This window comes from Plectropomus leopardus, chromosome 11, assembly GCF_026936395.1.
Source record: "Plectropomus leopardus strain MGB_pleo_1.0 chromosome 11, ASM2693639v1, whole genome shotgun sequence".
Lineage (NCBI taxonomy): Eukaryota > Metazoa > Chordata > Actinopteri > Perciformes > Serranidae > Plectropomus > Plectropomus leopardus.
The window spans coordinates 26629494-26772181 of record NC_142186.1 but is presented as its reverse complement, the minus strand read 5'-3'; the positions used below and the strand labels follow the sequence as shown (position 1 = coordinate 26772181).

The 142688-nt window shown below is 40.6% G+C and overlaps 7 protein-coding genes and 1 long non-coding RNA gene across 21 annotated transcripts in view; 6 read left to right on the top strand and 2 right to left on the bottom strand.

The window, feature by feature from the left end:
* The window catches only part of pklr (pyruvate kinase L/R), a 24437-nt gene extending 4016 nt beyond the window's left edge, over positions 1 to 20421 (top strand). For 3 of the 5 annotated variants that reach the window (XM_042490624.2, XM_042490623.2, XM_042490625.2), the window contains exons 2-12: positions 4109 to 4273; positions 6030 to 6121; positions 6241 to 6372; positions 8289 to 8475; positions 10170 to 10443; positions 11950 to 12100; positions 12880 to 13032; positions 13128 to 13294; positions 17441 to 17507; positions 19853 to 19967; positions 20071 to 20421. In XM_042490624.2, coding sequence (XP_042346558.1) covers positions 4109 to 4273; positions 6030 to 6121; positions 6241 to 6372; positions 8289 to 8475; positions 10170 to 10443; positions 11950 to 12100; positions 12880 to 13032; positions 13128 to 13294; positions 17441 to 17507; positions 19853 to 19967; positions 20071 to 20177 — 1610 coding nt within the window. In that variant the 3' untranslated portion in view covers positions 20178 to 20421. Of the gene's footprint in view, positions 1 to 2549; positions 2686 to 3075; positions 3198 to 4108; positions 4274 to 6029; positions 6122 to 6240; positions 6373 to 8288; positions 8476 to 10169; positions 10444 to 11949; positions 12101 to 12879; positions 13033 to 13127; positions 13295 to 17440; positions 17508 to 19852; positions 19968 to 20070 lie in introns of those variants that run through there. The other 2 variants (XM_042490626.2, XM_042490627.2) reach the window with 2 other exon arrangements.
* Positions 20422 to 20566: 145 nt separating this feature from the next.
* LOC121946195 (uncharacterized) lies at positions 20567 to 45353 on the top strand. Its single transcript, XM_042490671.2, has 9 exons — positions 20567 to 25434; positions 33181 to 33387; positions 33699 to 33912; positions 35943 to 36104; positions 37088 to 37306; positions 38365 to 38511; positions 38617 to 38857; positions 38983 to 39147; positions 40415 to 45353. The coding sequence occupies exons 1-9, from the start codon at positions 24740 to 24742 to the stop codon at positions 42844 to 42846; spliced, it is 4482 nt and encodes a 1493-aa protein (XP_042346605.1). The 5' UTR covers positions 20567 to 24739; the 3' UTR covers positions 42847 to 45353.
* Positions 45354 to 52163: 6810 nt separating this feature from the next.
* zbtb7b (zinc finger and BTB domain containing 7B) lies at positions 52164 to 80404 on the top strand. 3 transcript variants are annotated; one of them, XM_088084469.1, is made up of 4 exons: positions 52164 to 52638; positions 55366 to 55471; positions 73179 to 74224; positions 75981 to 80404. In XM_088084469.1, the coding sequence occupies exons 3-4, from the start codon at positions 73185 to 73187 to the stop codon at positions 76609 to 76611; spliced, it is 1671 nt and encodes a 556-aa protein (XP_087940595.1). In that variant the 5' UTR covers positions 52164 to 52638; positions 55366 to 55471; positions 73179 to 73184; the 3' UTR covers positions 76612 to 80404. The 3 variants fall into 3 exon arrangements, with proteins under 3 accessions (XP_087940595.1, XP_087940594.1, XP_042338611.2); XM_088084468.1 differs by having other exon boundaries at positions 52169 to 52657; XM_042482677.2 differs by lacking the exons at positions 52164 to 52638; positions 55366 to 55471 and adding an exon at positions 70566 to 70858.
* A 2711-nt stretch (positions 80405 to 83115) lies between these two features.
* LOC121955411 (NADH dehydrogenase [ubiquinone] flavoprotein 1, mitochondrial-like) lies at positions 83116 to 88607 on the top strand. Its single transcript, XM_042503357.2, has 10 exons — positions 83116 to 83399; positions 84233 to 84315; positions 84402 to 84572; positions 84675 to 84858; positions 84940 to 85129; positions 86859 to 87071; positions 87166 to 87332; positions 87433 to 87514; positions 88068 to 88213; positions 88342 to 88607. Exons 1-10 carry the CDS (start codon positions 83316 to 83318, stop codon positions 88435 to 88437), a joined length of 1416 nt encoding a protein of 471 aa, XP_042359291.1. The 5' UTR covers positions 83116 to 83315; the 3' UTR covers positions 88438 to 88607.
* A 230-nt stretch (positions 88608 to 88837) lies between these two features.
* khdc4 (KH domain containing 4, pre-mRNA splicing factor) lies at positions 88838 to 98500 on the bottom strand. Of its 3 annotated transcripts, none has more exons than XM_042503356.2 (14): positions 98339 to 98500; positions 97757 to 97940; positions 96330 to 96455; positions 96147 to 96226; positions 95999 to 96051; positions 95733 to 95911; positions 95076 to 95287; positions 94862 to 94922; positions 93581 to 93641; positions 93117 to 93448; positions 92897 to 93040; positions 92251 to 92360; positions 91261 to 91346; positions 88838 to 89625 (listed from the first exon to the last, which is right to left on the bottom strand). In XM_042503356.2, exons 1-14 carry the CDS (start codon positions 98365 to 98367, stop codon positions 89393 to 89395), a joined length of 1890 nt encoding a protein of 629 aa, XP_042359290.1. In that variant the 5' UTR covers positions 98368 to 98500; the 3' UTR covers positions 88838 to 89392. The 3 variants fall into 3 exon arrangements, 2 of the variants coding, with proteins under 2 accessions (XP_042359290.1, XP_087940590.1); XR_006106631.2 differs by having other exon boundaries at positions 89562 to 89625; positions 92251 to 92332; XM_088084464.1 differs by lacking the exon at positions 88838 to 89625 and having other exon boundaries at positions 91110 to 91346; positions 92251 to 92332.
* LOC148188284 (uncharacterized) lies at positions 91241 to 97761 on the top strand. 4 transcript variants are annotated; one of them, XR_015777942.1, is made up of 5 exons: positions 92930 to 93066; positions 93519 to 93660; positions 95064 to 95191; positions 96186 to 96261; positions 96360 to 97761. It is a non-coding gene; the product is annotated as an uncharacterized LOC148188284 (long non-coding RNA). The 4 variants fall into 4 exon arrangements; XR_015777943.1 differs by lacking the exons at positions 92930 to 93066; positions 93519 to 93660 and adding an exon at positions 91241 to 91368 and having other exon boundaries at positions 96360 to 97759; XR_015777944.1 differs by lacking the exon at positions 93519 to 93660 and having other exon boundaries at positions 92927 to 93066; positions 96186 to 96257; positions 96360 to 97758.
* Positions 98501 to 98595: 95 nt separating the features above from the next.
* On the top strand, positions 98596 to 142406 carry kcnj14 (potassium inwardly rectifying channel subfamily J member 14). Of its 3 annotated transcripts, XM_088084467.1 has the most exons (7): positions 124206 to 124384; positions 133315 to 133493; positions 133671 to 134432; positions 134557 to 134656; positions 135002 to 136847; positions 137972 to 138289; positions 139567 to 142406. In XM_088084467.1, the coding sequence occupies exons 5-7, from the start codon at positions 135801 to 135803 to the stop codon at positions 139795 to 139797; spliced, it is 1596 nt and encodes a 531-aa protein (XP_087940593.1). In that variant the 5' UTR covers positions 124206 to 124384; positions 133315 to 133493; positions 133671 to 134432; positions 134557 to 134656; positions 135002 to 135800; the 3' UTR covers positions 139798 to 142406. The 3 variants fall into 3 exon arrangements, with proteins under 3 accessions (XP_087940591.1, XP_087940593.1, XP_087940592.1); XM_088084466.1 differs by having other exon boundaries at positions 133671 to 134117; positions 134267 to 136847; XM_088084465.1 differs by lacking the exon at positions 124206 to 124384 and adding an exon at positions 98596 to 98730 and having other exon boundaries at positions 133671 to 136847.
* uts2r3 (urotensin-2 receptor 3) lies at positions 108090 to 113054 on the bottom strand. The gene is made up of 2 exons (XM_042504001.2): positions 112865 to 113054; positions 108090 to 111443 (listed from the first exon to the last, which is right to left on the bottom strand). Exon 2 carries the CDS (start codon positions 111393 to 111395, stop codon positions 110262 to 110264), a length of 1134 nt encoding a protein of 377 aa, XP_042359935.1. The 5' UTR covers positions 111396 to 111443; positions 112865 to 113054; the 3' UTR covers positions 108090 to 110261.
* Positions 142407 to 142688: the final 282 nt, after the last annotated feature.

Sequence of the window (142688 nt, the reverse complement as noted above, 5' to 3'; positions counted from 1 at the left end):
ACCGAAATCACAGGATGGAGGAGCTGTTCACGTTATTCTGCAAAAGTCACTGTTACCATCAGGGACTTTTGTCTGCAGGTTTAACGCTCAGTCCGTCTCCATTTCTGCATGTGCATTTAACTTTGAGGGCTTTAATTCATAGCACGCAATTAAATTGTGACACTTATTAGATAGTAGTGGTCAACAAGGCGTTAACACTGTGACAGGTAGTGCAAAAAAAAGCAACAAATAATTGAGTCTCTCCTCCGTTATAGATCTGTCGAAATCTTCCTCGTCAGATTCCTCCTGTCTTCACCACCTCACTCTCACCCCCTCCTCTCGCTCTCCTTTGTCCTCACCTCTTCGCTCTTGTTGTGCCGTTAGCAGCGACCTTGTCTGCCAGCCTCTCCTCCTCCTCCTCCTCGCTGGTCTTCACTCTCTCCTCCCCCGTGGTGGCAGAAATTGCAGGCTTGACTGATTGTGACATCCTCTAAAATGGATGCCATTGTTACCGGCTCAAAGCCCTCAACCAGGTACCACAGTGCTTTGCATGAGAGACACTGGCTCCATTTACTGGTTCTACTGTCAGGTTTTATGCAGCGGTGGTGACAGGTGGTCTCATTGGGTGTTTAAAAGCTTTCAGACTCGTAAGTCTGAGATTCTAAGAGGTTAGAGCTCATAAAATCAATGTTAAAACATATTTATTTGAGCTAAGATTCAGCAGTTTGCAGAGTGTAGGTGGGGTTTTATTGTAGTTTGATTCATTGTGGGTGACTCAGTAATGGGCAAAAAATAATCTGCACTATCAGATATGTGTTTTTAAACTGCTCTGGTCTGATTTTTAGAGTAACAATGGCTGTAAAGTGAAAGTGTTCAGAGGTAGTGATGAAGCCACAGATAATAATCACATAATCACCTGACTCAGCAGTTTCCTGCAGCTCCATAAACTGCAGAAAACTGCAGTTTATGGAGAGAAGGGCGCGAAGCTGACTATGAAGAGCACTATTCATGCCCAGTTTGTTTATCACAAAGTAGCCCCAACCAAAAGCACACTACGGCTGCAACGATTCGTCAGTTAATTGACAAGAAAATTAATCAGTAACTATTTTGATAATAAATTTATCATTTCAGTCCTTTCAGTCCTGGTCCACCTTCTTAAATGTGAAAATTAGGCCAAATTTCTTTCTCATTTATGATAGTACATTAAAAACCTTTGAGTTTTGGGCTATGGGTTGGGCAAAAAGACCATTTTTAAGATGTCACTTTAGGCTCTGGAAAACTTTGATAAGCATTTCATTTATTTATTTTTTGACATTTCTTGACTAAATGATTAATTGTGAACACAATCTGCAGATTATTCAATAATAAAAAAAATATTCATTAGTTGCAGCCCTAAAGCAAAACCTGCTTTATGGTCTATTTCACTCTGAATGAGACCATAATTTACAAAATGATCATCATGCTGTGTTTAAGAAGACTTGACACTAGTGATTGAGACCATAAACTTGCTCGTAAATGTTTACTGAAGTAATATTTCAAGTGAGAATTAGGCTCATTTTCTAATAGATTTTTACACAGTCAGAGCTGTTTTGCATCCAGTCCCCCCTGCTGACCATATAAAAGTATGGCATTAGGCATTAGCTTTACTTTGCAGACCTGCAGACAACCCTTGAGTTCTGCAAAGATTTTATAGCATCTTTCAACTCATTGTTTTGGTTTTTACAACCTGCAACACAACCTAAATTTAGAATTCCAATATGTTATTTCCATGGCCACAGAATATTTGTGAACATGAGCAGCTCTTTCTCAAAGCCAGAAACTGAACAAGGAAGTTGTTAATGTTTATGTTAACTAATATTTTAAAATTGTCTTTGACCGTAGGACTTATGTGTATGAATTTTGAAAATGGCTGTAATTCCTATTTAACGTTTTGGGTCACTTTTCCTGCTTTTATGGCTTCATTTCCAGACTGTCCAGTACCTGTGAGTTACCAAGCAGCAGGGAGTCAATGCAGCCGGTGAATTAATTGGAGCATTTAGCTGCTTAAGAGACAGATATTTCTCTGAGAAGCTAGTGGAGAACAAGATGGACCAGATGGAGAATGAATATTGGACTTAGATTCAACAGGTGTCCAAAAACCTAGAAATAATATGCCAATGTTTTGTTACAGCATCCTGAGCTAAAAATCGGTGAATGCAGGTTTAACAAGCATTACTTAAAACTTGGTATCATATTAGAGCTGTTTTCTCTCAGCTACAGAATTCATTTGTCGTCTCCTCATGAACAATTTTTCAGCGTTGTGGTTTTCAGGATGGAGAGGAACATGCAGCTCCGACACTGACAGACAGCACAACAACAAATCAGTCTCCTTTCAGCTTTACTGTCTCCTCGGAGAGTGCAAGACATCTCAGTTTGTCTTTCCTTCTTCTGTCACAGCCTGTCTCTCTGTCCCTTCTCTCCAGCCTCATTCCCTCTCTCTCCCAGCTCTCCTTTAATGTTATTTTCCCTCCATCCACCAGATGCCCTCACACTTCCCCTGCTCTCTCTATCATCTGACTGCTCCGCCCATACACACGCACACCTGTTCCCACTTTCCTCATCAGCCATGCAGATATTTATTCAGCTGTTTTCCACTCACTCCTTCACAGTTTCTTAGACTTTCAGTGTTGCTTTCTTGTCTTGGTTACGGACTACTATGGACTTGAGGTGATTCTCTTTTTGGATTTGATTCCCTGTTTCAACTGGTTTTCTGTTTTTGACACTTAACAACCCACAACTTTGTGTGCTTTTGTACCTTTATTTCGTCAATAAAGCCCTAACCTGTTTTAGTCTACATATAGTCTGTATTTGGGTCCCTGTTACTCCACTCACTCCAGTCGTGACATCTTAAGTAGAAGGGGTGATGATATTTTATTAAACTGCATGTGAAATGAGGATCTTCTGTTCCTCCAGTTTTCTGAGATGCAGCCTTCTTTACATTAAAGGATTTCTGTTGTGTAGACCCGTTTTGTATTTTCATTTGATTCAAATGTCACCACACAGCTTTTTAATGTCTTCTGTATGGCATTAATGTCACCTTTCCTTCCTTTTTCAAAGTCGTGGCTTGTCGAAGAATATCTGCCGTACTGCAGCTTATTGTTTCATATAACCGACTCGTATGACAGCTGAATGTCAGCATGTTAATCTTCATGACCCCTCCGCGCTGTAGTTAATGTCAGGTCAGTGTCTGTGGTGTGTTTCTGTGCCTCTGTGTGCACAAACTCTGTTTTCTTTGCTGTCACTGCACAATCACAATCTGCTCTTAAAGGGATAGTTCACCCCAAATAAAAAAAACCAACATTTTCTTCTTATCTGTCGTGTTATTTATCAATCTAGATTGTTTTGCTGCGAGTAGCCGAATATTGGAGATATTGGCCGTAGAGATCTCTGCCTTCTCTCCAGTTTAGTGAAACCAGAGGGCACTCAGCAACTTAACAGCAATGTCTCCAGCCAACTGTATCACCGTGCAGAAGGAGGCGTGCACCTACTCATGGACAAGAGGCTTGTGCTCGTGACAGTGCAAGATGTAAACAGTAATGGCGTCCTCCTCAGCTGAGCTGTAAAGTTAGCTAGTTCAGTGGTGCTTAGTGAGCTAACAGTAGATGCACACTTCCTTCTGCGTTGTGATATGGTTGGCTGGTGTAGCTTGGGAAAAAGAAAATAGTTCCTACGTGAAACTGCTCAAAACAAGGTCTGTGGATCATCATGAGTAAACGGGTCATAATTTCTGGAAAGTGACATTGAGGTTGAGTTTTTCAAATGTAAGTTTTTGGTGCTTTGAGTGCCATCTAGTTTCATCATATATGTAAGACACATTTACAACCGATATCTCCAACACTGCAGCTCACACCAAAACAATCTGGTTTGATAAATAGCACTATAGCTGAGAGGAAAAATATGTCATTTTTATTTTGTGATGAACTGTCCCTTTAATAAACACTAGTCGTGTTGTTCTGTTTCATCATTCACACAGCAATACACACTTTTCTCTGTTTGAGGTGTTTATTTCATTAGCATTCACAGGTGGAGTTGGCAGTAGAGTTTTCATGACTGACTTCACCCCGCTGACAACATTTTTCTGTCGCTACAGCTCGCATCAGGCGCTACTCAGAGAATATGACACTGCCGGACTCTTTCATCCAACGCCAGGAGCTGGATGCCAGCATGGCTGACACCTTCCTGGAGCACCTCTGTCTGCTGGACATCGACCAGGAGCCAATCACAGCGCGCAACACCAGCATAATCTGCACCATCGGTGAGTGTGACAACCGGCCGCAGACAGTGAGTCTCAGTCTCAAGTTTGTTTTCTGGCAACTGTTGTATGTCATCACTGGCAGGCTGTCAGACAGCCAGCTCCTGGGTGCTGGGTGGCCGTCAGAGTGTTGGCAGGGTTTGATTCTTGGCTCAGGACCTCTGTCTGCTTTTCTCCCTCCCATAGAAAAAGAGAAAATAAAAGAGAAAAAGAGGAAATAAGAAAATTCAATATACAGATTGATTTTTCATTCTTGCAGAGCTCTGACTCTCCAGATATCTCACACAGGCAGGTTTTTCTGTACTCCTCACTGAGGGCTCGTGTCCAAAGTAGATGTACCAACACAGTTATTTTTCAATGTAATCCAATTATTTTCTTGGCCAATTAAATACCGAGAAAAAGTGGGAAAAAAAGGGCCATCACAATTTTCCAGAACACGTTGACGAATCCAAATTGCTTGTTTTGTCTCATCAAAGTCCAAAAATAAAGCTATTCACGTTGCCATCACAGTGAATGCAGAAAAACAGCAAATTGTCACATTTGAGGAGCTGGAAGCAGTATTTTTTGGGGTATTTTTTGCCTGAAAAACAAAATTCTCAGTGACTTCACCTCATTGTTTCAGCTCAGTTTTACGTAGGTACGTGTTTTTAAGCATTATTGCCAGTTAAAGTGAAAGTCAACCACAGATTCACTCGTTACTCTTTAATTGCATGGGTTTTTGTTTGGTGCTGTGTGCCCAGTTTTCACAGCTTCCTTTTGGATGCATGCTGTTTGCAGTCTGGCACCTGGCTGCTACTTTTTTATGAAGTCCGGACCTCACCTAAACACTAAAATAAGAAGAAAATGAGACAATACAGATAGAAGGCACTGTCACTTCTGATAAATACACCTAAACACACTTCTAGTAGGTCATAAGTGATAATTTAGGGGGATTACTGCTGTTTGTGTGTATACATCGGTTTTTAGCACGTTCCTGCATAGTATGTCATCAAGGCTTTAGTTGGTAACTTTTGTAAGCTTTTGCTTGCTAACATTTCTGCTGAAACTGTCACTATATCTACATAGTAGTGGTTGAGACAAATAATCTGTGAAAAAATAATATTCCTCTGCCTCTTCGTAGTGTCTCTTATGGTGTTAGACTACAACACAGTGAAAGAAAAACAGCCAATCAGAAGCAAGGACTCTAATGCAGCTCCCAATCATATCAATCACTGCTGGTGAACTGCAGTGAAAATGTCAAACTAAGCAGCGCATATCAAAAATAAATCAAGATTCTGTTACTGCATCACTCATTTCTTACTTCAGATGTTTTCGGAAACATAATTTAGTGTACTGTTTAGCTGTAAAATGAGAGTTTGGTTGGGCCGATTGGCAGAGCTTTTATTTTGCTAGGTCACAAACGTTCTCATTTTACAGCTAAACAGTACACTAAAATATGTTTATAACAGTATTTGAGAAATAGGCAATGCTGTAACAGAATCTTGATGCAGTTCACAATCAGTCATTGACATAATTGACAGCTGTATTAGAGACTTGTTGCGTCTGATTGGTTATTTTCCTTTGCGTGTGGTGGTTTTTAGCAAATACCATTAGAAGGGGGAGGAGCATGATTTTTCACAGATTATCTGTCTCATGCACTACTGTGTGGATACAGTGACAGTTTTAGCAAATTTGACAGTTATTTTCATGAAAGTTGCTAACTTTAGCTTTTATATAAAATGTTTTTCTCTTATTTATTTTATCTACTGTGTCTTTTCAGGTCCTGCATCCCGGTCCGTCCCCAAACTCCAAGAGATGGTCAAGGCTGGAATGAATATCGCTCGTCTAAATTTCTCTCACGGCTCACATGAAGTATGCGCAGTACTTCTCTGTATATTGTTTCTCACAATTACAGTACTTACATACAATTTTTTTTTTATCCTTCCTCCAGTCATGCATTGATTCTCTGTCTCCTTTCTCTTGTCTGTCAGTATCACGGTGAAACCATCAAAAACATCCGAGAGGCGGTGGAGACGATCACCTCTGACCCCTTGTATTATCGGCCGGTTGCCATCGCCTTGGATACGAAGGGTCCAGAGATCCGCACTGGATTAGTGAAAGGGGTAAATATGTAATGCTTCATCTGTCATAGAGTGTAATCAATCAGTCACATTCAGTGAGCTGTAAGAAGAGCTGAAAATGTCTCGACTGCTTTGTATCATCCTCATTTAACAGGTAACAGGTTGTTACCTTCTCTTTTTTTGTTTTTTGGCATAGAAACTGCACGCATGTGTGTCCTTGTTTGCTTTTTCATCAGCATCATCTTGTTCTGTTGTTCTTTGTGTTGCTGTTGCATGCCGTCTGCTTTGCTGAACAAATAACTCTGAGCTCTTGGAAACCTCTTCATGCTTTGATTAGCTTACAAAATGCTCTGCATGACGTGCGAGCTGCATGCTGATCCTGGCTTGTTTTGTCTGTTTAGTAGCTCAATAGAAAGATTAAATAGAGTTACTAACTCGTGTGTTACACATAACTGTATGCTATATTATCTTCATGTGATATTCTTAGTAACTAATTCTAATTTCTTGGATTTACATGTCATGAACATATATATTCTGCATGTTTTAGAAGATGGCATTTACATAAACAACAGAAAGAATGACCCTTACTTCAAAATTATTTAATTAAAAAAATAGGTACACATAAACTGTCATTTCTAACCGCAAAGTGAGACAACAGCGTCACTAAATGATTGGCAGAGAGCTGTTGACATATCTGTGGGACAGTTATAGCTCAGTACAGTTGAAGTCTGTCACGTTATCATCGTCACCAGCACTCAGAGCCTCTGATGTGAATTACCAGAACTACTCAGGCGTCATAAACCACTCTGGTTTGTGGACGCTTGACATGCCAGTAAATCATGTCATGTGTGTGGACAGCGTGGGAAGTCGGATCCAGCAGGTCTCAGCCCGGCTCAGGGGCAGGCTGTGGTTTTGCAACAGCAAACAGGGAAAGATTCTCTCCTCCGACGAGAGAGCCAAATATTTGATTATTGTTTTTTATTTTTGTGATCATCAACAGATCAATGTACATCAGCATAACAGATAGATGACAACATCGGAGCATGGAGGGTTTACAAACTGTAGTTCTTTATTTATGATATATTTAGTTGGAATTAATAGCAGAGCATTAATTACAGTTTAACAAATTTCTGAGTTTGTTGGTTATTATATTCAGGATAAACAAAAACAGCTTGCGTGCCTGTGTCTGCATGTTCTTGCAAACACAGGAACTTAAAATAATATTTGGAAGAAACTCCTCAGTTGCTCCACAGGTGGCACAGATACACATATGACACCTCCCATGCATTTGGTAAGACTTGTGTTGACAGAGGAAAATTAATAATGCATTACTTGGCTTTAAAAATTACCTAAGTAACTCTTTGAATCCTCTGTAGTTTGGTTTGATTTCTTTCAAAAACATTGGCAAGAAATTAGTAAAAAGTTCTGTACATTTTTACATGGGAAGTCTTTTTGAAATGAAAATGTTTTTTTTTTTTGAGAGAGAGACCTGTCAAGATGGCACGTCATTACAAGGTTAGAACGATTATAAAATACAGCATGTCAAAAACAGACAAGGGACAATTAAAAACAGACACGTGATACAGAATTAAGTTTAGGAATAACAGTTTTCTGCACTCTTCAGTTACAGATGTTTTTTTCACAACTTTGACTCTCCCAGCCAGGGAGACTAAATCATGAGGCTTTGGTGTGTTATGAAGGTTATTGCATGACCAGGGTGTAAAATATGAGAAATCTAATCTATGAGAAATTTGGGTCTCTCGTAGAGCCACATCCTTGTGGAGTGAAAATCATAACTGTTGGTTAGTGACCGGAGGTTACACAGAGGGAGTTAAACCAGTACGGCTTTGTCGATAAAAATGCACCAGTGTTGCCGTCTCCTGAGGCCTAATGAGGGCCAGGAAACCGGATCATAAAGTTTCTTTCTCTCCACTTTGTTTGTGTGTGTCTGTGTATAGAAAGTGGAGGAGGAGGTGGAGCTGGAAAAGGGCAACCATGTCCGTGTGGTGACAGCAGAGAGTGACAAAGACAAGACAGATGGGAAGGTTATCTGGGTGGACTACCCCAGCCTGCCCAAAGTCCTCGATAAGGGAGGCAAGATCTACATTGATGACGGCCTCATTGCACTCAAAGTACTGGAAACAGGTAATCTTGTGTTATATAGATATATATATAGATATAGATATTGACCAAAATAAATTGGAAATATTAACAAAATCATTAAAATTTTAGTACTGAGCATCCCAAACAACTCTAATATGTGTAACATAAAAAATAACAAAAGAAAGAACAAAAGAAACAGACAAACTGTACATATTAAATACTACTACTACCGTCTCTGCTTACTCATTCTTCTTAATTATAGTCTATACAAATTCCTATTTGTCCTATGTGCTATTTTGTTGCTGAAGTAGAAAGAAAGAAAGCGTTCCTTTATTAGTCCCTAGAGGGGAAATTACATTTTTCCACTCTATTGTTTTTTGTTTTTTTACAAATGAAATGCAGACACAGGCCTGAAATACAGACACATCTACAAACAAGACCTATAGACATGCATTAATAGAAAGTTGGACTTTGGACAGGCGCCTCGAGTATTCAAGGTTTTGGTGCTCTGCTCCAATGTACCTCGGCAGTCTTGAAAAGCATGAACTGGCACCTCACCAGCTTCCAGTCCACACTTAGTCTTTGGTCAATACAAGGACATGAACCTGTGACCGTCTGGTTCTCGAGCCAAGTCCCCACAGAATGAGCTACTGCCGCCTCATCTAATACATCAATTTGTAGCATTAATGCACAAAAGACCACCTCATTTGGTCACATAATGATTGGCCCTGTAGGTCTCACTCTGAATGAGGTCTTTTCAAAAGGGAAAGCTGGCTGAGCTGAATCACCTGTCCATGAAAAGATGGTACTTGGAGCCCCCAAACAAAATCTGCCTCCCCACCATTATGCTTATCTGGATCATATCTGGGGCTCTGCAGGTTCTATAAATAGTCTAAATACAGTCTAGATTAGAAATTCAAGTTAGAACTCGAAAAAAACAGCACAATCTCCTGCTAGATTATTCAAATTTATTAAATATTTTCATCCATTTACTTTAGAAGATATTCACACCAGTTAATTTATTTGTTTTATTGAACCTTTATTTAACTAGGTTGGTCCCATTGAGATTAAGAATCTTTTTTTCAGGGGAGACCTGGCCAAGACAGTCAGCAGTGAAGACACAAAGTTGCAGACAGAGACACAAAAGGAGACAAGATACAATTCACAAGCACGAGAATTTGCATTAAAAGAGAACTATCTATCAGTCAAAAACCTTTTGGGAGTCAGCTGTACAACCGGGTAGGCTGGAAACATCGACATCTTTAAGAATCTGCTGCTGAATCTTTGAATTTAGATTTAGGAACATTTAACGACACCAGCTCCTTGAGTTTCAAGTCATTCTGCAACAATTCGCAGGCTGGGGGTGCAGAATACCCAAAAACCTTTTTCCCAATTTCTGTCCAAGCGTTTGAGATAGAGAGCATAAAGAGGTCCTGAGAACACAATGAATACTTTCTGCTACTTTTCTACGTGATAAAAATACATAGGCAGTGTGGGAGAAGACCAAGAATTGCCTTAGATATAAAATTGTATCAGTGTAAGAGCCTGCGGGTCGCCAGAGCAGGCCATCCTACCCGAGAGTACAACTCACAATGCTGAGTGAGAGATTTACAATTTGTAATTGTAATGTTAAGACTCCTTTATCAATGCAGCCTTGGCAGAGAAATTTAGTTTATCCTATCCTCAATTCGTAGATGACAGTTTAATTCATGTCTTATTTTCTGAAACTCCTGCAGGCTCTGACTGGGTGGACACGGTGGTGGAGAACGGTGGGCTGCTGTCCAGTCGTAAAGGTGTTAACCTCCCCGGCTGCGACCTCATCGGCCTGCAGGCAGTCAGTGAGCGAGACGAGGCCGACCTGAGGTTCGGGGTGGCGCAGGGTGTAGACATAGTGTTCGCCAGCTTCATCCGCTCTGCCCAGGATGTCAAAGATGTGCGGCGAACTCTTGGGGCACACGGACGACACATCAAAGTGATCAGCAAGGTGGAGAGCCGGCAAGGTGTTCAGAAGTGAGTCCAGGAAAATATTTTTTAAAACCATACGATTTAAACCATTACGGTTGAGTTTTTTAATAGCTGGAGGCTTTAAAGATTTCATAATGAGGCTGCGACAGGACTCAGAGTCCACCCTCCTCTGAGCAGCCAGCTGTCAGTGATGGATGGACACGTGTCAGCTCTGGATGTTACACATCTATGATGAGTGATCAGTGAGGCTGTCTGTGTGAGTTATATCTGCCGCTTTATATATTTGACACACTTTATGTCACAGCTCCTCTCATCTGCATTCCTCATCTCTCATTTCTCCTGCTGCTGGCTGCCTGCTGACGGTGTTTAACTATAGCTCTGATTAAATGGGATGTTTAACATCGCATCATAAAGATTGAATTTTACACAACTATGATGCTATGTACCAACATTTGTCATGAAAAGTCCTGTTTTACATCTCCTGCAGCTTTAGGTTTTATGCCTGACAACCAGACGAAGACATTATGCTTTTGTGTTGTCTGTCAGTTTGTCCAGGGTCCACTTAGACTCAACGATGACCTGATTAGATTTTGGTGTTCAAATATAAAAGGTCAAGATCACAGTGAATTCTCATTCTTGTGAATGAGAATCTCAAGTAATCTTTGAGGAAGTTTATCCAAAGTTGTCACAAACGTCCACTTGGATTCAGGATTAACTAATTAAAATTTGTTTGGTGAAGTTAAGGTCACTGTGACCTCGTCATTTTCATTCTCATGCACACAATATCTCAAAAATGCCTTAAGGGAATTTCCTAAAATCTGGCACAAATGTCCACTCAGACTCAAGAATGAGCTGATTAGATTTTTTTTCGGTAAAAGTCAAATGTCAGGGTCACTGTGATCTCACAATACAGATTTTTGCTGATAACTTCAGAGTGTTTCATGTAGGAGCGATGAGAAGGCGTGCATCTACTCATGGACAAGAGACTGATGCTCCTAACAGTGCAACATGTAAATATTAATGGCTGAGCTGTAATGTTAGCTAGAAGTAGATGTCCGCCTCTTTTTGCATAGTGATTCGGTTTGCAGATGTAGTTTGGTAGAAAGAAAATAGTTCCTATTTGAAACTCCAATCAACAAGGTTTGTGGATTATCTTGAGTAACCGGGTCATGATCTTTTTGTAGAGTCATTGCTTTTTTGTTATTTCTTGTGTTCTCTTGTGCTCAGTGGACTGTATATGGTTTTTCATCATTAAAATAAGGATACTTGCAATTATTCACCAGTAAAACTTCTAATATGATTATAGGACTTAGATCACAATGCAAAACTATCCACAATATATTTTCAAGATCCAGAGTCTGTGAGCAAAATCCTCTTTTTGCACATTTAGACGTGCATTTAAATAATAATGATGCACAGAAACGCCATCATTTCTGCCTCTGTGTCTTCATATTTGCTCACTGCTTCTTTTGTGCTCTTCTCCATCTCCCTCATTTTTATCCCAAACTCTCAATCCTTTGCCTCCTCATCCACCCCTAATCTGGCTGTCAGCTTTGAGGAGATCCTGGCTGAGAGCGACGGCGTGATGGTTGCCAGGGGCGACCTAGGGATCGAGATCCCGGCCGAGAAAGTCTTCATCGCCCAGAAGATGATGATTGGACGATGCAACTCTGCCGGCAAGCCCGTCATCTGTGCCACGCAGGTCAGGGATGAGCACGCACATGCAGAGAAAGACGCAGAAATGATCAGATATACAGATTTAGACTTTTCACCAGTGTTCTCCAATCAAATGTCAAATGGGTCTAACATTAAAACCTAATAGGCACGCATTAACCTCGCCCTCCTACATAACGTACTCGCACAAACACACTCACTTGTCCAATAAAATCATCCTCGAAAAGATGCACACACTTCCTCCCTTTCACACCCCGCTCCGGCTACACACACACTCCTGCAGCCATGTTGAGTCACAGCGCTGTAACTTGTTTATGCTACAGCTCCTGACTCAGAGTGACAGTGTTATAGCAGGTTTGCTACACGAGACCTGAGCCCACAAACACCACCCACACATGAACACCATTCAGCATTAGCTACAGCTTCTTAACTACTACAAAAACACAGCCTCTTGGACGACACTGCGAGGGATCTCATTTTCCAACTGTCTGCCTTGCTTATTGACTCATAATATAGAGTCTCTCACTTGTCAATAATCCTGCAAATTCATACTTGGCTGCCTCGGTCTGAAATGATCTCTCAATTCTCCCCCAGTACTGTCCATCCGTTCACAAAGCCATTACCCGGTCTCTTCTCTTTCTCCCTAGAGCCTGTTTGACATTACTTTCTCATTGTGGACAAAAATTGACGTATAAAGTGGCTTATTTTTAATGGACTCATTGATCGAATCCCTTTGCCCTGCAGGGACTGTTTGGCTGTGGTTAAAAGACTAATGTGGGTTTGTGTGTGTGTGTAATGTGTCTGTAGATGCTTGAGAGCATGGTTGCACACCCACGGCCAACCAGAGCAGAGGGCAGTGACGTCGCCAACGCCGTGCTGGATGGAGCTGACTGCGTAATGTTATCTGGGGAGACCGCCAAGGGACTGTTTCCTGTGGAGGCAGTGGCAATGATGCACTCGGTGTGTGTTTCAGTGTGCACATGATGTCCACTCTGTTGGATCTGACTGCTAGTAGTGCCCCCTGATGACGCTCGCGCTCTCTCTCCGTCTCTCAGATATGCAGGGAGGCAGAGGCGGCCATTTTCCACCAGCAGCTGTTTGAGGAGTTGCGTCGTCTCACTCCGCTCTCATCTGACCCCACAGAGGTCACAGCCATCGGAGCTGTAGAGTCCTCCTTCAAATGCTGTGCAGGGGCCATCATAGTCCTCACCACCAGTGGCAGGTGTGTATATCAAATCTACCCCAGAAAAGAATGTATGGTCATGGTTAAATCTCTGAACTCAAAAGAAATAGTCCCCCAGTGCCGACATTGATATTTTTGCTTATGGCAATGTAATTTCTTCAAATGCTTCATATTTCTAAGATGTGCACAACCAAAGCTCAAAGGTTATGAAAGTCAAACCATAATGATTTAAGTATTGAAACTGTGTCATTAAAAAAGTAATAAAAAATCAGACATTTATAGACACATTTTACAAAAAAAAAACATAACATATTGATCCAATTTTTTTTAAAACATTGGCACACAGACAAAATATATGAGATTTTAATTAAGTACATTATTTAATTTTTGAGATATACAGAAATTAAATGAAATAAACGAAATAAACTAAGAGCCAATGACTAGGTACATACTAAAACACAGAGCAAAATTAACTAAAATGTCATAAAACATGTGAAATCACAGAAAAGCAATTCTTGAAAAAGTGGGATTTTAAAAACAAAGTTTGCAGCCCTCCTCTCATTTCAAAGTCTCTGAGCTCTGACTGCAAAGGCTGTTTAAGATTTTTGAATTAATCCCAGCCTTAAAACAAGTGCTGCATGCGTAGGGCAATAACAGATCAAATATCTTGGAGCAAGGACTCTCAGGGCTTTGTAAGTAATCAATAGTACCTTAAAATCTATTCTAAAAGCAACAGGTAGCTGGTGTAAGGAAGCCAGGACCTATAAATGTGGTCATGTTTTCTAGTCTTTTAGTCAAAGTCCTGGCAGCAGTTTTGATTAAGCTCGAGGCAGGAGACTGATTTTTTTGCTGATGCCACAGAGTGGGAATAGCAGTGGTCAAATCAAGTAGTTATTTGTTTTGTGGAAAGAAATGGTCTAATTCTTAAAATGTATGAGATGATGAAAGCAGGACTGAAACGTTGATTTTACATGTTTGTCTAAACTCAGATTTTGATAGAAAGTGACACCAAGATTATAGCAATCTTGGGTTATTGAATGGGAGAGTGACCCAAGGCTGTTTCATTTTTGGATGTTTGAGCTATCTTGATATATGATCCATATCTCTGTTTTGTCAGCATATAGCTGCAGGTAATTTTGTGACATCAACTTGCGGATGTCATAAAGGAAGTGTAGCAGATTGACAGTGTCCTGAGAGTTTTTTGGCAGGGTCTCCACCAAAAGATAAATAAGAATATCATCAGCATAAAAGTGGAAACCGATACATACATATATTCCTCTAGCCTACATATAAGGTGGCCTAGAGGAAGCATGCAAATGAAAAAGAGAATTGGACCCAGTACTGAGCCCTGGGGCACCCCACAGTAAACACCTCTTGCAGCTGAACTAGCATCAGTGATACCCGTGCAGAAATGCCTGTTTTTTGGGTCGTTAAAGATAAATATGTAGCTCTGACTGAATGTAACAAAGTCTGCCCACCAGCACCTCTAAAGCTCTGCAATCCTGCTTGTTTTGATTCATTCAAAAAATTAAGTGTAAAAATGACCTACTGACAGAACCAGGCTAGCTGTTTTCATCTGCTTCCATTCTTTGTGTAACAGACTGTAGCTTTATATGTATCTTACAAGTATAAGAGAGGTATCAATGGCTCTGATGAAGGCTTTGTGCTAAAATATGTAAGCATATATCAATATCAATCTTCTCATTTAACTCTCTGCAAAAGAAAGCGAATAAACTTCTATGGCAATGTCAAACTATCCCTGTAAGGTTAAGGAAAGGTTGAGATAACTGTTGATTAAAGATGTAAACATGAGGTCTGCAGTAAGACGCAAATTCTAGTCTCCTACATGAAAGTCAGACACTTTATACATCCAACAACCACCCTGACATCCACACTGTAACCTTCCACTTCTTTAAATATATGGCACACCACCTCCTGCATCACCACTGAATGGTGGTATTGGACACAAATCTTTAAGTGCTTAGTCATCCAGTATGAACTTAAATCCTTGGATACTCAGCTGGCTTTTTATACACCCACAAGCATGCATACACTGTAGAGTTAAACACTCATTCGTGGAAGAGCTAGACCTGAATAAATATCAAGGTTTTTGAGTTTCTCTTCTTCCCCCTGGACAGACATACAGGCTCTTTAAAGGCTGGAGCAACAGATGTTGTTATTGAGTCCCAGAGCAAAGCTGCAGATTGAATATTGCAGTCCTGTTATCTGCTGTTGCATCCTTAGGGTAGAGTTTTATGTTGACTATAATGTTTGGTTTTGTGCATTTTTGTGTGTTCTGATAGCTTATTGTATAAATCGACTCCCTTACCTGGCAAAATAAAGATTTCTCTCCTCCACACACTTGCATACACAATCTCGATAGATTTACTCTACATGAGTATGCATATTTTAAATCCCTACATGCAAAGACCCATTTCTACATACATACACAGGCGCCACATAAACACAAAAGAATAACAAATTATTCCATTCAGGCGCAGTGCATAATACAGTTAAGCACTTTGCATCCTCTCATGCTCTGTGGTTTGTATAAAAAGGATGTACAGAACCAGTTGACCTTGATTGGGATCAAGATTGCAATAAAATAGACTAAGAGTCTTCAGTGATGATATCAGCTCTGTGAGGCTGTACTTGTGAACAGCAGTGCTTTGAGCTGAATGTTAATATGAGCATACTAAGATACTCACCGTTACAAAGCTAACATTCTGATATTTAGGTGGATGGATGGACATAGATTGATGGATAGATGGATAAATGTATGTCAATGATCCCAAAATGGGAAATTCTTTCGTCTCAGCAGCATTTTTTAAGGCATTGCACAGGAGCAATAAAAACACTGTGATATATATATATATATCACACCAGAGGAGAAGAAATATAAATATATATCTCAATGGATAAACCATAGCATATTCTGTAAGAACTGTAGTTTGGATTTCTTGAAGTGGGGTTGTATGAGGTCTTTATCCATATTCAGTGTATTTTCTACAGTAGAGGGGGGCCGGCAGGCTCCCAGTTTAGACAAACAGACAATAATATTGGTCGAATGCAATATGAACTGCTATGAACAGGGGTAGCAGCAAAACTATATATCAAAAATATCAGTTTAAGTGTAGGTCGTGTAGAGAAAATTTTCACTGCTTTACCTTGCCATCAAACAGTGATTAAACCCTGGAAACTGAAGCCCTTATGTCATTCTCTTCCAAGTTGCACTCCATTGAGATAAAACAGCAATTTAACATCATCGAACACAACAGTTGCTGCTGCCTTGAACAGTTAGTGTGGTTGTATCATTGTGTAACTTTGATGTTTTAAAGGGTTAGTTTGGATTTACCAAAGCTACACAATAAGATAAGGGAACTGATCAAGGCCGCAGTAAACCAGCAACTCCCATGTTCTGCGAGCTAAAATTACTCAGTATGTTTACATGCACAGTTTTGTGCGGTTATAACTCAATTAGGCCATTTAATTGGGCTACTTGTCCTTGGCAATATGCCCTCTTTCAGCCAGTTGCAATAAACCTATATTACAGTCTATGATAAGGACCGCATCACAATCATAACTGTTTACTCACAATAACCTCTGGGATAGAAAACCGTAAATATAATTAAATTGTGCTGAGCAAACTCTGCCTCAATTAGCTTTAAGCCACCCAACAAAAATTTTGAATTTGAAATGGATTTTACTAATAAATCAAAAAACAAGTTAAAATTCTGACCTTATGAAGGCACTAGATGAAAAGAAAGTGATTGCAATTTATTGGGAACAAAGTGGTGGACCAACCAACCAACAGACAAACCGACACAGACTGCAGAGCGACAGTCATCCCGTAGAGCTGTGCTGCTAGCCAAAAAGTGACTTTGAAAGAGAGTTTATTATTTCTATGGCAGGAGCTTCAGTCACAAACTGCTCATCTGACTAACGTCTCAAAAGTAGCAGAAGCTAAGGTGACATTTGCATTTAGATGCAGTGAAAAGATGACAGGAGTTTACCACCACCGTCAAAGTGTAAATGAGTGAATACGTTTTAAGAAAAGTGTTCATCTCTGCAGTAGAGTTCAGACACTTGTGGAGTCTATGCCAAGGAGCACTGAAACTAATGTGGCGTCTGGACAGTTCAAACACTGATATATTTTCCTTCCTTCTTTTGTCCTCGTCTCTTCAGAGCGGCACATCTCCTGTCCAGGTACCGCCCTCGCTGTCCTATCATTGCCATCACCAGAAGCCCTCAGGTATGGTCTGCCTCTGTTAACTAGCATTTGTCTCGTTTGAAACTTGAACGTTGATGAATCACACATTTCAAAAGTCTGTTTGTGATACAGTCAATATTTACTCGCTCACTGGCTGTAAATGGTGACAGCACTAAAGATGTCAGATTTATCTTAGTGGATTTTTGTGTGATATGTCACTGGAGTGCATTTTGTGTTTTTTATGGGACAGTTGTTTTAAAGCTTGTGGGGAGAGCACAAGTGTGTCACAAACCGTTTTGAAGTAGATTACCTGTGATTTTAAAGTTGTGTGGGGTTAATCTATCAAAGATCCCGCTCACCACTTGCTGAAGGCTCCTTATGGAGGTCGAAGGTCACGGCCACATTCAGAGCAGCACATCTGGACCAGGTGTGGATATGTTCAGCACAGTGGACGGCTGCTTTCATGTACCTTGACCTTGTGACCCTCATATGATAACACGCGTGACTTCTTAGATCACAGGATGTTCATTTTGAATGTCGAAGCCTTTAATTACATACAGTGGAAACTCACTGACAGCAAACTGTTTTTGCAGGAATGCCCTGTTGATCAACAAAAATTAAGTATATCAAGAAGTAGTAACAGTAGTAGAAGTAGTTACACAGAAATTTTGGTTCCTGGGTGATGGTGGAGGAGAGTTCAGGGGTTCATTAAACATATTTATACATTTAATATGCTAAGCAAAGTTAAAGCAGGTCTGGCTTTGTATTGTTTGTAGATAATCTTTGGACCAAAATTTCAGTGAACGGGAAATTAGCCTCATGGTGGGGTTAGATCAGTCGGTCCTATCCTGGGGGGCGGGACCCCTCAAGAGGTCAAAAGAAAACTTTTCAAAACCAGATACTTCTGTCACACAAAATAATTGTTTTTGATTTTTCACTCTGGATACACTCAGGCACATTTTCACATCTCTAAAAATCTTTTAAATGAATCAGTCTGAGAAAGAAAATCACTCTTTGGCTGAACTGTGATGAGGGGTCACAAATATACGTAGATCCATATTGAGAGGTAAAGTCTCTCCCCTTCCGGTGATTCCTTATTTCAGAAAAACCATATATTATACAGTAGTCAATAGCAAGAGACATATTTTTGACCCGGTTTGATTTTTTTCATGAACCACCTATGCAATGTTAGTCTTTTCAAGAGCTAATTTTGCAACTCAAGAAAGTTGCACTTCGTCATTTAGTTTTATGTGAAACCGCTAACTGAACTGCATCTCTTGTCTCACATGATATACACCAGCAACACCGACAGCCGTTACCTTTGCACATTTCACTGCGTTCTTACCTGATATGTTTTATCAATGAATCCTGGTCTTCCTGGCAGCCAGGACGTAAAACAATGAACAAGACAGGTTGCCCGTCCTGCTACAAACACACAGGCATTGCAGTGCCAGTGAGGGACGAAGTTAGGATGTCACTTATGCTACTATTTGATTTGTATGCTTTCTAATTCCACACTTTTAGTCTTATACTTAACAGTTTAATGACAATGGCACAGTTCAAACAGGATCAAAAATTATTTGTGTCTCACCGTTGACTAATGTTCATATTTTTTCTGAAATCAGTGGCATGTTCAATCTCAACATGGAGTGCACCATTTTGCCATGGTTTCCAGGCTGATTGGCATGTTTCTTTGAAATTTTGTGAAATGGTGTTGGGTACATTTCTCTTAGTTTGGTAGGTTTGTGAGAGAAATCAGCAGCTACTTTTATATAAATGAATGGTCTGTGCTTATTGTATGTACATTTTTTTCTTTCATTTAAGACTTCCTCTTGCAAAGCAAATATATGTTTCCCAGGCTAATAAACCCCACTGAATTGAATTAAACCATGATATACAAAAAGGTAGTGCACTTGCATTACACAACAGGGTGCTCAACACCTCCAAATTCATTACCATAAATGTTTTACAATGTTTTGTCAGGACTGATTGCAGTGAAAGTCCTGTGGTTGTTCAGCATAGGGAACGAAAGAGACTTTGTCTCTATTTACTTTATGCAGTCGGAAACCCAAATGGTCAGATGCTCTTGAAAGTCTTGAATGGACAGATGACGTGACAAAAAAAAGTTTTAAAAAGCACTCACATCCAGTACTGGACAAAAGATCCTGCAAAAGACAAAAAAAAAAGAGTCTGCACATTAGACTATGCTCCCATAAATATTTAAATCATCACATCTGTGGTTATTTATGAAATATTAATGGGAGTCTTGTGTGCGAACTCTGTTTTTTCATCTCTCAGTTGATGTGACTGACATTTATGAGCAAACAGTTTGTTGTTGTTTGACACAGACAAACACTGAACTTGAGTGTCTCCGTCCTCTCCCTCAGGTGGCTCGTCAGTCTCAGCTGCTAAGAGGAGTGTTTCCTGTCCTCTTCCACCCTCTGCCCGCTCCCGTCTGGGCCGATGATGTAGACAACAGGGTCAACTTCGGCATGGATATAGGTCAGCGTGTGTGAGAGCTGTTTGTCTGAATGTGCGCCTTCATTAGCCATTTAAATGTTATGAGGCTGTCTTGCTCACATGTCCTGCTCTGTGTCCTCCTCAGGGAAAGCCAGAGGATTCTTCAAGTCAGGCGACATGGTGATTGTGGTGACGGGCTGGATCCCAGGGTCGGGTCACACCAACATTATGAGGGCGGTCAATGTCCCGTAAAAACCTGACTTTACTTGACTTAAAATCTGACTGACATGCTGACGATAAAAACCTAAGAACCACCCCTTTAAAATAGAATAGCGACCACAGTCACTCATAGATTAAGAAAAGTATTTTATCAGCATCATTGTTATTTAAACTCAAGGTTATAGAGAAACACTTGCCACAGGTACTCTTCTCATAAATGTTGCGTGTCTTGAAAACGATGACTCCCTCCAAATAAAACTTGAACCATTAAGTTTAACACACTGTTCTTCTATTTAATGCAGAGATTTAAAGCTTCACTAATTGAGCTGTTCATTCTCCTCCGTTTTCATCTGCTTTATTTGTGGGAGTAATATTGAAAATGAACATCGTCTCTTTGCCTCTTTGTTGAAGCATATCATTATTGGTAGCCTTTATAAAAAGTGAAGATAAGGCTTTCATTCCTGTCCATAGTCCTGAGCTTATCTCTCTGACGGCACTATTCTTTCGGCTATGATGAGCCATGCCGAGAGATGCAGAGATGACGGGTACTGAACTACATCCTTTTGTCCACTGAGATGACCCAGATGCCGACATCTGCCGACTGTTCTCTCGTAAACTAATTATATATCTGCTCCTGCTTTCTCATGTCTGACGATCCTTTATTTGACGTCCTCGCCTTTCTTCTGCAGGCATCCTCCTTCTTTAGTGTTTCCTCTTCAGCTCCAATGCACCTCATCTCCTCCTGCCTTAGATTACCTATTCTCTTTCTGTCCGTCACACATGGATATTTGCTCACTATGTGAATGTGTCACATCCACATTCACATGCCTAGAGAGCAAATATCCGCATGGTTGGCTGTGTGACATTTCATCTTACAAATCGTTTGGGTTTGCAGCATTTTAATGTTGTAGCAGGTTGAGGCGATGCTATTTTTAACAAATTTATAGACTGTTGAATGAACTGATCTATAAAAATGCATCATATGCATCAATTCATATATTTGTGTGTAAAATTTTAATCTGCAAAGTATAAATCAGTAAAATGTTGGAAAGAATACAATACTTGCCTCTAAAATGCAGTAGCCTATTTTAAGATAGAAACACTCAGTAAGACAAAAACAGAGTTTTTTCTTTTTGAATTTAACCACATTTTCCTGTATTTCAAGATAACAAGAAAATATATCAAAATTACAAAAGCAAACTTACCTGGTTAATTGGAATATGTCATGTGATTGAACCAAAATATGTATAAATGAAATATTGTTAACAGCTTTAAATGACCATTTTCCCCAAAAAATGTAAAAAAAAAAAAAAATTAAAAAAAACAACTTGCATTTTCTTTAATTTTACAAAAAAAGTTACTTGTTACAGCAAAATATTAGTGTGTATTACCATGTAGTCATTATGCATCTCTCTGCGTTTTTGTGTCTCTTTGTAGTTGCTTTGTGTTTGTTTGTAATTGTTTTAGTCTTTTGTTGTCTGTGGTTGTTTTCACTCTTTTCTGGTTGTTTTGTGTGTCTTTATAATTGTTTTGTGTCTGTTTATGGTCATATTAAGTCTTCGTTATCATTTTGTACCTCTTTGTAAAATGCTTTGCGTCCCTTTGTGTCTCTTTGCAGCTGTTTTGTATCTCTTTGTTTGTGTCTCTGTGATCTTTTTATCTCTCTGTAGCAATTTCGTGTCTCTGTGTTGTTGTTATGTGTCTCTTTGTGACTATTTTGCATTTCTTGGTGTTTGATTTGTCTCTTGTGGTTGCTTTGTTTCTCTTTGGAGCTGTTCTTCGTCTCTTTGTAGTTGTTTGTGTCTCTTTGGAGTGATTTTATGTTTCTTTGTGGTCATTTTGAGGATCTTTCTGGTCTGTGTATGTCTCTCTGAGTGACATTTTGCAGGTGAAGGCGAGAGGGACCCTGACACTTTGGGCCCCTGGGCATGTGCTTGGTTAACCCATACAGTAATCCATGACATACACCTAAAATAGCAAGAAAATATATGACCAAAGAAAGAAATATTCTGCATATGCTGCAAAAAACTTGACTGTTATCTGAGACAGATAAATTTGATCAGATTTGGACTTTTTGCTTTACAGCTAAATTTGTATTCAAAAATGTGTAAATGTTAAAAAAAAAAAAAAAAGTGCATTTCATGTTATAAAAAAACGGATACTGTGAGAGGCACCTGAGCAAATGTGGCTACTTTCAGTGGCTGAATTTTGACTATGCAGCTTTCTTTGTCATCAATTCTCATCAGGTGACACATTACTAATTTGACAGGCTGTTTACAAAAAAACTGTAATTTGTAGTATTTTTTAAATTAACTCTTATTATCTATCCGCTCTGATAGGAAAATGCTAATTTATTATTCCATTAGTAGCATTCAAAGAGTTGAGTTTCAGGTAAGTTTGGACTTTTCCCAATACTGTAAAATCTGACAAGTTAATCTTACTGAAAATAATCTTGCTGGTTGCCTTGAAAAATGAAAAGAAATATAAGTGTTAATTTATGTTAACTTTAAACTTTAGCTGTATTCGCATAATTTTGTGAAGTTGTTGCACCTTAAAAATGACAAGTGAAATTACCTTGTTCTTTTTAAGTGTTAGCAACTTCAGTAATCAAATAGTCTGACTTACCTTGATCATGACAGAGGATTTTGCCAACGACGAAGTAAAGAGATCTGCAAGTTCTGTTTATTTTTTAAGAAAATAAGAGTGTAATTGACTAGTTTGCAACCAGAAGAATATAGATATATAGCATTGTAAACTTGGTTTACTTAAGGTGGTAAAAGTAAGATTGATTTAATTGTCATTTTTAAGTTCCAACGGCTACACAAAATTATGTACATATAACTACATGTTAAGTAAACTTAAAAATTAGATATAAAGTAAATTAAGACCAATTTACTTATATTTTCTAAGGCAATAGGTTTCCTTGATTATGTAAAAAATCAACAAGTCAGATTTTACAGTGTAATCATTTTTATTAACTTATTCTTCCTTCCTTCAGTTTTTCTGTAACTCACCCTTCTGAAATGGGATTGCTCTTTCTCCGCGGTTTAAATAAAGTTTCGTCATCACTCTTCTATCACGCGCTCCCTCGCTCGCTGCGTTGAAGAGAGAGAGAGAGGAGATGACGCGCAACCTGTACCTGCGAGGGATGCGTGCGTCTTTGCGCCGGCCGGGCATGCGGCCTTGGGGGACGTATGATGGGGATGCGGATGCCATGGCAACAGGCCGATTAGATCCAGACCTTTATATGCACATTTATTTATTTAATATGTCATTTGCATGCTACGCGCGCCTCTGTGGACGTGCCAGCGCGACCTCTGAGTGTTGAGTCAGAGTGAGAAGTGGATTTCAGCTTCAGTGTATCGACTCTGAGGAAGCAGCCACCTTAAACGCTCAACAAGTTGTTTTTTTTTTTAGTTTTTTTTTTAAAGGTGGCTTTTGAATTCAGCAGAGCGCAGTGGTTTACCTTGGAGCTGCTTCTTTTATTAAAAGAGACGTTTTTTGTGTCCTCGGTGCCATAAAGGAGGAAAGGACAGCGTGTAGTCTGGACACAATGTCATTGAAAGTGGGCAGAAGTGGGAATTAATGGAAGCAGCTCCTGATGAGCGAAAACAAGATTTCGGGTGTCAGACTCTGAACACCTGACCAGGTTAATTCCGGCATCAGTTTTGCAGAATCGCGCTGTTGTAGAGCCGGCTGTCTCTCCTCTGAGCGCTTCTGTCGGGCAGACAACATTTCGGCGCGCCTTCCATCATGATGAGTGTTTTTCCGCTCGGATGCTGAACATGACAACGTGGAGCGGATTCCGGGAAATCATGGGCTAGATTTGGGGTCATTTGACTCGGTTCCGCCGTCTTGTACGTTCCTGTCGGTGCGTTGTGTTTTTTTTTTCCACTGTGTGCGTGCTTCTGGTGTCAGAATGAATCAGTGCGCCTTGGAGTATGAGCGCCTATAATGTGCGTCCCTTATGTCCATTAACAACCCATGACAGAGGATCAAGTGTCCTTGTCATCCAGCCGCGGATGAATGTTCTCCAGCTTGCTCAAATCATTTCTTACATAATGCTATATGTAGAAAACAGCCAAATTGGGGTGAGCAGCCCGGTCATATAGGCGGACAGGACAGCGACGGCCAATGAGCGGCGAGCTCCGTTATCTACAAAAGACCGGGAATCCGGTGCCAATATGACCGGCGTCGGAGCGTTGAGGACGGCTGTGGAGAGGAGAGGGAGGGCCTCGGGGGGAGAGAAACGTTTCAAGGACAAGAAAGGAGGAATGGCACAGAAACATCTGTGAGGACAAAAGAGGAAAAAGTGAAGCTGCTGGCGTCACACTGGCAGGGTGAGGGATTGAACGTGTGGATGGGGCTGTTTCCAAGGGCACTGAGGTAAGCATGGCCACATCGGCGGAGAGAGGGCGGAGGTGTGAGCTGCCGGCTCCAGGAGAATGACTGGAGACTCTGAGGCCACTTTTCTGTAGCGTCTTCTGTTTAACATTCAGATTGACATTGACTTTCTAACCTTTAAAGAGGTCGAGTACATTGAGTAGTTTTTGAGGGTTACAGGTTATATTCCACCTCCTCCTCCCTGAGTTGGGATGGATGGGGTGGCTGGAGGTGTGGGCACCCCCAGCAGTGCCGGGGGGTCTGGGGGTGACAGCCTCCCCAGGCGTAACGGGGACTCTAAGCGGCGCAGCAAGGGCAGCCTGCCCTCTCCGGGCTACAGGCTGTCCCAGGCCTCACTGGAAGGGGAGAGGGGCTCCTTCGGGGCGGACAGCACCTCCTCAGGTGGACGCGGCCGTCGCCTCTCCATAATGAGCTCCTCCACACGGGACGGCCTCCCTTTCCGCACAGCAGGCACCCCAACCACCCCGGTGCCCCTGCCGCCCCCACCATCCTCCTCTGCCACAGCCCATCCACCTCCTCCACGCTCTGTGGGCTTCGCCTCAACCCGCGCCGCCCTGCCCTCCACCTCCTCAACCGGCACCGGAGTCATGGTGGTGGCCACCGGCCCGGAGACCACCACCACCACGGCGTGCAACACCACCGCAGCAGGGACCCCCGAGCTCATGGGCCAGTCCGGACTGGGTGGATTCGGCATGGGGCTGGACGGGGAGGACTACAGCACCTCCAACCAGAGCACCTTCATCCAGAGACAGTTTGGGGCCATGCTGCAGCCCGGGGTCAACAAGTTCAGTCTGCGCATGTTTGGGTCCCACAAAGCGGTGGCGCTGGAGCAGGAGAGACTGAAATCTGCGGGGTCGTGGATCATACACCCATACAGTGACTTCAGGTATGAACGCGCGCACGCACGCACGCACACACACGTCACACTGATACTGATGCTGGTTTATAAAATAAATGCCACTTGTGGGCCATAAAGTTTCTTTGGTTGAAATTTGGATCAAAGCAAGTTGAAAGTGTGCTCACTTTGCAGAGCTCACTTGAAGCATAATAATAGACACTTAAGTAGAGAGGGGAACAGAGAAACATACAGCAGCCTCTTCAGTTTTTAACTGGAGGAAATGGAGAGGAGGAAAACTGGGAGGACAGAGAGACATGCAGGAAGTTATACGTATAGACATATAGAAGTGTATAGGAAATTAGGGATTTAAGGAGAGGAAAAAGATGCAACAGGAGAGTTTTTGGAGGAAACATGGTGACAGACCAGAGAACCAACAATATATCATGATACTATGATACAATATTACTGCCATTTAAACGTTTTGTGATATGATGGCTATTGTTTTTTTGTGATTTATTACATTTTTAAACTGCAAATCATGTCCCCAAAGGAAAACTTTGTCAACATCTGTTTTTTTCCATAAGATATGCCACTAAATCCTACACACTGCTCCCTGAAGTCAAGATACAACAATACTGCCATTTTTATAGCAATATGCCAGGTATTGTGGTAATATATATATTGTCACAGTGTGATTTATAACCTTTTTTTTAACAGCAAATTATGGTCCTAATGGTAAACTTTGTCAACATCTGATTTATCTAATAAGATATACCACTAAATCACACTGCTCCTTTAAGACAAGATACAGTATTATTGCGATTTTTATTGCGATATGCTAAGTATTGCAATAACTTATATTGTCATATATTGTTATTTATTACATTTTTGTATGTAAAATGATGTCCCCAATGGAAAACTTGAAGATCTGTTTCATATAAGATATGCCACTAAACCCTACCCACTGCTCCTTTAACTCAAAGTACAATATTATTGCGATTTCTTTTAGACGACAGATATTTCGATATATTATGATTTATTACCTTTATTTAAACTGTAAATTATGTCCCCAATGAAAAACTTTGTCAGCATCTATTTAATCTAATAAGATGACGTCACTTACGTTATTTTAATTGCAGCAAAATGTATATAGTGGAATAACAAAGCAATTTATTTTATCATTATAGTAGACTACCAAAAGTTAAATTTGTATTTATTAATAATCTATTCAATAAATAAAAACCCATACTTGTCATCCATACATTATTGCCACACAAAATACTGCAATACTATAGTATTCAAATTTTTCCCCTATCCCCAGAAGATAGCCATGAAATTATCATTTTCATAACACTTTACAAAAGCTACCACTGTTGAGAGTGATATGGCATATGAGACGCTTTACATTCTAATTTTCCACCTTTTAATACATCTGCAAGCAATTTAATAGAAAACATGGGTGGTACCAAACTCAGCAGTCGAGCAGCAGCTTCCACACGGACAAATGCAGAACTGCAGTACACTGTAATACTACAACCAACAGTAATAATAATGGAAATCTCTTACATTTATCTTTGACCTTTGCATTTGCTAGTTATTTTGGATGGTAGTACATGGTTGCCTATTGTACTAAAGCCATTTTTTAAAAATATATATATATATATATTTTTAGCAATACATGGGGGGACATTGTGAGTATATTTGCATTTTGGAGGTTATCCCCCCTCAGTATATATGATAATTATTCTCTTGTTGTTTGAGGAAAGGAAAAAGATGCAAGGGGAGAATTGCTGGAGAAAGCATGATATAAAGAGGGTGTGTGAAAGGTTAAAATAGAGACTGAAAAAAAGGTGGGGTGAGTAGAGTCCTTGGAGGCGTGATGAAGGCAGGGAGTGGTGTTTGTGGAAAGGGTAGTGTGCAGGTGACAAGGCCTCTGGTGTAGACACCATGCAGCAGTGGCAGCTCTCCATCTGTAAACTAGTGAGAGAATAAATACCCTACACTGTTGCCTGTTGTTTCCAGAAGAAACGGTTTCACAGTTAGAGGGAGATAAAGGTGACAAGATGCAAATTAGGAGAACAAATTTAGCCAAATGTGTGTTGGCTGATCAGGGGGAGCAATGAGAGATATGCCTTCCATGTCAATTAGGTGAAAGTACGTTTTCATGTGAACAGTGGTTGAACCCAGAACAGCATGCCCTGCTGGTGACTCCATGCGTGGATTTTTCTACTAGAACAATTAGCACGAGAATCAATAACGCCTGAGGGGGAAATGACAATTGAGGCTGGTAATTTGTTGGTTTCCTTGAGTTGAAATCTCCTTGTGAAGATAAAGACGAAGTTGGTGGTTATGAATGCCCATAGGACATACTCAGCAAACAACGTAGGTATTTAATTTCTGAACAGGAATGGGGGGAAGTGAATGCTTATTAAATCCTACCCACCCCACCCCCTTTTTTCAATTTTATAAAAAAAAGACTGATGTGTTGAGCATCCTGGTCATTGGCTGTTGCATAAATACACTCCTAATAATGTGCAGGTGAGCAGAGGGAGAGACAACATTCATAATCTCCAGACAGGCTGCAGCAACAATGGACGACTTGATCCTCAAGGCTCCTGGCCCACTTTTGTCTCATCAGCCACACACACACACACACACACACACACACACACACACACACACACACAAAGAAGTCGTTTTGTATTGTCTGTCAATTTGATGATCACTCACAAGTGCTTATGAGTCTGCTCACAGGAGATACAGTGAACGAGGTCAGTGAGGAGCTCAGGGGGAAGGAAGGATGAGGGGGTGTGGATGGATGGATAGATGGAAGGGGAAGGATGGATGGATGGATGGATGGATGGATGCCCCTCCTGCACTTATTGATATTCATTCAAGATATCTAAAGATGTAAATGGTCCTAATTAGCCCGTCGGAGAATCACAATTGAATTTCGCTCAATTATGCATGACTTCCTAAATTATGCAAGTTGAGTATGCATTATGCATAATTCACTCATCTAACTTTTCAGTTAAGTACCTGTACTCTGGAGCGAGGTCTGAAGAGGAACTTTGTGAGGCTGGAGCGAGCCAGAAGGAAAGACTGATTACTCCTTTATTGAGTTTTCGTCCTGCTATCGACCTTGAGCAAAAGAGACTGTGTGTTTTTGTGCACTATTTGTGTATGTGTGTGTGTGCTGATAAGCTCTCACACCCTTCACCTCATTAAGAAAATATGTGTTGTTGCTCCAGCACCTAAAAGAATACCTAACGAGAGGCAGAATAAGAAAATTCGGAGCATGGAAAGTGAGGAGAGAGGTGAAAACAGGAATGGCTGTGGTTGTTTTGAGACAGGCTTGGTGGCATTACATATATAGTAACATGAAGTTATTGTGTACCAGCCGGTCGCTGTTGTGCTTGTCTGTCCGTACGTCTGGCAGGATGATGGGTGGAAACTTGCTCAGAACTGACATCTGGCCAGCCGCAAGCAGGGAACCAATCAGAGGCAGCTCTGGAGACACTTGGCCTCAATTACAGTAGAATTAGTGTTTGGTTTGACAACAGCTGAGCAGGTAGATGCAGGTCAGTTTCCTCCAGCACCTGTTCATGTTCAAGATGGAATACTGATGAGGCTGCGGAGAACGGATTTGATTGCATTTGCAATTCCTATCTGTGTGTGTGAGATTGTGTGTGTGTGCATGTGTGTGTGTGCAGTTCACAAGTGCACAATAACACGCAATGCACGAGCCAGTGTTGCATCACTCCGCCGCCTCGACAGGTATTTAGCCAACATAACAAAGCGTCACATCATTGTCGGCTTGGATCTGACATCTTGTTTCGTCTGTTTGGTTGTTTTCATTTGTTTGGTCTCACATCACAGTGACAACAAAGGCTGATTAGTGTGCAGCGACATGTACAGTGACGTTTATTACGTTACCCAGCAAACTAAAACATTGTTGCTGCATGTCGCTGAGGTTAGATTAACCCTCATTTAAATAATAGGTAATCATCTGCGTATGTGTAGACGGGTAGAGAGAAAAACATAAAGCTGTAATTACCAAGAGGATAATCGAGGGCAGTGGTGGCAAGTAGGAAGAGGAGCAGTACAACAATTGCAAAAACACTATTTATAAGTAAAATTGATTTATTTTAGTCTGTTTTGTTGAAATAATTAATTATGTTGAAAGGTTGGTTACTATAGGAGTCAAATAGATGTAGTAGGGTAAAAAGGTACTTTAATATGGGCGCCCCATGTACAAAGGCTATGTCCCTGCTGCATGTTCCCTTCTCTCTTCCCCTTTCAGGCTGAAACTGTCCTATCAGATAAAGGCAAATAATAATATTCTTTTAGAAAAATTACTATATTTCCCTCTGAAAAGAGGCAGGGAAGAATTATAAAGCAGCATAAACTAAGTAAAGTACAATGACCTCAGCTTTACCTAAGTAGAGCACTTGATTAAATGTACTTAGTTACTTTTACTTAAAAGCTGCCACAAACTGTTTAAATTATCTATTAGTCTAAAACGTCCACCGTCTAAGTTGACATATTCAAATTGTTTTGTCTGAGCAGAAGTACAAATCTCAAAGATACATAATAATAATGACTTTATCAGGGATGCAGAAAAAGGTCCATAGCATACTACATAAAAACAGACAATAGATACAATAAATACCTTTTAAAAAATAAATAAATAAAATCAGGAAATATACAACACCACATTTTTCAAGTCCATATAAAAATGACAAAATTCAAGCAACTGCACACACACAGAAACTGGAGTGCCTGTGGCTCCACAGTCTGGATGAAAATCTAACTGAGCTCATCTCAGGGTCATTTGAGTCTAAAAAATACAATTTTCAGAGACAGAAAGCCTGCACATGTATTGATAAGATTTTGTATTAAGGCAGAGCAAGTAGCCATACCAACGTCAACAAACATTTGGCCGGCAAAACACCATCGTGGAAGATCAGCCTCGTGCCATCATTATAGTCCACATTAAGTCTCTGCATGTTCCTTCTTTTACAGATATGATTATGTAAATAGTCAATAGTTAATTCTGTGTTGATTAATTGCGTGATAGACTAAAAGCATTTCAGCTTTAGTTCAAAACAGTAAAAGCAAAGTCTCCTCATCCTTATAAATAATATTTTGCCTCTGGAGAAGCTCTGCAGGGTCATGTCCTCCATCAGGACATTAAGTACCACTGCAAGTTACTGGATAACTGATAATATCTTGTGTATGAGTAGCAGTGACAGACATAAACAATCAGTGTAGCGTGATGTGATTTGCAGAAATGTTTTCTATAATCAGAGCTAACAAAGCGTGTCCTCAAGGTTAGGAATAAATCTGCAGCCCCGTCACAACAGCAGCTACAGACCGCCGTGTCTCTGTTGCTGTAAATAATCCCTGTATTTATTGCCCGTGATTATGAAGTGATACATCTGTCAGTATAAGTGACAAAGTCAGGGGGAAGAGTGTGTGTGTGTGTAGCAGAGTGATGACTCATACTTAATCTTCATCAGTCTAGCGGCAGCGTCACACACCATGAGGTTGTGTTACTAAATTAGAGCTCAATAGCAATCGACCACAAAGCTGGAGTGTACTTTTCACAGACAGAGAGCGAGTGTGTGCAGGAAGAGAGAGGAGGCAAGAGGAAGGAAGTCATTGATACGGGTTAAGGTGATGGATGAAGGGATTAGGAGGAAAAAGACAGAAATATGACAGCCATCATCTCCAGATGATTGGATCGCCTCTTCTGTCATACCTTAATCACTCGCAGCATTTTTATAACGGAGGCAACGTCATCCAGTAAAACCCTCCAGCATGAAATACAGATAGATGAAGCGTCCCAAGGTTACTGAACATTTGCCCCTCTTTGTCCCCTCTGTCTGTCTCTTTTTCTCAATTCAGCTCAATGCTGCTCTGCTTTATTGGTGAAAGAGATAAAGGATGCACTTTATGCTAGAAAAGCTTTTGCAAGGGATGAAACTGTCTTAATGTGCCAGTGCTGCACATTAAAGAGGGCAGTAGGAAGAATTTGCACTTCTTAGTGTCTTGGATGATCCCTGAGTTTTTATACTCACCGTCTACTTCAGGAGCATGTAACAAAGGGGAGACTATATATAGGAAAAATTTAACATAAGAATGTATATATAAGGAAATGGGATGTAAAAAGATTAACTAGGAAAAAATATAGTGCTGGTGGAAAGGCAAGAGAAAGACTATCAGGTCTAAAATGTGTTTGCACACCCGAGTGTAACTGAATTGTATTTTAAAGAGGCTTTAATTGGACTTTACTCAGCCATTTAAAACAGAGATATAGTGTCTTGTATGGCTCGTTTTAAAGTCCTATAAAATAACTGATTATGCCTCTAAACAAACTGGAGGTGTGGAGTTTAAAAGATGAGGGCAGAGAGGTCCTAATGAAAGATGGTATCCAGATGCATTAGAGTGCCTTTGTGCCTTCGGAGCTTGACCCACACTGCACTCAAAAAGTCCGGATAAATCCGCCTCTGCTGCTTCAATATTGACTTTTCTTTATTGCATCTGTTGGTCTTTATCAAACAAGGTTTACAGACTTGAATGTAGAGGGACATTCATGATAAAGCTTAAGTTTAAATTGAATACTAGAGGCCATCTTGTGGTGGGATCACACCAGCCATGACTGAAAATGAATGTCTTAGCTCGGACCACACCCATCTTTGAAATCAGACTTCAATTTCATCTCAACTAGACATCTGTGAAGGTTTGTGACTCAAGCTTGCACTATTGTGATGCCATCACAGTGACAAAATCTGTCCACAGACAGACATATAAACAAAATACTCAAAACAGAATCAGTGGTAGCTCCTGCAACAATAATGGCTCGTTCATGCTGAACATTACAACCCGAGACAGAGACTGACAGAGACTTCTGTCTGTACTCTCCGTTCAATACATCCATATTTGTGCACATTTGCTAAAAGCTTACTGATATGGACAAAACAGAACCACCCAAGATCATGGAGGCAGTGTAGCGAAATATGACTGTAGGAGATGATGAAAAAATGTAGGTACTGGCACAGAATATATATATATATATATATATATATATATATATATATATATATATGCTATTCTATTCTCTATCCACATGTTGGGATGTATTGAATGGCCTCCCAGACTACTACAACACTGCCTCCATTTATGACTCTGCTCCCTCTAGTGCAATATTTTATCTCTGCCATCATAAAGGCAGCAATGTGAGTGAGTCATGTAACTTTAATCATTTAATTAAACCAGAATCATTTCAGGTGAGAAACGGTGGGGAATGTGACAATCACACAAGCACAACATCAACTGATGATTTTGCCGCAGCATTATATTACATTATATTGGTTACTGTCTCAGATAATGCATCACTTTGACTCAACCAGACACGGACATCCTCTGGTGAGTCTGTGGGCTCTGGTTTATTGTGTTGGCTAATGTAAACTTCCAAAATCATTTTGCACCAAGATATGTGTGACATTCAAATTTTCAATGTCGCTGCCAATTAGACCTCACACATAGACATGAAAATATTTTTCTAACATGTAATACTTTTTTGTTTTCCAAAATCTTTCTGGAGCTGTTTCACCACCACCCACCATTTATTGAAAGTTTTCCAGCTCCTTCATTTCCTTTGTGCATTGAATTGTGGGAGACTTTTAATTTTGTCACTTTTTCAGTGTGAACACAAGAAACATAATAAAAGAAAATGTCAGGGGAAAACAGATATCTAAGACTTATAATACTGTCTCTCTCTGTGTCTAGATTCTACTGGGACCTGTTGATGTTAATGTTGATGATGGGGAACTTAATCATCCTGCCAGTGGGCATCACTTTCTTCAGAGAGGAGAACACTCCCTCGTGGATTATCTTCAACGTGGTCTCTGACACGCTCTTCATGGTCGACTTGGTTCTCAACTTCAGGACCGGCATCATCAAGGAAGACAACACTGAGATATTGCTGGACCCCAGGTATGTAGAAACATTTGTGGGGACATTGATTGTGCGTGTTTGGTTGAGAATATCAGTTCAGCAACTCTGTCCCCATAAATTTAAATGTGCTCTTTTGGCCATCTGCTGGTTTTATGCTAAAAAAAAAAAAAATGTGCAAGACGTGAAAAGGTGACGAGGAGCCGGTGGCAGAGCTTTGTTCATGTTCCAGTTGTGTTCCTGTTGAATATTGATGAGAGTCGCTTCACGCCAGCCAAATTTTGGAATCACTTCCACAAGGCTCGACTGCCAAATTACAAATGTCACTGCTCCTCCATCCTGCTTTAACTCAGGGCGATACGCCAGAAGTACCTGAAGAGCTGGTTCCTCGTGGACTTTGTGTCGTCCATCCCGGTGGATTATATCTTCCTGATGGTGGACAGTCTCGACTCTGAGGTCTACAGGACAGCCAGGGCACTGCGCATCGTCCGCTTCACCAAAATCCTGAGTCTGCTTCGACTGCTCCGCCTGTCAAGACTCATCCGCTACATCCACCAGTGGGAGGAGGTGAGAAACACAGGCTGGAAACAGAAAGCACAGTAGAAGGGGGTGAGATATTTCTGTGAAAGAGGTAGTTTAAAACTTTTTTAATATTTGAGATATGACCAAGCAGCAACCGCCAGGGCTAAAAAATGAAGCCAAAGTGCCAAAAACTGTAGCTCCTGAAAGGGTCACTTGAGGCTGGCTCCAAAAAACAGTAACTCTCCACAGACCCTCATGTTAAAATGCCCAAATTTACAGCAGTAATAAACATGTTTACAGCCTGGTACTAAAAACATTTGTTTTTTCTTGAGCTATTTTTTTCATATCTCACCCAATTCAATTTTTATTTAAGCCTAAGGTTATGTAAAATTAAGGGTGTGGCCGCTTTGAGTGACAGGTCGGTGTCCTCTGTCCGTTGACAAATAGCTATCATGGCTACAATGTAACGTAACCCCTCACTTACAAAGCACAGGCGTCGTTGTTTCTGTTTCAGTGTGTTCTCAGTTCATAAAGGTAAATTGTAATATTTTGGTCGCCTAAAAGTCTTTTCAGCATTTGGTTGCACTAAAATACCCTCCAAGAAGTTATATATACAGTTATTTTATGAAGCACATTTTGTTTTAATGGATTTAAGCCTGATTTTTTGCTTGTGAAAATTAGCATTAGTTCCAAAAATAGTCTTTTTCAGCATTTGGTTGTATTGAAAGACCCACTCAGGAGTCAGATATTCATTTGTTCTGGTAAGTACCGTTAGTTTTAATCTCCTTAGACCTGAGCCTTTGTTTGATATGCATTTTTAATTTCTTCTAGCTATTTGGATTAGTAGAGTCTGATAAGTATAAAAACCTAAGCATTGTCTTTGAACATTAAGTAGGCTTTTTTTTTAAATTATGTCCTTGTATGGGGATAATGGATTTACTTTTAATCTTCACAAGTGTGTAATATCACACAAAACTGGTCATTTTAATGCCTGAGCATGGCTGTGCAAAAACAAGATTGCAAACAAAGAGACATTTGTTCAGTGTTTTGTAGCTATAAAAGTTGTCACTGTTCAAGTCTAAAATTGTAAAGATTTCAAGCCTAATCATGGCTATGCTGAAGCAAAATTACCATTATTGTAACATATCTAATACCCTTTTGTTTTTTTTGTTTTTTTTTGTAACTGTATGATTTTTTTTTCCCATTCTCCAAGCTAGGAATTTCCTTTTTGTCTGAACAAATGTGTCACGCCTAATTGGTCTGAGTGCACGTTCTATAATACAATAATCACGCCCCAATGTCCTCAAACCTTAAGATAATTAAGTCCCAATGTCCTCAAACCTTTTAATCAATAGTGTCTTAGCTTGTTACTTTTGCTAAAATTTGTATGTCATATTAAACTACACATGGTATTTATTTATTGCATCATACATAAAGTTTATATAGACTATGCAATTTAATCAAGTTTTGTCCTTGTCCGTTTTTGTGTTCGGACAGAATAAACTCAATCAAGTATAAGGTGCAGCAAGCCCAAAAGTAATGTCCTCATATGAGGATGCAGGTTTACAGGAAGTTTGGTTTTAGACCTGTTTTTGCTGGCAAAAATTTGCATCGGCGTTAGTATTATACAGTCAACCCTAGCTGTAAGTGCACCATGCTAATAAAAATACAGTAAGGTGGTAGGGTTATCTCCACTCTGGTGCCCAAATATGGTCAACTGTGGCTCTGAGAAAGTAAGATGATGACAGCCAAAATGCCAAACTCTAAGCTTTATAGCAGGAGTCCACGGACCAGTGGGTGACATCCCAGTAACTGTGACCTTGATTGTATTCAGTCTATGGGTATGACTCAGCACCAGCCTTTAACTTGCCAAATATCATGTTTTGGGGGGTTTAATCAAACCCACTTTTGAAGATTGTGCCAATCGAGGAAAGGCCTCATTAAAATGCATTTTTAAAAAGTTCGAAATAAAATCCATATGGAAAACAAGAAACCTCACCTGCTCTCTCCACACTTTCCTTCACTCTCTCATCCTTATATCCCTCCTCCTGCTCCTCCCCTCTGCTCCTCCTCAGATCTTCCACATGACCTATGACCTTGCCAGTGCCATGGTGAGGATAGTTAACCTGATCGGTATGATGCTGCTGCTGTGCCACTGGGACGGCTGTCTGCAGTTCCTGGTCCCCATGCTGCAGGACTTCCCTCCTGACTGCTGGGTCTCCAAGAACCTGATGGTGGTGAGTCTTTAACCAGCAGGCTGCACATATGTGACTATAATTTTTAATATGTTTCAATTTTATCGTGCAGACAATAAAAAAAGGACACGATGTTCTGTTGGAGTTGAACGAATCACACAAAGCGCTATCTCTGCTTGTTTGAACAGTGTGCACAATATTTATTTCACATGAATGCAAGTCACAGATTTAGACGGGCTCTGCTTCTGGTTATCAGTGTGTGTGCAGAGTGAGGGTGTTTATCAGATTTGACATTGTTTGCTCCTTATCTGTGTTAATTGGCTCATGCAGCAACATGTCCAGTTGGAATTAGACTGACTATCATCATCGTCATCACCAAAATAAAAAAGGTTTTCCAATTAAAAAATCTCAGCAGAGATCAGGTGGAAGTGTGAACGCACGCAAACAGTCAAAGGTCTGGGGGGACCTGCTGGAGATTTCGTCCCCGTGCATGCATGCATATGGACATGGACGCCCATGAATGCACACAGATACACAGCTGTATGAATAGCTGACTCATGTCTCAGCGGTTGCCTGGGTGACTGTTGCTAAGCAGGCTGATGCTGGGATTTTCCCCAGAGAAAGTCCCCTCATCCGTTAGACCATTAACATCTTAGTATAATTGGACTTAAAACAGAAGGGCACACACACACACACACACACAGAGGCTGCTCTTTTTTATTTATAGTCTTTACTTATTTATTTAATAATGCAGGACAACTGGCTTCTTATCGTCTGTGTGGTTTTAAACACTCTGCAGTCGCTCTGTTGTGACGCAAAGTGGGTTTTGACAGTTAAATTGCTTTGCTGTTACATGTTATGATCTCAGCTGTATTTTCTGAAGTGGTGTGGCTGAGTGCCTCTGAGGGGGGAAAATCTCCTGGACTAAAATAAGAACAGTTCGATATTGCAGCGTCTTGTTAATTAACACTTGAAACTTGTTTTTACTCCTCCTGTCACCCTCTCTGTCCTCCTCCCACTCACAGAATGACACATGGGGCGTGCAGTACTCTTATGCTCTCTTCAAAGCCATGAGCCACATGTTGTGTATCGGGTACGGCGCCCAGGCTCCAGAAGGGATGACGGATGTGTGGCTCACCATGCTCAGCATGATCGTAGGTGCCACCTGCTACGCCATGTTCATCGGCCATGCCACCGCCCTCATCCAGTCGCTGGACTCCTCACGACGACAGTACCAGGAAAAGGTGAAACATGACTCTCATTCATCCTTACTGTCCAGCTGTCTCACTATACTGTCTGTAGTTTGGCCATTAAACTGCATTCAGTTGGTTCATGGGTACAGTCTTTATTATCAATAAAGCTTTGGGCTGTTTTTTCTATTACTCAGTTGATCTTTTATAAAAAGTCAATAAAAAATTGCCCATCACAGCTTCCCAGAGCCAAAGCTTACACATGCTCAATTTCCAATTATATAAAACAGAGAATCTTTACTTGTGCAAAGCTGCAATCAGTGAAGGTTTGGCATTTTTTGCTTGATAAATTATTTAAATGATAATCATAGTTGCTGAATAATTTTCTGTCAAGAGATCTCAGGGGTGCACTGGTAGCTCATCTGGTAGAGCATGTAACCTTTGTAGGCTGAGGCCTAAGCAGCAGTCAGAGTTCAAGTCCAACATGTGGCCCTTTGCCGCATGTCATCCCTTTTCTCTCCCCCCTTTCATACCTGTCTGATATATATACTGTATATATAAGTGAATAAATAAACAAAGACAATTCTTTTATTTTCCAACTTGGGGCTCAGGACCTACAAAAGTATTTGCAAGACTGATGGGATAGGACTCAAACATATTTCTTTTGCTTCTGACATATTTGATGGATTTTTATTCTTTCAGGTAATAATAAGATAATAAAACTCCTCACAACTTGGCTGTGCCCAGAATCACTCCCTCTTTACTGTGTAGTGCATTTGTTGTCTTCAGTTTTATTTCACTGTCCAAAAAGTGTAAAATATACAATTGTTTTCTCAAAATTTCCCCATTATTGAACAAAAAAAAATGTACTTTTTGCTGACATATCCACAATGCATTGCATTGCATTCCATTTTATGGATGCAAAAGTTAAAGATGTTGACATAAGCATCCCAAATGCCAATTTACAGCTAACTGCTGAATACACCATTGAGCCCTAGACGTGTGCCAAAACAGTGGACTAATCGATGTTCTTAGGCTCTTTTGTTTTAAAGTGAATGTGTTTGTTTGCAGATCCCTGACCTCTGCATGTTTGTGTTTGTGTGTTATTGCAGTACAAGCAGGTGGAGCAGTACATGTCGTTCCATAAGCTTCCTGCAGATGTTCGGCAAAAGATCCACGAGTACTATGAGCACCGCTTCCAGGGCAAAATGTTTGATGAGGAGAACATCCTGGGAGAACTCAGCGAGCCACTTAAAGAGGTAATAAATTTGCAAACACCCGCACATCTACACCACAAGTGCTCTGTCCTCTGGCAAATCTCTCTTCCTTCCCCTCTCTTTTATCTCCTCTTCCTCTTTGTCCAGGAGATCGTCAGCTTTAACTGCCGCAGCCTGGTGGCTAACATGCCACTATTCGCCAACGCTGATCCCAACTTTGTGACTGCCGTGCTGACCAAGCTCCGTTTTGAAGTGTTTCAGCCCTCAGACTTTATCATCCGTGAGGGCACGGTTGGACGAAAGATGTACTTCATCCAGCATGGACGAGTCAGTGTGCTGACCCGCGGCAACAAGGAAACCAAACTGAGCGATGGGTCGTACTTTGGAGGTGAGAACATGCAGAATTAGGTAGGTAAAGAGAAAGAAGGTGCTTCAAGTTGAAGGTGATTGGGGTTTGTGTTTAAGCACGATATACAAAGGTTAATTTATCTCAATGCCTGTTCTCTTTCACAGAGATCTGTTTGTTAACTCGTGGACGGCGGACAGCCAGCGTCCGTGCCGATACATATTGTCGCCTGTACTCTCTCAGTGTGGACAGCTTTAACGAGGTGCTGGAGGAACACCCGATGATGCGACGTGCCTTCGAAACTGTCGCCGTTGACCGACTGGACCGTATCGGTAAAGCGTGGATTTCTGATTGGCTCATCATTTTTCTCACCATCTGAAATGTGAACGACTTGACATTTTCCATTTAGCTCTATAATTCTGCAACGACCTTGCCCAACGTTATAATAATCCGTCCAATTCTGCTAAATTTCTCAGGCGCTTTGTCCTTAGCTGAGAGGTCAGAACTCATTGAAAAATAAAATGATTAATACAATAAAGAAAGAGTAATATTCTCAGTGAAGAACAGAACAACCTTGAGGCTAAAACCTCAGATATTTGCTATGTGTTGAGTAAACAACCTCTACAAAGTTTTCACTGTTTTTCTGGAACTTGAAGCCTGGAGCAATATTGTTTTTTTCTGCTTTCAGACCCCCCCCCTTTTTTTTTTTAACCCTTTTAAACCTGAATTTAAGCGTTCTTGTGGTGTGTTCAGACACCCTTTACAAGCTATTTGACCCTGAGCAAATTGGTCTGATTTCTTCTGAAAATATTGGAGTAAAAAGGCAATGACCAAGAAATGTCTCAGAAACTGCAAGAAATGTATAAAATATGACAAGAAATGTACTTAAAACTTTGTTTTAAAAAAGAGGGGAGGATTATTGGAAAATGATTCAAAAATAGGGGAAATGTCCCATAAAGATATTTATAAATACAGTAATGTAAAATGTAAAATCATGTTACATAAACAAATATCATAAAATACATACATATATTTTTTTCAGGCTTTTTACATCATTTTTTGTGCTTATTTTCAGGTAATTCTTTCTTACTTTTATACAAATTTTTGGGCCATGTCTTGTTAAGTTTCTCCCTGCCTTCTCCCCATGTTTTTGAAAGAAATCAAACCAATTTTTAAAGCTTTGAACCCAGAGCAAATTGATGCAATTTCTTTAAAAAATGGGGGAAAACGACAATGAGCAACTTGGTCAGAAATGTTCCATACATTGCAAGCAATTAATAGATTCAGAAATTTTTTAAAAAGCTAGGGAAAATTGTTTAGGAAAAAAAACAAAGCTAGAGAAACACTATATTTATAATTATCATAATTACATATTTAAAATGATGTTGCATATTTTTTATAAAATTTCAAACACCTTTTTCAAGTCTTTGATTGTTTATCCTTTGTTTTGTTTTTTAATGTTTTTTAAAAAAAATTTAAACTAATTTTTCAGGTAATCTTCCTGTGCTCTTCACTAATTTATTGCTACTTTTTTTAGTCATTTCCTTCAATCTTTCAGTTGTCTCATGTTCAAAGGGCATTTCTCTTTCTCCTCCACAGGCAGAAAGAACTCAATGCTCCTGCGGAAGTCCTCCCAGGGTGGTTCTCTGGGGGGCAGTATGGGTCGTGGCGGAGGTCGGGGTGGGGGTCCAGGAGCAGGAGGCCTTGCAGCAGGCGGTCTTGGTTCCTGTGACAGCATGCTGGTGCAACAAATTGTCAAACACGACAGCATGCCGGCCATGCAGGATGCCATTGCGGCCGCTGCTGCAGGCAGAAGCGGAGTCATGGGAGGGAGCGGCACAGTGTCTCCTCGGCCACGCCCGGTCATCTGGGCGCCGCTGGTTCATGCCCCTCTGCAGACTGCTGCTGCCACCAGTAATGTAGCCATCGCCCTCATGCACCAGCAGCAGCAACAGCAACAGCAGCTGCAGCAGCTGCAGCAGCAGCATGCGCTCGGAGGAGCTTTCTTCCTGCCTTCTCCTCTTATCTCTCCATCTCCATCCTCCTCTTTCCCTCTGTCTCCTCCTCGTCCTCCTGTGTTACAGCCCCTCCGCCCCTCTGTGAGCTCTCTCATTGGGATGATGACGATGGGAGGGATGGGAGGATTAGGAGGGATGGGAGGGATGGGAGGGATGGGTGGTTTGTCCCCAAGAGGGTTTCCTGCCTCTCCCTCAACCATGGGCCCCCTTGGTGGGCTGACATCACCCCCTATCGCTAAAACTCCACCAGCCTCCTCTGTCCCGACTTCAGTCCAACAAGGCAGAACTCTTCATTACGGCCTCCGCCTTCAGACTGACCACCCTCAAGTGATTGCTGCATCACAAGGAACCCCAACAGGTGCAGCCCAAGCAACTCCGCCCATCCACAAGATACCTGCCACCAACCCCCCTGCTGCATCTGCTGCCCCCTCAGATGGTAACATGTCTGTAACAAGCCAGCAGGGAGCAAAAGAAGCTCTGTTACGTCACGGGGGAAACAGCTCTCAGGGTCTGCCAGCGCTGGGCAGACTCACCCAGGAGGCCAGGCTGCTGTCGGCCTCGCAGCCCACTCTGCCTCACCGCTCCTGGGCTGGAGTGCAGCCTCACCCACCTCTCCACAGGAAAGCTTCTGGGGGTAATTTGCTGGCGGCTCCTTTCCTGGCAGGGCAGTTGGCCAGGGGAGGAAGCACGGGCGTGTTGACCTCAAATGCTCCGGTGCAGCTGGTGACAAATATACCGTTTAATGCACAAACACAAGCTGCAGTTCCCATTCAGCCTGCGTTAGCACAGAATCTCCTCACACAATCTGCCCCTCACTCTGCTGCTGTGCCCGCACCTACAGCTGCATACATGCCTTCTGCAGCTTCCTCCTCCCCTCCAAAGCAGACCCCGCACTCCTCTACTACCCCTTCACCTGCACCCACCCCGTCACCTCCTACACCTATACTCCCCCAGACACCTCGCCCAAAACCAGTCCCAATGACCCCTTCCTCCTCTCCTCCTCCCTGCTCCACCCCTCCTTCAGCTGGAACAAACCCGCTGTCACTCTCATCAACTCCTCGCCCCAAACCAATCCCAACACCCTCTCCCCGCTCTTCTTCTCCAACTCCCACTTCCACTCTGCCTCCATCTTCTGTTTCCACCCCTGCTCCACTACCTCAAACTTATGGGCCCAAGTCATCTTTTACCTCCTCCTCTCCGCCTTCATCCTTAATCACCTCCATCCCACCACGTCCCCAAAGCCCCAGAGCCAAGGCATCCAACACGCCTCCTTCTGCTTCTCCGTTGTCCGGCCCCAGTCCCGCCGCAACCCCAATCCCTTCTCCGACTCCCACTACCCGCACACGCACTTCTACCCCTGCCCAAACTCCTACACAAACCATGACACCTGTTACTCCTACCCCCTCTACCAACCCTGTTACACCTGCTCCCTCCCTGGGTAAATCCCAAAGTCCGACCCCATGTCTCCAGCCTTCTGTCTCCACCTCCAGAGGCTCCACCTCGAGCCAGATCCCAAAACAGACCCCAACCCAAACTCCTTCACCAACGCCAGCTAGCACGAGCTCTCCACGTAAAATAACGTTCTCAGTTCATCCTGTAAAGCAAATCTCTCCTGTGCTGACTCCGAGCTCTACATCAGGCTCTGATCATTCCACCAAAACAACCCCATCAACAACCCCATCCTCAACAACTTTATCCTCCACTAAGCCCTCATCTCTTACCACCATCTCTCCCTCCACCACAACTGCCACATCTTCTAGTGCCCAATCTGCCTCTGCTCCCTCCCCAAAACAAATGCCAACTACCACAGCTGCCCCCACCCACTCCTCAAAACTCAATACACCCTCCACTCCTGCACAGACCTCTCAGGCCGCCACCACACCCACCCAGTCGGCACACACAGCCGTCCCTGCCAACACCACCTCCCCTAAAGGTGGGAAAAAAGACCCTCAGCTGTCACTCGCCAGAAAAGACTCAGAGGGACTGAGACACAAACTGCCTGCCAACATGTAAGATCTCGCAGGATGTTGGTGTTGTACTTATTAGCAGAGCCATGGACATAGAGTCCGGATTGGCTCCAGACATCTGATGATGTCATGTGGACAGGTCCATCTTGTTTGCATTCACTCTAGGATGTGATTGTCTTAGAACATCAGGTGTTCGTGTAACTCAAGCCATCGATCGAGGGTGGAGACAGACTTTATGGGTGTGTTTGGTGCAGGCGATGGTCAAGTCTGAAAAACCAACACGTTCTCATCCCAAGTCGTCATATATTGCTGCTTTGCAGTGGACTTCCACGTCTACATATAATGGGTATCCTTCTGCATCTGTTCTTTACATTCTGGGATGCTGCTACTGATGTCAACACAAGCACATGGTGGGATGACACTACATGTGGTTATGTTTAGACAACAAAAGCACATGGCAACCAAAACCAGGATGTCAACAAACACATGCTGGCACGGGTGGTTAGGAATAGGGGAAGGAGGCACATGGTGAGATATAGAAAAAAACCCTGTCACATTCAGACAGGTAGTGGACACCGGACTCCTGCATGAAAGTTTGGATTTGTTGGACCCATTTACCGCCCCTCCTGCCTATATGGACCTTTGTGCTCCTTATAACGTAGTTGCCGGCAGCGTTTCAACCTGACACCATCCTGCTGCGTATCATGTGGATGTGACTTGTTACGTCTGGCCATCTTTTAAAGTGACGTCACCTGTCCATGTATCATACGGACGAGACAGGTGATGTCCAGCAGTGATAATAACAACACAACTGGTTCTGTCTGGCCATGTTCTCAGCTGTCGCTGTCTGTCTGCAAATCATGCTGCCATGGCAGGTGCCATCCAGTGGCATATAATAACATACCGTGACCAGCTCTGTCTGGCTGCATTCTCCCCTAACGGCGTCCAGTGGCGTATCATGCGGACGCAAAAGGTGGCTCTTGGTGTTAGGATCTTATGTCAAAAGCACTTTCAAAGCAGCTGTATTTGGACCCATCTGTCACCCATACCTTACGCCCTATAACTGCCCTTTTGCTTGTCATATTACACCGTTACCTGCAGCCTTTCAACCTGACGCCACCCATCTGTGTATCATGTGGACGCAGCAGGTGTTGTTCGGCCGTCTGCCAGCATAAATAACACAGTCGCCTGCTCTGCCTGGCTGCACTCTCACCTGATGCTGCAGCAGGTCCATGCAGGATGCTGTCCATCTGCGTATCAGGTGCCACCTGGTGGTGTAAAACAACACCGTGACTGGTCCTGTCTGGCCGTGCTTTCATCCAGCAGCGTATCATGCAGACGTGACAGGTTGATTTTGGCGTCCACATCTTATACCAAAAGCACTGTCAAAGCGGCGATATTTGACAATTTCCAAATGTGAACGGGCTGGAAAAACCATCCAAATGTATACATACATATCTGTGTTAGTGATTGTTGGAGCAAGTGGGGGAGCTGAAGTGGAAACAAAACACACAATAAAATGGGATGGAAGCAATAGCTGAGAAGAAAAAAATTGATGATGGAAGCAGCAATACATGTGAAACATTTGAGTGGAAATTACCTTGACAACAATAATAAATGTGAGAAAATAGTCTGTTGGAAGAGTGTCTCTTGTGATTTCTGGCAATAGAGCAGACACTTCCTGGTTTCCAGCTCCAACTCCCTCTTGCCTCCCATTCTGCACCAAAGTGTAATATTTTATCATCAGAATAATAAGAAGAATATAGAGTTTAAAGATCACTGTAAAGTCCATATGAATTTGAATAATTAGGAGCAGTCCGCTGGTAGTTTTGTTGTCCCAGATGTGTGGTGTTTAGTTTTTTGAACAAAGCTTTTACATGTTCACTCTGACGATTTCTGTAAATTGTGTTTTTTTTGTGTGTGTGTGACGGACAATACCGCTCTGCTGTGCACCGTGGCTCTCTTGATTTTCATTCCTCTCAGCTCCATGTACTGTAAATACGTGCCTCTCTGTGGGTCTGTTGTAAGCTTCCTCACTCCTCAGCCTCTGTGTCTTTCATCTCCTCTCTGTCTCAGCCGCCTTTCATCTGATTTCACAAGCCGCGGTCGCTAACTGCTTCTTTCGGCGTTCACAGACTCTCTCCCTTTCTCTCAGTTTGCCAGACACTTTGCTCTGTGCGGCTATGAGCCTCATGTTCAAATGGCTCTTCCTTCTGTCGCCCCAGCACTCTGTTTCAGCGCCATTTCCAGTGATGTTTGATGTTTTGTGTGGGTAGCAACAAGACATTTCTGTCTTAACCCCTGATACCATGTTGCCTAGACTATATATTAAAGGACCAAATGTTTTATTTTTTATTTATCACAGCTTTAGCTTTTGAACAGAGAAAAAAAAAGCTAATAATGCTGTCATGATGAGGATCATGAGTGTGGTGTTGAAGGTGATGATTATGATTGTGATGACGATGATGATGATATTCTTGACAACCATGTCAAAGATGATGAAGGTGTATATCTGGATGTAAGAATAAAGCAGATTTAGATATCATCTTGATGAGTGTGTTTAGGCATGAGCTTGTTTGTTTCTATCATGTGTACATTGCTGTTACGTTAAAGGTTCTGTATTCGACAGAGCATAAATATAGCAGTATATTTATATTCTTACAATATATTTCTCTATAAAGATGTGTTGCAGTAATGGCGTGCTAAGCAGAGAATGTCATGCTGCCTGTGTATGTGTTGTAATTTGAGCTTCTCTGTGGTTTGTTGTGGTCTGTGAAGTGGTCTGACTGTGCGTGCATGTTAGTGTTTGTGTCTATCCCGCGGGCTAGCTCATTGCAGCTGTTTTGCTTCATGTTGGTCACTGCTGATATTGGTATGGCGTTATCTCGGAAGCATAACACTCTTACCCCGGTCTCCCTCCAGGTTAATACCATTAGCTCTGTCAGCACTGTTGCTATTTAGTGTTGTTCACGGAGTTGGCACGGTAGCTTCCTGCTCAGCGGCCTCCATGCTGAGAACAGTGTGCAGGCAACTCAGGCTTATAGTATTATTATTATTATTATTATTATTATTATTATTATTATTATTATTATTATATTATGGAGTAGAAAGTGGAATGCTTCCCTCTGAGATGTAGTAGAGTAAAGTAGCAGAAAATGGAAATACACAAGTACAAGTACCATGAAATTCTTTACATAATTATGCAATTGCAAAGTATTCTGTTTCTAGGTAATATTTATTACTAGCAACTACTAATATTTTCAACATCATAATTAATATTTAAAATAAATTTTAAAAGATTAATACATAAAATTATTTGAATCAAAAAAGATTTTAAGGAATAAATAAGGTATCAAGATCAAAACTGAGCCCTGTCATTGAAAATATTCTTGCTGTAGGATCCTTCTCAGACCCCCCTACAGAGGTTCAGGTGAAGCCCCTAATGTCCTCAAATCCTAAAAAAAAAACACACCTGACCTGCCACCACAAATAGAGTTTCTATTTTTACAGCTAGACTGTTTATAAGGAGCGCTATTGAAATATATGTTCAGTTATTTATAGCGCCACACTGTCGGAGCGCAGAGTATACTCTGGGGAGAGACGGAGCAGAAAAACATCAGGCGCATCGAAAACTGTTAACTGTTGATTCTGCTGGGTCTCATTCATCGATCTGACTGATCAACTATCCACCCCGCAAGTGACAAACTGCTGCTGAGAGCTCCATGTGCCCAGACCATATGTTTATTTGTGTAAAATCTTTATCTAAGAAATAACTACAGCTGCCAAACAATTGCAGACGTGCAAAAAGTATAATATTTTCCTTTTAATTGTAGTGAAGTCAATGTAAAAAGTGGCAGAAAATGAAAATACTAGACCAGTGCTCGACTCATTGTTTACTTTTCACTGCTGCCACTAGATTAGGGTTTGTTGATTCTGTAATTTGAGTGAACTAATCCTTTAATTTACATATTTCATTTCTGTTTGGAGTGATCTCCAGGACGCTGATTACCACCTGAGACTGGTCTTGGACACGACCCCTGTTGACTCACATTTGGACGCGTTCATGATCTCGGAGGATTTTGGAATTGAGAGGTTTGGCAATTCAACTTTAACACTGCTGTGTGATAAAATAACCTCGTGTGAATGACTGAGCTAACAGTTTCTAACCATTCAACCAGCCTCAGCTCTGCCGCTGCTCCTGGAGCCCCAGCAGTAATCCTGTACCTCTCCGCAGAGGGCAGACACACTCGCATTCAAGGTTAAGCTTGTGAATTAGGGGACACTTAAATCTCTCTCGCTCTTTGCTGGAACTAAATGGATATCTGCTGTCATGAGGGCAAATTACAGTCTCACTGATACACCTGCCTCTCTTTTCCTTTCTGTAACTTTCTCTACCTCACACACAATAATTTTACCTCTTCTCTCTCATGAATGTACAAGAGGTTTTTAGCAGCCCTTCAGCCTGTGTAGGCGACGATGAAAGAATTAATTTTCATGAGTTAACAGTCAAGAGGCATTACCATGCAGGATGTACACTTATTATTATTTGCACACTGTTTGAGTAGCCCCTGTTTTGTCAGTAAGAGGATGATTGCAGCTATTTGAGCAAGGCTGTAATTATAAAATATATTGGGGAGCACACATAACCCCAAATATTCAATTATGCCCAAAATTGCCAATGTATATTTTTTGCCAGGACAGGCAACTACACACTGCCGACCAAAATAATTGTAAGCAAATGTGATCATAATCATGATTTAATTTAAGGGTCCAGTGTCTAGGATTTAGGGGATATATCAGCAGATATTTAATAAAATAAATATGTAAAAAAAAATTTAGTTTATAATCACCTTAAAATGAGAATAGTTGTTTTGCTACCTATGAATGAGCCATTTATATTTACACACAGAGCGGGTCTTCTTCCGTGGAGTCTGCCATGTGGTTCTACAGTAGCCCAGGACAGACAAATGAAACACTGGCCTTTTGCATTTTTGTATTTTTTTAGGGTGGCCACAGTAATTCTACACTCGGGACATGGGAGCAGTTTCAATCGGCTTCAATCTGCAACTTCAGCTATATACATATACATACGTACATACATATACATACATAGTGATGATTAAGAGGGATAATATAACATCTTTAAATAATCCAGTATTTTTTGTTTCAAAATGCCTTAAAATGGTCAGTTTAGCCATTTTGGTTCTAAAAATGTATCTTGGAGATGAATTCTCTCCAGATATTTTAGGTTTTTTATAAACTTTTAGGGACTGATTTTTTTTTTTTCTATGACAGGAGAGAAAAGAGGCTGTAAACTGTATTTACAATTGTCCTCATTTCTAAAGTGCAGAATAGTGGTTTTACTGGAGGCCTCGCTTGAGCAGACACTTGTCTGGGAATCGGGCCTGCTGGCTGCACAGTGCCCACTAGATGGCGATGACACTTTAATAATCAGATCAGCAGAGCAGGAGGAAGCAGCTTCGTGCACAATGGCACCATTTATATAGCACAAGTATGTATCTTTACAGTAACATGAGAGAACAGGAGGGGCATTTAAGGACAAGAACAGTTAATGTGAAGAGGACAAGCCACTGAGGGAACAAGAAAAGAGGTTAATGTTGGCAGACCAGCCTGGATTACCAGCCATGAATAGAGGTGGGGGGATAAACAGGGCTGTAATTGCTGCCTGTTATTCTGGCTCTGAAATAGACTCAGGAGTCTTCATGGTGAGGTAGAGCTGGAGACAAACTGCAGAGTTTCTGGGGCTAAAAACTTACACTTAGGATGAGTTTATTGCTTATCACTCTACATTATTGCATTACATGGTACTATCAGCAGTGTGTGTGTACTTGTGCTGCACATTTAATCACTAGATTGATGTAATCCTCAATTCATCCACCCACAAACAGACTGAAAGGTCTCTGCGAGTGCTGCAGGAATCAGAAATACTTTGTTGTGTCACATTACAGTTGCTTTTATAGGCTATCTACATGCAGAGAAATTTCAAGAAACATGGAAAATCAAAAGAATGAAAAAAATATGTGCATTATGCTATAATATATAACACAAAAAATAGGAAATGAGAAATTTAAGAAATATATACAAATATATACATCAAACTAGTAGATATGACCACAGTGTAAATTTAAAAAAAGCTGAAAAAAGTAATCTAAAAAGTGTGTTTAGATATATCTGAAACAATAGTATAAATACGAATTAAACAAGTATAATTTAAAAAGTAATAAATAATTCCAACATACTCTACCATCTACTCATTACCCCTTGTCACAGGTTGCGTCTTTTTTACCACTTCGACCAGTTTTCATGTGTTTTTTCTTTCCTGCAGAGATGAAAGTATTCAGAATTTCACAATGAACAAGTAAAAAAATAAGAAAAAATAAACAGAAATTCTGAAGCAGCAGCATTTCATTTTATTATCTTATCAGTCATCTCTTTACCCCCTCAGGTCTAGACCCTTAGAGGGTAGGTTTTGTTTTGACATAAACATATGAAACAGGGGGTCCAGAAAAATTTGAGTATTAAAAAACGTAACTCCCCGCATCCTGATGAACTTTAATGCACCAATTTCGGCCCTTTTGCATTAATGTGTGGAGTAAATGTCTTTAATTCTCTGCTACCTTTATGTTTTTATTAGGGTGGACAAATGCACATGTTATGAAAACTGAGGGGCACATGTCCCCTGTGCCCCCCCCCGAAACCTAAACCTATGTTGAGACCCACCTCTTTAAAACAAACTAACACTAGGGCAGCGGCGGAGGAAGTATTTAGATTCTTTACTAAAGAAAAAGTGCTAAATACTCTGTTACTCATAAAAGTCATGCATTGAGAAAGTTACTTACTCACTGAAAATATATTTAAAATCAATTGGATAATTCAAAATAAGTGCTCATATTTGAGAAGCTGAAACCATGATTTTTCAAAATCTTTCTTGCAAGAAATGATTATCAAAATAGTTGCCAGTTCATTTTCTATTTACTCTAATTATCTTTTCAGTTACACTTTTATAGTTTGTGTGCAAAAATATTGATTTGTAAAGTATTTAGAGTCATCAAATAAACATAGTGTAGTAAAAAGCATAATATTCCCTTCTGAAGTGTCGTGGAGTAGAAGTAGAAAGTAGTATAAGACACTTCAGTACAGTACTTGAGTAAATGTACTTAGTTACATTCCACTGCTGTGTGGGGGAGGAATCAGTTGCATCTATGGAACATGTAGTGCACATGTAGTTTTACGTCTTTGTCTAGCAGCACAACCGCAGAACAAGCACAGATTTAAGGTCAGGGGGGAGGTAGAGGGTGGGCTGGCTGAGCTCACCGCAAAATTATATATAGACTTCCTGCACCATCACTTCAAAACCCACCAACATGCGCGCACACTCCTGGAGCTACAGTAGACGAGGATGAGATTCAAACCTTGAAGAAGCGAGGTGATTCCCTTACCCATAACCACTTCAAACATCTGCAGTGTTCAAAGTTGAGCTTTGTGCAGTGAAAAGAGGGCTGCTGTTTAGAGTCTGTGCGTCACTTTGTACATGGAAAAAAAATCACAAAGAGGCGACTTTTCTCTTCATCAGCAGATCATATGTTTTGTTTTATTTTTTTCCTCTGATTCATTGATTTACTTCAAGTCATTTTAAAAAGTCCCTTTTAGTGTTGCCCTTTGCTGCTTCTCACACTGGATGTGACACATCCTCCATACAAGTTTCACTTATCACAAAAGCTTCTGTTTTACTTTAATAATCTCTCAGCCTCAGTTTAGACACGTGTTTGGAGCTCTGTGCACTTCTGTCTCTCAATCACCTCCACATGACTCCTGAGGGAATACTGCTGAGTCATGACCAGGGGCCACACAGTCTATTTTGACTAAAGATGCTTTTGAATATCACAGGTAAGGGACTGTCTGTTATTTATGTGGAGGAAAGGGGTGGTACAAAACAGAGGAAGCATGTCAAATGTTTTAAGCACTGGGTCTGGAGGTATGTTTGTTTGGGGTTTTTTTGGCTTTAGTTGAAGGGCATACAACTTAAAAGGCCATAGTTTGTGGTGTTGTTTTTTTTTTTACTTACAATTTTTTAAAGAAAACAGCAGGTGTGGAAGGCATGGTTTCTTTTAAAAGAATTAAAAATACACTAAAAGTATGTGTGTGTGTGTCATATTTACTTATAAATATGTTATTTATACGGTATACAGGTAATTTAAGGTTGTTTAAGGTCAATAAAGAAGCAATTAACAAGATATTACTTACCCATTGTGTAAAGGAGTAAATATATTCACAATAAGAGTGAAAACCAAGGCGATTTTCATCTCCAGGATTTTGCATTCAACTTTTAACTTTAAAACGTCAATGGTAGGGACAATATTTGAGTTTTTGCTGATATCTGAAATGCCAATATATAAAAGCTCATTTAGCCGATAACTCATACTGATATTGATATATCCACTTTTTTCCTTCATCTAATTTTAGTGATCTTCAAGTGTCTTTTGTAGCCGCGTTAACGTCATATTATGCATTCTCTTATCGTAATGGCCCACCAGCAGATGGAGACATAAATCACAGTGCTTTTCAGTGTATGTAATATTCATTCATTGAGTAAAATAAGAAAAATACCTCAGTTTAGGTTTGATGTTTCAAACTCAAAATTATGTTTGGTATTTTGGACATATTCACTTTGTATATATATATATATATATATATATATATATATATATATATATATACGTGTGTGTGTGTGTGTGTTACATCGACAGAAATCGGCATGTATGCCGACTCTGATAGGTATATTTCCTTTTAAAGTCAATATCGTCCCATACTGACGCACTGTAAAAAATAAAGTATTTGTTTTAACTTAAAAAAGTTAGTGTCCAGGCTGCCTTAAAATTTTAAGTTTACTGAATTTGAGAAGACAAGTTGAGTTAATATTTTACGATTCAATTTGTCAAATTCAGTCAACCTAAAAATTTAATCCAGCCTGGACACCAAATCTTAAAACATATTTTGTTCTTACAGTGTGACTTGCGGATATTATTGTGCACCCCTTGTCAATGGGTAACCTTTGTAAAACCTAACTAATGTATGGTGGAGGGACGGTCATGCATTCGTGAAGCTCAAAGAAAAATATTTGTAGCTTCGGGGTGGGTAAAAAAAAAAAAGTCACAGCCCAGTCACCCCTCTCCTCTGATAAATAAAGAACAGTCCCTTATTAATAGGCAAATATCCTTGTACTCTACCCACCTATGCGCGATGATGCCCAAACGACAGAGGGGGAGGAGGAGGAGGAGGAGGAGGAGCGGGGTCTCCAACCTGCCCACCTCTCTCCTCCCTCCAGCACCGCGACAGACACCTCTCCTGGCCTATCGCATCAGAGCCGGACCCCCCTGCGTCCTTTCCCTCGCTCCCTCCCTCCCCGGTGCCCTGCCCACCCCGGCGGTCTCCTCTCCAGCCCTGCCAGAGCCAATCCGCGACTGGGTGTAAGTAGGGCAAGCCGCTTCCTGGTTCTCAGAAAGAAGGAGCAGGGAGTCGGACGGGGCCAGCGGAGGCAGCAGCAGCAGCAGACAGGGGGGTCAGAGGAGCCCGAGGAGCCGGCGGTCTGCAGAGAGGAGACAGGAGAGGAGAGAGAAACGCCGACGCGCACTTTGGCGGTTAAGCCCTCAGCTGAGAAGGAGGAGCGGCGACCCCCGTGGAAGAAAAGACAAGAGCAGGGAGTTTTAAAAAAGAAGAAGAAGAAGAAGAAGAAGAAGAAGAAGAAGAAGTCAGGGTGGGACGGAATAATCCAGGAAGTGTGGAGGCCGGTCAGGTGGGAGGCGACGCGTCTGAACAGGTGACACACCGGCACTCAGGTAACTGCTTCACCTGTCTGCTGTTGCTTTGACTGAAAATATAACACACCTATTAACTTATACGTGATGTAAGTGTGCCATGACAGCACCGGCTCGCGACCTATACCCTCCCTCCTCCCTCCCTCCCTCATTCACGGCTCTGATCGGGGTCACGGGAGGACTAACCACGTCACGGGTATTCGGTAACTCGCGTCGACATTCACTCCCGTTTATAAAACGGCCACTGCGCGTTTTCATTTTCGCTTCTAAGTGCAAAAGAAAAAAGTCAAAAAATGTGTGTTTTATTTGAAGCAGGTGCAGCTTCAGTATGTGCGTCTGCGTGTGCGCGCGCGCCCAGGTGAGCTCGGGAGAGGGTGAGCAGGGTCGGCGGGTACATTTCTGGAGACTCGGCTGCTAATTATAGCCGAGAACACCGGCTGACATCCAAAACCTAACCTGCTCTCACGCACATCACCTGCCTTTCTGTGCTGCTCGTGGGCACGCAGTTTGCACCCAAATGATCTGCCTTCAGTGGTCTGTTAATCATCATCATCATCATCATGGCGCACCCAGTGTTTTATTTTAATCCCGTCCCTATCCTGTGCTACAATAGGATGTGCTCAGGGTGTAATGTTAGGTTAAGGCTTCTGCCTACCTCATGGGTGGGGAGGGCTGGCATGCAAGTGGGCTTTTGTGTGTGTGTGTGAGTGTGTGTGAGTGATTATAGAGATAGGTTGCTGACTCGCCCCTCTGACAGACCGGCCTAACAAGCTCAACTGGCTTGGGTTTGGTTTCCCTGTCTTGGGCACAGCCTGTTTGGTTAAATCTTTAGCCGTCCATGCAGGTAGTTAATGCCTTATGCCCTTTAGGCTCAGGTGTTAACGCAGCCTCTTGTTGTTTTCAGCTCACCTTTTGGCCTCTGAAGGGAATAACGCATCGTCTACAGTTTTGGTACTTCACTGATGGCCCGCAGGTCAAATCTGGCCCCTGATAGGGTGCTGTGTGGCTCCCAACCATTTTCTAATTCACAATAAAAATAAAGTGATTCACACTTTGAATTGTTGTTGTACTTTTAGTATACACAAGGTGCCAGAGTGCATAAAATAGAGCTTGTTTACTAAAAAAAGAGTGGCAGTAGAAGATCCCCATTCAGCACCCCCAGACAGAGGTCCTAGCTTAGCCCCTAATGTCCTAAAATTCTGCAAATGTTCTAAAACCCAAGAAATATTTTAAAATTCTAGAAATTTCCTCAAATCCTTAAAATATATATGGGGCTGCTGCAACTGACCCCTGGCCTCCTGTCATTTTGCAAGAGTGGCCCCAAGCAGAGCGAGTTGACTATCCTTGCTCTAGAGCCTGCACTTGTGATCAAAGGGAAAAAAAAGTTTGTTTTTGTCTCACTGTGCCGTCATGTGAGTGGACACCTCTCGTGCTGGGACGGCTCCCCACATATGGAAGAGCCATCAGGCTTTCGAAATAAATTCTTAATGCCAGTTCTGTTTTGCCCTAACTTTGTCCGCAATATAATTGGACATCTGTGCTTCATCCCTCGCTCCTGCTGTCCTGACATGACCTACGTCCCGCTCTGCTTTCTGCAGGCCGGCCTCTCCTATCTCTTGCCCCCCCAAATGCTTTATCATCATCATGTGTTTAGTCTGAATCTGTACCTCAGATACATTCTCCACATCATCTCACACATTTTTTGAATATTTCTTAGAGAGCTGTGGAAATCTTAACAGTACAGTACATACAGTATGCTGGTAATCACACTCATCTCAAAGAGCAGTGTGTGTGTGTGTGTGTGTGTGTGTGTGTGTGTGGGCTTTCTCAACCTCACTGACTGTTGGAGCGCTTCTTTTCCGAAGAAGTCAAAGTAGGAAGCTGTCGGTTTCTATCAGCGTCTTTTTTATTTCTGCTCTTACAAGAACCCCCACACTCCACCCCATATTACATCTGATGCATCATATGATTGTGTGTGTGTGTGTGTGTGTGTGTGTGTGTGTGTGTGTGTGTGTGTGTGTGTGTGTGTGTGTGTGGGTGGGTGGGTGTGTTCATATGCACTGTGGCTACATCTGTTGTTTTTTTAATGTCTTTATTATTTTCAATATTTAAGAATTGACAAACATTTAAAAGACAAGACAGAACAAGCAGGAGTATAATCAGACAAAATGATTATAAGGACAACAAAATAAACTAGTAAATACATAAAATAATGTGAAAAAATAATAAAATAAATGAAATAAAAACACATCAATAGATCTGCTATGGTCACAAAACAGACTTCTTTCCATACAGAACCAGATCAAGTCTGATTTTTAGAGTATAAGCTGTTCAAGATGTAAATTATCACTAAATTTAAAAAAAAACAAACAGAGTTTTCATGGCCTTTGGTGGTTCCAGATCAGTAAGATGCATTTCTTTGCCACACAGATTATTATACCAGTCTTTTACACAGATATGGGGTCCATGGTCTTGTCCAGTACTGTACCAAAGAGGTCCTGCACTGCTGTCATGTCCAGTGTGGATAAAACTAACTTCAACTTAACTTTCTTTACAAGAGAGGAGAAAACAAGTGTCTCAGTTAGTCAGTACTTTGTGTTTTTTCTATCATTCCATCACGTCTTTGTTCACATACTTGGGAATGTCTGACTCAGAGCCCCCCTTTAGGATAATTAACGCTAAACTCAAATCTGGTCACATTTTTAACATTTCTGTGTGTTTTCCTTCAGGTGTATGAACTGTGCTGACCTCTGAGCAAAGGACCAAAGAGGAGGGGGACAAGCAGGAGGCAGAGGACAGCAGGCATCCATCTTCTCCTGAGTTTATGGACTGGAGGTAGGAATGTGTTGTCATACATTACTATTAAAACCATGAGCCAAAGGGTTGCTCCCTTCAGAATACTCACAATACTTTCTCAGTGGTTCATAAAACATAAAAAACAAGACTAGGTTAAAAACCTAGTGCATGGCTAGATGTATGAAACTCTGGAGGGCTTTTATTTTGAAATAAGGGCCTTTAATTTCAAAGGGTTAGGGTTAGGGTCAGCTTTCACTTTTCCACCAAAATTAGCGTGTGCATGCAGGTTTTTCAAACACGGGTAAAGCTGCTTAATATAGGCAATAGAGTATATTCCCAATGGCAGTGAACTCACCGCTGCACCACACGAGTCTGCCTCTGCCAGCTTTTGTTTGTGTGTGTGCGTGTGCTAAGCAGGTAAACAGTAAACAGCAGCAAGAACAGAAGTCTTTTTCAAATCTTTCTTCTCTTTATATATCTCTTATTCAGTCTCTCTTTCAAACTCAGCGCAGATGTATTTGTATTGGTGTTTGAGTGCTGCTTAGGAAGAGACAGACACTAATTAGAAATGGTGCGTTTTGCATCTCGCCGGTTAAGGAGCAGAAATTACTGCATTTACGCGGATGTTGTGTTTTCATCAATGCCGATTAGAGCCTACTGCAGAGTCATTTGGCACAGGTGTAAATGCCGGTTGTATGCATTCTCATTGCATTAACAAGCCAGATGTTAGTGGGTTTTTGTGCAGTGGGAATGACGCTTTAGTCATGGACTCATGAAAGAAGCAGCTCTTCTGGTCGAGCCAAAAACTTCATGTAAATAAATGTTGAAGTTACGAACAATACACTTAGACACAGTCACGTATCCTGTAGCTTCTGATCATTTTAGACATCCGTCCCTCTTCAGCTTCAGTCAGTGATGTATGTCCCTGCATGACTGATGTTACAAAGGTAACAGCAGTTTGTAAAACGGCATTCATTTGCTAATCGGCCAAACTGATGAATGGGTTGACCTTTATCATAAGTCCCAGCATCTTTTAAACACACTTTTATCTTTGCCGTCAACCATTTTGGTAATTTTACTCATACATTAGGACAAATAAATTATTTTTTAAGGGTTCAGCATTCTTTAAAGTAATCGGTTCAAAGCGTAATCCAAATGCAGAGGTGTTAACACCTGTTCAGAATGGCCACACTCCAAAGCAGCCATGCTGTTAAGACGACAGAGATGTGATTTATTATAGAAGTGGAGATTATAATGCACACTTTCAAACACACTTTTAGACTTTTACTTTCTTGTTAAAATCAGGTGTGTAATTTTGTAATGAGTAGTTGTTTTTTTAAAGTCCAAAGCTGTGAGAATGAAGTACAAATGCTGTGTTAGGGGAAACAGTTTCAGATGCTTCAATAAGTGCTTTGTTTGATAAATTTAAAGCAACTACAAGAGACGTAATTTTGTGCTGATTTTGGCCGCCCCTTCAGACAAAAGATCTGGTTGAATTTGTGGTGTGCTCTACTAAAATCAGCTGGATGTTGCAACAGTTCATTTCTAGATTCAAGTAGATTTATGTTTATCTGTAGGTATGATGTGCAGTTTGTGGTTGTTTAATATACTGCACCATACAGATGCATTTAAGAATAATATAAAAACATCACATTCCTCTCACACCAAGCTCCACACACACTCACACACACGTGCAGAGGGTCACAGATGAAGAGTGAAATCAATTCCTAAATGATTAACAATGCCGTGAGATCATCTGAGTCTATGGAGCCGAGTAACAGAAAGAAGACAAAGAAAATTTCCCCGGTACGAATCACAGAGAGCGTTAAATCTGTATCTGTTTTATTCAGCCTGTCACTCTGCAGTTTACGTCACAGACACGTTGTTGTTGGGATCAAACCTCATTAAACATAGTTGTTTTATAGGGAGGCTAAAGAAGATGGGCTTCTGGACAGCATCATTGTCTTGGAATAAATATGAGCTGAAGAAAGTGGTCAAGCAGTTGAATATTTTATGGGCAACCTGGAAGTTAACTCCTCTGGAGTTTGTCGGCTGCAGGCGCTCTCTGACTACGATCGGCTCTTAGAGGAGGTTTGGGAGTGATGCCAGAAATACACTCGTGTTTAAAATGGGTTTATGATATTTATAGGTTTTTGGTATGTGATATAACAAAAGCAACGCTGCTTTTGAGAAGCTTAAAAGCTGTATTGATGTTAGTGTAACTGTAATAGTCGGCAAAACCAGGCCACATTTCTTAAGCACCAACCACAATGTCAACTTCTCTAGCTCCGGGCTGTGGTTATGCTAGCAAATTTAAACGCCTGCAACTAAGGGTGTAGGTTCGTTTCAATATTAGGGGGGTGCACATATGAAACGGAAGATTTGGGAGTCCTCTGCAAGAAAATTTTGAGCATTATACAATTAATTTCCTGTACTCTGGTTAATTTATATGTACCAATTTATGTCTTTTCTGCATGAATTGCTGGTGAAAATGCACATTTTTAAAGTATTAAATTTAGGGGGATGGGCCCCCTTTGACCACTATGTCCACTGCCCCCCCCCCACCACCCAAAAAAAACCGAATCAACCCAAAAAGCATATTTGGATAGTATTACATTAAAGAGTGAGTTTTTTTGGATTTGCGCTTAGATCAATTGCTGATTCTTGTAAGTGATAAAATACTTTGTCAGAGAATTTTAAAAAAAAGTGATATATGAATTGACAGTGAAGGACCCTGAAGCCTCCGAAAACGCCTACACCATAACCATGGATCCCATACTTATAGTTACTGTTATTATACATGTTGACATTCAAATACTTCTTATTTTATACATTTTCAAGCCAAAATACTAATAGCAAATTTAGTGATTTATTTTACCCCATATATAATAATAATAAAATAATAATAAAAAATAAAAAAATACAGATATATTTTTCATACGCTGACTTTTTTCATCATACAAATTCTCGTTAAATTGTTTAAGCACAGTTTATGTCGTTTATGTAGTATAAAGAGCATCTTTAACATAAATTAATGCATTGTTCTTAGTGTTTTAACACACTGATTTCAGCGGTAAAACAGCTAAAAACCTGCCTTCATCCGCTTCCTGATTACTACAAATCAGAGGCATCAAGCTGTATTTAAAACACTTGGACGCAGTGTCTGCAGTGGAATTTAAATTTTGAGCTGGGTTTTACTTCGGTCTCATTCAAGCTGAGTTTGAATATTTTTTTGGTGATTTAGTTGCGTGTGTGTCTGGTTGGTGGGCAAGTTGGTGTGACACATCATGTGACCTCGGCTTTGCTGGAGTATGACTGGTGACAAGCATGTGTCCGTGAACTGTTGGGTAGGGGGAAGTGACTTTGAGTGGTCTGTCAGGCGAGGAACACACACGCGCACACACACACGCAAATATAAACATGCATGCACACAGTTCCAGGAAATGCTTTAATTAGGGCATGTGAGCCCATATAAATTCCCCCTTTTCAGACCCGGGTCTTTCAGTTTCATTCAAAACTAAGCGAGTGGGAGGAAGGTGGGGAGAGAGAGACCAGAATGGGGGAGGGAGAATGGGAGTTGAAAGAAGCAATATTTGAAGGTGTCTCACACCTTTTTCTCAGGCCTTTTTTGTCTACTTTGCAACAAACGCGCTATTCCAGACTTTGTTCGCGCAGCGAACAAAAAGAGATGACACATTTGTAGTCATTTATTGCAAAAATTGAGCCTTGCTGTTCAAAAATTGTTATTTTATTTTCATGAGGTCATTGTGTCACTGCTCCAGTTTATCATTGGAAGTCCCCTTTATTTAAAAAATGCACATAAACCATGACTACCTCTGCACAAATGCCACATTTTCACCATATACGGCAGTTGTTTCCCCACACTGAGGCAGTCACGGCCCAGGGGTGACTACGCGGTCCGTAATCCATGCTGCTACTGCTTCTGCTGCTGCTGCTTCTGCTGCTGCTGTGACTACAGTTGAGAGTTGCCCCCACTCTATCTGTGTCAATAGAGGAAGTTATGTATCTGCCATTTCCTCTTTTCAGTCATGAGTTTCTGTAGCATTTGACAGCCCTCCCTCGCTCTCGACCACCAGCCTCACAGCCCACGCTGCCCAGCGCTAACATATCAGCAGGTGGCCGTGACTCTTCTTTTTCTTGTAAAGAGTCAGAGGAGAGACAGAAATAAAAAAGGGCTTGAGAAAAAAAAGCCCTGAGGGATCATGATTCAGCTCTTCTAGTAACAGTGCAATTGTTTCTGTACAAATTGAGCGGGCGGTTATCATAAATAGGTACAGTGAGGCAACGCTTCAGGGAAAGTGAGAGATTAAACACCCAAACATGAGCAGGGGAAGGGAGTCATTGAAACTGACCCCTTTTATGTGTGATGTTCAAAGGGGAACTCCAGCTGCAAATAGTGGCTTTTATTCCAAAACGGCTGCAAACCATCCATGCCGGAGAGGTAAAGTCACTTTTGGTTCGTTATTGTGAAAGAAACAAACGTTACTATTGTAGCAAAAATGAATTGCGACTCGGCAGATTCTTCATATTCTTGAGAATCTCATTTTTGAACCAAATTTCTTTAATAACTACACATTTCTTTTTTCAATTTTCCCTCAAGAAATGCTCATCAGACAAATTAAGCAATGTCCATCAGAAAAAAGAAGTTATCAGTCACTTAAACCTCATGTCTACGCAGCTGTCTGGTTCCTGACTTTTGACACCACAGCAGCAGTTGTGCATCAGTCAGCTGGACCGCAAGTTTGAAGTTCTGATAATTCATGGATTGTAGTTACAGTAAAAACAAACCCCCTCCCCTTCCCACCATGCAGCTTTATCAGGAAGATGACGCATCTGTCACTCATGTCTTTTTATTTCTCTCTACTTCTACACATGATTTCTTTTCTCTTAATCTTTGCCTGAGCTGTTTTTGCTCTTTTCCTATGTGTCAACTCGTCTTCCATTTATCTCTCCATCTGCTCTAGTGGTCGACCATCTTTAGTGTGCAGAGGAAGAGGAAACTGATCAGGATCAGTTAGTTTTGCGACATTTCTCTGTGTCTCTGTTTGTGTGTGTGTGTGTGTGTGTGTGTGTGTGTGTCCAGCGCTTTTGCAATGTCTTCCTCTGAAAAAGGAGGTCATTTGTGTAGGAGAGCTGTTGAGACCCTCCCAGTGATGTGGCAATTTAAGACAACAACACATGCACAAAAAAACATTTTTCGAAAAGCTTTTCGAAACACAAGTTCTTAAAGTTCACAAACTGATTTGTTGATTCCATTGCTGTTGTTTTCTGCAGATGCAGTTTATTCTTCTGTGGTTGAAGACATTTTTGCTTACTTTTTTTTCAGTTATTCCCTTTATTCATTATTTGCATGAATATATTTTACAGGCAGGGAAGTTGACTTAAATGCACTCAAATACGCACTGAGAAACTGTGAACATTAGACTACAAAGATAAACTGTGTTATATTATAAATGAAGTACTGTTGAGCTGCAGGGATGACCTGCCCGAAAACTTTTATTCCACAAGTAGTTTTTTTAGTGAAAATGAAATGGAAAATAACTTATAGTAACATTTTGAATCATCACAATATCTGTCAAAATATAATATATGATATATTATATTTATATTATAATATATGATTTTTTGCATATTGTGCAGCTTTTATACAAAATAATTTCTTTGATTCCGTCTCCAAACCCCCCCATAACCCCAGCTGAGGGATAAATAAGAAGAAATGTAAAGAGAGCCGTATCTTCAAAACATCTCCAGATTTACCCACACAGACACTCGAGTACGCCCACAGTAATCTACACATACATACGTTCATAAATTCTGTTTAAATTCAAATGCAGTTTGTGTGTGTTTTTGTGTTAGACTGCATTGTGTTGTTAAATGTTTTGTGTAGTGGACAAAATAACAAATAAAAAATAACATTTATATTAATATAAATAATAATAATAATAATAAGTAATGATAAAACTATTGTATAAGATTAAATTATATTGTCATTGCTATGTTTCAGTTCCAGCTATACATAGATGCACAAATGCATGCATTTAATAAGATCTGAAGCTACTTAAAAAGTTTATTTCAAGTTTTTTTATGAGGGCAGCTATTCTTTAATAAATTACTTACTCACATTATATTTAGATTTTAAACAAAGCATTTAGGAAGTAGGGTTGCAGTGGTGTATCGTTTTGGAAGTATACTGAGGAATGAAAATTGACGGCTATCATATGGTGCACATTTGCTCATATATTTTTATTGAAAATAAAAGCAACCGGACAGAGAATTTCAGCTTTATTTTAGTTAGTTTCAGCTCACGTTTTACGCATACTTCCATTTAAAAATAGTTTTAATTGTAGTAACGCAGCATTTGTTCAATAAAAAAACCTTCTGTTTTTATTTCTTTAAGGCTCATTGTTACAGATAATAATAAAAATAATAATTGTGTAATACTGTTTACAATGAAATTGAGACTGATATTATTCCCCGAAAATCTCATCCCTATCAGAAACATTTTTAGAAAATGACACAAATCTAAAAATTAAAAATATTTGGTATCATTTTACAGTTAACTCAGTAACATTGCTGGTACCTTTTAAATAAATGAAACAAATATATATTCATTATTTGCATTGCAGATCCTTACAAAACACACACACACACACTCATATACATAACCTGAAATACACCCTACATACACAAAAAGTAAGTTAGAGGGACAGTACAGCTAAGGCTGAGCGATTTATTGATAGTGCATAGATATCATGAGATGAGTCTTAGATTTTAAATTATAATATGGGAAGTGATGTATTTTTCTAGTTTTAAAGGCTGCATTACAGTAAAGTGATGTAATTTTCTGTTAATATTTTGTGAAAGCACCAATACTCGCACAGTATCGCACCAACATCAATATAGAGGTATTTCCTCTATATTTGACTTTCTTCATATCGCCCAAACTTAAGTGCAGCTAAACAGGCATATTTTATTGTTTTGTTTCTGGTGTCTATAAGACAAAAAGCCAAATGTTCCTCAGTGGCCACTTCTTTAGTTTCATAGCTTCATAAAGGTTGTAAAACAAGGTTGGAAACATCTAATTTTATTTAACTAGACACAATTATGTATGTACTATTATTTGTTTCTTAGTGCAGATTTCAAAGGAGTGTGATACTGGCCTCGATGTCTGACTGAAAAGAAAGTTTCAGGTTGAAAATGAAGAATTCCTGCTGTACAGGATATTAATATTCTTCAGGGTCATTAAAAAAAAAATAATGTAGTGTCTTTAATCTTGGTGTAAAATATCTTTTGATTTTAGACCGAGTTCCTGCACTCGGCGCTCCGCTCCACGACAAACACCTACACAGTTCGTCTGATTTCACCGCGGACCGACATGTTAGAACACCCCCGCTGAATTACAGCAAGTACGCTGCTGAGTTACAGTATGTTTGAATGTGATGATGATATTTTATTGCTCTTTCGTTGCTCTCATTTAAGTTTCTCACATGCAGTGTGAACAGAGAGGAAACGTTCCTCAACTTCATCCTCTCGGCTGAGCTCATCAGCTCAAAGATTAAAACCGCACGCAAATTAAAGTTTCTCTCCTGCTCTTGTTTATTAATTGAAGTGTACTGTGTTAATCAGCCACATACCTCCAGCGTTCACACACACACACACAGACACACACACACACTCACAGTTGTGGAGTGTTTTTGGGCGAAGAAACTGCTGACCAGATAAGGAGCTGTAAGAGAGAGTTAAGTGTGAAACCACTCCGTCAGCATGCCTCCTCGCTCACATCTGTGTGTGTTCTCCATCTTAGGGTGAAACTCCCTTTTGGTGATGCTAATGATAGAGGTGGCTGCTACCACATCTCTCCCTCCGACATCTGTGCACTCACCCACACACACACACACACACACACACCTGCAAGGACTCATGCTACTTCCTGTGGCTGCGTGCATGTGTTCACCTCTTGCTCTGTTTATCTCCCAGTCGTCATGTCACTGCTGCTCTCCCTTCTCTTTTTCTGTCTCCCCCTTCCTCTCCCCTTGTAACTCAACTCTGTCTCCTCTTGTTTCATGTCTCCTCGCTAACACAGATTGTTCGAGGCCGGGACTAGATTTTCCTGTCTTAACCTCCCCTCTTCTCGGCTTTATCTCTCAGAGTTTATCTTTTTTAACACCCACTCCCCATTCACTCTCTCTCTCTCCCTCATGTGTCTCTCCACCTCCTACCCTTCTTTTTTTCTTGTGTGATTTCTAAGAACATGTGTGTTTTTAGAAAACATACCTCCCTCATGTTCCTTTTGTTGTCTCTTCTCAAATCTTTTCCTCTTTCCAACCTCAGATTTATTTCTTTTCCTGCTCCTGCTCACTATTCCTCTCAGACTAGCCCAAAATGTGGCGCATTGCACTCCTTTCAGAAAAAAATAAGCACTAAAATATATATACGTCTTTATTTTTAAATTGAAATCACGTGCGTATTACTGAATCATCAGTTTCAGTGCCCACTCTTCAGATTAGAAACCTAAAAAAAAAGAAAGAAAGAAAGAAAAAGAAATGCCTTTGCATTGTAAAAAAAAAAAAACAACCTAAAAACCTGCAAAAATCTCTGCAAAAAAATTCAAATGCATGTATCCAACTTTGTATTTAAAAAAAAAACATTAAACACACAGCCTCAAGAGAAAAAAAATGACCTAAAACATGCTAATCACATCTGTTGTAATAACTTAGTTTAAAGTAGAAAAAAATTAGAAATTGATGGTACAGTCATTTGGGTGACACATTAAACCGAGGTAGTATAAAAATATAATCTATGTATTGTATTATAATGTGAGGCAAGATGCAGGTTTGGGCAAGTGGATGAATATATTGGTGTTTGGGTCAGTACATCACTGCTTTGTTTGTTTGTTTTGGACACGTAGTCTGCATATTTTCACATCCAACTCTGTGAATTAGGAGTTTATTTCAACCAAACCAGAGCTGACAGTCAGAAGACCATCCAAGACAGTGAGTTTTGTTTTGTTTCTTTCAGATTTCAATGAAATGTTTTTTTACAATGAGTTGAAGAAGTATTTCACTGCTGAAAAGATGGTCTTCTCACAAAACTGATCTGTCTCTGCAGTAGAAAGACAAATTCTTTTGAAATTGGTACTACGTGAGCAGAGAAAACAGGGAAACATTCATGTTTGTTTAACAGGTAGAAAACCTACAACTACCAGAATGCACTGTGCTGCACCAGCTGGTGGGTGACATGATGCAAGGATACTGGAAAGTATCCATTTAACAAGGCAATTAAGCTAACGCTAGTCTTAGTTTGATAAAAAAGGAAAATTGGATTGAGATGATGTTTGGTTGTATTTGTCTGTTGAATAAGGAAAATATTTCTAAGAATATTTTTCTTTCTTGGCATTTTGCACGTTTATTTTTTTTAATTTAATAGATATAGGAAAAGAGCTTGTAGTTCTTAACATTAGCAAACTTGCTACTTAAACACATCTACAATCTGGGAGTCTGCAGCACACACACCTGTGTGAATATTTCGGCAACATAGGTGTATAATAACTAGCCACCAGAACCACAGATGGCGCCTATTCAGTCTACTGTAGCTGGCGCGTATGCCCCCCCCCCCCAAAGTTTCTAACTTCCAGGGGTACCTCTGCAGGGTTACCTTCAGTGACGTTAACTTCAGGTAAATTTCTCCTGCTGGCACTGCTCACTCAGTGTGCACTTGGCTGTTACAGTTTACATTGTGATGATTTTTTAATCATTTTTCTTAGTTTGACAAGAGTTTAACAAATATCAAACCTCCACGGATCGAAAAGTCATAATAATAGAGTCGTTTTTGCAGACTTGTAAGAAAATTTCTTCCAAAAAAACCCCTGAATTTTTCCCCAAAATTTGCCATTTTAAGGAATTTATTCATAATTTTTGTGATATTTGATGTCGGTGTTGCCTTTATAATAAGTTCATTAATGTTTTTTATTTACATTTACTTCAGGCCAGAAGCTGGGGAATATTATGGGGACAGAGCACATATATGTGCACCCAAATGTCTCGTCTCCATGTGTTGATAAGCTGATAATCCTCGGGCAGATCCACGCTGGTGTTCAGGTCTGGCATGCAAACTGGCTGCTGCTGGAGCCTGCAGCGGAGAGTTTGTGGTGTGTGAGGGCGAGGGGATAAGGGCCTCCGCTCTGCCAGCCAAATGAATAATGTAATGTGTTCTTGGAACTAAGACCACAATGTGCGCATGCGTCCACACACGCACACACACTCACACACACACACACACACAAACACACGCACACGCACACCATATAATGCCCCAGTTACAGTAAGGACAGCGGAGGGCTGGTTGCAGGGTTTTCTTGAGTAAAAGACAGAACTTCTGCAGAGTAACATCAGCTCACTGGACTTCTCCTTTTTTAAAAATTCCTCCTCATGTCCTGTCACAACGTGGTGCAATTATTCTAATTATCTCACGTCTTGTCTTTGACAAATTCAAATGCAGATTCAAATTCTCCCCGGCTGCATGTGTTTTTATATCTCCTGCTTGATGCAAATGATCAGGCCTCAGGGAACTGTTGGGATGCGGAGCAGGCGGAGCTTGTGTTTTATCTACTGGCAGAGACAAGCTGCATTATTAGAAGACCTGGATGTGTCCGTTTGTGTGTTTTCTCGTGCACTTTTGGGGTACCTTTGCTGCTTAAAGTTTTGCACACAGATAGTCCTATGAAAGTGCATTTATGGGCTGTGTGCCGCTTTGGTTTGGCAGACGTGTATGTGAGCACTCGCATCTCTTTTCATCCCCCCCATTTCCTCCTCCCCTACTCTTCCTCAGAGAAGGTGTCCCAGCACCACACTCCACTCACTACCCCAAATAAGTGAGGTGTAAAGAGGGTGAAAACGTCTTTCTTAGCCCTTAAAAATCAGTCTGTGACACAGAGAAGAAAAGTGGTGAAAGGAAGACGGAGTGAGTGGAGGAGAAACGGTATGAGCTTGAATCTTACTTTCCATGTGTTTGGCTGCTTTTGTTGTTTTTCTGGCACAGCGATCGTTTAGCATCATGATTTGTTATGTTGTGGTTTTGAAAAACGTCTCAAGTAGTGGATTTTATCTGAATGAAAACACTTGTAGCTGTGTGTGATGTGTCAGTGTGTGTGCATGTGGAGGAGGGTTTCATTTGCTCTGCAGAATGGACAACAGCTCTTTACTTGAGGGCATTTTATTGTAATAAATTCATTTTTTAATGTATTTGAGCTGTTAAAATGTTAAATAAACGCTCAATACAGGCAACATAACATTTTAGACAGAAAAACACTAGAAATTGTTGTATTGTTGTTTGTTTGTAAAAGTTGTTTAGTAAAGTCTGCTTTTAAAATTTCATTTTTTTTCATTTTCTTTAACTTATTTTGTTAAAATCTAAGAATGATCCATATTCCTGGTTATTTAAGTACTGAGAAAGCTGTCACAACTCATGCAACCAGCTATACGCACTCACATTCAAAAACATACGCATACACACACACAGTCACAAACACACACATGTACAGCCACTTTGGAAAACATCTGACATCAGAATTCATAAAAGCATTTCTCCTTCTCCCTCTCAGCCACAGTTTTCTGTGAATAGTATAAAGTCATATTTTCCCCCTTAGTGCTGGAGCCCGATATAATTGAGGTGGACTGGGAAAACTTACAGCCTTTAACGGAAAATAAGACCCATAAAAATAACACCAACAGTTCTAGTTCCAGTCATCACACACTGCCGAGGGATTTCATGATATAGACGGTGGATACTGTAACCTGCTTTTATACTGAAGAATAAATCTTTGTGTGCAGGTTTGGTCGATCCTGATGCTGTAATTTTCCTGGCCTCCACACAGATTTGTGTCAGGTTTTTTAAAAAAATTTTTTTTAGGCGTCACACCGAGTCGTGGTAGTGGACAGTAATGGTGGATTTAAGTTTCCATTTCCTCTTCAGTAAAAACGAATACTCGGTGGATTCCCTTTATATGTGCCTCTTATGATTTTTACTTAGTTTTAGGGTTCGGTCGTGCAACAAAGTTGTAGCTTTTAGTTTATGACGCTTGGCCTGACAGTTAGATAAAGAAAAAAATGTTTAAAAATCTTTGGTATTTTATTTGTTTTTAATCAAGTAACAATAAATCCTTGTTGTTAAGAGAGAGGAAGAATGTACACATAATGAAAGCAAGGGATGAGGAAACCGTAGAGTTACAGAGGAGGTGAATTCCTCCACCGTCGACAAAAGAGTGGGAGGTGAGAACAAAAAACAAAGAAAGAAATAGATGATTGTTGGACGGTGATATCTTAACATCTGTAACAAAGGCACACAAAGTTTTTTAAAAAAAATGCAGATTTTTGCAAGATAAAATGTTTTTGCAGTTGAATGTTTTTGAAAGACTGACTTTGACTTTAAATGACACACCTAAAGGCAAACAGTGATATCAGTCATATGACTTAAAGGTACAAATTAACATGAATAAACTGATGATGATAGCCGAATATGTGTTTGTGAACTAACATTATTTTGTTTACAAGACAAAATGTGTTTGTGGTAACTGCCTGTGGGCTCTTTTTACATTAGTTTCAATGTGTTGCGAGATTCAGCCGCTCATGCAGTCATGTCCTTGGTTAGCGACGAAGAACAGAAACAAGGTAACAAGAAGGAAAGGAGGGGGATATGAACTCTGTGTGTGTGTCTGTGTGTGTGTGTGTGTGTGTGTGTGTGTGTGCGTGTGTGTGTGTGTGTTTGTCGTGATGTGTCACTATTAAGTGACTCACAGACAGACAAAATTGATGGGAATCGTTGCAACTTCTTTGCAATCTTATTTTCCGAACACGCCTTTGTTCTAAGGAATATACCTAAAATAACAAGCTCGAACCACCAACCACCCATGATGCTTCTTTTTTTTTTTCTGTCTCCCCTGCGCCGGAAATTTTACGTGCGTCGTTGTGAGCTCCTCCTGAAACCCCTTTGTGTCTCGTCTGTCTGCACTGCTTTGCTTAAGATTTCTTTTTTGGTATGTTTAAGTAACCTTTGGCTTAATTGAGGGGTATTTCAGAAATTTGGCAGAACATGAACTATTTTATATTCATGAATATAAACTGTTTTCCTGTCGATGCATTTGAATAATGAGAACTCTTGATATTGATCCTTAAATAAGACACAGGTCTGTTATCGTCTCTACTTACAATGAGATGAACTTTATGCATACAAGGTCAAGGGGTGCATTTTTTTACACTTTGTCCTGCAAAAGCTTAGGTGGTCACTTTCAGATTTTTATTTACGTTAGTATACATCTGTGTGTTATGTAGGTTTGCAACTAGTGATTCATCTACAGATTTTTCCATAAAATGAGAGCTGTTTTGAAACCAGTATCAGCATCGGAAATGCGTCTGATGCTGCCTAAAATGCTGAATCGGGTATGAGGGAGTAGGCGAGTCTATGGACAAATCAGATTCTACGCAATTTATGTATAAATATACAAGATAAAACAGCAGTCTTCCCAGAAATCAATTCTTCTTCACTGCTTTAAAACTACAGCTTACACAGCAGGTTGTATTGTGCAGCCACTGGCAACAGTTTTAAAGCAGTGAAGAAGAATTTATGAAATAATTTAAAGTTAGCCATTTGTAAACTGACAGCAAATTTTGTGTTAATATCAATCCGTGTGTTATGTAGGGCTGCAATTAACGATTCATCTACTGATTTGTTTGTAAAATAAGACTTTATATGATGTTGATACCAGTATTGGAAATACTTCCAAAACTTTCTAAGATGCTGAATCAGGAGTCGGAGAGTACGCAAGTCTATGCCCGGACTGTACCATGTTATTTATAAATAAACTTTAAAGTAGTTTTACATGTGGATAAAATGGCAATTTCCCTGTAAATCAACTTTTCTTTGCCACTCTTAAACCGTAGCCTACACATCAAGTTCTACTTTGTAGCCACTGGAAACTACTGTTTTAGAGCATCAAGAATATTTCATTAAATAGTGTGATGTTAGCCGTTTGTGAAATGTCAGCAAATCTTCTTTTCCATGTTAGTATACATCTGTATAATATGTACGGCTTCAAGTATTGATTTATCTACAGATTTTCCTTTAAAATAAGTTGTTTCAATACCGATATCAGTATGAAACATGCCTTTGGACATCACTCCCATCACAACTTTATAAAGCACAAGCTGACATCTTCAGATGTCTTGTTAAGTCCAACCCACTATCCACAACCCAAAGATAATCAGTTTACAATGAAATAAAACTGAGAAAAACAGATCGCCGATTTTCACATTTGAGAGGCTGTAATCTGAGAATTTTTACCATCTTTGCAGCCATTTAAGCAAAATTACTTTAATGGTTGATCCATTATTGTAAAATCTGCTCTAGTATGGTGTAATTATAAAAAAAAATGTGTGTGTGTGCAAGAGACAAAGCAAACACATGCCCCTTAACTTCCTCAGTCTTCTGTATCAGCGGCTGCCCGGTGCACGCTGCCCTTGTTGCCCTGAGTTGCAGAGATAACTGTGATAAAAGCGCTTTGGCATGAAAAATAACAAGAAATATGTCCGTAGACACCGTGGCATTGTTTTAGTGCACTAAATGTCATTCACCATGCCCAAGTTTCAAAGGAAAAGCTCTCTGCACCAGTTTGTCTCTGTGGTACGACATAATATGGTTAAACTCTCATATTGCACCTACCTGAATGCTTGTTCCTGGGTGTCTTATGACTCATAACGCCAATATGATTTTGGTTCTTACATGATTGTTCAACTTTGACATCCTGCGAGTTGACTAAAAAAATATTGGTATTTCTGGGGTGTTTTGGTTGCACGAGCTGGTTTCCTTCCTGCCAAACCAGTTCATTTAATGCATGTGGTGCGAAGCCTGAAGGGTATTTATTCTACATCATCCTGCTGTGACCTTAGATACACCGCTCCTCGTTTACCTGCTGGCCTCTTTTTGAGCGAGGGGAGGTCGACGAGGAGATGGTGTTTATCGGAAAGTGTTCGGAAAATGTGGCCGTTGGGTTTTGGAGAGAGGGGACGCGTAGGCGACTTCGGTGGGGGTGGGGGGGAGGGGTATCTCTGAATGTGCGTTCGTCACCGTGCACCCTCTTTTGATACAACAGGAAGGAGAGTGAGTGACAGAATGTGCGAAAGAGGTCCCGAAGGATGAACGCTTGAACCCCGACTTCTGACAGAGAGATCAGACCTTTAAGTTTCTCAAATACGGGGTTGAAGGAAATAGGAAAAAGAAAAAAAAAGTGGTTTTCAAAGACAGAGAGACGGAAGGCGAGGGAGAGGAGTTGTAAAGAGCAAAAAGATGGATGCCATGAGACGCACGCTGCCTCGTCTCCAGCTGACTGTACCCATGCCCATGAAGACGGGGAAGGTAGGATTACTGGGGAAGAGAAAGGAAACATTTGGGAGTTTTTTGTGATAACTTGCTTGATGTGAAGGGTTAAATAGTGTTGGCAGATTATGAGAGGTACTCAAACTTTTTTGTCGTTGAATGGGTGGAGTACATTTATCCAAGTATGTGTTTTAAATAGGCTGGCGTTCGGATCATCACAGAACAGGTTAAATCTAACAATAGTGGGTGGGGGGAGCCACAGATTGGCACGCTATTTGTGTGTGTGTGTGCTCTTGTGCCTGTGCGTGTGTGTTTAATAGGGTGTGTTTTGGAGCAGGTTAGTCAGGTGGATGTACCGTCGTTGTGCAGAGCCCTCTGGGCACTGTGTGAACACTGTTATTGGATGGCCAGGGGGCTGCCAGTTGCTATGGGAGGGAGACGAAGGGCAGGGAGGGGGGAATCTGGAGGGTGAGTTGTTTGTGGAAAATCTGGTCTGCTCAGGTGTGTGTGAGAGATATTGTTGAGCAGGTATAGTATGGACAGGGTGAGGTGCGAGCTTAGGGAGCCGAAGATGGGAACTGTTGGGTCTTATTACAGACAGGCCGTGTCGGTCTCACGAAGAGAAATAAATATTGTCCTTATTTGACTTGAAGCACCGTATTTAACCTTCAGTCTAACACTCGAACTTCTGTGTTGATAAATTTCTCTAGAAATAAATAAAATCTATCAACTGGCCACGTTTTGTTAGTGACGTACTTTTATTCCAGTCTTCATATAGCTTGTAATTCTTCTCTTGTTGTTTTTTCCTTCCTCATTCTTTCACTGGTGCTCCCCCTTTCACCCACTCTAGACTGTCACTTCCTCCCTGTCCTTCACTTGCTCTTCCGTCTTCTCGCTGTCCTCCATTTGTCCCTCTCGCTCCTCTCCAGGTATTTTAATCAAACAGCTAATGCTATAAAGGTTTCACACAGGAATTAACCTACTGCCCCTCGGTTACAGCACATACAGCGCATTGCATAATCCTGCATCCTTTCCCCGTCATTGTTATTGATCATTTTGTTTTTTAAAACTCTCTCTGCTTGTATGATTTTCTTCTTCTTCTTGCTGTTATATTTTACAGCTCACACGGCTCTATTATCTCCATCGCATTCGTCCTCTGGTGCCTCAACCCCCATCTCGCTGGCCAAAATCGCCGCCTCTTGATTTAGTAATCTGGAGAGAAAGTACAAGGGGGGGTAGGGAGGGGAGGATAAGGGGGGTAGAGTTGTTAAGCCCGGTTTAAATTGTCCCTCACGTGAAAGAAACTCCTTGTGTCAGTCACGCTAGGGAAGATTTACTTTTAGGTACATTTCTGGCTCTCCAAAAGAAGAACGAGGTTTTAATGTGGGAAACTGCAAAGATAGAATAAAATGAATAATAAAAATCATAGAAAAAGAAATAAATGATTTTTATATTAAAGGGAAAGTTTGGAGACGCAGGCTGGAGTCCAGCATGAAAGCTAAACAATGTAGTGGATGAGAGTCGGCAACAAAACATATTTTACCCACCGAAAAGGCCCACCTAAAAAAAATCAAATAAAATCAGATTAAATGTATGCTATATTTAGAGTATTTTCACTGCTTTACCTTTCCATGAGAAAGCCGGTTTAGACAGAGCTCCCCTTCTGTCCTCTCGTAAAACCCACCGAACTCCAACTCTCAGAAATTTTATCTCACAATACCAGAGCTGCTAATCTGCCGCTGCTTCAATCAGTTAGTCAGTGTTTGGGATTTAGGATATTGGTTTTTTTTTGCTGATATACGATATGCCGATACATAACAAGTCACTTTGCAGATAACCGATACTGATATCGATAGATCTACTTTTTTCCACAAGTTCTGGTGACTATCAAGTCTCTTCTGCAGTGGAATTAATATATCATGCCTACTCTTATCGTGATGGCCGAGCAGCACATAAAATACAATGCTTTTCAGTGTATGTGATATTTATTCATTGTGCAAAATAAATAAAATATTTTAACTCAGGGTTGATGTTTTGTACATGTTCACTTTGTAAATTTAAAAAATATATCGGTTTGTGATATCTGCAGAAATCAGCATAAAGCCAATATCTGCTGATACTGATGGTGATATTATCGTGCATCCCCAGTTTGTTTTATTGTGTGACGATGTCAGACTACAGCCTGCTTCTTAAAACTGGGGACATGCTGACTGATATCTAGTGTTTGTGATATATTGTCTATGGATAAGTACCTCATACAGCCCCACTTTAAAAAATCTGAGCTATCCTTTAAAGGCAGATCATGACAAGTGCAAAACGTCACAAACCACTAACTTGAATTTCCTTTTCTTTCACGCAGGTGGCGATGTCTCCAGGAGAGGACGGTCTGATTGGGATCCCCTTCCCGGAGCATAGCAACGAGCTCTTATCGCACCTAAATGACCAGAGGAGGACAGGACTCCTGTGTGACCTCACTCTGACGTCCAGGGGGGCACGCTACCCGACTCACCGCTCTGTCATGGCCGCCGTCAGTCTCTACTTCCGCCGGCTGTTTGGGGCAGAGGAGGGCGGCGGTGAGGGCGGAGGAGGTTTCAGCGTGTGCCAGCTGGACTGCGTGGCCCCTGACGCCCTGGACGCCCTGCTGGATTTCGCCTATACTGCCACCCTGACCATCCCCAGCTCCGGGATGAGAGATGTGCTGCGAGGGGCTCAGCTTCTGGGCATCCAATGTGTGGCAGACGCGTGCAGAGACATCCTGGGGGAGAAAGCAGAGGTGGAGACAGTAGAGGAGCAGAGAGTGCAACACACAGCGACTGGGGAAGAGAGCGGGATGAGAGGGTCCCGAAGAAAAACGGACAGAAAGAAGGTGAAAAAAGTGGGGCTGCATCACATCAACTCATTAGTTTTGAACCCACCGCCTGCTTCTCCCGTCTCGCATCCATCACCTTCATCCGACAGCTTCCGCTCCCTGCCGTCCACCCAGCCTCCCAGCCCCGAACAAGAGGAGCTCCTCAAACCTGGGCAGAATGGAGATCGAAGGGCGATCGGAAATCCAGACCGAGGGGCCACACTAAACGGAGGGCAGCTTCACTGGCTGCATGATCGCCCTCGTATCGCCCACCCGCCTCCTGTCCCGCCTTTGAATGACAAGCTGTCAGAGGATGAGGATGGTTTTGGAGACGATGGCGTGCTGATAGAAAACACCTCCATACCTACCTCTGTAGCCGATCGAGGAGCGGTGGCGTCAGCAGCGGGAGGAGGTAGGAAGAGGAAATCTCAGACGCCCCAGCAGTGCCCTGTCTGTCAGAAGATCATCCATGGAGCAGGAAAACTGCCCCGACACATGAGGACACACACCGGAGAGAAGCCCTTCCAGTGTTCGGCCTGCGGAGTCCGTTTCACCCGGTACAGGAACCGCACACATGCACAAAATGGTTTGATTTGTTGTGGCCAAATCAAAGCTTTTAAACATGTTTATTAGGCTTGGGCACTATGTAATATTTACATTATATTTATATTTCATACCTTCCTGAAATTTGTCTGGGGTATACGCTATATAAAAGTACTGTGAGACACTAACACCCACCTCATCTTTCCAAAGGTGAGTGCAGTTTTTTCAGCTTTTCAGTGCAGCACGTCATACCCTGAAGAAAACCACGCTCACCCACTCCATACAAACAATGCCAACAAAATGCCTGTAGCTAGCTCAAAACATTAGATATAATTGTGCAGTGTGCCAAAAGATTATTTTAGCACCTTATGTCTACCAGAGAGGAAACATAATGGTTAACTTGAACCTCTACAGTTTGTCTGGTCAAATTAGCAAAATACTTGCTGCTCACAGTGCATTAAGTGTCATGATTTCTCAGTTTCTCAGTCTCTTTGCTGGTCCCTCACTTCTGTTTCCACTTTTGTCCTCTTAAAAGTTCAGTTTTTTAGTTCAGCAGCTTATAAAAACGTAGTTCTTGGATCTTTACACTGTTGGTAGTGCATTGCATCATGCAAGGGCTTTTAGACATTTTTCTGTTATTTGCTAGCAGAAGGAAATATCAAGAAGGCACCTTCAGGCGATACAAAGTCAATGGAGAGTGATGGATTGTTTTTCCCCCTTGTAGTGGCGAGACTTAAACAGAAAAATACAATGAAAATCCTTTTGAATCAAACTTTCTCTCGTGCACGGAAGACTGACGAGGCCTAATTTGTTTTTGTTGTTTTGTTTCATTTGATGTTTACTCATCATAAAACAGACTTCATTCAAACTCACCCAAACTGTTAAGCTTGCTAGTAATCTAGATGGTAAGTGCACTGTTTCAACAATCACAAACTCCCATTTGGTGAAAATAAATCCTCAATTCACCAAGTTAGATAAACATGATGTTATTCCCCACGTCTCTCTCTGCTGTTGCTGGCTGCCGGCTGTTTACAGTCCTGTAACTTCTTACTGCACTACAAGGTCCTGTGCTGTCTTTCAGCTCAGCTGCCTGTTTTCCACCAGTAGAGATTGGGAGACTGAGCTCTGGTGGTGCGTGCTGTGTACTACATATAATGAATTTAATAGAAAGAGGAACACCTTATTACCACCTATTTATGATGGTATTGAAAAACATCCTTTTTTTGATGAAGGCTGTTCCCAACTCAGAATTATGTCAGTCAAATCAGATTCAGCTGTTCAATACGAATATTCAACAATTCGTTTTTATAAAATTTTTAAAGTTTGAACTGGTCCAGCGGGATATTCAGTGTGACAGTGGCATTCATGTAAACAAGCTAAGGACGGATCAGATATGCGCAACATTTTTTGCACTAGATATCAAGCAAAAGCCAGAGAATGTGTCGCAGAGATAAGATAATATTATTTAGGAGCTCAAGGTGCAGAGTCTCTTCCTCCTCTGTGCCGCTGCATCATGCATGCAGCTGCTGCTACAGAGAAGCCTGAGAGTCAAGAGCGCTCCCTCCGCAGCAAAATCTTGGGGACCAAAACGTCCCAGCAGTACACTGCACAGCACACTGTCAAGAAGGAAAAAAAAGAATGATTATTCGAATACTCGACTTTCAAGGGGAAGCCTTGACCCTGGTATACCATGATACTGCCCAAGCCTAATGTTCAATGCTCCTCCCTTTCTTTTTTAACTCTTTATCTTCCCTTTCTCCCCTTCAATAGGAATGATAAGTTGAAGATCCACATGAGGAAACACACAGGGGAGCGTCCTTACCCCTGCCCGCACTGCCCTGCCCGTTTTCTCCACTCATATGACCTCAAAAACCACCTGTCCCTCCACAGCGGGGCGAGGCCCTTCGAGTGCCCGCTCTGTCACAAGGCCTTCGCCCGAGAGGACCACCTCCAGCGTCACCGCAAGGGACACAGCTGCCTGGAGCTGCGCACACGCCGGCCCAGACGTGGGGCCGAGCTCGGGGAAGATGGGAGAGGGGAAGGAGGCGGGAGGGAGCCGTCCAACCCTCTGGAGGCTCTGGCCCTACAGGCCCACGCCTCAGCGTTCCTCCCTCACACGGTGCTGGATGCTGGGAGTGGACCTGGCGGCGGCCCACAGCTGATGTTTCCAGGTGATGTCGAGAGGGAGCGGTCTCTCGCCCTTCAGGCTCTGGCTCATCTCGGGCCTCACAGGCTGGCCGGGTACCCTGAGCTCTTCCTGCGAGGTCTGGAGCTGCGAGGGGGCAGAGAGGCCGAGGGAGAAGATCCAGGAGGAACCCGCTCGCCGGTTGTGCAGCGTGACCGATGGGCTGATGAAGTCGAAGAGGAAATTGGAGAAGAGGAAGCGGAGGAAGAGGAATAGTGAAAAGAGAGCGTGTGTGTGTGTGTGTGTGCGCGCGTGTTTGTGTGTGTGTGTGGTAAAGCATACACAGTAAAAAAAATCTCACTCAGGTGGCTGGACTAATGACCTGCTGCTCCCATATAGAGAGCGCTTAAAAAATAAAAACAACTAAATGATGTTAAAAGAAAAAAAAGGAAAACGGGTTTCTTGGATATTTTAAATGTTTGTCTTCTGGCTCTTGGCATTTTGATTTGTCTTTTAGATTTAATTTCTCGTTTGCTGTTTAATTTTATGTGTGTCAGGTTTGAGCTGTTTGATTGGATTTTTGTAGCCGGACATATGTGTGTCGAGAGTGTGGGGACGCTTATCACTATGCAAACTAAAATCCAGAGCTGCAACATGAAGGGATATTTGAAGAGGTTTATTTTTAGTTACGACATAAATGTATTGATTCAGGTGCATTCAGAGTCATATCACCTAGATCACAAGAAAGAGTTTGTATGCCTGGTTTCCCCTGGTGGTCATCGGTGGAAATGCAGTCGAATTAATCAAACTCCTGTACATTGTAAGCAATAATGTTCGTTGTGTCTTTTCTCGTTAGTGGTAGAATCTCTGCTTTGATTTTGGTGCTTAAACCAAAGATTTTTAGTTGAACGGTTTTCTTAAACAGGAGAGGAGAGAGGTGAATTGTAGCCAATGTTGGGTTTGAAGAGAAGACTCTTCCCAACTGTTTTGATAGCCATGAGAAAGAGTCTACTTCCATGCTTGAGTGTTTCAGAGCCTCGGAGCTCTGTGTTTAATGCCTGACCAAAAGAGACAAAGTCTGGGTCAATGAGTTGATCATGTTGAAAATGATTCTTCTTTTCCCAAAGGCTGTGGATTTCAGTCTTCCAATGCACTCATTTGGGTTCCTTGTTTGGAAAAAAAAAAATTAAAGGGGAAAAAGGTGAGGGGATGTATGAGACGGCATTCCCCTTTTTTTCTGTACTTATTTATTTATTGTTATTTATTATGGTTCTTCTGCTGAAACTCTTTAGTGAGACCAAATCCAAGGGTGGGACACAGATCACAAGTCTTACAAGACTTAGAGCCGCATTGAGCTAAAGATTTTGACTCTCCCTGTAACTTAACGCCTTTTTTTTTTTTTTTTAATGTGCTGCGTGTCTTCTTTTGGCGATTCTTCCTCGAATGCATTCTTTGCACATTTAACCCCGTCAGGTACTGCAATAATACAGACACATTCCATCCTCCGGGGTAGAGAGAAGGGAACAGAGCAAAGAAGAAGTCAGAGGGTTTAAAACCTTCGATGCAGATGGAACACAAAATGACTGTGCTGTTTGACATTTTACGCACGCTTCTCTGTTGTTAATTTAACATGTATAGTACTGTATCACATGTTATCATGGCGTAGATCGGCCACCGCTGTGTCTAAAGGGGCCATTATCTTTTGAGTTAAAGGGTAACTTCAGCGTTTTTCAACCTGGAAACCATTTTCCCATGTTTTTGTGTCAAAGTGACTGATCTGAACAACTATTTGATCCAGTATTGACAGAGAGGGCAGCAGCCACGCAACGCCTGTAATGTAACTAGAACGAGCAATTGTGCACGTCACCATTAAAAGTGGTTATTTTACTACAGAAAGACATGTTACGAGTTTCTTAACTGTTCCTACCTTTTGCTTAATTTGTCATTTTGTTGCTCAAGAAGAAATCTCGTTCTAAAATCTCACAAGATGTGACTTGTTGCAGGAAGACAACGCTGGAAAAACACCAGTGAGAGAGGATAGTGTGTTTTGTTGGCGTACAGAAGGTTTAGCTTATTATTATCTAAAATATTTTTAGTGTTATGGATCATTATTCAGCTAATTCTGTCAATAAATAAGAAATTAGTCCTAAAACCCCAAAATTAGTAAGTATTTGTCCTGAAAGTAACCTCCGCTTACCTTGTCTCAAAGTCAGTTGTTTTTTGTTTTTAATGGGTTTTGGTTTGAAGCCTTAATAAGGTCTGTAGCTAACACTAGCTTAAGAGACTTACACATTTTGCTCTACTACATGAAATATGTCAGTAAATACCCCACTCGCAAATTTTGAAGCCTTAACGTGTCTTAAAAAAAGCGGTTGCTAACAAGAGGCTCAATGAGACTAAAGAACGTCATCAGACCGAACACAGCTTTACAGCCTCGATGTGGTGACGTTACTCATACAACCGTGATATGTTTCTAGCCTCATGTTAGCTTTTTACTTCTGGCGATTAAATTCACACTCCAAAAATCATAAAGTGGTGTTCATTTGTGAAGATTATCTTGCTGAACAAAACATGCAAGTATCATAAATGTTTGTTTGGCACAGAGCTTATTTTCTATAGTAATCCAAAAATCTAATGGAAAAATCCCATAGGCTTTTTGACAAGGGATCCAGGGCGACACTAGCTTCCATGATGGCCTACTGAAAAACGTCATCTTTGGGGCGCTTAATGTGGACAAGGCCTTTGATTTTGATGAGCGCCCGTATTTCTTTTTTTTCTTTTTTTCTTTTTTTTTTGAGCCGGAGAATACGTCTTGTGACATTTTGGAGCAACTTATCCTTGAGACACTTGGACACAAAAACGAATAGACCAGATCAAACAAAAGTTGAAGAGACACTTCAGACAGTTATAATAACAATCTAAGCCTGTCTGTGGAAAAAATACTCTCTTTTAATGGAAGCCCAGTGACAGCCCTCTCTCTCTAAATACTAAACCAATTTCAAAAATTGTTTTTCACATCTTTGAATCAGACACAAAAACATCAGAAAATAAGTTCCAGGTTAAAAAATGAAGTTACCCTTTATCTATCCTTGACCAAAAACCTTCCTGTTTTAATGATGCTTTCCTTGGACCAGTTCAGGCCTTCTGCAGGGTGTAATGCAATCTTTAATGGCTTTAAACAACAGCGGTTGTCTTTTTATTTCCAATTCTTTTGAAATCCATGTTGTCAGAACCTGCTGTAGCAGTCGTGCTGGTCTGACCTTGTGTGCACTATCCGCTTCTTGTTGTGTCGTAAATCTTTTTTTTTTTCTTTTTTTTAATTTGCACTATGAGATTTGAGAGCTTCAAGCCTTTTTTGTCTGAACATGAATATCTAGTCCATTAACTCACTCGATACCATTTAAGATTGTGATTGAAATACTTCTTTAAATCCATCATACATTGAGTACTCTTCCTCCTGCATAATAGTACAGAGTTATAGTCAATATAATATATATTGGGATGAATTTGCCTTAGATTTTTTTTGTGCTGCAACTACTCTCAGGAAATCTTGAGCAATGCACTAAGTGATTATACAAAACATAAAATGGGAAGAAGTTGTTTGGTGCTGTAGGGCGATTGATGCTCTTCATGCAAGTGTGTAAGGCCAGTTGTTTCAAAATTAGAGTTTTTGTATCATTTGACGGTTGAAAACCAAACTAAACCTATTGTGAGATAAAAATAAGGAAATGATGACTGGAAACTACTGGCCTTACTGGAACCAGTCCTACTGGAAAGACAGTATGACAGTTGGTCCCGTTCATGAAGGGTGTTGGTGCTCCCGGTTGGAGCGCTGTGAATGAATGAGGGTTAACTGATGCCAGCTGTGAAGTGTGTGTTTCTATGTGAGCTGTTTGTTTTCTTGGCTTCGGTGAAGGGACATGGGGTCCGGTCTGCTTAGGGACCCCGCTATCAGGGATACATTTTTGTCTTTCAGTTTTTAGTGGAACCTTCTCAGAGATATGAATTCATTTTCCCATCATTTGTTTCAGTTATTGTAAAGAAAATAAATAAACATATCTAAGCTTGATCTTTTCTGTTTTCCTGGTATTGATTTATATCACACAACAACCCTTGAAGGCCTTAAGTGAAAAGTAAAATGTAGTAAATTTGGTGATTTTAGAGTTGTGGCAAAGATGTGTGCTGAGTGGAGTTTTACAGTTGACTTGTGCTCTCTGGTGGACAAACTCTGTCACTGTTTAAAAATACTTAAAATGTGCCATTTTGACATCTCTAGTTAGGGACTGTATTTTATCAGAGTAGAGGGTGGCTGGGGTTGGACCTCTTTTTTATTTATTTTTTAATTTTTAATTTTTTCATATTTTTTTCTTGAACTTCCCTGCATGACCGTGGGAAAAATTGTAATATATCCATCACCATAAATAACCAAATTTCACAGTTTCTGGCTATAATAAATGGTATGATTTTAGAGATTTTTAAGGAAAACATGACTTTCAAACCTGCTTGCAGGTTTTGGGGTCCTGGGGATATTTAAAATAATTACTTAACATGGCCATTTACAGTTAATTGTCCCTTTCCTAAGTCAAATCAAAAAACATAACTTCCGCCTCAGTGCTAATAAAAATGTTTAAAGTGCCTCCCCCCGTTTGCACCGCCCCTCCTCTCTCATATATAAGGAACAGATGGCTGATACATATATATTCCAACATATGTGATGATCTAAGGTTGTACAATAATATCAGCCCACTGATTTATTAGTCAAGCTCCATCGGTAACTTATGGTAACATGACACTTTGGAACAAATTTTCTTTAAAAACATCTGTATACATCTTAATTAATGCCAGTACCCCATGAAAGAATAATACATTCAGGGTTTTTTTTAGAAATCATCTTAAAATACCCTTTAGTTTTTTGACTGCTCATTTCCTGCCTACTGCCACTTCCTCAATCTTAAACACATTATTAAATGACTTGTCGTCATCTTCTCTGTAAATAGACATGTAATTTCTGCCCTGTCTACATGTACAAGTTTATGTTTTTAAACAAATACCCCCCCCCCCCGTAATAAAAAATAATTGCGCCACATGACCTTTGTCTTACAAAATACCTCTACTCACACTAGCATGCAAAAATGACTCCAACCGCACGCCAGCGTTAGTTGTCTCCAGCAATCTACCTCGTCACAAAGGCGGGAAAGATTAACGTTGTCTTTTTCAAAACACCTACAGATCTTATCAGCATGGATTCACCTTCAATCTAAGGTTGAAGGAGCTCACTCAACGATAGGAGTGAAATTCTGGACATGCTGAAGTTTTCTGTCATTTCTCATCGACAACAATCCCACTCTGGAAAGTGTCCCACCATCTGCTGGTTTGACTGGGCCTGATCCAAAACCATCAAATGTGGCAGAATATAAAACCAGAGATGAAGCGAAAACATTGGGTGTAGTAGATGCCTCTGTTAGTCCATGAAGTGGTGAAGTCATCGAGTGTATAAAAAATAGATGAAGCCACTGTGACGTCACCCATGGGTGTGTGAACTCCCGTTTTGAAGCTTGGCGTTCAGCATTTTGGCTGTCATCATTAGTTTTTCTGGAGCCAAAAGAGGTTATATTTGGACAAGACAGTGGAGCTGTGAATGAGCAAACGGCTGAATCTGAGTCTCATAGAGAAAGACTTGCTTTTTGAGCCGGCCGCAAGTTGCCATTCAAGAAACTCCAGTCCTCTGCACTTCATTTTTCAGCCTCTTGGGATACCTCTTTGGCGCAGCGATTAACTTTACTTAGTCATTAGACCAGGAAGTGCTAACCAAATCTTAGAAAAAGTGGTAGCCTGCCATTGTTGTTGTTTTTAGAGTATGCTCATTTAAGTAACTATTGGACTGCGCAAATTGAAATGATGCCACACACAGATAAAGCACAGCCAAAGTTTTGATAAATGTGAATCTTTTACTCCTTTCCCACCAAAATTGTTGGTGGGTTTTGCAAACACGGGTAAACCTGCTAAATGTAGGTGATTGGTTTCATTCCCACTGCAAGTGAATACACCACTGGAGCACAGGAGTCTGCCTACCCATCAGCTTTTTGTGTTTAGGAGGAGACGGATGATAGCCTAATTAGTGATTGCACATCATTGCATCTTGTCAGTTAAGAAACCGGAATTACTTCATTTACCTTGGTATTGTGTTCCCATCAAAGCCGATTGGGGCCAGAACTGATAAAAACCTTTGCCTACTGCAGAGTTGTTTGACCCCAGTGTCAAACACATTGTGACTGCATTAAAATGCCAGGTGTTCCCTTTTTTTTGCAGTGGGAATGAGGCTTTGGAGGGCTTTTTTTTTTAATTGAAATTTTGGTGACACAAAGCTGTTTGTGTTTAAACGAAACGCCAAAAGAGAAAAATATATATCTGTATATGTGTAGAAAGGGCTTGAGTGAAAAGGTCTTTTTCTTGGCATACATTTTTACACACCACAGTAGAAAAGCACAGGTGAGTCAATTAACAAAATAACTGGCTACGTTTAAATTAATTGATTCAGTTTCAGGATGTCAGTATTGCATATGCTGACTTACTGTCACACTGACATGGTTTACTGGGACACCTGAGTGCAAAAGATCCATCCTTAATGTTATCAGCAACACCTGTGCCTTCACTCAATGGCTGTTTATAGACATTATCGATCCGTTTTTAACCCTGATACTCAATTAACTGTCAGTTCGCGTGTGCACGCGCACGCACCTGGAAAGATCAGGCACCTGTAGGGCGCCGCAGAGGCAGCTGGGAAAGGATGTGACGTAGTCGGTTAATCCTCTTAGTTTAATTAGCTGAACCAGCAGGCCCCTCTCTGCGGCTCCTGTGACAGCGGAGGTTTCAGAAATCGATTTGCTTGAATGAGAAGTCAAACAGAAGCTCTGGGAGGACAAACTTTGAGCCGTCAAACAGTTTGAAGAGAGTTGGAGAAGGTCTTTGTCTCGTGCAGGATGCTGCCTCACCGGATGCTGTGGAGCGCGGTGGCGCGGCAGGTCGCTCCACGTCTGACCTACAGCACTGCAGCACAGCCGCAGGTAGGCCTGCACGCACACACACACACACACACACACACACACACACACACACAAACAAACACACACAAACACTACAGTATACATGCTGCAACACACAGACTGTAATATACATTCTGCAATATACTGTGAAACTCAGCACACTGGCCTACAATCCTACTTTCAGACAGCCATGCAAGTGTTTGGAACAAGTAGTTCCAGTACGAGTTTTTGGGTCACATAAGTAGATTATCCAGCAGAACTACAAAACTATTTTTAATTAGCAATTTTGGATTCATTTGTTTTGGGGCATAATTATTTTTGATAATTCTTTTTTGTAACATATTGTTATATATGATCACAGATTATAAAAGAGGTATATCTGATGATAATGTATTTAAATGTTTGCTGGACTTAAATATTATATAATATTTTTATGAAGTTGCAGAATATACCAGTTATTTCCACATTTCACGTACTGTAAAGTGTTGGCGTATTACCAAATGTGAGTCCCACAATTAATTAAATTAATTTGATTTTTCAGAATTTTGTTTTACTAGGTATGTTTGGTAACTGTGATGTTGTCACAAAGTGTTTTTAAATTTTTTTGCAATGTTGAAATTGTAACAGTTTATTTTTAAAAGAATGCGTTTTTAATTCTCCAAATTTAAACAATTCACAGAAATAGCCTGTACTAATTCACATGTTAATTAAAGATGCACATTTTCAAACTCGGAATAAAAATGTGCATGTATTGGAATGCGAAACAAAATATATGTGAGGCCTTTTACATGATCATCCACTTAAGGCATTAAACACATCTACTTCGTTTCATTCCTCATTCTCTCTGTCACCAGGTGAAACCAAAAAAGACCAAATTTGGCCCTCTGAATGATGAAGACCGGATATTCACCAACTTATATGGCCGCCATGACTGGAGGTAAAAACCTAAAAGGCAAAACCATTTCTCCCAGTCTGCAATGACCTGAATCTCACTTGTATGTCTCTCTCACTTTTGTCTATCAGACTCAAGGGATCACTCAAACGAGGAGACTGGTACAAGACTAAGGAGATCATACTGAAGGGAGCAGACTGGATCCTAAATGAGGTGAAAATCTCCGGGCTCAGAGGCAGAGGAGGAGCGGGCTTCCCCACCGGCATGAAGTGGAGCTTCATGAATAAACCCAGCGATGGCAGGTAGGAACAGGAGACACTTAAGCGTCACTGTCCACACCCGTAATGAGACTCCGGAGGTAGATTAGTGAATGAGTGTTTTCTTCTTATTTCCCGTGTCTTCAGGCCAAAGTACCTGGTGGTGAATGCTGATGAAGGGGAGCCAGGGACGTGTAAAGACCGTGAAATAATGCGTCACGACCCGCATAAACTAATAGAAGGCTGCCTGATCGCTGGGAGAGCCATGGGCGCTCGAGCTGCATACATCTACATCAGAGGAGAGTTTTACAACGAGTCGTCAAATCTGCAGGTACACAGAGGCAAGGATGGGATCATCAATCTATCGATGCTGTGTGATTCATCTAAGTGTTTGTGTCTGCTCTTCAAACAGGTGGCTATCATTGAGGCGTACAAAGCAGGGCTGATAGGGAAGAACGCCTGTGGCTCTGGGTTTGACTTTGACGTGTTTGTGATGCGGGGCGCTGGAGCCTACATCTGCGGCGAGGAGACGGCCCTCATCGAGTCTCTTGAGGGCAAACAGGGGAAACCCAGGCTCAAACCACCGTTCCCTGCAGACATCGGTAAGGTCAAAGCTTCACAGCCTCCCACATTGTGTTTGCTGTCCAGAGGAGAAATAACAGCCTTAAATTATGTCAGATTATTGGGTTAGTTATTTAAAATTAAGCAACAATAACTTTATTTATATAGCACCTTTTAAAAGCAGAGCTTACAAAGTGCTTTAAAAAACAATACATAGACTGCAATACAACAATAGAAAGCCAATCAGTCCTACTGAACACAAGCAAAGACGAAAGTAGGGAAGAGTTTGGATAAAATTAAATCAAGAGGACAAATAATGCAATATGCAATGTGTCAGTATAAAATGAAACAAAGAAATAAACAAAATAACAACAGAACAGAAACAATAAAACCACAAATAAAATAAAATAAATAAAACATAAATTAAAAAGGTAAAAGAAATAAAAAATAAAGATAAACAGAAATTAAAATAAAATAAAAAAGTCATTATTGGGGTACAACACATGCAAAGTGAAATCTGGTCTGCACTTTCCAGAAGGCTAAATAGCTCGTACACTATCATAGAATTAAAAATATGTGATAGAAACCATAAACAAAGGCTTGCAACTTTCTATATGTAAATGCTCTGTGTATATATATCGGCCACCATCAATTTGAGTGTACCCAAAGTTTTGTCAGGCCAATCTCACCTCAGAAAGCTGAAAATAGTGCACCCAAACAGCACCTGACATCGCAGTTCCAGTTACATTGTGCATGTGTCATAACCCAAAGCTCCCATGAGGTCAAGGAGCGTGTCCCAGCCTCTTTTGAACAGCCTTGTATTTGTCAGGCCCACAGGAAGTGGGCGGGGCTTTGAAGTCAATTTTCATAGTGGCTGAACAGTGGAATTGTGCCGTCCCATTGAGCCCAAAAAAACTTTTTTCCATTGACTTGCATGGCAAATGAGATGTCTGTAAATTAGTGGATACAGCTACATGTTGGATATTTGAGCGCCACAACCTCCATATCATGATAAGCTTCACCATCAGGATTGATCCATTTGGTCTGATAACATTTGGAAAGTCTAGAGGGGCCCCACAATTGAATGAATTTATCCCATTTAAAGTTAGTGAAGCGCCAAACTGGGAGGAGGCAGTTTGGCCGGAGTGGAACTTTTACTTTGTAAAACCTCAAGGAGCTATCTTTATTTATTTATTTTTTATTTCAATTTTCATTTGACTTAATTTAGGAAAAAAAAGTTGGAAACTTTCTCTGTATGATGTTGAACGTTTCAGTTTTGATTCAATATTTGCTAAAGACATTTGAAGAAAGTTTTGTGTTTTATATTGACAGAAAAAAAATATTTTTTATTGTAAATGCATTTCGGTTATCGTTCTCATTAACTATGTATAATTGGTATTGGTATCGGCCCTGAAAAACCAATATCGGTCGACCCCTGCATTATATACAGTCTGGCTGAGAGGTTTTACCTCGAGTCTGACATAATTGCTTCCTTTTCCACTCGCCAAATCAGGCAGTATGAGGTGTTCCCTGCGATTATAGTGAGAGGGAAGAGTCGGAGTTTCATGAGAACTTGGACGTTTGACAGGCTGACCTAGTAGGCCTACATATCAGAGACAAACGAGTTGTTCAAAAAGATTAATTTGTCCATTTTTGCCCATCACTAGTTTCCTGCTGGAGTTAATTGTGGTTTAGGAAACAGCTAAAGAAAGCTATATTGTAATCACAGCCATTAAGTTATTATTCACTACATCATCTCTCTCCTTTCAGGGGTGTTTGGATGCCCGACGACAGTTTCCAACGTGGAGACGGTTGCTGTGGCACCAGCGATCTGTCGTCGAGGTGGAGCTTGGTTCGCCAGCTTTGGGAGGGAGAGGAACTCTGGGACAAAGCTGTTCAACATCTCCGGTCACGTGAACACGCCGTGTACGGTGGAGGAAGAGATGTCTATTCCTCTGAGGGAGCTAATAGAGAGACACGCAGGTGTGTGTGTGTACAGCTCCCCTCTGTGTTGATGTTGGTTTACTGTACGAGATGCTGACATGACTTCCTCTCTCCTCTTGTGTGATTGGTGCAGGGGGAGTGAGGGGCGGCTGGGACAATCTATTAGGAATAATCCCAGGGGGGTCCTCCACTCCCATCATCCCTCGGCACGTGTGTGATGATGTCTTGATGGATTTTGACGACCTGGTCCGTGCAGAGACGGCACTGGGAACCGCTGCCATCATAGTCATGGATAAATCGGTAAACAGATTTGTGAATAATGTACTAATAAAAAAAATACACAGCACCTTCAGTGATTTTACTTTGGAATGATAATCTGAGAATTGTACTTTTACTTTAGACTGATGTGATCCGAGCCATCGCTCGTCTGGTTGAGTTCTACAAACATGAGAGCTGCGGCCAGTGCACCCCATGCAGGGAGGGTAAGAAACCGCACACTGTATTTAACACGATATTCAACGTTACTATTTTAAAAAAAAAAAAAAAAACAACCAAATAACTCAAATTTCTTTTAGAAAAAGGAAACCTAAAAAAAAACGTCAAAGTTCAGAATTATTAGGAACATTGAAAAAAAAAAGATGATTAATTCAAATGATTTTTTTAATTAAAAAAAAATTAAAAATAAAAATAAATAGAAGAAAACAGTAAGTAAAGTAAGTAAAACCAAAACTACCTCCAAAACTCAGTTATTTAAAAGAGAAGGCTTAAATGTTTATCAATATTGTTGGCAATCATTTTTTGTCAATCGACTGATTCAGCTAATTACACACTGACAATTGTGCAAAAAACAAAACTTAAACATAACCCTAAAACCTAAAGAGTAAAGAGTAAAGTACTGATGAATTCTCTTCATGTGGATATTTGTCAGAGGAAGACCTGTGTTTGGTCGAAACATTGTTCAAAGTTTAGGTTGCTCTGATCTCTTTTTGAGTACTTTTATATTAATCATCCCGTTTTCTTTGTCTCCTCCCTCAGGAGTCGACTGGATGGATAAGATCATGTGGAGGTTTGTTAAAGGAGAAGCGGCAGCTTCAGAGATCGACATGATCTGGGAGCTGAGCAAGCAGATAGAGGGACACACCATCTGTGCTCTGGGAGACGGAGCCGCCTGGCCTGTGCAGGTGAGTGTTTTCTCGACCCTGCCAACACAGGAAGCTGCTAATGAAACACTGACTGAAGTTCAAACAAGCACTAATTTATATTTTAGCAGGTACATTTCACCCTCTATCCCTCTCACTGTTATCTGCAGGGACTGATCCGCCACTTCCGTCCCGTCATGGAGAGCCGCATCGCTCAGTATAACAAGAAAAACCCTCCAAGAGAGACCGGGATTGAGATGATGTGAAACTGTGCAGAGGTCCATTTTAACAGTAACTAAGTAACATCACATTATACTATACAACATTGTCTATAATATTTTTAACATAGATTTTAAAATAATGGTAATTCTGTACTGATAAAGAAAATTGCATGTTCTTCTCCTTAAAATGAAATTTCCTCCAAGTTTTAAAGTTATCATCATTGCAAATCCTTCACGGGCGACATGTTTTTCCAGGGTTTTCGTGTGAGGATGGGTGGTCTATTTTTGTACTATAAATTCTGCAGCAAGTTGAAGCAGTGAATTTATTTTGGCAGGCAGAACTGTGGACAGCTAATTGGCAGATGTGATGGACTTGCTTTCTGATTAAATGTGGCAGAACAGACTAATGAGGAAAATACACGTCATGAAAAATCACAAGCTCAAACACGGCAATAAATTAAGTTTATTTATTTCATAAAAGCATGAAATAAATTCAATAGGTTTACTACATATTAGTCCGACATAATCTGTACAAAAAGACCAGAATAGGAAAGAACGGAGTCAGTGACTTGGACAGGGAGAAAGGAAAGGAAAGGAGGTGACAAAGTACAAAAAGCTGTACTTTGGGATAAAAAAAAAAAGAAAGAAAAGTGGTCAGTGACGTGCAACATCATTGCCTTGTGATATTATTTTATATTCACCTGGCGTAAAATCATTCCAAAATAACACTGGAGGCAGAAATCTGACCAGCTATACATCCACAAAATAGTTTGGAGTTTCAGTCCTGCAAATCTTCAAACTATAATGTGCGCACCAAAAGAAACACTTTTCCAAAACATTAGCACGTCCGTTTGGACCCAAGTACTAAAATAACGCTGCAACCAACATGTAGCTGTTAAGAGTCATCGGTGTGATGAAGGGTGATGGAAAAGACAGGCTCAGTTTGGGTGAACATCCCGTAAGACTCGGCACAAAGCACTGAGGGATTTTTTTCCTGTTTTTAGGGTGCCATCCAAAAAGGCATAGACTGCTGCTGTGGCTGCGTTTTAGGGCGAGGGGGTGGCGGAGGCGGGCAGCGATAGCCCGGTGTCCAGCCTGAGGAGGTGGAGGTGGGGGGTGCAGCTCCAGGGTTACCTGTCCCAGAGGCTTTTGAGGTTGAGTGGTCTTCCTCTTCGTCAGAGGAGTCGCCGGCGTACGCCACCAAACCTGTTTTCAATCTCTTCACTGGGGGATCTGAAAAAGGAAGAGGGGAGGTGGAAGAGAGGGAGAGCACGCACATTTTGGGAGAAAGGGAGAGAAATACAAGGAGAGAAAAAAAACAAAACCAAACAACAGCGGCAACATGTTTCAAACAGGACAGGTTGATTATTCCAAACACATTTTGGGAGAAACAAATAGTTAATAGATTTAAATCATAGTTTGTCAGCAGAGTAGAGGAGGGGGGGGCAGCCATTCGAAAGCCCCCATTGGTTGGTGGGGAGCGACAGTGTTAGGGCCGTCCGATCGAGCGGCAGGACAGCGTCACAGGACGAGTCGTGCCCCACCCCCAATCAGAATCCAGCATCACCCCAGAGATACATGGAAGAGAAGAAAAACACAGAGAAAAAGAGAAAAACACAAAAACAGGAGAGATTCTCGTTAGCGAGGAAAGCAGACCAACTGCAGACAACCCCAGACTGATGATGTCATCAGAACGGGACGGTAAGGTCGACTCGATTTATCTTTACAAAAGGACTGAGCCATGCACAAAAAAAGACGAGTCATAGCTCCGCCTCACTATGTGGTGTTTTCTAGTCACAGCAGCAGAATCCTGCAAGAATCACAGTGAGCATACGGCCCAATTCAGGTCAGTATTCGCCTAATACAGTGGTGGAAGAAGTATTCAGTTTCTTTACTTTAGTAGACGTACTAATACCACACTGTGAAAATACTCTGTTAAAGTCCTGCACTTTTACTTGTAACAGTAAAATGGCACTTAAGCAGAAGTAAGTATAATCAAAAGAAGAAAAGAAATACTTAAAATACTAAAAATTAAAAGCACCTAATGTAGAGAATTAAAAAGAAACACCCAAAAAACTGAAAATTATTTTTTAAAAGTTGAGAAAAAAATACATCTCCACACCCTTAAATTATAAAAAAAAAAGAAACCCAACTCTAAATTATTTACAAAAAATAGGGGGAAAAAACACAGAAAAACAAAAGCAAATTCAAAGCTCAAAATTGAAAAAAAAGAAAAGAAAATTACTTAAATGTTTGGAAAAAATAGTTGCCAATGAATTTTCTGACAATTAGATAATTGATAAATCATCTTCTCATTCAGATGTTCTTGTATAAACTGTTTGGTAAAACAACATATTTAATGAAGCCTTTTTAGGTTTTTAGGTGAAAATCTTAATTTGTAAAGTAACAAAAGCTGTCAGATAAATGTAATGAAGTAGAAAGTACAATATTTCCCTCTGAAATGTAGTGGAGTAAAAGTATAAAGTGGCATGAACAGAAAATATTCAAGTAAAGTATGAGTACCTCAAATTTGTTCTAAAGCACAGCGCTTGAGTAAATGTACTTAGTTACAGTCCACTGCTGGTCTAATCTGCCATGAAAACTTCATTATTCAAATCCAAAGACATACAAGCATTTTGGGCCAACTTTGTGTCTCGATACATCTGCTCTGGCTTTATGTCACTAAAGTAAATACAAATTCAGACACAGTCTAGTGGCCCGGGAGAGGATTTACATTTACTTGCTGCAGCTCTGCATTAAGGCTGTGAACAGATCCAGGCTGAGCTTATAAAGAGTGCAGTCCACAGTCAGGAACTGTGGATTTGGATTTGGGCAGGGATTTGTCAGTCCACAGGATAATGCCCTTACCCACGGGGCCTTGCGGTGCCCTTCTCTCCTCCATCTTGGGTCTCACTCCATTCACAGGCAGCAGAGGCGGAGGCATTAGCTGCCGACTGGAGAACACAAAGAGAAATGGTGAGTTAACGACGCCTGCTGGCCTTCACACACGATTAACGTTTCATTAAAGGGGACCTATTTATGCTTTTGCTTTTCCACCAGTTACAGCGATGGAGGTTCATAGTTAACGTGGCCAAAGTCTCAAGTAATGAGGTATGAATATTTCTACTTTCGTGACAAGTTGAGCTCAGCTCTTGACAGATTTATGGATATGGTCATTTGCTACAGGTGCGTTACATTACAATCAATCAGTACCTAAATGCAAACGTCATGGAAACCTGTAGCTTTTTCCCATATTGTTTTTTCTCCCGATTACTGATCATATTCCTGTTGAAATTTTTAACAGGCAAAAGTGCCGCTATACTCTTGGGAAACACGTGATCTTGGTCCCTGATGTTGGTAATTTCTCCCAATTTTGGATCGTATTCCTGCTGACTGTGTTCAGCTGTGTTACTAAGATTTTACAGGCGATTTTTTATGGTGAAAAAAGTGCTGCTAAACTTCATTACAGTTTTTTTCCTGCTGAAAGATGCGGAAGACCAGTAAAAAGTGACCAGGCAGAGCTAACTGGGCTTTTTCAAGAGGGGGGGCTTTAAGAGAAAAGTGCCAAAATGGAGAATTTTAGATAAGAAATGAAAAGGTTATCAGTTTTGTGATAAACTGCAGTGAAATTACTGAGCGTTAGCAGTGCCGTTCTACATTTCAATTATTTTTAAAAGCCATGTTTGACAACTATGCTTTGAAAAACTCATGGTAAATACAGCATCAACCAGAGTTAGCGACAGTCCAAAACCCAAAAATACAAATATGATCCTGAAAATGAGCAAAACAGGTCCCCTTTAATAAAATGTACAATGACAATAAAGATATTCAGTCTTTAATAATACAACTCTGGATTACCTGTCCCTCTCACTCGGTGGGCCGGAGGAACTCTGTGGTGGGGGTCCTGTACTCTCTGGGTTGCCCACGGGGAAGCCTGCACCTAAATTAGTCATATGAATGGGTCCATGCTATGAGCAGAAAAACACACAGGCGCGATTAGCAGACATCCTCTACTAAACCCTGTCCTGACATGCTAATATGGCTAATAAAATAATAAGTAGAACAATAAAAAAATCTGTATTTGTGAATAGCTTACCACAAGTCTGATTACTCTTAACTTTTTCCCAGACACTATGAAAGATGCTTAAAGCTTATCAGTATTAATAATACCTTTTACTCAAACTCCTTATTACCAGAAGAAAGACACAGGCAAGTGAACAACAGGAAACAGCACGCCATGCCATCTAAACCAATGTACGCTGAGCATTTGAAGAGAGGAAGGATGAAATGGTGGATAAATCACAGACAGTGAAGTAACAGAGCAGATAATGACAAGGACTGAATATGACTGGCTGATGAAACTAAGTGACACACACAGTGCACTCGGGTAAAAGTGTAGACGAACAAAAAAAAGGCAAAAATAAACAAGCGGGTCACAAGGGTTAAAAAAATAAAAGCCAGCAGACTTATGAGGCGTTGGAAATGTGGAAGATCTGTTTATCACCTGGTATCCAAGCAGACCGCTGTTCCTCTCGTCTGGGACCTCCTCCGTGAAGCGTCTCTTCTGCGGCGGGTTGGCTGGAGCAGCAGGAAGTGGCGCTTTGGGCGGCGCTGAAGCTGATGGAGGAAAAGGTACAGGGGGAAGAGTCTGCAGAGAAGGAAAACATATTTTGAGTAAGTACTTTGCATTCTTTAAGAGTGTGGTTTTGATGGCTCGGTCCTACCTGTGGTGGCATAGTGCCCGAAGCAGGAGCAGGAACAGGGGCAGGAGCCGGTGCTGGGGCTGGCACCGGAGCTGGAGCTGGAGCGAGGGTGTGGGTAGGAGCAGGAGCAGGGACAGGAGTAGGGACAGGGACAGGGACAGGGGGGAGAGAATACTGAGGAGGCACTCCTGTAGGTGCTGCTGGGTGTATAGGAGGTGGGACAGTGTAAGGTAGAGAGACGGGTTGTGGCTGAGGTGGTGGTACAGGCATGGCGTAGCCTGGCTGGTATCCTGCAGGAGGGTAGTAAGAAGGCTGCGGAGGCATCCCGTTCACCATTGGGGGCTGTGCAAAGCCTGGAGGAGGGAGACAAAGGGATCAGGTCAGGCTTTTCCAATGACTTCAAATACATCTCTATTCAAACAGCTGTGTTTTGCCAAATCAAGCGATGAATCTGAACCACAGAGGGACAGGCGGCTGTACGGTACCTTGTTGTGTTGGCATCATAGAGCTCATTTGATTGAGGAAGCGAGAATACTCTGCGTGGACCTGGACAAAAAGAAACACTGTGAGCAAGGCTTGTTTGTACTTTAAGAAACTAAAATAAGAAAATGTACAATTGCAAATTAATCATATTAAGACAACAGTAAAAACAAAAGTGTAACATGTCACTGCGTTATGGGAGAGAATGTTGTATAAACCTGCTATATAATAATTAGAACTAATAAGTAGGGGTTGCAAAAGGGGTCGACCGATAGTGGTTTTTCAGGGCTGATACAAATTCTTACTAGTTTGTCCCGTAAGACTGATACCCGATATTTGGAACCGATATGCATTTACAATAAAAATGAAAGTCTTTCTGTCAATATTTACAATGTGTAATATGACAACCTCCAACACAAAACTTTATTTCAATGCCTTTAGCCACTGTTTAATAAAAACTGAGACTTTCAACGTCATATACAGCAAGTTCCTGGCAACTTTTTTTTGTAAAGTCAAGTGAAAATTAAAATAAAAAAATAATTATTTAAAATTGCTCCCTGAGGTTTTATGACGTAAAAGTTCCTCCCATGCTGACACTTTCTTTGCACTTTTTAATTAATTAATTTAATCGACTATCATTAAAATAAAACACACATTTGGCAAAATGCCAAGTATCAGCAGTATTGATATTTTGGTACAGATCAGTTTCAATTTCAATACAAATTATTTAAGAGCATTCATCCTTGTGGAAGCAAATACTTTTCAGTTTCTACCTTTTTTGGTGTATGTTTTTAAGGAAGCTGTATGAAGATAATTTCAGTCAAACGTGGTCTAAATTTGTGGTGTAGAGAATACATACAGTTTTTTTTATTTAATGTGTGCTGATATTTTTTATCTCAGTGGCACATCTGTAAAAGCTCACACCACTGATGCCATTCTGACCACAAGGAAGTGCATTTTTTTCCGCTTATTTTTGATACTCACTTTTAGCTTTGTTTGCCAGAGTCGGTTAGCAATGTGTTTGAGAGAGTTGCATGGTTTCAAATTTCAGACGTGTCTGGTAGCGATATTATTGATAATAAATGATAGACCATTTTTGGCTAAGGATATATTGCACCAAAGTTGATGTACATCCCTGAGTTTGCTTCAATCTGTGCAGGTGTTTTGACGGCTAGACCTGTTCCAAAAATGCATGTAGTTTAAGAGTTTCATAATCTTTTAATGAATATCAATTGTAATAAAAATGGAAATAAAAAGAAATTTAACAATAACAGGAAATTACTCACTGTCTGTAGCAGGTTTTCACACAAGGTTTTTGCCGCTGCGAGTCCTTCTGGTTTAGGATGACTGCAGATAAAACAGACTACATTTAGTTTTACTGAGCACACAACGCTGCAGAAGAAAACTCTGTGGCTAGGTTATATTTTTGCACAAGCAGGAAACATGTCTGAGATGCACCATAACTTCTTAATCTTTCTTAATTTACAGGACAGCACCCACCTGATGTAGATGTACATGGGTTCAAAGGCCTCTCGCCCAGAGGCGGGCTCTAAACAGCCTGACCCTTTTCCTCGCAGGAAGACTTTGGCCCCCGTCTCCGCCTGGATGTGCTGCAGGTACGAACAGCCGGGGCCCTCGACCCGCTCTTTGACCACAAACCCCGGGATAGCGTGCTCTAGTCCCACAAAGATTTTATCTTGAACATAATGCATCTGAGAGGAGACAGACAAAGAAGTTAATACAAACATCCGCACAAAGTGTAAAATAAGCTTTTAATGGTATTCGTGTTCAGTTAATCAATGCATATTGATTCTGATCATGGGAAACAATTTCATTATTCATTTTCCGCAGTATCTATGAACCTGTACTAACTGCACTCACTCTTTCTTAATATTAATGTTCCCTACAGTCTTTGTGTTGTTCTCTGCCACTAACCAAAAAAAGTTGCCATTTTCATGTTACAGCCTTGTTATATTTATCTTTTTATACAAACTTGCATGTCCTCAATCTCAAAGTTTCCAAATGGTACTTGAAATGGTATCAAATTTCTTAACTTTTCAAGGTATTTTAAGTTTAAAATTTCAGTATTGTGAAAACACTACATGTTAGTATCATAATATTTCATGAGACGTAAAAGAGGAAAGTAAAGAGTCCTACCCCGGACTGAAAATGTGGTTTGTGGTGTGTGATGGGGGGCAGAGAGGGAGGAGGGGGGTTGTGCTGTTGGTAAACTGTGACTGAAGCTCCACTCGGGGTGAAGGGTGAAGAAGTTGATGAGGCAGTCGCAGCCTTCACCACACCGTTAGTTATGATCTCCTTGATTCTATTAACTGCCCCTGGAGAAGGAGGGAAAGAAACCATCAGTCTAATCACAAAATATAAAGAAATACAATCATGACTTACTTAGAATAAAAGATACTGACTGTCGACGAGCTCTCTAGATTGTCCTTGGACGTGCAGATATAGAGGCCGATCCCTGTGTGCAAAGAGCAGAATAATTGTTTAATTTAAACTAATAAAAGCAGAAATGACTTATGATCAGTATCTGAAATCAGAGGCGAGAGAGGTCACCCTGGTAACGCTTTGCCCTTCTCCTCTGCCGTCATGTAGCGGCCTCTGGTTGAAACCGCAGCACCGCTCACTTTACTGATCTGCAGACAAACCAAACAAGGCAGAGTGCACGTCAGTGAGTCCTCCACGAAGCTTTTGATAACCTTTATTTTATGAGGTATGATTGTCTGTATTGCAACTGACCTCATCTTGCGTTTGTCCACGTGTCAGCAGATTCCGACAGGTGATCGGGACGTCATTGATCTCCACCTCAGCTACAACCAGGTCATCCTTTGCCTTTGTTGACACTGGAGGCTTCACACCTACAACCTGAGAGAGGAGGGGGGTCGAGAGATGAGTGAGGCCAATGTTACTAAACTGGGGCAAGAGACTAAACTAAAACCAATGTGATAAACACGGTTTAATTTTTCATAATATAAATGGTGATTCTGTTAAAGAAACATGAAAAAAACTCATTGAAGCAGGGTTAGGGTTTCTGGCACAACTTCACCTACTACCAAGGTGCACAGAGAAGGGACATACATGTGAAAATGTCAAAGCTTGTGGTAAATTTACTGTAATATGTGACAGAAGTACACCTTTTGCATTTTGTCCTGCATATTATTTGTGCTTATAGACACAAAGAACCTGCAACAAATAGCTTTGTGTGCAACAAAATAGTGCTGACTCTTGTAAATATTTAATCTTAAGAGAGTGGGAGATACTGCACCATCCTTACTATCAGCATTACTGTGGAGAAATACTTTTTAATCACAATAAATGATGCAGTCAAATTTCTCCCAGGCTGTTATCAGAAATGCTTGAAGTGTTGCTGGAAAATAACATTTTTGTTCACCTGCCACTGTGGCTGGTGCATTTCAAACTCCACCTGCCACTCAATAGATTACCTTTTTGTTTTTGGCTGGTGAGTGTAGAAAATCTAGCAGCTACTTGTATATTTTACCAGCATTTGGCATTTGCTAACTAAGCAGTTCAGAATCAGAACCACTTTATTGATCCCAGGGAGAAACTGTTGTTTGTTACAGTTGCTCTGATGCCAGCAAACAGAATTATAGCAAGCAGGAATATGAAAAACAGAAAATAGTAATACAGTCAAAGTAAACAATTAACACAGTATGTAAATATTTATAATAAAGTATGTAAATATGCTGCGTATGTAAGTGTAAAATATAAATGTAATAAATACGGTAATCGGCTATTAACATTACTATGTGAATATTTAAATTATAATATGGATAATGTGCTGAGTGTGTCAAGTTTGTAAAATGTAAAACTGTGCCTTATGCTTTAATGATACTGTTGAAACATACAGGTTTCAACAATTGCACTAATGTCACATATCAGAAAATGATCAAATGTGTTACATCATGTGGATTTTTATTGTATTGATTTCAATACAAAGATCGAGAAGGTGTGGCAATCTGGATCAAGATTGTTTTACAACACAGACATAATACATCCTGAGATGTTAAATGGATCACAGTACAGTATATATCGACATATTGCCCGCCTCTACTAAAATACTATGATGGTCCTGCATCAGAGCTAATGGAGTTCAAAACGATGACTTCATTAGAGACTAACCATGCATTTAATACGCTCCTTATTACCTTGTCAGGAGGTCCCGGGGTGCCTATCTGCGAGGGTTTGAGTTTGCCTTTAGCGACCAACATAGCATTGATCTTCGCAGCCACGGCAGCTGCAGCATCCAGAGCCCCGGTGGGTGCAGCCTCAGCCTCCCCCATCCCACCGGAGCCATTGCCCGGGCCGGGCTGGTCCCATTTACTGCGGCGGCTGGGACAACCGAAAAAAAACATAAAAGATAAATATATCACGAATAAGTGCAATAAAGGAGAACTGAAGTAAACTTTTGGTTTTATTGGCATTAACACTTATTGTTGGTGTTTTAGTATTTGAGCAAGAAGTAATGCTGGGACTTTTACGTTTTTATCATATGATTTTAGTATATTGTGATAATTCGTGTAACGTCCACACAATGTTAGGCCACAGTTTTTTTTAAAAATATCTTATACTGTTAGCTTATTACATGTAATAACAACACGGAGCAGCTCGATAACACTCCGCCATGATTGCATAAACTAGCTAACGGGAGTTAGCTAGCCGGCTAACAGAAGGCTTCTAGCTTAAAAACCACAATAAAGATGCAAAACAGCCAATTTTCACACACTCACCCGCCGTTTTGGGTTCCACAAAATGACATCAATATCTTGTCAAACAGAAAATTTCCTCTCAGTGTTAAAATAATTGTGGAAAAACCTCCCTTGACTTCGGCACAGTAGGCTGTACTGGTTGCTAGCCTCTGCTGCTACTGTACGTCCGTCTCTGTTTCCGCCTCCGGTTAATGTTGTTTCCTGGCGGTAAAACCACACGGCGGCGCCACATACCAGCACACATTTCTCATCATGGGCATCAGAAAGGTTCAGGTGTGGTGCTGCTGCCTCACCTGTCCCACCTTTCATCACTCCCGTGCCACCCTTGGCGAGTTTCTCCGGAGGAGGCATCAAAGTCTCCAGAGGAGGTGGAAGACGTCTTTAGCTGCAGGACGTGCTTCAGGACAGGCAAGGTAAGTCTGAGAAAAGTTAAAATGTCTTTAACAATGCACAAAGTTTTGTCTCGTGTAACTTTTAAAGCACGTTAGGATTGTGTTTGTATGTTGATTTGTGCTGAGACTCCTGACGTTTTTGACACACGGGTTTTATTGGTTGTGCCACTCAAATGCAAGCTAGCTTTTAGCTAGTTTGACTGCATGATGCCATGGTTTTTTTTAGGTTTTACAACCCGTCTGAAGCTGAGGTAACCCACTATTTACCTTTGGACTTAATGTAGGCGACATAGTTTGTTTAATCATACAAAAATCTCTTTTTAAAGGGCTTTCTCAATCATTCAGGGAGTCATCACAAACAGCGTGTTGACGCGGAGGAAGGGAAAACAATCAATACAGCATAGTATCGCGATATTTTGTTTGGCAATTTTGCCCACTATTGACTTTTCTTTAGACAGATTATTAAAACTTCAAATGTTGGCAGCCTACAAGAATAAGAAATCAGTTGTTTTTGCAGTCAGCTAGATTCAGTTAGCTGGAATAAAAATGACTGAAGTCAGAAACTTAAAAAAAAAAGTCATCTTGGATAAAACAAAAGTTAAAGTTTTCCTTTAGGGACATAATTTTGAGCTTAAAAAAGGGCAATATGTTAAAATATATAACATCATAAATTTTTACAATACTCAACATATCACAGAATGTTTAAAAATGCAGTAATACTGTTTTGTGACTTAAGTATCGTTATAATATCGTATTTTGGGACCTTTGTAGGACTTTTGTGAAATAATGTGATGTAAGGCATTTGTGCAGTAACCCTGTGTAGGGCATCTGTGCAGTTACTATGTGGAGGGCACTTGTGCAGTAATTTTGTATAGGACTTTTGTAGGGATGTCCAAACCTTTTTGAGTGGGTGCCAGTTGCTTCTTGCATTATATAGGTTACTGATTAAAATAATGACATACAGCTTAGACAAATGCAATCGTTTCAAATTCAGTTGAACAAATTTGAAACCTCTGAAAGTGGCGGCCCTTGTTGAAGATGTTACGCTCCTTATTTGATTGACTGCTTGTTTATGGTCTCTTTATGAAAACACACTAGTTCTGCGTAGTTTCTACTAAATGCTGAGCGATCTTGATAAACCAGTATCATGTGGTGGGCCACTTGCAGTAATGTTTTGACAGACAAGCCAAGGGCCGGTCCGAGGGCCAAAATTGGCCCTCAGACGTTATTTTGATAAAAGTTAACAACTGAAGCTTTATTGCTACTGGAGAAAGAATTTAAATTGTCTAGACATGAAATGTTAATTTACAGCAGGATATAGGTATTTATAGATTTCAGTCATTTCATTTGTGATGGTGCTGCACACCAGTATGTGGAACAAGAATAGCCAAAACTCATTGCTGTCACCTGAGAAAACATGCAGCACAGCTGTCAGAATATAATTATGAGTCTGGACAACAGATATTCAACCCCAGACTGGCCCCCAGACTAGACTTTGGACATACCTTTTCCAGGGCATCGTGCAGTGCTCTTGCAGTATAGATCTTATACTGTATGTTAATTTTAGTCTGAGTGCACATGTTTGTGTCGCCTTCCCTCGAATGTTCAAGACAGATTTCTCCTAAGAGAAACAATAATATCTAATCTAGTCTAATTTCATCTCTGGTGATTTCCACTCTTAATGTTGACTTGTTGGAAGATAGATGTATTTTGGCAAGTTTAGCTCATCACGACACTATGAAGTCAAACAAAGAAAAACAACAATTTTCTGGGCCAAAATGACAAACTTTAATAGGGCCAGTATACATAATGATTGATTCACAGCATTTTAATGTGACTTGCAGGCTTTGCCTATCTTTTGATCTGTTGGTCACCTTTAACAAGACTACAAACCTATTAACCGTTCAACTAAAGGTGGTTGAAGGTTGCCCAAGTTGTACGCTTGCAGTATTCTTTGCGATACAACCTCGCCTTAACGTTAACCCAACATCCTGTGCAGATACGGACCGCAGCGTCGTGCCTGTTGGCTCCCAGGCTGTTCTGATGTTCTGGGTTTCACAGAGTCACTGTGCACTCAGGTACAGGTGTTCAGTTACTGACCACCCAGGAGCTCGGAGACACGGCCAGGAGGTGCAGGTTACTGTGGAAGGTGAGAACGCCGTGTGGGGGCGACATGGATCAATAGATTGAACAACCAGCAGCCCTCGTTGAATTTCTTTTGTTCTTTGTTGTGGAGTGTTGACAGCAGTCTGCAAAACGTTTGATTAGGATCGAGGTTTGTTGTACACGAGAGAGGAAATGCCTTCTTCTAAAAGGCTCGGCATTCGTTTTCAATCACAACACCGGCTTTGTTCGTGCTCATCTATTAGGACTGAGTGGTTTTTTTGGGGTTTTTTTTTCTAATTCAGAAGTGGAAGAAATGGATTATTTTCAGTTTTTGTACGGAAATTAAGCTGCCCCCTCGTGAATATATTTAATGGTTTGCAATTATGTAGTTGATTTAAGGGATTTGATCATTTTGAAGACAATTTCAGTAAGCAGTACAAGTTTAAAGCATTTTCTTTTTTGGTCATTTAGATTTTTAAATTTCAAATTAATTACCGTTTATCCAGTAATACCCAGATTGTTCTAAACTTTACTTTTTGTCGCTTCATTTTCTGATTTTACTTATTGCACCTTGTGACTTGACCACTTGAACAGTCACTCAGCTGTGCAGTAATTCTTAAGTTTTGTTTACAAGTCATGATTTTTGAGTTCTTTAAAACTTTGTATTTCACCTTTAAAATCATCTAGTTTGAACTTTCTCTTTCAAGTATTTTAAATCTCATTTAATTCTAAGTAGATTTTATGATAAGACAAAGTATTAATTAAGTTACAGTTGTGTGGGACTTTGAATTAATATTTCTAGCACTCATCAAATTAAAACTCTTAATAGGGCTGGTGAGCTTTTTTACAACGTTGAGCCCTCAGGACGGGAGGTGTCCTCCCCTCTGGGGATGGGTCAGTTACTGAGCCACCTGAGCTGGAAGTTCAGCCGGTACAAAGACGGACACGTGCAGCCGGTTTTAGCAGCAACTGTTTTCACATGGCAGGAGGATAAAACAACTTTATTTAACAGCTAAACAGCAGTTTCTGAAAAAATATTAAGACAAGAAATAGGCAATGCAGTAACAGAATCTGGATTCGTATTAGATCAGCGCTGCCTATCTGAAGACGGTTCATCTGTATGGATGTAGTGACAGTTTCAGCAAATATGAGAAAAAGTTATTTTGAGTTAACAACTGTAGCTTTATTGACACTGGAGAAAGAATTTAAATTGTCTAGGCATGACATTTTAATTTACAGCAGGATATAGGTGTTTATAGATTTTAGTTATTACATTTGTGATTGTTCTGCACACTGATATGTGGAACAAGAATAGCCAAAACTCATTGCTGTCACCTGTGAACACATACAGCACAGCTGTCAGATGTAATTATGAGTCTGGACAATAGATATTGAACCCTTGTATCAAATGTTAAGGCTTGTCTGTGGGTACCGTCCTCCTTCTGTCTTTGGTTAATTGGCATTATTATGAGACTGAGTGTTTATTTTTTTGAAAATGCTTTGCTTTATTCTTTAATGTGGAGTTTTGAGGAACAGAAAGGCAGATTTGTGACAACAAACTGTCTGAAGTGGAGTTGAACGTGGCAGAAGTAGCAGTGGTTGGTTTAGAATATGAAGTTTGTTCCTATATTTCACCTCCAGGTGGCGCTCTAATTCTAAACACAGGCTCAGCCTTTATTCTCAGATAAGGAAGAGATTGTGATGCTACATCTGCATTTGTAACTGTTGGGCCAAACCAGTTTATTCTTAAGGCCTTGACTGAACTACCTAAACTTGGCTTTTTACTTTGACACTACTGAATGAAAGAAATGCATGTTTGGCACAGCAAGCAGGTAATCCATCCAGATACTAGTTTGTTAGTATTAAAATACATAACGGGGCTGCAACTAACAGTTATTTTGATTATTGTTTAATCTGTATTTTTAAAACAGGATTTTTCGATAAATTTCATAGTTTAAAAAGTGTCAGTAAATGTGAAGAAAATAACATTTTCTAATGACAGAAATTATGTTGAGTTGATTTCTTTTTATATAAAATAAAATGTCTTGTTTTGTCTGACAACAGTCCAGAACCCCAAAATATTAAGTTTCTGATTACACAGGACCAACAAAAGTTTTCACATTTGAAGAGCTTGAAGTGGGTAATGATTATTTTTTTTCTTGAAAGAAAATAGGCAAGGTAGGGCAGCTTTATTTGTATAGCACATTTTATTTAACAGGGCAATTCAAAGTGCTTTACAGAGCAGAATATAAAATGCATGAAAATATAAAAACATAATAAAAGATACAGATTTACAATAAAAGAGTAAAGAGATAAAATATAAAAGGTAAAGTTGATCACGAAATTAATTAAAAATTAAAAAAATAAAAAGCACCATTGAAAATAGAAAAAGTGCAGATGAGCGATGCAAAGATAAAAAAAAAAAATAAAAATAATACAAAATCAAGTTTAAAATATGTTTGCAGTGTAAAAAGGGAACATTTAAAATAGTTAAAGCTTATTTTAATATAATTATTTTAATTATGTACTTATATTTACTTATACATAATCGTTATCAATGGCTTTTGTTCCAATTCTGACTATTGTCATGGAAATTCACAATGTCCTTCCTCAGCCATGATCTTAGTGTGTGGACAAACCATGGGGTTCAGATAAGTAAAGTGTGATAGGGTCAGAGGTCGGGGGAGCTTTGACGCCTGACACGGATGACTGTTTACGGTCAGCGAGGTGGAGGCGGCAGCAGGGGAGCAAAGAGACACGGTGAAACACAGGCAGAGGGAGAAGGAGCGAGAGGGGCAGACATGCCATATTTACTGTCTTTCCTAGTAAGAGCCCATGTGTGAACCGTAATGTGTATGTCGGTTGATGTAACCTCCGGCCCTCAAGGCACACAATCCCAGGTCTCGCCTGATCATGGCGGCTGACACAGAGGTGTGAAGGCAGGGGACGTGATGAGGAGGAGGGCGCCTCATGGTGGGGCTGCCATGGGTTGAACAAAGAAACCCTGTGAGCTCCGAGGTTTCAGTGTTTGCTGTCAAACCAGCAATTACAAACAGTTTTTTTAATACTGTGTTGACTACATGTGCGGGTGTCATAAAACTTGAATACGTTTGTTTTAGGGCTGGGCGATAGGGAGAAAATCAAATATGACAACATTTTGGACCGAATACCTTGATATCGTTATGTGTCAATATTGTGGCAGACTATTGGTGCCCTCATAAAATTAACACTATGAGTTTTTTGATGAATACTAATCAGTAGTGTGGATATAATGACTAATACTCCTTTTTAAACTAAAATCAGCAGGGTTTTTTAAACACAGCCAAACCTACTAAAAGTAGGCTGTAGAATCTGTTCCTCTTGCAGCAGACCAGTATACCTTTTTTTTTTGTTTTTTTTACTTCTGTGTCACGTTCGGACGGGATAAGACACAACACCGAAAAAGGGGTTAGTGAACAGTAGAAAGCAGCATGGAGGCCAGTGAAAATGTTATGGCACTTATTGCTTTTTTATATGTTACTTATTCCGTCTGTTTGAGCGCTACTTCGACAGAGACGGACGGTATATGGTGGTGGCCCGTTATTGCATCTCGCTGGCAAGGGGCTGAAATAAGAGCGTTCAACCAGGTGTTGTATTTCCATCACTGCTGATAAATACCCACGACCACTGCAGAGTCATGTGACGCAAATGCTGATTGTTACCTTTCCCACTAAATACAAAAACTAGATCTTAGTGGGTGTTAGTGCATATAATATCGCCAAATTGCCCAGGCCTAGTTTTTCTTTTATATATACGCTGATGTTACAGATGTTGAAAGCTGGAAGTCATGGTTTGAAGGTAATTCTGGGATGTTTTAGTAAGACCTGAGAGTTCATCTTCTTGCAAAAACTTGTTGTGAAAGTCATAAACGCTAACGTCATATAAGGTGAGGCCATAAAGAGGAATAAGACCGTAGGCAGAAAGAGTGGAGGGGACAAGAAGTGATTGAGAGAGGGAAAACAGATGGGGAGATTGAATTTTAGAGGAGAGCAGGCGGAGGAGGAGTGCGAAGGGAATCTTTTTTTGTGTATGTCTGGAGAGAATGGGAGCCTCTTATACGCCTCACAGCGTGAATTTGGCCCGGGCTGCGGGCCCGTCTCGTCTACACAGCGGGGTGCTTTCCTGAGTGGGCTGCCCAGGGGAGGGGCACCTGCAGCAGCCTCAAACACTGGTCAAGAGGAGAGGCGGGGCGAGGGGTGCCGGGATGGAAAGATGCTTGGTGGTTCCAGGAAACGGACATGTGCTGGATTCATGAAATCCTCAGGTAGAACAGAGCGACGCTCGCGAACGAAAATATTCGTCCTGGTGTTTTCCCCCCGTGAACTATAGAGTAGAGCCGCAATCTCAGGATGAAATCAAAAACTTCTGTTGCGCAGGAGAACAAAAGTTATGATTGGAGCAAGTCGGCCGGCGCTGGCAACCACCAACATAAATAACACAAAGTTTATAGATCGACCAGCCTGCCAACTGAGACAATATTTTCCATCCATTTGGTTGGCTTGACCAAACACCATGTATTTGAAGTTTATCAAACACTCAGTCATCCCCGCAGACCTGAGGGAGGACTTAATCATCTCATATATTGAGTTTTAGAACACGCGGACACCCAAAACCCGTCCACGGTGCAGAATCTGAAAACTGAACAACAAGCTCTCTGTGCTTTAATATCCACACTGCTGCTAAGTGTCCTTTTTGGAAAAGTTTCATTACTGCTCAAGCTACACCCTCCATCTTTTGTCATTTTGGTATGACCCAGGGGTCCAAAAAATCACCAAGTCTCATGTGAGGGCTCACAATTTCAAATGTATTCGGAGCTGGCGCTTTGTCCGCAAGAAATTCCATTTAAATGGACAAATGTGCTGAGAGGGCCTCAGTTGTCTGTGGAAGGTGGATGGATATTACATTAACTTCACAACAGAAGCGCCTCCTGTGGTGTGACCGCACAGGGCTCCGGATAATAACTGCAGTGGGAACGTTATGCTCAGAGGTAGCCAGCACAGGTAAATGGAAACACATGGTGGGCAGTATAGACTACAGAAGGCTTCAGAAATAACGGCATCACAGTGCAGAGAAACGCACAAGCTGCCTGCAAATGCTTTTGGTATGTGTCTCCGTAACCTGTTGGTATTACCAACGCAGCTTCTGCTGCAGCCCTCGGGGGTTTCTTCTTCTCAGTTAATGGTTCTGCATGTTTGCACTTTATGTGCAAATAAATAAACCCTCTTTTTTAGTTTTCCTTACACAATTCAGGTCTCATTTAACATGGAATCACACAGAAGTTATTGCATGTCAAGTCAAAACACAGTTAAACAGTTAATAGAGCTTAATGGTCCTTCTGTATGATTTGGGTGCACAAAGAAAAACACCATTAAATTTAATTAAAAATTAAACAGTCACTGCCACTTCTTTATCTGCTCTCCCCGTACTCTGTATCAACATTTCATCCAGGCCTGAAATATTTTTCAGAATCGCTTCTCTTGGAGGGCGGTAGTGCAGATTTAAAACGTGTTGATTTGAAGTTTTATTTTTGTATTAATAATATACAGCAGTTGATTTGTTTTGTATAAACTTGTCTTGGGTTTTCTGCAGTGCAAATTTAAATTAATTTTAAATCTAAATGTAAAGAAAAACAGCCTCCTCATGAAATTGTTTAATGGAACAATTTGGCCAATTTAGGCTCATGTTTTATTAATGGTTCATTTATTCATGGGTTTGTTTACTCATTCGTAAAGAGGTTTGCACTATTTGAGGGAAAGATGCAAACATGCTGTAAACTTTAGAAAGGATTGAAACAGATTTTTTTTTAAAGAGAGAGAAAATCAAATATCACAATATTTTTAACCAAATTCCTCAATATCACTTTTGTGATGATATCGTACGGTTGACTATAAATGCTTTACACAATGAGGTTTTTTAACAATTAACCATCAGTAATGTTGATATCGTGGGTGAATGCAAACAATAGAGAAGTTCCAACTGTTACCAGGACAGTCTGGTTAGTTCAGGAAATTACAGCTTTATTATATAACGATATCCAAAATCTAAGACGATATCCATTCTTATATCACAATATCAATATCATATCTATATTTTGCCTCAGCCCTACGTCTGCTGTAAGTTACACCGTGCCAATGTTGTTCTTACAGTTCTACAATATGTCAAATTTAGGGCTGCAGCTAACGATTATTTTTACTGTCAATCTGTTGATTATTTTCTGTTGCAATTCTGATCAGTGGTTCTATAAACCCAAAATTATGTCCACAAATAATTTGTTTTGTTCACAACTTAAAGATATTCTGTTCACTCTCATAGAGGAGTAAAGAAACCAGAGAATATTCATATTTAAGAAACTTGAATTTAGAAAATTTCTTTTTTTTTCTCATAAAAAATATGGAAACCAATGAATTTATTATCAAATTAGTCGCTGATTAATTTAATAGTGGACGACTTATCGATGATTCATTGCAGCTCTTCTCAAATCTGTCCTGACCTTTTATTCTGAAGCTGCTGCCTGTATTTTAGTGAACATTTTTCCTTAATCCTCGGCTGTCCCTTTTTAAAGCCTTTTAATTTTCAATAGAAATAAGCAGAATAAAGCAGGAAATTAACAAATAATGGAGAAATATTGGAGATGATGTAACAATAGTCCCCTGTTGGACTTGAACCAGGGACCTTACAATCACATGGGCAGCATCTCTGACCCCTCGACCTCAAAGACGCCCCCCCCCAAAATAACACCATGTTTCTGACCAGAGCGCCATGCTTGTATGATACCACCCCGCCCCCTTTTTCCTCACTCCCTTTCTGTTAAACAACAATATTTGCTCATCTGCGTCAAAGAGCAGCAGGGTCTGCGATACAGCACAGTGCAGCCTTTGAGTCAGACAGACAGAGACGGGCCGCTGCTACAGGGAGACACGCAGACACCAGCCAGCGAGTGTATACACAAGAACGGGGAAGACCTTCCAGAGTCACTGACATGCTGACACAGACACACAAACAAAAGTATGAACACAACTCAAGGAATTTTCTCCGCTAGGAATCATTGTCTTTTTGTTTTTTTTAAGCGTACGCACCTTTAACACCTGCTTCTTCTGCCACTATTGAATTGTTTTCCAGTTTTTTTGAGTAAACTTCAGTTATGTTTTTTTTTGCATGACCAGAATAGTTACTTTCTCCCCCTTTTCACCCCAGTTAAAGATCCAATCACACAGTGAAATACACAAAGCATACTCTTTATTCAAGGCTATATATTATGTAATCATTATAAACATCATCAACACACGCTGACGCCATGCAGAGCGATGCATGATTCAAAAATAATAAGTACATTTTCAAACCCAACATGCAGGTCATGATTATAAAAAAAGTCAGTTGTTTTGGATATTTTAGGGTTCAGGGGAAGCAAACAAAAGACTGTTGACTCGTTCAAACATAATTCATTAAGTCAATAAACAATGTCTCAGAAAAATGTCCCGACGTGGGCCCGACCAGATACAGCCGGTTGTTCAAAAACAAACATTTTCTTTGATAGTTCTTGGAAAACAAGCAGAAGTGCATCAGGGTTTTTACTGGAAATGCTCATGTATGCGCAAAATACGGCATAAACTCTGCTCTCCTCATAATACTGTAAACAGTACAGGTTCTCTGCTGACTGTATGCATCATTCCTCTCCATTAATTTGATTTTTGATTTGATTTTATAGGAATTTAAAAGCACACAGTATAAAAAGAAACTAATTTTTTAACTTAAAGAAGTTAGAGACGAAGCTGCCTTAAAATTTGAAGTTTCTTGAATTTGGGAAGACAAGTTGAGGTAATTTTTATAATGTCAACTTGTCTTCTCAAATTCAGTCAAATAAAAAAAATGGCAGCCTGGACACTAACTTTTTTAACTTCAACAAATAATCTCGTTTTACAGTGCAATGACTCAAATGAGTATGGCAACAAAATGGCAACAAAATCCCAGAAGACAGCACAAGTTATACAACTACAGCTTTGGATTTTTAGAAAACGTCTGATTCAGTTTTTACTGCATCTGTTTCACTGAGACAGAGAGGGTGATTTGTTGCCTTATTTTTGTGGTGACATCACTGTTTCCTGTAGTGTTTAACAGCCAATCAAAATGCTCAAACCACAAAGAAGCCAAAGACTTGATTGATTTGAGATATTGTTGTTTTTTTTTTTTTAACAATTTTTTTTTTATTTGATTTGGGTTAATGACTGTTGTAACTGTTCATTTTAAAAAATGCCATTGTATTGATTTACCATAGACACAAGTTTTATCCATGGTGACGGACACTATCATTAACAGGATACTTTGCAGATTTTCGTGTGTGGAGATGAACTGTGGTAAACTTCCCTCAGTCTAATCATAGCCTACATATCCCCCCAAATGATGGTATTTTCCTGGCTCTCGCGCTGTTGCTCGACCTACAGGCTGTAATTCTGAATTTTTGTATTGCCCACCACCCTGCTGCTGCAGCAGAAACAAAGAGTATACAGCCGATCAAGAGAGTTACCCGCCCCTCTCTGTCAAACTAAGACTGAAATACGATCAGACAATAAAATTAGGCAGTGCTGATCGAATATAAATCAAGATTCTGTTGCTGTACTGCCTGTTTCTTTCCTAATATGATTGATGTGTTTAGCTGTAATAGCAAGACTTTGGGAACAGGAAGTGGGCGCCACACTGCGTCATGCACAGTGAACGCAGCGGCTGAAAAAATGGAGAACAATCGGTCAAACTAAGCAGAGCTGATAAAATATAAACCAAGATTTTGTTACAAAGTTGCCTATTTCTCACCTCAGATGTTTTTAAAAACATGTTTGAGCTTTCTGTTTAACTGTAATACGAGATCCGCCGCCATTGTTTGTGATGTCATCCATCAGCAGGAGCAATGCATTCTGGTAGTTGTAGGTTTTCTACTTATTAAGCAAGTGTCCCTTTTCTCTGTTTTCTCTCATCATGTAGCACAAATTTCAAAGCATTTGTGTCTTTCTTCACAGAGACGGCCTAGTTTAATGTGAAGACTCTCTTTATATCATTGAAATACTGAAAAAAAAATCTAAAATCAAATTATCGATATGTAAACTTGGCAATAAAAGAAACACTTTTTGATATGACCACTTAAGTTTGGGAAAGATTTTTAGTTCAAGCGTTAATTAGATGACACGTCTTACAGAGATTGTCTTTTTGATTGTCTCTGAACAGGAAGCTCTGTCACAACGCATTTATACAAAGTGCTATCATTAGCTTAGCATTGTTCTCTGACCTTAGTTTGCAGGCAAAGTCTAAATCGATGGTCTTTGGTGCCTATTATAGAAATCATGAAACGTTCATATACAGTACCTTTTCACACATATATGTACACACTAACATTGTCTCGACTGTTGGAGACAGAAACACTACTGCAGCGGACTGCTCTTGCGGCTGAGCTGATTGGCTGATGTCAGCGTCTGCCGGCTGCGTTTTCGTTTTCCAGTCAATAGTGTGTAAAAGAACGGATTCACGCAAGAGTTTCCATATGTCAGTCCTGTGAGGATACGATTCACTGTCACCTGCGTCCCCACTGGAACTGTCCGCAGCAGGTCGGGCTGGTAGAGAGGCAGCAGCTGCCAGATCCAAAAAGGGAGGAAGCAGGCCCAGAAGGCCAGGACGATACCGAGGATGAGGAGCAGGACTTTGGGTTTGGGGGCTCGGGGAGCAGTGCTGCTCCCGCTGGCCCAAGCCGGCCTGGTCTGAGACACCCAGTAAAGGCGACCGAGAGTTGCATAAAGTGCTCCGATGGCCAGCCCGGGACCAAGAATGCTGGTGCAGAAGAGCACGCTCAGGTACGCTTTGGAGCTCTGCTCGTCCCACGCGGGCACACACAGCTGGCCCTCCTGGTTCTCCCCATCCTCCAGGTGCAGCGTGATCATCATGGGCAGACTGAGAGCCACAGCCAGGCCCCAGGCCAGGCCCACTCGCAGCAGGCCAGAGGAGTTAGAAGAGGAGGTGTGCAGAGGATGGGCCACAGCTCGGTAGCGGTCCAGACTCATGATGGTGAGAGTGAAGATAGAGGCGTGCATGGTGAGGAGGTCGAGGCTCAGGAGGAGGCGGCAGCCGAGCTCACCGAAGGCCCAGCCGGACGCCAGGCTATCGTACACGATGAAGGGGGCGGTGAAAAGGTAGAGCAGATCAGCGAGAGCAAGGCTCAGCACCTGGAGGTAGAGAGAGGAGGAGGGGGAGGAAGAGGAGATGGGAGAGGAGGAAGGGGAGGAGGAGTTGGCGAGGCAGGATGGTACGGGTACTGTCATTAGGCAGCAGGTTGGTCCTGCTCGTCTTCTCCTGCTTCTCCTGCGCCTCAGGAGGAGGCCCAGAGTGTACAGATTTCCTGTGATGCCCAGCAAGGAGAGGAGGGAGAGGAAGGAGCAGAAGAGAGCTGTGGACGCCACGCTGGGTGACGGAGAGACGGAGGGAGAGGAGGAGGGAGCAGAGAAATTGGGGATGATAGGGAAGGTGTATGGGGAGGGTGGGGGCAAAGAGCCTGAGAGCTCCATGATGTGAATTGTTAAAAGTTTTGAAAATTTGCAGTCAGTGAATATTGTCTTTTAAAGTGCAAAGAGAAAGATGTGGAGATAGAGAGAAGGGAGGTGGGGTGGGTCAAAAGTAAGAACAAAAAGATATTTTGTTAGTTTCATCAATACTTTTCTCTTCTTCTTTGTAGATTTTTTATTTGTTAAATAAGCAAAGCAAAGCTAAAACTGATGTGGATCTCTGAGGGATTTTAACGTGAATCATGACACCAGATAAAGAAAATAAAGTCATATAAACATGTAGCCGAAATGAAAATGTCAGCAAAACCAGGATGGTTTATGTTTTAGCAGAAACCTGCTCCGGTTGGCACAGCCTTTACAGTTTTATAGTTTCACAGGGAGCCAGGCGAGGCTGTCATGGTTTTAGTAAAATAATTGGATTTTCAGAGGAGGAGGGCTCCAACTGAAGGCTGTAAATCTTCAAACCTCAGAAGCCTGTTCCTCCTGGAGGTCAGCATTTGGACAACAATTAGGATAATTGAGAAACACTGAAGAGTGACTTTTTTTCCCGTGTAAACAAATCTTAAATGGTTATGTTTTAGTTTATATATCTGGGTTCATGTTGTGCGTATTTGCGCACCGGTGGTTTGGATGTGGAGCGGTGCATGAAAATCTGCCGAGTCAGTGGATGGTACAACGAGGCGGACGGACAAGTTTTAACTTTATTTTCTATATTTTAATTTCAAAGGAAACTCACATTTTTGACAGTTTCCGTTTGCCCCAGAAGATGACAGCGGGATTGTATCTTACGATGCCTTTTTGTGATATGATTTTGTCAGTTTTGAGACATGCTTCATACTTTTAGACGATGACTGATGATTTTCTGCAGAAATGCAATCAGAGAGATCAAAGCAGACGCGGGGTGCCTGACAGAAACGGCCTTTTTGACACATGGTGACCCGGCCTGCACCGGGGTTAAGAGCTACTGTTGAACTGCGGAGGAGCAGCCGAACCCCCGCGGAGCCGCGCGCCTCCATACGTTACCGGCTCTCTTTAAATAACAGCTGTGCTAGAGGCCCATTCAGGACAGGGCATTAACATTAAATCAGATTGTCTTTAAACTGCTAAATGCAACTGTTTGCATGCATTTTTATTGAATATTTTCCTTAAAAAAAACCTTGCAACCCAAGAGCTACATAAATCCACAGGAAAGCCGATTCAGCATAAATTTGGCTAGACCGCGCTGTAAGCAATAAACAGTTTTAGGCGATTAGAAATAGAATAGTTTCACGCTGTAAATACTGCGATTCGTTATTCATATTTTAATGCATGAGAAACACTTTATTGTTTCATATCGGCCTATGTTTTGGCCCTAATCGGCGCTAAAGAAAAACCTGCAATATAGACAATAATCCATATTTCTATAGATCTAATCACATGCATGGTCGCACAATAATCTTTATTTTTATTGTCATTATTTTATAAAAACTTACCTAAAAGAGTTTGATTCCAGGTGCTGTAAAAATAACATCCCATGGATTTGTTTGGTGGAAAAACTCAGTTCCCATTTTGAAAGATCCTCTGAATTCTTGAGTCTTTAGATGAGGATTATTTATCTGCATCAGGAGGAGAATATATGGTGACATTCAGCCTGCAAACTTCTCTGCTGTCTGCCCTGCTCACTGCAGTCTTTCATGTGTCTGCGTGAAGGGGGAGAGGAGTGTGTGTGAGTGGAAAGGGGGTGGGATGTGGTGCTGAGTGAGGGGTAATGAATATTAATATGAACAGGGGTCCAGGGAGACCCCAAGTTTGCATTCATTTAGTACAGAGCAGCAACAGAATATATGACAATGACCTCCCTAATCATGTATTTCACTCTCCAGCAATTGATGTAGGGAGCAATAACAGGAAGAGTCTATTTTGCCATTTTAAATGAGGTTTGCGGTTGAAATCAGCTTGTCATTAAAATAATACAGAATCAATGTTAAAGGCATTTAAAACTTATCATAATTACAGCCCCTTTCCATTGCTTTAATTTATGACCACTGCTCAGCCCGCAGCTGCTCTGACTAGCGGCAGAAGAATTTAACATGCAGATAAAGCTAATATTAGTGTGTGTTTTTAAATTCTTATAGTTTATAGCCATGTTTGAGGGGATTTACAGTAAGTTTGATCACACTTTGATGACTCTCTAATGGTTATAATACCTTTGAGCCAGGCATAAATCTCCCAGTGAACTCACTTCCACCAAAGTCAAGCCCATAAATGGTATTGTAACATCATTTTTTTGGCAAATAATCCATTGCTGTATAAGTCAAAGACATGGCCACTGCCATTTAAAATTTATTATGATGGATTTACAAAACTTTGCTTTATTCAGTAACAACACTGTTAATGTACTTTTATGTATACTTTAAAGAATGTAGAAGATAAACTATAGAATACATAAGTAAATGAAAGTCTTTTTTAAAATGACTTCTATTGCCTCTTTTTTTAGTCGCTCAGCAATAAGGTAAACCTTGTTATTGCCAGTGGCATTAAAATCAAAATGACGTGTTTATGGTCGTCCATAATGCAGATCCAAATGGCGATTTAAAGAATCACACTCTGAGCTCCTGTGACCCTTGATAATAGTGCGAAAGTGGATAAAGGGCCATTTAAAGGGAAAGTTCACCTATTTTCAAAAGCTATGTTTGTTCTTCCTGTGGTCAAAAACATTCAAATAGTATTAGCACACATGAACAAATCTGAAATTCATAACCTAGAGAACTGTAATTTAAATTTCTGTTGTTGTGGTGTATAAAGTATAGAGCTGCTCCGTAGACAGTGAATGGGGAAAGATGTTGTAGATAACCCTCAGAGCACACAGGTGAGTTTTGTGAGTTTATGGGTGTTTTTTCTGTTTCATAACTGAGAACGATTGTTCGAATTACCGTTACATTGCGCTAATTACAATTACTTCTGGGTAGACAACTGGCAATTGATTTCAGCTGCGTCCACGACAGCAGTCTCCCATTCATTGACTGCGGTTATATGGACATGATTAATCTGTTTCTGAGGCTTATTCTGGTTATGATCATATTTGGGATATGGTGTTTATATGAGGACAGAGAAATTGAGTTATTCACAAGCCGCGTATACATCTCTGTTTCTTTCAGAGCACTTCGCCCAAGCTTTGTCTCTCATAAACAGAATTTGCCGTTTACATGCTTAAACACATAAACAGAGTACTCCAAAAACCGGATCATAAACGGGTTATTCATGTTGTTGTAAACGCTCTGATTTTCTATGAAGCAGTTCCAGATTTTTACCCTATGACATCACAGTTTTGAGACATATTTTTATGGTTTCTAGCTTTGGGAGAGAGAAGCGCATGTTCACAAATACTGACTTTCCTCAGCCTTTATTTGGTATTCCCCTTAATGGGTTAAAACCTGAACGGTTCTATCAGTAAAAGAATAACACGTGATCTGTGGTTCCCTTTTGGACTCTGGAGTGTTTTTCTTTAATCTACAACCTAAATTCTTGATAAACACAAAGAGTGGGTCAGGGAATATTTATTGGATTAGTGGTAATAGAAACCACCTCTGTCACCCGAAGGTCGTGAGGTTACTCCCCCGTAAGAGAAACAGGTCAGTCAAGAGCCATGGCAGATTGTCTTGGACATGACCTTGTGTGTACAGAGATCTCGATTTCTGTTTGATACCCGAAAAATGTAAGCACGAATATGAAACTGCACCGTTTAGTCTAACAGTGAGATTGAGTTTGACTCTGCAGAGTTTAGACTCTCTGTGGGACGGGCAGAGAGACGAACGGACCGAGCCAGCATATCACTGGTTTGCTGTCCTTTCATGACGCACTGCAATAACTAATGCACTTCAACTTTGACCCAATGTCAATACCACATCAGCTCATGTTCAAACACAAGGCGCCTCGCACCCCCACCGGGGATTTATACGATGATTTGGTGTTTAAATTATAGAGGAAATTAATTATCCAGCACACTTGCCTGTATCAACATTTTTCCATGTCAGAGAAAAGTCTAACTGGTAGATCTAATAAGTGCTCTGACTTAAAGCTCTGACAACATAAACGGGTCTTTCAGCAGTTATCAAAAGCAACTTACAGTTGCCTGTTATCCGCCGAGTTGTTTTTGGCCCGGCCGTCGTCAAACCCACAGCTGCGGTTTGCCAGCTTCAAGGGGCTGAACAACTTGGAAATGATTCAGTTGTGACTAGCCAGTAAAATGTGTCGGCTGTACGCCTCATGTTGGTGGCGGGGAGTCCACGTTGTCTGCTTCATACATGTGCTGGCGTACATAAGATAGACAGAGACAGGCTGTAAAGATGAGAGAGGGACGGGTGGAAGGGGGGGACATACCTATCCCCACGGGGTGTGAGGAATTTGAACAAATACCTGGCACAGGCATGCCAAAATAGGAGAGGGGGGAGAGGAGCGTGGAGGTATTAGGAGCCGAGGCTCCCTCGCACAAGGACACAGACAGGTAGAACAACTTATTAGATGGAAATTGAGAGGGAGGCTTTAGTGCCAAGGTGGCAAAAAAAGATTTGATGAAGTGATATCAGGTGCTCTGTACGTCTCACATTTATAGGAGTGGAAAAAAGGAGAAACAGTATGTACCGTGACATTTGGGAACGGATATTGCTTAACTTTAACATGGAAAAACAGGAGTGGAGTGGAACAGAGACTGAAAGAAGTCTGAGCGCTGTGCTGTTTATTTGTCTTTGTCAGAACACATCAATCTCAGTCCGTGCAGACACTTTATATAATTTCTAATTACATTTACCTGAGCTATGGGCTTTGTTGTGGCGCTCTGACCTGCACTGCTTGTGTTTTCCCACTTAATTATTCTGCATCCATCTTTAGTATGCAAATATAGGAGATGAAAGCATAGAAAAATTACTCATTCACTTTCTTGTGGTGATTATGAATGACTTTTAAAATGAGGACATAGTCGGTGATTATACTTGTATTCAAAAGGATCGGCTGTGTAGTTTATTAATTGCCAACATGATAAACTGTATTGCTATAACAGTATTGGTGGTTTATTTGATTAATTCAATTTTTTGTTTGCATTTTAGGTTGTTAAATGAGTATTTCCTGCCAATAGTCTGCCCTTAAGTGCAGTATGGTTAATTTTGTGTATGTAGTCATTTTTTAAAAATATAACCAGGCTTATAACTGATTATATCACTGACTGTAACTATTATTTACGGTTCTGTATGCAAGGCTGTAGGTTTTATTTCAACATTGCAGGGACACATGAAATGGTACGTTTGAGCGCCCTCCAACAGAAAGATTTTCAGCATTAAAAACCTAATTTCCTGCACTCTGGTGAAAGTATGTGCACACATTTGTACCTTTTCTGCATCAATTTATGGTGTAATTGTCCTTAATTTTGTCAAAATAAAAGTCCCCTGTTTTTAAGTTTTTCCTGGAGGTCAAATGCACATGTTCTTTCTATAGAAAGTATATGCCTATGTCTGTATGTGACATTCAGACCATTATTACCTGCAAAACACTGTCTGCTATGTAAAGGTATAGTGGTGTGTGAGACATCTTGAGCAGAGAATGAAGTCATGATATGTCTGTGTGTGTTGTAATTGGAGCTTCTCTGTGGTTTGTTGTGGTAATCTGATCAGGCTGCATGTGACTGGCACTGACTGTGCCTCCAATTTGCACTATGCTCATACAGTGGTTATCGTCAGTATCGGGATGGCGTCATTTTGGAAGCATAGCATCCACCCTCGAGTTCCTGATTAACCATGTTAGCTCTGTTTATGGAGTTAGCACCATTGGCTGCTAGCTGCAAACCCAGCCACCTCCGTGTTGTGTGCCGACATCTCATACGCTCTGAATTTAGAGCCCCTTTAATATTTGTTTGCTAAGATATCATCAGCAGAAAAACACATACATCCCAGAATCCAATGAAGTGGGTGCTTGATAGATGAAATATCATGCAGAGAAGAAACAAATAGATCTGCACATAAGTAGCTTCAGTTTAAAGGATTTCGAGTCGACATTTTGGTGATTTTTTCATTAGTGTGAGGAAGAGCTCACAAAAGACATCACAGCTTTAAAAGCCTTTCAACAGGAGCTACTTGGTGTGACGATCTGTGTGTTTCTACTCTGCAAAATATAATCAGCCCCATCAGATATTCACTACATACAGGGACTATAAATATCTATTGGCAATTAACTTCTGATTATTTTCTTTATTATTTGTTTAGTTTATAACATGTAAGAAAATAGTTTTTAAAAAACCCAATATCCATTTACAATTGTCAAAACAACAGTCTAAAACCCTCAATTACTCTGTTTACTTTGACAAAACACACATAGCCGAAGCATTCCTGCTTGGAAAATGACTTTGACAATGACAGTTATTTTTCTGTTGATCAACTAATCAATGAATCAATTCAGCCTCGTTATATACACAGCAGCAGCTGCAGTATCGCAGTTGAAACCTGTAACAACGTGACTGTGACGGTGAATGGATTACACCGGAGTCTAATTGGTGCATTTCATTATACTAATTGTGTTCTTGTCAGATAGAAATGTTTTATACCACATATTGTGAATTCTGTGGTTTCTGCACTTGAACTGTCAGGACATCGTGAGGCCAAAGCTTCCCTGAGGTGTCTTTGTGCTACTGGGAGTTCACAAGAGGTTGAGCTTGTAAAAACAAAATGGAGCTTGAGATCACACTCACACTCCCCCAAAAAAACAGTCTTTATTATTCTGTATATCTTCATCTATTTATGCAGCCCACCCAAATGAAGGGGCCGTAACATGTCCAATCAGTGGGTAGTCACAGCTTGACGAATGCCCCAACGCGTAAACATTAACAGCTCCCTAACCTTTTCCTGGCCGTCCTTGCTTTCTCCATTCATTTCATTAATTAGCTTACCCAATTTCGTCCTCGGTATCGTTGTCTTGATTAAATGGGCGGACATTTTCTCGTGTGTGACAAATGGTTGTTGGACCAGGCTGATTCACAACTTGTGATGAGTTATTGATCCCCCTCCTCCCTCAAGCCAAGAGTTTGTACTGTGTGAGTACATGGAGAGATTTAAGGTGGTTATGCACCCACATTTACCTCAAGTCATTCGTCCTGTCCTTTTTTTTCCATACATTGCTTTGTAACAAATATATTTAAGACATAATTTACATGCTTCTATCTGCTTTTTGAATAAGTAAAATGTGATTGTTTGAATGGTGATTTTAAGCAGTTTTATTCTAGGTATCATTGGGCAAACATCTCATGACAAACTTTGACCATATTGTAGTTTCAAGTGGTCAAATTCAACTTATGCAGCTCCTTTTGGTTCTGTTTTCAGGCTTTGTAAACTGTAGGCTGTAAGGGAGACTTTGGCCAATCGCAGCTTATTTCAGAGAGAGGGCTGTCCTACAGAGTGCCGAAGGAGAGGTGTTTTTATGAAGGAAGGACCTGGAGGCTACTGTCGCCCTGGTTCCTTCGTCAAAAAGCCTACGGGATTTCTATTGGATTTTGGATTCATGCAGAAAATAAGCTCTGCGGCAAACCAACAATTCTCATACTCGCACATTTGGTTCAGCTAGATAATCTTAACAAAACCATCTTCAGGATTTTTTAAGCCGTAATGTAATCACCAGAAGTAAAAAGCTAATGCTAGAGTAAAGCGAACTACACTTTGGGCACGACGCCACCGCTTCGAGGCAGTAAAGCCGTGTTTGGTGTGATGACGTTCTGTAGTCTCATTTAGCTGCTTGTTAGCTTTTTTAAGGACACATAAAAGTGTCAAATTTCGCGAGTAGGGGTATTTCCTGACGTATTTTATGTCGCAGAACAAAACGCGAAAGTCCATTCAGCTTGTGTTAATCACAGCCCTTATTTAAGGCTTCTAACCAAAAACCCATTCGAAAAACTCACCGACTTTGAGACGAAGAAATTGGTGCTGAAATGCAAACTTATTTGCGGGTTTTTGGACTCATTAGGCTGGAGATATGGTTGCTGTTGACTATGCTTGATGGCTGCCATGCGTCCCCTGCGTTGGTTTGGTGCGTCGGCTCTGTACGTCCTCAAGAGTAACGCAACGTGAATGCGAGATGCAGTATGTATGTAAACAGCAGGGGCAGTGTGGACGCCGAGCGGATATGACATAGTAAACAACACAAGAGACACGTACTCCCCATTGTCCCATTGATTTAAAGTCCTGTCAGTACCACTGACAATGATGCCGCTTTTTCAGCCTTGATCTCAGCGTTAACATGATAGTAACCTCCTCTAGTGTTTGCAACGCCTGTTGTTTAAATCCCACACATCCGGCACTTGTATATGGCCTGAGCTCTCTTGTGTGCCCTCTAGAGGTATTCTCCAGTAACACACATCACGCAGAGGCAAGTATAAATACAAGAACGCGTATGACGCAGCCAGACTGTTTTCACTAGGCATATTTTATATCCGCAGTTTCAATTTGCACCATTTGAGGGTTCATTGAAACCAGCCTAATGAAATAAGATTAAAAAAATCAGTGAAATAAGATTGAATAAATCACTGTATGGGAAACACTGGCTTACTGTATGAAGCATGTGCATATTACCGTGGTCGTCTGGTGGGAGGGGCTTAGGACGGAGAAGGGAGAACTGCAGGAGGAGGTTATATTTCCAGAGTTCTGCCAACCCCAGCTTTAAATGATTAGTCGACAGAGAAAATTGTCAGCTATTTTGATAATCACAGCTTAATTTTCAAGAAGAGTAACTGTTTCCAGCTTCTCAGATGTAAATATTTTCTCGTTCTCTGAGTTTTAAATGACAGTGAATACAGTGAAGTGAATATCTGTGGGTTTTAGACTGTGGTTTGAATAAAATAGGACATATTGGGATGTTGCCACAGGCTTTTAAAAAATTGTGATGGGCATTTTTTGCTATTTGGCGGTATTCTGTCGATCAAACAAATATTTAAATGATTATTCAAGAAAATAATCAGCAGTTGAAATCAATAATGACAAAAACAACTGATCTCATTTTAGGTCTGGTTGGCCTTTTTCCTTTGATTCAGCAGTATTCTTGACCTGAGAGGATCTGTTGACCTGCGCACACTTTGAGCTTGATATCTAGTTTTTAGCGAGTGCAAGTCTCCTGACGCCTCGTCTGATGTGCAGGGGATCTGTGATCTGCGTTGGCCCCTGAAGTGAGTCTGCAGAGGGCAGGCACCACACATTGAACCAATATGCGCTTATCCCTGAAATCACGGTGCATTAGATTTGGACCTCGTGTGACCATGACAAAATCTGGAACCTGTTACAGGACACTGAGCCTGACTTTGCTGCTCCATCTGCAGAAATCATATCAGCCTTCCACAGGCGGCACATGAAACGTTATCACTGCAGCCAGCAGGGGAATCGACTCTGCTCACTAAGCAGGACAGTTTAGTAATGCTCTTCCCATGTTTTATTCTGAATACTTGTCAAAACTAAGTAATGAAATCAACTTTTAAATCTTAAAACACTTCTTTTATTCATAAGAAACTCCCATTAACACTAAAGACACGTGTTGCATGCTTCACGAACCACTTTAACCTCGTCTATAAAACCAAATGTGCAAGCAGGCATTGTTTCTCTCATGTCGTCCCTGTTTAGCATCTTTTAAGTCGTAAAACACCCTAAGGTGTGAAGTTGTGGTCCTTTAATGTCTGCACAGCTGCTGGTTTCAAATCTTGGCTTGTAATTAGGCCCTCAGTAACCAGGTGTGTAGCCTCAGGTCAATCTGCAGATTAGCTAATCACCAGTTTAGAATGAAAACTTTTAAGTCCTTAACATTAACTGCTGGCTCACTCACGGATGCCAAAAATTGTTTTAATCTGCCCACTGGTGGCTCAGCATCAGTATTGCATCCCCACATACTCATCCAGTAATAACAATGAACTAATTACTGCAGTGCTCAAGTGAGGCCACACACTGGCTTGAATCTAGAGTCTGCAAGGATAATCCCCTTCCTCACTTTGCCACCCTGCTGCAAATATTCCTGTTAAATGATGAAACCAAAGTCAAGAAAGCTTCATATCAAGTTTCCAAATGACTGCAGCACATTAAATGATTCATTGTAAATGCCACTCTGTAAAGAAGCCACGACTGAAGCTAAATAGTGGAAATGTGGGCTCACTGTTGAGCTGTTAGAAACGAGCGCCGCTGGTGTTTTTATGCTTCATTACCAGTCAAATAAGTAAAAAGGAACGTTTGGTCCCAGATGAACATTTCTCATTGTTTATTTTAAGCTGCATTGGCTCCAACGGTTTACCACAATCAAATCAAGTCAAACACTGTTTAAATAAGACAAGAACATCCAGTCACGGTAAACACAGATGACCACATTTTAAATGTTTTTTTGCCTTTCGTTGGAGGATTTATAGCAGAGAGAAAGGCAGAAAGAACAGAAAGAGAGAGATGGTAATAAAATCTGGAAGTAAAAAAAGTATAAAAGTATACATTTTTATGCCAGTACAGGTTACTTTAGATGGAGAGGGACATGAAACAAGGGTCTCAGACTGCATTTGAACAAGGGACATTACAGTTCATGGTCAGCACCTTAAACCCCTAAAGGGACGACTCTGGTAACGACAAATCGCCAGAATAATTGTTGGCATTGCCTGGTTCCTAAACCACAAATATACATTTGTACGTTTAATATGTTAAATTTGATTCGTATGTAGCAGATGAGTTAAAGTACTTGTTTTGTTTAAACCCAAAAACCGACCAGAAACGCCTGACATCTCTTTAAAAATGCCCTGTTTTATTGCCACAAACATGGCTAGAGATGCCTGATGTCTTATTAAAAATACCTGGTTTTGGGGCGCCAGGTGGCTCAGTGGGTAGAGTGGGTGCCCCATGTACAAAGGCAATGTCCTTGTTACAGTGGCTGCGAGTTTGCTTCCGGCTTGTGGCCCTTTGCTGCGTTATCCCCTCTCTCTTGCCCCTTTCAAGCGCACATCCTTTCCTATCAAATAAAGGCAAAATGACAATAAATATTGATAGTTATAAAAAAATTTGAAATTGGTTTTGTCACCACAAACACGGTTGGAAATACCTGAACTTCTGGCTTAAAATATCCAGTTTTGCACACGAAAACAGTTGGAGAGGTCCCAGCATCTGGTTACAAATATCTGGTTTTGTTGCCACAATCAAAGCTGTAAATGTCCTAATGTCTCGTTAAAAATCTGGTTTTGTCACCATGACCATGGTTGGAAAGGTCCTGACGTCTTGTTAAAAATGCCCAGTTTTGTCACCACAAACATGGCTAGAAATTTCTCAACATCCCGTACCCAGTTTTGTCGTTGTTGGTCTCGAAACAGCGGTCTGCAGAACTCATCTAATATACATTTAATCTAAACTACGTTAAGTGAGTAGTGTAAATGTAACACATGTAACATATCCGTGGTTTGCTGAAACACATGATACCGGCGTTTTATTCTGGCTACTGGCGACTCTACTAAAATTTTAATTTAAAAAAAATAGCAATAAAATTAAGTTGTCATGTTGATATCATCAAAAACACTTAAAACATTATTCGAATACTTTCCTGCCATGTTTAAACTGATTCTCTGTGCATTGAACAACAAAATATAATTTGCAGGTACTGTTTTTAAAGCTCATGTCTTTCTGTTCATCCTCTAAGTGAATGACATCATCGTCCCTCCCCACATCACTTTCTCCCTCACTTTCTCTCTGCCACTTCCTCCCGCACAGTTTTCCATGGGTCAATTACAATTAGTGTTTTTACCAAACACTTATGCAATTTAAAACCACACAGGGTGCAGATTAAGATTATCCTCCTGTGTTTTATAAATAAATGCACAGGGGGTTTGATATCCGAATGTTTACATGCTGATGTTGTTGGATTCTGCTGACTGTTGTGGCTGCTGCAGTATGATGCTCCTTGACCTCGATCATCTCCAATCTGATCCTTATTTCCATAGAATGACAAAGCTCATGACATCATAGGTCACTTCTTGGGTGGCTTGACTGAGATTAAATCAGATTAAGTATTAGTAAACACACACTGTCGCTCTGTCTCTCTCGCTGTCTCTCCCACACACACACACAAACACACACGCACTAATCTGGCTGCATGGTCACTGGTTACTTTGTCTCTCGATCGTTCTCTCTTCGTCTGTCTGTCTGTCTGTCTGGCCTTCAAATTCATATTCAAATTAGCTTTATTGGCATTTATTGACCAAACCCTGTTCGATAAGGCTCTCAGTGTCTCTGACTGACAAACACACACACACGGACAAAAACACATTCATAAAACCCGTCATAAAATGTTAACATCAGTTTCTACAATAATACCTTTTCTTTGTAGAATTATTTTATTACATTTTATTCATTATTCACAGTCAAATCCAACTTTTAAAAAATCATTGTTACAGAACTGTAGCCTGACATTTAAAAGTGCAAAACAGCACAAATAAGAGGTTAATAAATGGATAGAAAAATTGAATATTATAAAACAAAATTTGCTCACAAATATATGAAGTTAGATTGATCTGAAAATGATATTTTCTTATTTTTAAATAAAAAGATAATTATTATTTTCTTTATTGAATTACAAAGTGTTTAACTATTTTTATACAGATTGACTTAAAATGAAAATAAGTCTATTCTTTTTTACTTTACTGAAACTAAATGACAAATAATTCGTGTGTATCAAACATCTAAACTGTAATTTAACATTGATTAATCAGACAGGATGGTGTGACAAGGTCACGCTGGCAGTCCGGAGAGGCGCGTGGGAGTCTTTGATTGGGGACAGATAGCATCGCAACGTGAGCGCGCTCATCCGCCACCTGAGGGCACGCGGACAGTTAACGGGACCGCCAGCAAGGGACAGCTCGCGCGCGGGTCATAATCAGCGTCCTTTTCTTTTTAAATTTAACCGACCGACCGTTAAATTCGGTTAAAGGAGAAACTGAGAGTAAACTGACGTCGCTGAATTAACGGGGAGGAAAACAGCCGGTAAGTGCTGAATGAATTTAACTGCGCAAGAAGTTGTCAAAGCACCACTTCTGCTTCGAAATTGATTTTTGTATTTTTATTTCATCGATGTCATGTGGCAGTTGTGTGTGTCCGGAAGCAGCCTGATAACTTGAAGTGCTTATTTAAAGGCAGGTGAACTCGTGCTTTTTAACTGATTAAAAAAACAAACAAACAAACAAACAAAAAAAAACATCGGACAAAGATGATGCAATTTTAAACATTTATCTAGGTGGCACCTTAGTGACACTGTTGTAATCCTTAATGTTACTAATGATTAAGATCGTAGAGTTGCTTTGAGAATGGAATATAATTCTTTACAAATACAATATTAGTGCTTCTTCACCAAAAAGATGCTCAAACTGTTTTTCTTCCATGCTTAAAATCCATTTTATTTAGGAAATTTCAAGCACTGCATTAGCTTTTGTCTATTTTTTCATTAGCTGGTGCTGTGTGGGACTGGAGGATGAATAAAAAGATGGTGCTGTTAGGGGAACAGTGAACTGTGAGGCTCTGACAGAGGGAGTACTGAGCAGATGAGGTGGCCAGAGAACTTGGTGTGCCCTGATGATTTAGACCTTAATCCTTTTTTGGTTTTGTGAGCTGTGATCTGATAGAAAACACAGCTGTATTTTTAAATAGGTTCATAGTCATGTGGCGTTTCTGAAATGGAGAGACAAAACACAGTAGGCCTACACATGCATCTAGATTTTGAGAGGATGCTTGCTTGCTTGTTTCTTTACAAAGTGCAGTTTAAATGAAATGGCAAGACAGTGCTGGGTTTTTTTCCCAAGGAGGCACACAGGGTAAATACCAAAGTACAGGATTATAAAATGACAGCAGTTTCTCCAGATTGTTGTCTTGTTAAAGGTGCTCATGGTTTTATTTTGTAATACTGGTCAACATCTATCTTTGTAAATGTTGATAACATTTAGGGCACCATTATTTAAAAAAAGTTATTTTATCAATGCATTGCATTGAAGGCAGTTAGCAAGTAAATGTTATAGCTAATGATGTGAAATGGTACTCCAGAAATTTTGTGTCGTACTTCCAAAAAAATTAAATCAATAAATAGTCTAAAATCATCAGAGAACCCTAGTGATGAGTCCTAAATAGGGGTTGACAGATTATTGGCCTGTTCGATTATTGGGGCCAATATTTGGCATTTTGCCAATTATCTGTGTAGGCGTTTTATTTTAATGGTAGCCGATAAGATTAGTTAATGAAAAAGTGTGAGTATTACATTCAGTCAATACAAGCTTGAGAGACTTTCACGTTTTGTTCTATGACAAAAAAATGTCAGTAAATACCCCACTCGTGAACTCTGAAGCTTTTATGTGTCTTAAAAATACGGCCGCTATCAAGTGACTAAAGTAGCCAACAGTCGTCATCACGCTGCACCGGACATGGCTTTACAGCCTTGTAGCTGTGGCGTTGCGACCATATTGTAGTTCGTTTTAGCCTAGCAATGGCTTTTCATTTCTGGTGATTACATTTAGGCTTAAGTGGTGGTCATTTGCGAAGATTATCTTGCTAAACAAAATGTGTAAGTATCATACTTTTTTTGCCGCAGTTTATTTTCTGCAGTGATCAGATATCCAATGGAAAAATCCCATAGGTTTTGGACGAGGGAATCAGGGCGACATTAGCCTCTGGGTTGGTCTACAGAAAAACATCATCCCCGGGGTGCTTTATAACGCAAAAGCAGAGATACTTTAAGTCCCTATTATGGGTGAAGCTCCAAAAATCCTGGATCCTACACCTCCCATAATACAACTCGACAGCACATTTTGCTAGATCCGCCCTGCCTGGTAAACACACACTTCTTTCAGACGTCATGCCCCACTCAGTTTGTAGTGTCTTTCTTTATTCCATAAGTAGATTGCAGTTTCTTTATGATATGTTTCAAAGTGCAATTTTTTTTCCCTGTTAAGCCACTTTAATTTATGATTTTGAAAAGAGGAAAGATTTTTAATATAGTTTATTATGATATGTCCTTTTGTGATGCAGTATTTTACATTTAGACTGCAGTGTGTGGCGTCCTTATACTCCATACGTTTTACAGTAACTGCTCTGATGTTTGCATGTGGCATTCATTTTTAATTTTTTCAATCCAAGACCATTTGACATTAAGATTATGACACGTTTACATGCCAAGGCTTTCCCTGATAAGCGGGGCAAAAATGCTACAAATCAAACCTAATGTTCAATGCATTTACACAATATTTTGTACATACACACATTTTAAAAATTATTAGCACCAGAAACATCGTATAGTGTGAGTGCGTCTTGAATCACCTGCGGTGTGATACTACTGTTACCACGGGCAGTTTACAGTACATGTGATGTCAACACCGAAGTGTACCTTGTGATTAACATCCCATGTTTGTACTGTATTTTAAAAGAAAATATCTACAAATAGCGTCACTCTTTTGTGCTACTCTTAGGCAGATTGGGTTAAAGCTGTTGCAGTCATATGTCGTAGATGTGTGCAGTGGTGTGGCGAGATCTCTGGGGAGTGGTGAGCTTGCAGTAAAAGAGTGCACCATGATTTTTTTTTCGTCCCACAAGTTGATTATAAATACAAAACTTCATTCAGTACATACTAATACAACAGATAAATTGCTGATGCAAGGTGAGGCTGGAGCCCTGTAGTCATGCATCATGTTGAAATTTTTAAAGATGTTTCTTTATGATAACATCTGGACAAAAAGTTTCTGTGACAGTGAACTTCATTTACTGTGTGAAGACTGAATGAGTTTATGCAAGTATTTCCAAAATATGTAATAGCTGAGATGTAAGAAGAGAGCTGTAAAATGTCACGAAGATGGGTGTAATTTAAATAATCAAATTATTCTTGATTGCATACTTCTCTCTTTTCTGAGAATTTTCTTAATTAGAAAGGAGCTGCGCAGCGTTTTAACCAGCACATTGCAACCTGCACCATCTTAACTCAGCAGATTAACATTTAGTCGTCATCACACAAATGACCTCGATCACTGCACACAGCTGACGGAGGGACGGCAGCGGAAAAGTTTCAATTAGATGGAATAAGGCCTGGTGCCAAGATGACTCCACACTTGTGCTTATTATCAGACGTTTTCATAACAGTGTGTGTGTGTGTGTGTGTGTGTGTGTGCGTGCGGGGGATTGGTCATCAGTGATTTCCAAATGTTTTTCCTCCTCAGAGCGCACAGTATTTAAAGGAGTACTTAAACCAGAAAATGATCATTTGTATATCATTTGGAGTGAATTGGAGTAAAGGTTGGTTTGCATTTAACAACAGCAAAACTACATTTAAACATTTGTTTGCAAACTCTCACACGCAAGTCGTGCAGTATAATCCAAGACTCATTTATCCAGTGATTTTCTCAGCACCTCACAAATGCATACGCTTTCACATAAAAAGTTAAAAGAAAAACTTAAAATACTTTGACATTTGAGATTAGCATGCCTGGGCAGGTGCATATGTTTTAGCTTGTATTTCACTGAGCAGAGTTCAAACACGTGCACCTGTCCAGGTGCGTTGCTCGTCTGTGCGTGAGGTTGTGTATGTGTACGTGTTTTAAATACTAAGTGGGGGCACCAAAAGCTGTCATAAGCCCTTTTACACAGAGATCACGCTATAGAGTTTCAATGAAGTTCCTTCTTATGCCACTGTGGTATTTTTACACTGAACCAAACACTAGCAGCATCATGCTGCTTCAGTGTATGATTCAAGACAGCATGCCAGCTTACCAGGTGACAACAGCTTAGGTTTTTGCTGGGACATATAATAGAAACGTCAGCAACACTTTTAAAACAATTACAATGGCATAATTGACATTTTGCCATATCTGTTATATTGCAACTGAACTCATCCTCTGTTCGAAATGTAAATAGCTTCCAAATCTCATTGTTAACCCAATTTGTGGACATTTTAGGAAGCTTTTCTTCTTGGAGTTAGCTACTAACTGCTATTAGCTGCTTTTTAAATCTTCTATGGTGGGTCACATGCATCACACATTGTCAAAATGTCACACTGTGCTGAAAATTCCTGTGTTAAAGCAGACTGTGTAAGAGGGGTCACACTTACCTCGAACTTGTGGTAATTTTTTATAGACTTGTATGATTTTTGTCTCCTTCTCTCATTAGACTCATAATAACAATAATAGCCATTAGGAATTCATTGATGCAAAAATGGCTACAAAATGTGCAATAATCACATAAATTCAAATTACAACCATACCACATGAAAATGAATTGGCTCGCGTAGGCCTTTAAGTCAATAAATTGACTGTAGCCTATTCCAATGTTGAATAATGTTGAATAACTATTTCTTATTTCATGGGCTATTTGGTATTTTAGGGGTAATACATATATAATTTTAAAAAATGTCAGTTTCCATAGCAACTGTAGAAGCTTAGAAGCATTCGGGACAGCCCTAAAAATGATTTAACTGCTAAAAAATATATGCAGTTCATAGCAGATGAGCTGAAAATATGCAGAACACCACTGTGCTCCTTTCAACTTCAAACTTTTTGTAAGATGTATAAATATGCATGTGTTTGAAATATGATGAAACACCATCAGGCAAGTGTCACGTAATGTTATGATGTAACATCCATTACTGTTTGTCGCTCTGGGGCTGCCTTCAACCATCAGCTTCAGCTCCTGTAACGTATGAATGATGCCACCAGATCAACGCTTCACTAGAACTGTATTGATCAGATAGGCTATCAGCAAAATGTCACTGGGAATTTGTTTGATATGCACGGCCGTTAAAGCTGTTGCAGTAGGCCCCTTGTGCACATTTCATATTAAAATCTTCCTTGTAAAGTGAAGTTTAATAGAATAACCAAGTCTGGAATGAAAGCGATGTAGAAAATCCAGGTTTGAGACAGAGAGCCATGTGACGCTGTGAGAGAGATCCAGCCTGTGTCCTGGTTTCTAACTACCACTGATCAATAGTATTGATGTCTCCACATTTGCATTGTGGCCTCACAATGTAGAGGGTCACTTTTGAGGATGTCATTTTGTATATTGTATTGGTTAAACGCCCCATCATGAAACCATCCAACCCACTTTAAGGATATGTGAAATTCGCCGTAGAGCAGCATTGTGATGAGAACATAGTTTTACTCAAACTGTTATTTTTAGTACAGGAAATAGGACGGATCACATTTGACATGGGAGGCAAGAAGAGTGACAAAATGAAGAACATATTCAGTGCCTTTTTCAATGAAAGTGCTGAAATCATATTCCCTGCAAATCTAATCTGGCCAGATAACACCTTAATATGGTCAGATAATCTGGGTAGAAAGAGGACAGGGGAGGTGCTGTAGAGAGACAGATACATGGTGAGAGTAGGAATGGGACAATATGAAAAATCCATCCATCCAAGTCACGATTATCCTGCACTAAGTAGCATCAATACACAATTATATTCAGGCAATTGACAGTATATCTAACTATAAAGCACGGAAAACTGTCTGTCTGTTTCCGTCCGTCCGTCACATACCTTAACAGCCATTCATGCCATCTACTTCATACTTGGTTGGTGGATTGCTGGGGACCCAAGGCTTGTCGAATTTGGTGCAATTTGGATACTTGACATGTTCAGTGTTAATAAACTTTGAATAAAGTGAACGGTGCTCTGTGGCTCTGTGCAGCAGCGGGAGCGGGGCTTCAGGGCTCTCGAGAGAGCGGTCTGTTGGTAGAGCATGCATGTCTCACTATGTGTATTTCACCGTGTTTCTGACAGCGAGCACTGGCGATCTGTGGTATAATTAGTATCTTGAAGATTCATACTAGAGAAACTTTACTCTTTTATTTAAGGCTTTTAAACTACCTTGAAAGGTCTCATAGTACACCCGTCAGTATCTGTAAATGTTGTATGTCTGTAAATGTGTGCTGTATCACTTTCAAATTTGTCTGGTGTTATTTTGAAAGAATATCCTGGGGCAAGTAAATTGTCATTTTGTTTTTCAAAAAATACAGCAAAAAACAGTTTTTTTTTTCTTTTGAAGTATAATATCATTAGGCTATCATCAGTTAGCAGCCTGTTTACTTTTACAAAATATAGAGTTAAGTGGTTTCAGAGCTGCAATCTACTTACAAATCATTTTTATGAACAGTTAAATTGTGGATAATTTCCTTGATCAGTCGATTGGGGGGAAAAAAAAGCATCAGAGAACTGTGAAAAATACCCATTACCTATTCCGAGTCTAAAATGAGTGATCTGTTTTTGTCGTTTTGTATCACCAACCGTCCAAATTCCAAGTAAAATATGTAGGTAAATACCAAAAACAGCTTATTTTTACATTTGAGAAAATATTTTTGTTTTGTTTTTTGCCTGAGAGATGACTTAAACGATCAAGAATTTTTGCCAGTTTTTCCTGACAATTGACTGAATTAATCAACTAATCATTGCAGCTCCAATATGGCAAATGTGTTCTAAATCACATGCAAAATATACCCAATTCAATTAATTATTATTATAGTATTAGTAAGTATTATAACTAATCCATTTGGTTAAAGAACCGTTAAACATGAGAAGTCCCGGCACATTTCAGCCTTTATCATATAAGGCAGGACTGTAGATCAGACGCTGCTCTGGTGGGTCCTGACAGTGTGAAGGAACAACTTCACATGCACAGTTTTCCCAGACACCCCTGCATGTTCATATATGAGAAGATATTTGAGACACCTGCCACCTCACCAGGATAAGGTTAGGCAACACAAGAACACGTGTACTCTCACGTTGCCTGTATACACACACAGACACACGCACACACTTCCGTCATCACCTCCTCCAGCTACTGTCGTCAGTTGTCCAGAGACACCTCAACCCAATCACGGAGATAGCAGAGCTGAGAGCTTGTTCATTTGGTAGTGTTGGCAGGAGCTACAGTAGAGGCCTCAAGGTCAGGACTGCCTCGTCACACATTTGTTCATTAACTGAACTTTGAGCAGCACAAACCTGAAAAAAAAAGTCTGTTATTTTGTCCAAATTTTGTTTCTGGCTTCAGTTTTAGGTGAAAAAAAAAATGCGGTTCAGATCCCGAGTGGTGGATGATAAATATATTAAAATAATATGATGATAATAATTCGATTTAATTTAATATTTTAATTCTCTGACTGTTAACGTTGTGTATTGGCCAGATGTGTTGGTAACAGGCATGTTACTTGTGGAGATGTGCTGCTCAGTGATATGAAAAAAAGGAAAACATTTATTTAAATTTCCTGAATTACCTTATTTTTAAAGTTTCACATGTCTGAAATGTCCCTAAATGATCACTTTAAACTCGCTGAATTGAGTATAAATGTTACATTTATGATACTTTGCTTAAGTATCATAAATGTTTGTTTACCACAGACCTTATTTTTATTCATAATCCAAAATCCAATTGAAGCGTCATTAACTTTCGGTTTGGCCTACAGAAAAACATCAACCCTGTGGCACTCTGTTTAGATTAATATTTAAAAGAATTTTAGCAGTTATTAAGTTATTAAATTCCCCACTGGTTTGCATTTTTTCTACCTTTATAGTATTTGCACAATGCTTAGCTACAGTAACGATAAGGGAATAAGAGATAGGTCTTAGAAAGATGACTTATGAAGTTTTATAGTAATTTTTATGCATAATATCAGTAATTTACTTCCCCAGCCAGCAGCATATAAGCCCATTTATGCATGATGGTCCGTCACATCAAGGGACAATTATGCAGCAGACTGTATGCTAATTGCACTGGTCAAAAGGATGCACAACATTGTTTATTTATTCATCCATGCAGACATGTTATGTCTCAGATCCTAGTGATCAGTCCCAGTTTATTCAAGTGCAACACTTTATTTACAAGTCTGTATTATTTGTACAGTGTGACATTTGTGATTTAGTGCCACATACTGTTTTCACCCAAATCACCCCAAATCCTCTGAATGCCACAACATATCCTACCTGTGTGTGTTCATAGATATTCTTTCCACCTTCTTTAAGGGTATGACTCTTACATAATTCCTCAGGGGATTAGCAGAACCAAAGTCACGAGCGCAGCTGTAATCCACAGCATATCGCCATCTCCACAGCAAGACCACACTACCTCTTGTCCCCCAATCAACCCACAGTCTCTGTTTACCGCAGTCCTTCATCTGAGCTACAATCCCAGTCTCAACCTTTTGCCCAAGAAAATCCCCTCCAATTCTTCCAGTCTATTGGCTTTAATCCACGATTGCTTGTTTATCAAAGATTACTCAGCCTGTACCACTTTGTTTCCTGACCCAAAATGAGTGCTCTGCAGTTCAATCCTTTTTGGTAACTCACCAGTCCTCCCTTAAAAGTTTTATATCAACCAATGCATAAAAATAATTGTATATATGTTTTCATATGTGTATTAAAATGGTGTTTATTCATATTCTATTTTCTTTAGCTGCAACTAGCAATTACACATACTTCTATTGGAAAATAAGATTTCAAGTTTCAATTATAGTGATAAAAATGTTTGTTCTTCCAAAAAAGAAACAACCACTGTTTTCATGCGTTTAAGGGTCACTGTAACTCATAATACTAATAATTCTGTAATACTGTGATACAGTGAAAATGCAAGATTTTTTGAGATTGTTGTCATACCATGACACTCACACTATTTCAACCCTAGTTGACCCTTTGGTGGCCACAGTTTTGTCCCTAGGATGCAAAGAAATTTGTCATTAAGGTCAAGTGTTGGTGTTGGTATCAGCTGGCTAAGGGGGTGTAGCAGTTGGCGTGTTTCTGGGCTTGTTTGTTTGGATGCATGAATGTGTGGTGGATGCATGTCTATACATGGTCTCACCTATTTCAAATGAATGTTTTTTTCCCTAAAGGTATAGGAATTATTTTGTAAGAAGATATAAATGAAAAATGACTAAATATTTCTCTCTGCTTCTCTTCACAGGCTCTGTAATTCCTCGGGTACATCTGGGTGACGTTTTCCCTGAGGTCATGACTAAGTTTGACTCTTCAAGTTAAGACTGTCTAAAGGAAAACCTCCACAATACCGGTATTTGACTTATAAAAAAATCTTTTAACAACTCTGGGGCTGCATGAGACATCCAAAGAGGTACACCACAAACGGTAGGTTTCGATCACCATACATTTAGATATTTATCATATACAGCATACTTAAGATTTGAATTGATATTAAATGTGAACATATGCAATTATTTTAAGGGCAACGGGTTTTATTGAGACAAGCACAGTTTTAATGTATACCTCACCCTTCTCTTTTTGTTCTTCTGATTTCTTTTCAAGACTGGCAGTGTCTTAAAAAAGAAGGTCCTTCAGCAAAGGGATGCAAAACAGACATATGACATCTCAGTAAAGAGAACTGAAAAACCAGCAGACTCTTTCGCTCAATTTTCTCCCAAAAACTCAATGAACATGTGTCATGAAAGGAGGTCAACACGTGAATGAAGATGAACCCTTACGTCACTTCACACTTCAGGCGGGATCTCTTTCCCCATTTCCATTTGTTGTAGACTTTTGTCAACCCTGATGTTACAGGTTGATTGAAATGGCTTTCATATTTGTACAGGTGTAGCAGTAGCTCTTGTTTATTATTTTTCAGTCCTCTTTGTACTCACCACAGCTTAGATTTACGGTTGAGGGTTTGATTTTGTCTAATGTTTCAAAGAGGATGTGGATACTCTGTATACATGAGGATTCAGTGGTAGAATTTTGGAGTAATGGTTGGGCAAGGTAAATACTGACTGTACGAGCATACTTTTCATTTCGACATATTTTGCACATTTCTTTTTTTGCTTTATTTAAACCTTTGTCATTTTTTGCATGTTGTTGTATCTGGATATGATAAACTTTGTTTTGTTTGTGTAAACTCTGATGTTCAGGTAGCCCGTTGTGATCTGGTTCAAACAGACATGATGAGTAAGGGACTACAGTCCACAAACCCAGGAGAACTCAGAGCCACGTAGTGCTCAGCACTTCTCAGCTCTTCTCCCTCTGATCTATCTTCTTTGGCACGCCACCTCCAAGAAATATAGAGCACTTTCTCAGGTGACCTGTGTACTTACCTTTTCCCTCCATATAAATCTTCCAATTTAAGCAAAAAACAAAATAGTGTTGGAGATAGATCGAAGTAAACTCTGTTTTTTTTGCTCTTCTTCCTATCTTTTGTCAGGCTTAAGAGCTTTCTCAGCTGTAATGCTAAGCTGTAATGACGTGTGTCTTCTCTGAGAGACTAGCTGTTGCAGGTGACTGCTAACAGTCGTGTAGTTCAGGTCAGTATTATTCCCAAAACAGCCGGTAAAACAAGTCTTCACCAAATTGACAATGGCCATCAAACAGATGTGCAGACCTTTAGAAAGACAATGTGAAGTTGTTAAAGCAGTGACATGATCAAATAGGAAATGACAAACAAAACATGGGTCTTTCAGTTGGGACCCTCTTGTTGGGCAAAGGCGACATTTCCTTGACAACTGCAGTTTAACACTTTATTGTGTGTGTGCTATATTTCAGCTTTATTTAAGAGATACTGGCTCAGAATTATGAATGATGAATAATGAAAGGTAGTGCTTGATTCACTGAAAGTTCTGTGCTCTTTGTTTCTTCATGCCCATACCAAGGGGTTGTGAAACTGGAGAGAAGTTTGATCGTAAGAATTGGCATGTTTTTATTTCTTTTTATTGCATGTTAGAAATGTTTTTATCATATCGCCCCATTTTGAGTTAATTTGCAGCATTTGTCCATCTTTATCTGCATCTTGTCACAGTATTATAGAAGATACCCTGTGGCGAGCTGTATACCTTTTACATGTTCCCATCTCCATTCTCCTGTTGTGTTGCATTTTCAGTGTATAGCTTTTATCAGTTGATGCCTGCTCGAGCTTTCCCTTTTTATTGTTTTGAACTGAACTGAACCAATCCTGCATGCTTATGTCAAGTCTGTTTAGGTCAATCCAGCCTTACCACTCCTTGTCAAAAGGATTGTTGCAAACTTATAGAAATAGACTGCTTGGGCTGCTGCTGACATCTTTCTTTTCAGCTCAACTCATTCACTGAGTGTGACTGAAAGACATTGGTTGTTAATGAATGCACCTGTGGACCTGCTTCAAGAAATCCCATTTTGTTTGCTGAAGGTGCTATCACTCAAAAGATAGACACGACTGGGAAACTTCATTACAAGTTGGGGAAAGTAAGTGACTGATCAGTGGCCTTGGAGGGAATTATCCTCTGGTTATCATTGGTCACTATGGACTTTCAATTATCTCTTCATTAAGCAGGACTGAAGGACTGACTGTGTTGTTAGCACCACACACTTAATTGACTGTGTCTAGGTGCTTAATTGCCACATCAGCAATCAAATCAAGGCACACGAAGGAATACAGACTCACTGTACACTATAAGAGAGGAGGCTTTGTAGTGCATGATGGGAGCGGCACGTGTGAAACGCCGTTTCAGTGCTGTGGTGGATGGGCCAGTGGAGGAGGAAGAGGTCATGAGGCTGGCACAGAGTGCTGCAGACACGGCTAGGGCAGGGGGGAGTCCAACGGGGTCAGGGACCCCAACCAGCCCCTCCCCAACCCATGCCCTGAACGGCAAACCTCTACCTCTCCAGAGCAACACCAACAATGCACGGAGGCAGAGCGCCATTGGAGAGTCAGTTGGGGGAGACGCAGGAGAAGGCGGGGTGAGAGCAGGAGGAATGTGCTCAGGACTAAGAGGCAGTAGTGTGGGAGGAAGAGGAAAAGGCCGCTCTTCAGACCAGGATTCACTCTCTTCCCCCTCCACTACCAACCGCCGGCGCACCAGGCGCTCAAGCCGCCGGCCCCGACAACGCTTTGTGGGCAAGGACGGACGCTGCAACGTCACCTTCGTCAACATGAGCGAGAGGGGCCAGCGCTACCTTAGTGACCTCTTCACCACATGTGTGGACATCCGCTGGCGCTGGATGCTGGTCATCTTCACCCTCTCCTTCCTTCTCTCCTGGCTGCTCTTTGGATTTGCCTTCTGGCTCATTGCCTCCTTGCATGGGGACCTTTCAATTCGGCTTCCTCCCAGCTCAGGTTCCTCTCCGGGATCAGGAGAGGGCGAGTCTGGAGGAGAGTCTGATAGAGAGGCAGTGGTTGAGGAGCCGTGCTTCCTCCAGGTGAACAGCTTCATGGCGGCCTTTCTATTCTCCTTGGAGACGCAGACATCTATCGGTTACGGCTTTAGAAGCGTGACTGAAGAGTGTCCCCTGGCGGTGTTGGCGGTCGTTTTGCAGTGCATTGTGGGCTGCATTATTGACGCCTTCATCATCGGGGCAGTTATGGCAAAGATTGCTAAGCCCAAGAAGCGCAACGAGACGCTGGTGTTCTCCGACACGGCCGTGGTGGCGCTGAGGGACGGGAAACTCTGCATGATGTGGAGGGTCGGAAACCTACGCAAGAGCCACCTGGTAGAGGCACATGTTCGAGCACAACTACTGAAGGTATGTGGAGGGAGATGGATGGGCTGGAAGTTTAGCAATGATTAAAGAGAAAAGCCTTTCCATTTTTGAGGAAAAGGTCAAAGAGGTGAATTGGAGATGGTAAAACAGACAGCAAAAAGTAAACAATTCTATCAAAAAGTAGAGGCTGGTACTGTGAAAGATATCAGTAGAGGAAAAAAAGGTTGCAGTAGAGAGAAAGAGAGAGCGCCGAGACCATCTGGCCTGTATCCTGTGGACCGTAGTTAATGAGAGCTTGTTTTATTTTCCCTCTGGGGTTAGGAAGATTTACCATGGATTAACTTGCCCACAATTCTTTAACTGAGAACCATTGTCCTTCGTCATCTCAATTTCCCTTACGTGTGCTAGATGTGGGTTAGCTGATTGTAGTGTATGTATACTTATGTTTACCTTACTGTCTGACCTTAAGTGGATAGTTTTAAACATGTTTCCTAGTTTTGGAAATGTTTTGTCATCATCAGTGCTATGTGTGTATATGTGTGTGAATGCTGCCAGCATGTTGTGTGAATGCTGCCAGGGTTTTCCGGAGGGTCAAAATCTGTGGAACATTGGGGCTACAGGATAGACAATTTGATCTCGCTTAATATCATGACCATATCAAAGTTCAGACCGGGCAGAAGGGATTATGTTTGCGAGGATCAAAGAAATACAATTCTCAATGCTGTGACTGAATATTGTTCCATAGCAAGGGTTGGGTAAGTGATAAGCCTATGCATGGGTGGTATGACTAAAGACTCGATAGTCCAATTTATATGAATATAATAACCAAACACTAAGCTTTTGGATCACAGCAAAAAATGTAATTTCTAAAGATTACTTCAGGAAATGGTGTCAAGTATATTTATACTTAATTTTTACAACATGCAAGGTGTGGATGAATGCCTTCTCTATATACCAATGTGTTGCATTTTATAGCCAGAATTACATTTTGATTTTACTTCATCATGTCAAACCTGCCTTTGGCTGATGTTGGTTTTGTATTGGAAATCGTTTCTAGTCTCCATTTCATATTTCCCAAACGTGTAAAATCAATTTTGCAACATCTGATGTGGAAATTTTTATGTGTCAAATAGTGACTTAATTTTACTCTCCATTCCCAACTTCAGCCAAGGGTGACAGAAGAGGGAGAATTCCTCCCCCTGGACAATATAGACATCAACGTGGGTTTTGACACTGGCACCGACCGCATCTTCTTGGTCTCGCCAGTGACGATCGTCCACGAAATCAATGACGAGTCACCCTTCTTCGAGATCGATCAAAAGACCCTGGAGAATGACTCTGAATTGGAGGTGGTGGTCATACTTGAGGGCATGGTGGAGGCCACAGCCATGACCACACAGTGCCGGAGCTCGTATCTGGCTTCTGAGATCCTCTGGGGACACCGATTCGAACCAGTGCTCTTTGAGAGGAAAGACTGCTACCAGGTAAGAAAAGAAGGATGGAGACATATCTAAGTGGTATCCATTATTTAACTATAGTTTAGAGGGGTGCATATATTTAATGTTTTCAGCCCCGGTAGCGTCATGGCTTCAGGAATGTGGCAGTGTGGCATGGTTGATCCACTACGACTTTGGTCCAAAATGAAATATCTGTATTAGATGGATTGGCACAGACATTTATGGTTCCCAGATGATGATAATTTGTCATCTTGCACCATGAACAGATCAAAAATTTAATATGTACAGTGATTTTGATTATGACCAGACATAAAAACACAACTTACATTCCCATCAGCCTCAGCTGTACTATGTGTTTAGTAGTAATTAGCAAATGTGAGCATGGTAACACACTACACAAAGATGGTAAACATAGTATAAAGTCTCAGTGAAACGGAAGTTAGAGCATCTTTATAATCCGTACTGACATATTTCCCAGTGAAAAGGAACGTTTGATTGGTTTACAGTTACAAGCTGGATTTGAATTAAATCCTTTGCATTTGATTGGACCACTAAAAGTGGGCAGATTTTGAGTTTAGTAGATCTAAAGCAGACTGCTGTTGCCACACATACTTTCCTCAGGGGGGAGGAAGAGGACAAGATTAATTAATAAATGAAACAGATTAATGAATAAACGAATTAGACCTCAGCAACATGTTTTGGAAATAATACAGGTTTTATTGTTGAAAAGTGGGCGAGTCATAGTACTGAGGATCCAATGGTGTAACGCTGATGGGATAGTAGTTTGTGTAAGGGGAGAGAGCAACGAAGTCCAACATATGCTGAATGTAACATTAATGTTAGTTGTTGAAGCATTGTTAAATGCCTCACACATAATCCTTATATGTCACTGATACCACTCTCCTCAAGAGAATAATTTTTAGCCATCAAGCCTGTAACCACAGTTTTTTTGGGGAGATGAAGACGCACTGACCTGCCACGCTGTGGCTTACTAGCTGACTTAATCTAATATGACAAAAAATTGTGTGTGTAATATTTTCGGCATATATTGTTAAATAGGTGCACAAAAATGTCCAGGGATGTGATCTAGGAGGGTTAAGTAGGCATTTTTCATTTAATCATGACTTCAACCTGCTAAAGACATCATTATTTTAGCATTGTTATTGTGAGCATCTCAGCATGCTGATGGCAGCATTTATGTAGCTATACGCATATACGACCTCAGACTCAGAGTGGTTATAGACTCTTGTCTTGTTACCTTACAATGTGTATTGAAAAATTATTCATTTTCCCCTTTTTTCCAGGTGGACTATTCATTCTTCCATCGGACATATGAAATCCCAAACACGCCCTCATGCAGTGCTAAAGAGCTGGCTGAGCAGAAGTACATTCAAAGCTCACGCTCATCATTCTGCTATGAGAACGAAGTCGCTCTGCAGCTCGTCTCCCCTGATGATGAGCCTGACCAGGACCCTGAGTGTCCCTCCCCACCAACCCGAAGGCAATCCCTGGCAGAACATCTCCACTACAACTGAACCTGTGGGATAGGGTGCCTTACGGGAAAAGAGACAGGAAGTAGACCCAGATGTTTAGAGAAAGAACAGGCAAAAACAGAGGGTAAGACAGGTAGGAATGGGCAGACCGCAGACAGGATTAAAGGTAGATAAGGCCAGAGTCAGATAAAGGATAGAAAAATACGTTATTAACAGTGATTTGACAGGAAGTCCAGAATAGGAGCAAGTCATGAGATTAAATGGAACTTCATAAAGTTTGCAAGATTTAGATAGATAGTACTGTGTTGTAGATTGCACAGACAAATGAAAAAAGGACAGATTAAGAGACAGTGGGAGGTTCTGGGCCTTCCTTTGGGGAGAGGAGTTTCTGCACTGGCTTAGTTGTCTGATTGGTCCTGGCAATCTTTCAGGATCATTGAAAACTTGTCTGCTAAGTCTCACATCTGGCCCGTCACTACCACAACACAGCCATCTGGCTTTAATGCCTGACTGGCAGAACATACAACAGCACCCCATGGTGGCTCTGACATGCAACTGCACCTCCTGCTTTATGACCTGCAGACATTTTTGACCTGCTGTGTTTGAGGTGGCTTCTGTATGAAATGAATGGCACTGTACCCTTTGAGGTACAACTCAGGAATGTATTCCACAATGCTGGTTTATCGTTTTACTGTTTGATTTCGCTATGGTAAGTATGGATAGTGTAGAGAATGTAGTTGAGTTTTAGGCTGGAGCCAAAGCAGAGCAACAGTAACATGGAGAAACGGCTGAAAACTAGCAGCGATTTTGAGCAGTTTCTTTTCCATGTTACGTACTGTATGTTGTTTGTTTTCTGGCTTTTTTTTTCTATGTGTCATGCAAAAAAATGTTCAGTGATGTTCAGCATTTGCTTCATTTAATCATTTTGTTTTGCGTTGAAGGCCATGTTGTCAGAGGAAACATTGCAGTGTTGGTAATCTTCAAGCTACTGCAGTGATACACAGAAACAGATAATGTGGGTTTGTGTCCAGACTGAGATACAGTCTTTCTTGCACAGCAATCTACAGCATCTTCTCGTGTCCTGTGTTGCTCAAATCAACCACACTGTATTGTTTTGCTTTGTGACATTTGGACTGTAGTACCTAGGAGCTGAACTATGACAAGTGTTTGGCACTTGGAAGACTCTCGATGGTTCGGACTGAATCCAAGCCATTGCTCTCATTGACTCTGTAAATACACAGGAGGCCTGAAGTCACCTCCAGCATCCCTAGAACATAACTGAACTAAGCAGGAGAGGTGTTGTGACGATGGTGATGCAGGCTTGTCGTTTCTGCTTTTCTGAGATTAAAACATCTGCACAAGTGGATGAGGATCGGACCTGAAAACACACCACATTCATAGTCAATTATTCAGTATTTTTGTGCCCATAAAATCATGTGACACCCTACTCTAATGCTAATGTGTTACAGTTGGTTTCTCTCACAGATTGTGAGAACAGTGTAGTGAGTGGTGCCTTCATAACAAACCAGAGATTTTGGCCCTTTATGTTTGAAATGTGCTTAAAGATTATTTTTATTGTGTCTATTTGCAAAATGCTACTTATGCAAGAGTGTGGGGTTTTTTTTCACTTTGACATTTTGCAGGATGTTCTAAGTAGGCAAAAATGTCTTCGCTGTTAATCTGCTCTGAAATGGAGTAGTACCATTATGAACATGCACTGATGACTTTTTAGGCTTTTAGTTGTATTATATTTTAGGCTATGTAATAGTTGCACTTTGTAGTTATATTACAAAGCACTTGGAAAGTTCCTTTTTATTTTAGACCCTGTAATGATTTGCAGTAAATTAGTGATTACAGAAGGTGTTGGTAAAACTGACGCAGCTTCAGGAGTACAGCTTGAAATTAAAGTGTTCAACAATAATCAGTCTGTCCAACGCACATCCTGGGAACTTGTTCTTTGTACTTTGCACTAAAGTAGTATATGGAAACTTATATCACTAATGAAGCTCTACAACAGCACAGTAGTGTTGCTGGATCAGCACATGTTCACCTCAGTACATCAGTCGCAGTATTACACTTCAGTCATTGGAATTTTTTTTTATGGTTACCTCATGGGGGCTGAGGTGTTGACAACATATTATCTGTTACAATTATTGTTAATGCTGTTTTATGTTTGTGTCCTCCCTTACACTTCTCCTTTGTGGCAACCATGTTCTATTTATAGGCTGCGTGGTGGGTCATGTCGTTCACCCTGCCTCCACTTGTAACTTGAACTCACTGCACCATCACTTTAACTACGATAACATTTTTTGAAAACCCCCAGAGAGAAATAGAAAGATTATTTGGTAATTTAACTGGTTTCTTAGGATTCACTTCTCACATTACACATATTTCTAATCATAGATATTTATAATATACATAGTGTAAAATAGTATTCTGTAATACTGCATACATTTTTAATAAATGAGTGAGATGAAAACAATAAAAGCTGTTGATACTGTACCTTCCTAAGGTTATTTTTCTAAAGAGAAAGGGAAAGCTCTGTGCTCCAACACTGAAATGTAATTTCAGAGCTGCCTCAGGCACAGAGCACTTCCAAATGAAACTGAACTTTGTTATAGAGCAAATAAAACACGGGGATTGAATTTCAATTATTAGTTGTCTCTTTATTTGTTCTTGTACTTCCTGAGACAATCCTACTGACCATTTTAAAAATGTCGTACAGATGGTTAGTGTAAGTCATCAGTGCTCTCACAATCTTTTTCTGCATTTACATTGAACTGCTCCTATTAAGATAAAAACAACAAAATATATAAATAATCCTTTTCTTTTGATGCAGATTGTGTTTGTAATGGGCATACAGAGCTCAACTTTTATAGACAGACAAAATGTTAAAATCTTGTTTTTCCTTTTCCTGTGTAATGTCCACAACT

Coding starts and splice junctions, on each gene's coding strand:
- LOC121946195 (XM_042490671.2), top strand. CDS start 24,740: ATGGATGGGGTGGCTGGAGGTGTGGGCACCCCCAGCAGTGCCGGGGGG. Junction 33,913..35,942: donor ACATCCACCAGTGGGAGGAG/GTGAGAAACACA, acceptor GCTCCTCCTCAG/ATCTTCCACATGACCTATGA. Junction 38,512..38,616: donor TCAGCGAGCCACTTAAAGAG/GTAATAAATTTG, acceptor CTCTTTGTCCAG/GAGATCGTCAGCTTTAACTG.
- zbtb7b (XM_042482677.2), top strand. CDS start 70,790: ATGGATGCCATGAGACGCACGCTGCCTCGTCTCCAGCTGACTGTACCC. Junction 70,859..73,178: donor TGCCCATGAAGACGGGGAAG/GTAGGATTACTG, acceptor TCTTTCACGCAG/GTGGCGATGTCTCCAGGAGA. Junction 74,225..75,980: donor TGCGGAGTCCGTTTCACCCG/GTACAGGAACCG, acceptor CCCCTTCAATAG/GAATGATAAGTTGAAGATCC.
- LOC121955411 (XM_042503357.2), top strand. CDS start 83,316: ATGCTGCCTCACCGGATGCTGTGGAGCGCGGTGGCGCGGCAGGTCGCT. Junction 83,400..84,232: donor GCACTGCAGCACAGCCGCAG/GTAGGCCTGCAC, acceptor CTCTGTCACCAG/GTGAAACCAAAAAAGACCAA. Junction 84,573..84,674: donor AATAAACCCAGCGATGGCAG/GTAGGAACAGGA, acceptor CCGTGTCTTCAG/GCCAAAGTACCTGGTGGTGA.
- khdc4 (XM_042503356.2), bottom strand. CDS start 98,367: ATGTCATTTTGTGGAACCCAAAACGGCGG. Junction 93,642..94,861: donor GTGAAAACCTGCTACAGACA/GTGAGTAATTTC, acceptor CTTTTTGTCCAG/GTCCACGCAGAGTATTCTCG. Junction 93,041..93,116: donor CGGGCACTATGCCACCACAG/GTAGGACCGAGC, acceptor CCTTCTCTGCAG/ACTCTTCCCCCTGTACCTTT.
- uts2r3 (XM_042504001.2), bottom strand. CDS start 111,395: ATGGAGCTCTCAGGCTCTTTGCCCCCACCCTCCCCATACACCTTCCCT.
- kcnj14 (XM_088084465.1), top strand. CDS start 135,801: ATGATGGGAGCGGCACGTGTGAAACGCCGTTTCAGTGCTGTGGTGGAT. Junction 136,848..137,971: donor TTCGAGCACAACTACTGAAG/GTATGTGGAGGG, acceptor TCCCAACTTCAG/CCAAGGGTGACAGAAGAGGG. Junction 138,290..139,566: donor AGAGGAAAGACTGCTACCAG/GTAAGAAAAGAA, acceptor CCTTTTTTCCAG/GTGGACTATTCATTCTTCCA.